Here is a 128646-nt window from a genome sequence, read left to right as displayed (position 1 = left end):
CAATTTTACTGAGATCGGTTGACTGATCGCAAAGAAATGAGCGATTACATAACGCATGTGTCAATTCACTTCATTCCAAGTTTGAAAGAAAGATCATTCAACTCAATGTATACTAGTGGGTAACTGTCAATGGGCTTTATATTTTGTTCTATGAAATCCTTTTTGGGTTCTTTTTTTTACAATCTGTTTCTTGCAAAACATTTAATTATGTTCTGTTCAAATTTGAAAACCTGCACGATATTGAAAATTAAAGCTAGCATGTAAGACGATGCTCGGTACTCGTAAATATATTTTTTTCGTTAATGTTGATATAAATGTTGCATAAAGAATTATTGCATAAAGAATTCCAGATGGCTGAAAAAATTTCTCACACATATTAATGTTTTTAAATCTCTTAAAACTTCAACATTAATGTTGCATGGTATATCAATCAAAAATCACACGTAAAGCTGTAAGCACTTGATCATTGTTATTCGTTGGAAAGTCAAAATATAACATATTTGCACAACATAAAGAATTGAAGTTGGAAAGTTTCCAAATGCAGAAATCAAAATTTTCTCGGACAAACTGTTATTTATCTTCAGTGAAAGCATGAATGACAGTTACAAAATAGATAACGTGAATGAGATACACAAACTTTAGGAAGCGGTGAGCGAGTATGTAAAAAGCGCCTGTTGATCAAACTTGGAATGAACTGACTTGATGCACGCATTATGTAATCGTTCATTACTTCGCAAGTAGTCAAACGAATCAAGTAAAAATTTCGTATGTAATGCACAACAAAATAAACTATGCGCTACATTTTAAATTTTTTGATTCTGATGTCTATTTCTCGACTTACGTTCAATTTTATTCGCTCGGTAATTTTTTCTGGGACACCCTGTATTATATAAGTATATATTATAAAAATAGGATAATAGGCGGTACCAACATAAAAAAAACCTAAATTTTTATGCATAATTCAATTTAATTCACGATGTTTCATCATTTTTTTTACAATTCTCCCCTTTTTTCTGTCACCCTGGGTAAAAAATAGTTTATTGTTTACCCAATTTTTTTTCACCAACGCCTTCCATCTACTGACGGCCTTACATGAACCGACGGCCATGACGAGCAGGGGCACACCGGCTCCCTTGGCCCACCCACTGGCTACACCACTGAATATAGTAAAACGTTAAATTATTATATTATTTTCTTAGTGTGATTTTGTAAAATGTCATGGTTTTTTATTCAGACATTTCAAGGCTATCTTATGTTGTTTCCCTTTTTAGGTTTTTAAAGGTAGTCGGACTATTTTATGGTTTTAAAACAATTGTACATTATCCTCTACTTCGATGTGTTCGCGTGAATTTATTAATTGGTATAATACCAGCGCAGTCACCTTCGGAGCCTTCTTTCACCTGTATTAAGAATTAATCTAGGAATTGACCATGTGGTTTCTCTAAATCTAGGAAGAGCTAGGAAGAAGGGGTTCTGTGATATCTCTACTGCGTCCCCACCCTCCCATGCCAAGGAAAGAATCACAATATTTCTAGATTGTAAATTGATTGAAAATTGAAACATATTCTAATTTTCGATTATAAACGTCATATGACATTATATTCGTACCAATGTATAGCTATGGGTCTCTTCTATACAATGATACTAAAATCAATACAAACATGTCCCACATAATGCCGCTATGACGTCATAATGTGATGGCGCCCATGCAAATTTTGGAAATTCTGGCTAATTCTGCAAAAATGGGGTTTTCTCCTAATATTCAATATAAAAGGAAATGACTATTTCAACCTGACAAGTAAAAAGTCAGTAGCTCTTGGCATAATTTTACAGGAGCGAAATGAAATCATTGATTTTACTGTAGAAACCAATGGTGGGCCCCACCAACCACCCCCTCTATGGTCATCATTGACGGCCGGTCCTATCCCTGGGTAAGGTCCTGGGGTAAAAATTTTAGCATTTTAGACCATTTCAGCTTTGCAAATTTTTGGCATGGTGTGGGAAAATATTACGTCCCGGGTCTACATTTGCTTATAAAACATGAGACGTACCATGAAACCGGACGTCTTTGAATTTCCAATAATTTTAAAGTGTTCACAAAAATAAAGAGGTAGAGAGATGGAGAGAGAATCCAGAAAACACAAAGCGTTTTCCAGAAAATATTTGAAAGCCAGGTTATATAAAGGGTATAAAACGTTTAAATAACATTAAGAAAATATTCTGAAAAACATTTTGACATAATATTATTAAGTCTTGAAACAATATTTTGCCAAAATGTTTGGCAAAACACATTATGCAATAACATTTTGACAGCAGTTTTACAAAGTGTCTGTTTTTAAAATGTTTCCATGCCCTTTACATAACCCGACATTTAAATGTTAATAAAACATTTTGACCAAAACCAATACGTGTTAATAACAACTTTTTAAACATTTTTGTGTTTGCTGGGTAGGACTTAAGATAATATTAACCTCTACTGAAGGAATAGGAATGGGTTTAATGGATTTTGAGTAAACAAATCACTTCAAAACTTTGTGTAAGGTGTTTGTACTTAGTATTGTAGCTAACAAAAACTTAGCTAACAAATGACCCTTTTTGTGAGAAAAAAATCCCCACCGATAGACCCCAAGTGTCATACTCCGGCAGGCACAGGCACCAGTACGTCACATTGATATTCGAGTGCCACCCGGGCTCTAATTAAACTTACCTGCCAGATTCCTCCATGGTATCCATTGCGATATGTTTTTGTGTCTGTTCCATATTTAGACTCCACACATGCAATTCGACGTAGAAAAACCATATCATCTTTGAATATTCCACTATACAGAATTTGGTTTATAGTCGCGTCGACCACGTCTTTGCCTGAAGTGTTTGGTTCTTTAGTAGCGTCATGATCACGTAAGATGATATATGGTTGTTTAGTGGTCGAGACATTGTTCATTGAGACCGAATTAATTGTCAATGCTGAAAACGCTGAAACACTTAGCCAAATTAACTTGGCGTTTTCAGAAGAGAAATGCGAAAATCTCACCACTTTTAGGAGAAACACCGCAAGATTTTGAAATGGACAAACTAACATGATTGATAAATCGATCTGCCAGTTGGTTGTACAATTGAAGATGCACTGACAATATCGAAGCAATGTAGTAATGTAACACAGAGCACTAATACCTTGAGAGGGCACTAAATTCACGGGTTTTCTTTTACAACGCAAACCTTTGACGAATTTTGGTGGTTTGCTAGTGAAGTGCTAGCACTATGCAAATGAGCAAGTGGCACTCTCGTGGTGACCATGTGGAAGAATAAGACTGATTTTAATTGACTTTGCGCAACTGCATTTTTACTTCTTAGTAATGGTCACATGCCAATGATTGTACCGTTATGAGAGGACAAGATGTTAATTCAGCTATTAACTAGAGCATTTTGACCAAATACCTCGTACTTTTTAATCGAGTGGCATTTTAATCTAGTGGTATTTATTTTATTTTGATACGCTCTGTAGAAGTCGAAGCGAACGTGTAAATCAATAGTAGCAGTAAATTGGTAACGAAAATACTTAATTTAAGAACAATAGTTTCTACATTTCTTCATTCAATACAAAAAGGACAACACCGGCAATAAACGAAGTAACATTGTTTATAACATCCAGTGCATTTCCGCGAGAAATTGCTATTTTACTATATATCATGTCATTCGGAAGAAATTGTACTGTTTTACTGATGCCAAACTTTGACACAGTGTAGCCTCCAGTTTCCAATAATATGACACAAACTGCATTATATTTACAATTTATTTAGTGGGGCATGCCAAAATTCTCATGGTTCAATTTCTCCACCTTGAGCCACAGTTAATTCAAGATATATTAATGACATCGCACTGTTAAGTAAGGGGAACTCAGCTATAGGAATGATGTACCTCTAAAGGGTATCCCCTAACAAAGTATGTTTCTACTAATAAATGAAATATATCTGCTACAGTAGTATACTAACTTGATTACCTGTCAATAGTGAATTTGATATGACTAATTACATGTGCGTGTTAAGTTTTGTTACATTTCCTTGTAATTTCATCATAAACTCAATACTCAAATATTAAGGTATTTTAGATGAATAATAGCTTTATGTTTGTCCAACTTTGTGTACCAGACATGTTTGAAAAGGGGGAAGATGCTACAACTTGTTTGTCAAAATGACCTCAAAAGAAAGCAAGATACCAAGCACTGGTGTGTGATGGATGGTGGCATAATTGGTTAAAACTATTCATATTTTCAAAACTAAGGCATGTAATGTTTACTTTATTATATGCAAAACGCTACGGGCATTCAATCCGCTACTTGTAGTCAGTAGTTAAAGTACCCCGTAAGTACACTTGGTAAAGTTGGTCTTGCTATGGTCAATAATCGAACAGGAAAATAGAATTGGAATTTTAATATAACTGTTCCATGTGTAATGTATTATTCTGATTGCACTCTATTGAATAATATTTTCTCAAGGACATAGTGTGTTGGTCAGAACATTTTGATTTAAAGTGCACTTAGTATATAGTTGGCAAATGTTTAAAAAAAATTATCTCGAAGGTTGAAAGAGCTTTAATTGTTACTCGTTGCCATGGTAATGATCTGTAATATATTTTTAGGCAATTTTAGCTCATTTCATGCTGAAAATGCTCCGTTATTCGAGAAGAGAGATGAAATTTGATTAGATGCCTAAAGGACCATCTTTAAACTTTTTAATAAAAATAAAAAATTCCGTGCGGTGTTCGTTTGTATCTTTCTTTTTGGCTGTGAAAAACTTAAAGTTTTGCCAGCTTGAAAAAGTGACAATTTGGACCCATGTTTAGAAGCTTTTTAAAGTGTACAGTAAAAAAAAGACAACGCGGTTAATTATTAGGAGGGTGCACAGTAAAAAATATTTTAAACAACTGTTTAAATTTTTTAAACAACACTGTTTACGCCGGTCACTCTAACAACTTCTGTTTAAAGTTTAAACAACCTTGGGTTGTTTAAACTTTAAACATCCAATTGTTTAAAATTTTAAACAATTTTTTAAACAACATTTTTTAAACATCTGGGTTGTTTAACTTTAGTTGTTTAAATGTATACAGTTGTTTAAAGTATTTTAAACAACAAATGTTTAAAACAAACAGTTGTTTAAAGCGGTTTATGGCTGTTGTTTAAAACAATTGTTTAAAACATACATAGTTGTTTAAACTTGTTGTTTAAAACTTTTAAACGTTTTTGTTTGTTGAAATCAATTTACTTGGGAGAATGGGCAAGAAGAACTGACTGTAAAACATGCACACCAGCCCCATGCATCTGTGCATGAGCAGTGTGAATGTGATACATTCAGACTTCAGAGGCAAGTGTTTGGTCATTGTTTGATGTGGTTAAGCTTACACTCACACCGTACTTGTCACGGCTGCATACTACTGCACAGCTTGTATCATTTAGCATACGTGTACAACACACAACTGTGTGTTCATATAATACTCTATCACATCAAACAATATATAAACCAAACACTTACCTCTGAATGTATCAATTAGGTCTGACATTTCCCACTTTTGGAGCAAGTCAATCACATAGTCATCCGCCATGATGATGAATCTGACCCTGATTTCAAGGAAGGAAACCCCTCTTCTGCAAAATTCGATCTTTTTTAAACAACGTTGTTTAAAAGTTCCTTTTTTGGTATTATTAATTCAAGGACTGTCTTTTAAACAATGTTGTTCAAAGTTTGAACAACATCGTTTTAAACAGCGACATTTTAAACAGTGTTTTTGCTGTGTGGGAGCCAGTATGTTAATAGTAATATAACAGACACCTGATTGTAACATATTATACTTTCCAAAAATAACTATTCTTGAAATTGCGTGTTCAATTTTCAAAACCATATTATTGTGAATTAATTTATGTTTAAGACGTGAATGTTGTTACCTTTTAAAAACTTCGTTTGTGTAATCACAATTGTTTATATTCAGTTTTGATGCAAAATTACAAAAGTTCTGTTAGAAGATTAGAAAGCAGGGTGTAACATAATTATTGAGAAAAATCGCTGATAAATTTGCTTCAGCAACTATTTTAAACTGTTGTGATTTTGTAGTACAAAGCATCTTGCGAATGGTATCTTAGTCAAATGAGTAGTAATTGGCACATAAGTCTAAAACCAAATGGTACATGTATTATCACTTGGACCATACTTCTGAATATTGATGTAGCAGGCCTTCTGTCATTCAATAATTATAGGCTTGAGATTGCTCGAGTTTCTGCACTGAATTTTCTTTAATTTCACGAAATTAGCAGATAGTAATCATTCATCTTGTGATTTTGTTAATAGTTGCCAGATATCCTTCTATAAATTAGGGGATCATATAAACAAAGTCTATTTTGTTATAATGTACTATAAATTATACCATTGTTAATAGTAAAACACACTTCTGTATTGCAAACATTAAACAATATGAATTTTTATTGACAAAAATGATTTCTGTCTTATTTCTTCGAACAAGAGTTATACAACTAGTGATTTAACATGCTACAAGTTCTCAACGATATCAATGATCATGATGATATATCACGTTTAGAGCTCCCATTCCATTGATCTCTTAGGTTAACACGGTGAATCTGGCTGTATATGCTGAGTGGGACTCTATTCTGGAAATCAACAAATCCCGTACTTCTTCTGGATTACGGCAATTAAGATATGGATACGTTAGACTTATTGCGCATCATAAGAAGGACCCACAAATGCAACCAGTCTTTGAAGGTGCGCTTTCGAGGAATAAACTGCCTAAGAAAGTCATTACTTTTCCAAAAGCCTGTATCGTGAATACTGATGCAAGCTACCAGCAGGGCAAGCATTGGACTGTACCTGGACAGTCCCCAATTGAGGAGACTAAGCGCTAGTGGTCTGTTTATAACCAATGGTAACCGATTTTATTCTAAATTAAGGGCTGGGGTATGAACGTTTGGACAGTATTTATTTTGGGACATTAGAGCACATCAGACATATCGAATTGCATTCTGAATACGAAGAATGTCATTCTGATATCAAATAATTTTGAATTTTTGAAATTCGCAATTTAATACACATTTTATGGCAAATCATTAAAAATTGATATCTTTTATATTTAACAGTACTTGAAGTAAACTTTATAAATCTGATGATTTATACTTAAAGTGTATGTAGGTGGGTTGAAAAGCCGACGATCAATTGAAAATTTTGGCCTTTCGTATTGAAGATATGGATTTTTTTTCCAAAACACCAAAAAAAATTAGGTCTTTTTGGGAAAAAAATCCATATCTTCAACATGAAAGGTCAAAATTTTCAATTGACCGTCGGCTTTTCCTCCCTGCTACATACACTTTAAGAATATATCATTAGATTTATATAATTTACTTCGAGGACTGTTATATATCAAAATTCGAAAATATCAAATTTTTATAATTTGTCATAAAATTTGTATTATATTGTGATTTTCAAAAATGAAAATTATTTGATATCAGAAAGACATGCTTCGTATTCAGAATACAATTCGATAGGTCTGAGGTGCTCTCATGTGCCACAAAAAATACTATCGAAACGCAATAAACGCTCATTTTAGATCCCTTAAGAGCATGCTTTAATAAAGACCATGCCTCTCAATTAAGACCATTAAGACAATGCAAGGTATGGTCAACTGTGGACATACCAAGGTCAGAAACCCCATTGGGTTATGGGAAAGTCTTTATACATCCTCTGGATTCGTCCCCAATCAAGATCTTACCTTTATACTCTTAAGAATTTAGAGATAATTATACATATGCCCCTGCCAAGGTAAGCTCTCAGGCTGCTATTTGCCCACCGGTTAACCCTGGTTACCGTGAAATAAAACCTGTCCCCTCACTCTCCTGGTAGTCTCAATATCTCATATTACATGCCAAAATACATTGTAGCATTGTGTGTTTTACACAAAAAGTAAGATTTAAGATTAAGAACCTGTTTTAAAATGTGCACTTTGACTTCTTTTTGTAATTGTCCAAATTGCAGGCAAACATAACTTTACCTGCATTTTCCCCCTCTATTTTATTTTTCCCTTCCCTTTTTTTTGATTTGGTGGGGTGGTCTTAGAGGCGCATATGCACCTGTTCGCTCCAGCCATTCACTGGACTTTTGAACAATATTTGTTCCTTGGTAATTGTTGATGTAACTTATGTGCAATATTATATCTTTGTTATTCTGTTCCAGTGATAAAGTGTAATAAATAAATATAAATAAATAAATAAAATTACAAAATTATAGAATCTTCAGGTTCACACAAAAGCCACACCAACTGGGCTCTTTGTTACATAATAATAATAATAATAATAATAATAATAATAATAAGAATAAGAATAAGAATAAGAAGAATAAGAATAAGAATAAGAATAAGAATAAGAATAAGAATAAGAAGAAGAAGAAGAAGAAGAAGAAGAAGAATAGAACCCGTTTAAAACATTCCTATTTTTACTTTTGGCTTACTTATAATGTATATTTTATAGTGTTGCACCTGATATGAATACAAATTAAGACGATTTTTTTAGAAATTTTCATAGTGATGAATAAATTTGGTTTCGTCAAACTTATTGAGTTCAACACATGCCTTTTCTACACTTCCAGTCATTCCTGGAGGTCCACAGCTAAACACACCAATACGACGAACCTGCAGTGCAATGTAAAACAAATCATAGCTTCAACTTAGCGTTAGGGACTGTGATATAATTAAAGGAGGATAAACATTATGGATGTAAAAAGTAAAAGGAGAGTTCTTATTCAGTGTGTATAATCTAGATTACTATCTTATGTCGTGTGAAAGACGACAAGCAGGTCCAATATTTGAATAGTTTGGTTCCAAAAGGCGCTAACTCTAAAGTCTGCCTTGTGTAAAATTCCCAAGATTAGCAGTAACCCTCCCAATCTAATAACATTGGACCACTAGAATAGTTATTTTTGGTTACCTTAAAAAACTATAACTTCCCACGTGAGGAGAAGAAAATAATGAATATAACAGAAAATTATTCTTTTGGTTCCCAAATGAGCTAAATCTAATCGCAGCCATTGCATTGGAGAATTTTTAGGGGACAAATGATGTTGAAAATAGTTAAAAGACAAGCTAGAGTTACAGACATATCCAATCCAATCTTTCAATGTAATTTAAACTTAAAGAGGTTAAAATAGACCAGACACCGGCAGCCACTACTCAAAACGATACTGCACTCTGATAAACCCGAGATAACCATAAATCGTCCCTATCTTTAATACTGACTATAGAGGGCGATGTTATCGATTGTTTTCTCGATGCAAATCCGCCGATGGTCTCCATAATCATGATAATACAACAGCATTTGGGGTAGTTAAGCTCAACCAATCATTTCCTACCAACTGCATCTATTATTTTAGTAAGTAAGTAATTGACCTATCTCGATGATTATCTTTCGGAGATGAATTAATTCAAAGCAATAATTATTGGCAGCAATGGATGTTCTAAAAAATTTGTGTGTCCTTTTGTATACTAGTATTCTTATTGTCGTCTGCAATCGCGATCGCCGTGCATAAATGCAAAGGCGACGAACGATGCATCGTTAAATTCATCTTTCCAAAAAGCTTTCAAAAGTGGTACATCGCAATCGCTCAGCGATAGAGTATAAATTCAGCTATATAGTTATCTAGTATGCTGAAATCACCACATTATTGTTTTACATACCTCTTGATGTCCCTGTTGAAGAGTGCTGAGGAATGACAAGAAATTTGGTCTTCCAAAATGAGTGACTGAAAGAAGTCCAGTGAAGAGTGATCGACCCGATATCTTCTGAAAATGACGCTCACAAGATATACTGAAAAAAATTGGTACCACAATGTTAGTTCATTTGTCTAAGCTTTTTAATGAGGATGACTAAGGGAGTGTTTGTAAATACTTGGGTGGGTAGAATAATATGGAGGAGTTAAAAAAGGGGAATCTAATTGTGGGCGTTTTCCCGTTTCGACAAACGCAGGAGGGGCTAATTTATACAGCGACTAAAACTATCTGTAGAAAGCAAAAGACGGCAATAAGCGACAAAGCCAGCCCTCCCCCAAAGTTAATCATTTGAGCGAAAAGAATAGAAGGGCACAGCGGAAACCCAGAAATCGCGCCGGACAAGTGAAAATGCGACATCTGTCTTAAAGCAAAAAAGCCCAGAAAAGCGTCTGGCTACATGTATAGCCTTTAGGTTTTGTCTACAGGCAAGAGATGTGGTTGTTATTCTTCCCTTTTATGTATAATATTCAAAACACTGCGCAATTATACGCAGCAGGCTTGTAAACTTACATAACAAATGTAGCAGTTTAAATCCTGCGTGAAGTGTAGGTTTACCTCAGATACAATAACATATTTATAATGAAGTGTCTTAAGGGGTTACTACACCCCTCGATAAATTTGTGTCTATTTTGCATTGTTCTCACAAACTAATAACACATCAGTGGTAACAAAAGTTACGTATATTATAGAGGCAAGGAATCCAATTACTACACTGGAATTTCAGTGACCCAAGACAAGCAGTTTGTTATTTATGATAAGAAATATGGTACCGCTAGGATGTACCTCATTTCCTATCATATATACTGAACCTCTTGTCTTGAGTCACTGAAATTTTAGTGTAGTAATTGGATTACAATAATATACATAACTTTTGTTACCAGTGTGTTATAATTTTTTAAAGAAAATGCAAAAATAGTCACAAATTTACCACAGGGGTGTAGTACCCCCTTAACTGCATGGTGCTGCACTTACCAGCATTGTTGTACGCAAATCAAATTGCTCATAAAACTGTGTGATGAACAGATGTATAGTGACAAAGTTACTGGCGTCGTTTTCTTCGATCTCGCGGATGATGTCTGTCAACCATTCGAATTGTCTCTGCGTTCTCGTTACCCAAACGAAATGAACCTATTATAAATTGATCAAAGCAACTTGTAAATATTACAATGATCATTTTTAGGCACCGCATTTTGGTCCTTTAGTACTTTCGGTGACCGGTTAGGTACTGATGACTCTTTCTATCCTGGTGACGTAAAAAATTGCATCAAGTATAACAATTTCCATTTGTGTTGTCGTCATTGAAATAAAGCAGAATAGGCCTACAATTGATGATAACCTCAGCTGGAAATCCAACACTATTTACATCACTGAAATTCCAGGTCTTTACTGTACATTGTTTGGCCAGATAAAACAACGCCAATCTGTATTATCTTTTGCTTATTTAAAAACGAGTTATTAGGTCCTGCATTCACTTTTCCATCAATTAAATACCCTGAAAATCCATGATTTCTTCCAACTCGGTTGCATCTTATTCTCCAGATATGATAACAATGTAGCTCAATGTCATTTGCAAACCTTAGATGATTTGATTGCTTTTCATTTACATTGATGCCAGTTCAATATCTTGAAGATCTTTCTAGACTTGTGAGTTGTCTGTTTTTATAACTAGCATTTTTAAACTAGCATTTTCTTGGAGTTCAAAGTCACATTACGTATATAGTTTTCCTGAACGAGAACACTTTACGAGTTCTACCAAATCTTTAAATATGGCATAATCTGCTCATTGTTGATACCATTGGGCTATTCCAGAAAATAATTGCACACCCCCTATAGAGGAGTAAATTTTCAATCAAAGAAATGTCCGGATTTCCAAGTCTGCTTACTGAAAACGACTGGAATTCCAGTTTCCAATATCACTTGAAAAAGCTTGGAAATCCAATTAAATGAAGGAAAAATGACGGAAACGTCCAAAATTAACTCTTAAATGGAGGATTTCTGATGTTGAACTATTTTTCTGCCGGATATTTTTACCTTTGGACACTTTAAAAGTCTGGATTTCCAACAGTCTCGATTGGACAAATAGTCCGGATATCCGCACTCCTCTATAGGGGTGTGCATCTATTTTCTGGAATAGCCCATTCACATAGCAAGTGCTGAATTAGGAATAAATATAAGAAATCAGGGCGGGCTCTTAAATTTTAAACATTTTCCCGGGACATTTTCTCGTGCTTTTAATTTTAATTACGCGTTAGAGACACAGGTCATTTTAGAAACACTGATTATCGCCCAGAAAGTCCCGGGGGATTCCTGTTTTACGGTGTGCACTTTATAAAAACTTTTAATCCATTCTAATATCCTTGATACTAAGTAGTTCATTAGCGTACCTTCTTGCATTGCAAACGTTGACGGCTATTTGACATTTGAGTGATGTCTTGAAGGATAGACGCAAACGGCGTGACTCCAGTACCCCCTCCAATCAGAACCGACACATCAAATCGACACCAATCCTGGAGACCTGTACCATAAGGTCCGTCTACGTAAAGCTGTATGTAGAAATAAGTGACTATTTACAGTACAAAAATACATTTAGGACATTTCTTGTGGCATGCTTTATAGTGTGTGTGCATAATGCTTAAGAGGTGCAATGAGAATTCTCGGCCGGGTGAATAATGCATTGCAAAACGCTCAACGCTCAACGCTCAAAATATGACATTTCCCCCGCCCGAATCACATATAGTTAGCAAGTTAAGCTTTTGATTTGGATCCCAAAAATAGCATGCGCTAATAAATTAAGTGTGCCAAGACATTATTGCATAATTATTACATAGCCCCATCCCGGGAAGCTAGAGTCCGTAAAATATCTTTGATACTAGATTTCTAATTTCCTAACAGGGTACGTCTTACTAACCTTAGGGTAAGGGCAATCACCTATGACATCCGGATCAAATGCACTTCGCAAATTAATCGTCCATGGTCCAACAGCTCGAATGTGTACAGACAAGTGTGCTTCGTGTGGTGATGAAGACAACGTGAAGGGATGGTATTCCCCACTTCTTAGCTCTTTGCAGGCAATGCGTACCCACTGTCCAGACTTAAACTCGAATCCTCTTGGTCTTATAAATACTAAATGCGTCACATCTATGACGAGAAGGCAAAAAAGGTATACCATACAAGATTATTTCATAGTTACTTTGATGTTCCTTATTATTCTTGTTGTTGTTTGCTAACTGTTTTTATGTCTGTATTTTTGTGACCTTTGTAAACAAAATAATAATTAGCAATTGTACACTAACGTATAAATGATTAATAGTTAACTAAAACAAAATTATCTACAGTACCTGATGGTAGTAGCTCAGCTTTAACAACAGCAATTTCTGCTTTATTTCGTGAAACACTGACAAGCTTATCCAAGGTGAAAAGGATGGCAGGGCCCAGGAAGAAGAACCACGTAAATGGAGGCTGTACCAGAAGCCCGACGCCATGAAGAAACATTAGTATATATAGGACAATATACAAACTATGAGTAAGCCAGAAGACCTGGAAGACATGACGACGGGCCGTTTGTGTGGCAAATGTGTATATAACGGCACCAATTAGGACCAGGAGTACTCCAGTGGAACCGGTAATTGTGTTCCAACACCAGTAATGGAAATCGGTTAAAGTATGGGATCTAAAAACAAACGAGCAATCAAAGCAAACATACAATCAAATAAAATCAAGCCAATTCTTAGCTATAACTATTCACAATTTGCATATTAGTATTATCCCAACCTAATAACCTCAGATCTATATAAAGAATTAACTAAGTCACATTGGTGCATTCGGATCGGTTCCTGACAGGGCAATGCACGTTTCACTTTACCACCAGTGACAACTTATCGCTGGATTGTAGTTGATGATCAAAATCAAAGGAAAACATTGAGCCATTCGCCTTTTAAGTGTATTTAGATACCCGGCAAATTCAAGACTTTATATCTTTACTATAGATTGTAAATACACACACAAACAAAAAATCAGACAAGAATGGCGATGTACATCTGCCACTTGTGCAAAGAGTTATGATCGAATGGCAAAATAGTGTATAAGATGATACAATTTTCGAGATAATAGGAAAAGTCTTCGACAAGATGCAATACTAACCGATGAAAATAGTCCGGGAAATAACATGACAAGTCGTCTGGCGAGTGGGTATTGATGTGATAAAAATTAAAGCCATGACCAATAATATGGACCACTGAAAAAACAATAATAACTTACTTTAACTGTCACTTTTAATCATTGTTAAACATGAATATTTTTATGGCTTGTTATTATCTGGCATTGCCACCGTTGCGCGCGATACCATTGACTTACGATTCCAAGCATCCTGTAATAAATCTTTCTTTGTCTATTCGATTAATTTGGGGGTAATGCATTTGTTTATTTCAAAATCTGCATGTTTAGCTAAAGGTTGAAATAGTAATTTTTTTTATTGCTTTGAAATAAGGAGTTAAGAAGTGATGGTTATGAATTAGATTAATATCTTTAAATCTACTGTGTTCGGGTATTGTGAAAAATGTTAACATTTCGCTTTGGATCTCGGTTCCAAAGTCAAAATGTTAGATTTTCATAATACACCATCTGAACAACAAATGCGCGTAAAAAGAAGCGCCAATATAGCAATAATCTTGTACATAGAAGTAATAAACCTCTAATTACACTACATACGCGTAAAAAGAAGCGCCAATCTAGCAATAATCTTGTGCATAAAAGTAATAAACCTCTATTACACTACTTACGCGTAAAAAGAAGCGCCAATCTAGCAATAATCTTGTGCATAGAAGTAGCGGCATCAAATGGTATGTAGAGGCGTAAGAATGTTTCTCTAAGCTTTGTTATACTGTTACGACACATAGTAATTAACAGAGATGAGTAGGTAAACATCATGGCACTTGCTGCTCCTCTCGTTATAGACACACCATGACCGGCAATACGTATCAGTCCTTTATGATCTCGTTCCATCGAAAATACTGCATGCAATGATTTACATTGATTAATAAAAATATGACAAAGAAAAATATTCAGCAATGTATTGTGGTTTATATCAATGAGGAATTCTGGAAAGTATAGAAGAGATGACCTATGATGTTTACATTCAGGACGTCCTCTATTGTTTCACAGACCACATAAAATCGTTTCAAAAATTAATTTCTAAAACCTTTTGCAAAGTAGCTTGTAGCACCTGCAAGTAAGTTTGGTAAACTTTTTGGTATTATTTATTTTGAAACCAACGTTAATGCAAAAAATGCTAAGTCAGGTACCGCGTGAGCAAACTCAAAATAGCGCAAACAGCGCGAGCGTACACAAAAGAAACTTCTCGCGTAAGATAAGCGATGTCGCCAGGTCTGTACGCTGTGCCGGCGCGCCGCGGCGTCAGCTGAATTCGAGTACGCTTAGAGGGCACAGGCATGGAAAATTCCAATCTGTGTATTAATAATCTAAGGATCTTATATATGGCCACTTCCAGCCGCTGATGGCGTTTTGGCTCGGCTAACTCAAATTAGTCGGAATTAGCGAAGCAGAAAGCTGAAAGCGAGGACGATTGTGTTTGAGAGCTAGCCGAGCTAAAACACCATCAACGGCTGGAAGGGACCGATTATAAGAAAACTCTGTAAGCTTCTGTAGGTCAACAGTGGAACAAAGTCACCAAACATTCGATTATTCGCGTATGTTAACGCGGCTCTGTTCATTTCATTTTTGATATTCCCATTATTAACGTGTAAAATTAGAATGTGTTGATTCGATGGTATAATGTTATTTATTTATGTTTTTATTGCCATAATTGTGCGTTATATCAAGTACAAAAGATCGATTATTGCCTCTTTTTTCTGGAATGGCTACAATGGTCAATCTTAAAGAGTAAGCGAGTGAATCTATTAAGAGTGACACTTCCACTCCCTTTTCAATCTGTTTCATTTTTCAAGAATTTTTCTGAAAAGAAGAACACTCTGAAAAGCGTTACATTCACTCCATTTCAACCTCCACGGATATTCTTTTAGAGTTAAATAGCTCGATATTCAATCCTTTACATTTCAAGATGTAAGATATACATGGATTAGCAGAGTGATGCCCAAGCATAACAACAAAACCATTTACAAGACATAAAAATATTTCCAGACTTATAACTTTCTTCTGTTCTAAAACGAGGGACCAAAATATATCCTCGCTTCGTTCATCAAGACGAGGATAGTCCATTTTAGATATGTGACAGAAACTTACTATATGCTCGTTCGGCGAAAATTAAGACGCAGGTGATGATATACATCGATAGCCAGCATATATGAAGACGCCTATTCTCAATGTAACTTAGTGTTGACCTCCAACGATTCGCGCTCCTCGTAAATACTTGGACTCCCTCTAGAGTATCTACGTTGATGGTGCCTCTCCTTCGAAATCTTCTTGGACTATAATCAAAGACAGAAATAAAAAGAATACTTTGCGTGAAATTACGTCTGACGTCATCTGTCAATCAAACTCGGGCACAATTTGTTTACGAGTGTCGTGATGATCAAGTTTCTGAACGCAGCGGTAAAACATGTAACTTGTGGTTAATTTTGCACCATCAAATATACAAACTCCCAAAAGTTAGGTCTTCGTAATACGAAACTTTCTTTTCATGTCAACAATGCCTTAGACTTCTACGCAGTCTACTTGCCCATCGTGCATACTCTGGCTATTGCATTTAAGCTTAAAACTCTGATTTAATTAATTTCTTTTACGCGGTATTAACCAATCAGGGGTCGTGGGGAGTTTGATTGACAATGCCTCACATTATACCAATGACAAATATATGTTAAGTTGGTACTACACCCCCTGATAAATTTTGGACTAATTTTGCATTTTTCTCAAAAAATAACTAGACTTGGGTAACAAAGGTTATGTATATTATAGGGGCAAGGAATCCAATTACTTCAATGAAATGTCAGTGATTCAAGACAAAAGTGGTTCATTATATATTAAGAAATGAGATGCATCTTTTCTTATCATAAATCAAGGGGTGTAGTACCACCTTAAGTATTGCAATTTTGGTATTTTAATTAGTAAAGACAATATTCCATTGACCAGAAATTTGCAATAGTAAGAAGATGATGTATTGTAGAAACATATGATGTATAATAAATGATAAATGGATATCTCGTCTGCAAGTCATTCATTATAGCAGCGTGCAGCGGGTCACTCAATATCATATCTAATTTGCTGCGTGATATGATGTGAGTTTTAATGTCTAAACCTAGTTGACTAAACATCGATCTCAGCTAAGATAATTAAAATATATACCTTGTTTGTTTCTCATTTTCGTTTTGGAAGACGTTGATGCTACCTGTAAGTATATAAATATTAAAGGGATATCCAGTCATTTCGAAACCCAAAACTCATGGCCAACTTATCGGCATAAATATCGAAATTTACCTCACTTTTAGGAAATAACATCTTATCGATTCTATATTAGATTCATTTTTATAACATGGCATATCTAGGCCTTAACAGCATGAAACTGTTATCTCGTAGAAACTGCTGATAGGTTTGCGCCCAGATAGCTATTTACCAGATATTTGCAGTGCCGATTCGTTAAAATCGTCCTTATGTTCAGCCATCAAAACGATGAAGTCTTGGAATGTTAATTCTGCTTTATTTTCAAACCCAGCAGCAATGAACATCGAATTAATGACTTTCTCTAGTTGGGATGATTCTAATGATGCGTTAACCATCTCCATCATAGATCTTTAAAAAAGAACATAAACATTGATTAGAATTAACACTTTTCACAATTTCTTCATCTATAAGCACGGGACGCTGTAGTGCTGGTTATGTGCATTTTCCAAGAAGATCTTTACAAAAGCTTGTTTACTTCTTCTTTCATATGTGCATATCAGAGCAAATTGACTTTTGTCAATAACTCTACATCAAAAAGTCATGTTTGTTCTCAGATTACATATCAAAAGCATCAGCATTGATTTGAACCATCGTGTCTTTACCGTCTTCAAGTATTATGTAACCATGTCCCATTGGGTCAGTTGCCTCAAACATTTGATTACAATAGCTATGTACAGATATGACGCTTTGCATACGGACCCACTGTGATACGGACCGGACGACTGGCAAAGCTCACCCCTCTAATTTAAACGTATCCAGGCTGGGCATTTATTATAGAGTGCAATGTTTAATTCAAGACAATTTATAGAGTGCACTTACTTTAACATAGTATTGAATTTGCTTCGATCTAATGCTCCCGATCCGTCAAGGTCATACATGTTAAACATCATACGCATTTTATCTTCAGGTTGACCTAATGCCAGCAAAGAGAATGTCAAAATCGGCGATATTTATTACTCAGATTACAGCAGACCATTTCGGTAATCAAAACCGAAACCGAGACTATACATTAATATCGATCACATCGTTACTTTAATAACAGTCAAAATGTGCATCAACGATGAGGTAGTTTTGGTTTCTTCGGAAAGGGTTCTAGGAATTAGGTCGATTCACAATACGAAGCGCCTCCAGCGGTTGCTGGGTAGATGCCAAAATAGGCAGTGCATCATGGGAAACTGTCAACATCTAAAGCCCGCGTAATACGTATACAACACAGGAACTTGTCATTGTGTGTTTAAATGTGATGTTACACGCAAATGCTTTAAAACAGCAGTTTACATTTGTAGTAGATCCATTTTCGAACTGTTTGCAACATTATTATCATCACACTCACGTGAAAATCCAATGGTGGGTAAAGATGCAATGTCGACCCTGGAGGTCAAATATTGGACTAGCAAGAGCAACCGTTGGCGGCGCGTTGTATTGTGAATCGCGAGAAATCTTAAGGGTGACTTTACAACTGATCAACCGGCGCATAGTTTGTCTCGTCTATGTTCAATTTTATACCATCAATTTTTTTATATTTGGAATTGGAGTAGTGCGTATAATATGCGCACGGGATCGCAATACGTGCAACTGAAGTTGCCGACTAGTTTCGTTCATTTTAGCATATTTAACTGACTACGAATGAGAATAAACGATGGGTGCGCCGGCATCCACTACTCAAAGTATTGCACCTGCCTATCCTCTATGACACGATAGAGGATAGGAAAAACAAAAATTCCTGTCGTTTATGTTCTAAATGATGACCACACTCAATGCTGAACAGAAAGAAAATGTTAAACATGATAATATGTTTTGAACAAATATGTTTTAACTTCTTTTAAACATGTTAAATGAGTCCTGATGTCAATTGGTATTGTGTTCCAGTGCCGTAGCGTCATAGGGGCACAGGGGGACGTGGCCCATTCGATCTGAAGATTTAAAAAATCCAATAGGAAAATTGCCGAAAAATGCCCCCACCCAATCAGGCCCGGTGCCCCCAATCATGGTCGGTGCCCTCCAATAGGAAGACTCACGCTACGCCACTGTTGTGTTCCACAGTGCTGGTCCTATGTATGAGAAACTTCTTTCACCATGAAATGCGCTGAAGGTTGGGTATCTTAATTACTGTGAATAGGTGATCGAACAGGGCGAGACATACCTTTAGTAAAGATAACGAGGACATCCAAAAACTCCCGGAATGAGATCGTTCCACTGTTGGTTTTATCCGCCAGTTCAAACATCTTTTCAACGAAGAGACTATCAGGCTTCATCGAAAGGGTTTCAGCAAATTCAGTTTTTGTCAGTTCAAACGCCAGTAGGCCTTTGGGTTGGTTTTTGGCAAGAGCTTCTTTAACTCCTCGGAATTCATCTGATTCAGTATCAACATTCAGATTAGAAACCTTTAAATGAGACAGAATGTCCGTTTTATTGGCAAAGCTAATGCATAAAGTGATCGCTATAATTATCATCTAAGGTTACGAGTACTTTCTTTAGCGTCGTAAACATGGTAAAAATGGGCTAAAATAGAATCAACACGTTTACGATAAAGGTAAACTCGAGATTAGTGGCGGTGACGGGAGGGTGGATGTACGGAAAGCGAGAGCGGACCCCCGACCCGACGAAGTTTCACCCGACTGCGCCAAATAATATGCCGACCCGACAAAAAAAAAAAGCCGACCATTTGAAGAGTGCTTTTACTTTTTGTTTCTAGCACCGACCCGCTTAAATTTGTGCCGCCTGCGCCCAAATTATGCCGACCCCGACAAAATTATTTAATAAATATGCCGACCCCGACAACTAAAACACCCGCCCGCCTAGTGTATGCAGCCGTCTGCAAGTTTAAATACCCGCCCGCCTAAATATCCGCCCCGCCTAGATATCCGCCCGCCTAAATACCCGCCCGCCTAAATATAAATCCCGCAATGCTGAAATCCCGCTATCCCGAAATCCCGCAAAAGCGGCCGCTATCTGGCAATTACGGAAAGCGAGAGCGGACCCCCGACCCGACGAAGTTTCACCCGACTGCGCCAAATAATATGCCGACCCGACAAAAAAAAAGCCGACCATTTGAAGAGTGCTTTTACTTTTTGTTTCTAGCACCGACCCGCTTAAATTTGTGCCGCCTGCGCCCAAATTATGCCGACCCCGACAAAATTATTTAATAAATATGCCGACCCCGACAACTAAAACACCCGCCCGCCTAGTGTATGCAGCCGTCTGCAAGTTTAAATACCCGCCCGCCTAAATATCCGCCCGCCTAGATATCCGCCCGCCTAAATACCCGCCCCGCCTAAATATACATCCCGCAATGCTGAAATCCCGCTATCCCGAAATCCCGCAAAAGCGGCCGCTATCTGGCAATGCCTGAAAAGCGGCCGACATCCAGCAATTGCGCAAAAGCGGCCGATATCCAGCAAGCAATCCGTGAAAAGCGGCCGACATCCAGCAATTGCTCATAAGCGGCCGCTATCCATCAAGTAATCCCTGAAAAGCGGCCGACATCCAGCAATTGCTCAAAAGCGGCCGCTATCCAGCAATGCCGACTGCGCCGAAATAGAGAAGATAAGGCGGCCGACATCCAGCAACTGCTCAAAAGCGGCCGCTATCCAGCAATGCCGACTGCGCCGAGATACACATGAGAAGATACTGTATGCAACCTGAACCTTCTTGATATAAAACTGCATGCACTATGGACCACAATAGCCTCATCCCAAATAACATAGTTCAATAAGCTCAATTAAACATCCATAGTGCAAAATTTAACCTCAAGTTGCAGCGTATGAGTTTTTGTACCCCAATTTTTAAAGGTCATTCAATGAGTGTACAGACGTATTGGGATTAAAGAACTGTGCCCTGATAGATGAGCATGTCGTGGATCCTAGCACGCTAGTGATGGTGTTTACTCACAGAATTATCGTAATAGATTGGATATTAACCCACCATATTCTGAACCGGATTCTGAATATCGAAGCCAGGGATCGAAGCTCTCGAACATCTATAAATATTTATTTTCTTTATTACTAATTCCAGTTCTTCGTTAATGGTTTGGTATTCATGTTCTTGTCGTGTGTTCGTCATGGTCATTATCATGCATTTTATACTTATAATTGTTATTAATTATATTTATTTATTTATTTGTGTATTACTGTTCTTTAATAGCGTCCTGCTACCGTATGGCTGTCGTGATTGCATGGGTTAATACATTTGCATATAACGGAACATGTTCAACAGTCCATGGTTTAAGGTGATCATCCGTGTGCCCTGCGATGATTTTCTCTGTCAATGTTTATTGTAGTTCTTATGAAAAATAACTATCTGCGAAAGCTAGCTTGAAGAGAGACAAGGGTTCTGACCGGTTGAATTTCCCCCTCCCATGCCCCCTCCCCAGAGGGGGTTCTCCCTGGTTGAAGGTATACGGGGATGTGCCACGGTTTTGGGTTTAAAAAAAACCCAGCAAAAAGTAAGTAGGCCTATAGAGAAATTCAGCATCAAAAAGTCTGCGTGGCAAATCTCCGTAAAAATTCATCCTCTGTGTCTATTGAGCATGTGAAAAATAGCATGTATGAAAGAACCACCCAAGTCCAGGATTTGAGAACTGGAGTTGTTCTTTCATACATATAACAGGCCTATGTATAGCAACAATTTCCCATGCTTAACTCAATTTGGCCAAACTGTGGACTTGGGTGGGTTTTGTATTCATATATTCAATTGCTTTTCCCTCCTCCCTGCCTGCCATCAAACCCTTCCCCCTCCCCTTTTGAACTGGCCCCAAAAGGTGGAGGGCAAACATATTATTGACTCCTCCAATTTTATTAGGGCTTATAATAATTGGACAGGCTCTTTCCTCAGCCTAAATATCCTCTAAAGATTCCTGGTCCCGGGGCCGGGGGCATTCGAATATGAAAATGACATATCTGTGCCTACCGGATCCGGAGTACGGACACTGGGTCATTTTAAACAAAAATTGCTACAAAAATGTAAAAAATGTCCTATTTCTGAAACAAAGAGGGAGTCATTGGGTGTATTCTGCTGAAAAAAGGGGTTCATCGGGTGGCAGATTTGCCTCAAAAATGGGGATCTATTGACAGGCACATGATGCGTACCAATATATGGGAGTCCCCCTCCCCCCGGCTTACTGGTTTATGTTTATCCGTGTAGCACGATGATTTTATCCCAATGATCTAATTTTTTATTCTCTTGCATATCTGTATCACCTTAACCTATGCGTTTTTGAAATAATTGTTTTTGCCCAAAGACCGGTCAAGGTCTTTTGTTTGCGTAAAAGCCAATGGACAAATTTCTGTGGAAATTCCGCCGTTCAATGAATGATACGGGTCGATTTCCGGCTTGGCCAACCAGTCAAGAGGTGCCGATGCGCCAGAACAATTATAACGTATTTCTAATGTAAATTGCGGTAGCAATTTTCTCGTTGTCGGGGAATTTGCGCCAACCAGGGGAACCACGGGTTTCATTTATTCGATGCGAAGAGACACAATATACCACGTCCGTCTAACCATGTATCAGTAGGCCTATCGTTAATATGGGCAAATAAAATTTAGAATCATTAGGCCTACAATTCAAACAATTGTAAAATTAGTGTGTATTGTATCACCAAAAATAATGATGTACCTGAGGATGATGACCCTGATGTTGCCGATGTTTCGGATGAGGAGGATTACTCAAATGATGATGATGATGATGATGATAATGATAACGATTCAGATAATGATGATGACTCAGATGATGATGATTTCTCAGATGACTCATATGGTGACTCATATAATGACTCAGTGATGACTCAGATGATGATGATGATGGTGGTGATGATGTACTAGATAAGAATGATGATGATGCCTAGGATAATGAGGACTTAGATGATCATGGTGACAATGAGGATGACAAGATGCCGATGCATCAGATTCAGTCACTGACTCGGATGATGACTTGGATATAATGATGATGCTTCGGATGATTTGATGATGATGATGACGATGATGATCACCCTGATGACCCCTTTTTTAGGCGCGGCTACCCAAAGACCTTTTTGGACTGGGCCAGGATGAGCTGGCCCGGTACTTATTAGTCGGAAATAAAAAATTGCTGTTTCTTGAATGAATAAGATAGAATTCGTAAAGAAAACAGGTGGACCTGGAACAAGTTGTTTTGATAAAGTTTAAACGTGTAAACATTAAAGTTGTACAGGGTGTCCCAGAAAAAATTACCGGGCAAACTAATTTGGCCGTAAGTTGAAAATTAAGCAACCAAATCAAAAAAATTTAAAAAGCAGCGTATAGCCCATCTTATTTTGCATCTTATATGTCAATTTTACTTGAATCAATTGACCAATTGCGAAGAAATGAGCGTTTAAATAATGCATGCGTCAATGCAGTTCCCGGGTGCAGTTCATTCCAAGTTTGATCAACAGGCCCTTTTCATATTCGCTCACCTCTTCCTAATCGATTTTCATTATCTAGATCAATATATTATTGAAACTTAATACCTTGATGTTTTGCAAAAGTTCATTCTACAAATCGTATACTTTGCAAACTTGCTTAATTTATTGTTGTTAATAAGTTATGTACGTTTTACAAAAGTGTTGTTGTTTCAGCCCTCTTTACAATGTAATTCAAGAACCGCAGTACCTATTAATTTGTTTTATTTCAATTCTTCTACACGCTCGCTATGAATTGAGCAATGCAGTTTTTGCCAAAACTCACTACCATTCGTAAGATGCTGTGAACTACCAAATCACAACAGTTTAAAATAATTGATAATCTTAAGGGGGTACTACACCCCTGCCCGAATTTGTGCCTATTTTTGCATTTTTCTTTAAAAAATTTAGCGCATTGGGGACAAGTAAGATATGTATATTATAGGGGCAAGGACTACAACTACTGCACTGGAAATTTTATTTCAGCACAGACAACAGTTGTGGAGTTACAGTTAAAAATAAGGGAAAAACTATTTTTGATCAATACATCAATAACTACTAACTTTGAGTTGCTGAATTTTCAGTACAGTAGTTGTAGTCCTTGTGCTATAATTTTTGAGAAAATAGACAAAAAATTGACCAGGGGTGTTGTGCCCCCTTAAATTTTTATAATTCTTAATTCTTATAACATAGGCCCCAATGTTGCACAAAATAATAATAAAGACGGATGCAGAATCACAGTCAAAAGGTGTAAAAAGATGACAATGTAAAATAACATGCATTTTTTCAACATTTAAAATTTAGATTGATTTCAGTCAATTTTCATAATGCTATTACCTATTTGTGCAATCTCAAAGACTTGAAATGAACAATGCATGCATACGGTATATCTGGATCTAAGTTTCAAATAATTATAATGCTCCAAGTCTATTAAAAACACACCTTATTCATGAATATTCATATTACTGGGCTCATAAGCATGATTTGATAAGAATGTTTTGAGGTTTTGTGTTGAAATTGCTCAAAAGTATATTACTTTTTGGCTTCTTATATACCATTTTGTACTGTGTGATAATTATTCTTACTCCGAAGTTGTAAACATCACTGCAAAAGTGTGTTTAGGAATTAAACACTATCTTGCACCATGTTTTTTAATCATGTTTAAATGCTACACATGTTTAGGAATTTGATGGGCTGTGTTTAGGAAATTTGACATTGGTGTTTAGGAATCAAACATGTTTAGAAACGTGGTGCAAGAAAAGTGTTTTATTCCTAAAAACCAATGTCAAATTCCATAACATCATGTGTTAAATTCCTAAACACATACCCATCAAATTCCTAAACATGTGTAGCATTTAAACATGTTTAAAAACATGGTGCAAGATAGTGTTTAGAAAAGTGTTTAATTCCTAAACACACTTTTTGCAGTGCGCTGTCTGCACACCCCATCACGTCAAGTGCCCCGAGATGGAGCGGTTAGTAGCTATATATCAGGGCTGGCTGCCACTATAGGGTTTAGGAATCAAGCATGTTTAGAAATGTGGTGCAAGAAAGGTGTTTAATTCCTAAACACGCTTTTTTTTGTGATGGTAAATGAATAAATTGGCAAATGTTAAGAATAGATGCATCACTTTCATTATTCAACATTAATTTCAAAATGCAAGTTGATTTCAAGATATGCACGTTGGTACTAGTTTTATGATAATTATTATGGTGCCCAATTTCTTGTGGGCAAAATAATTTACTGGGTGAGCACTTTTGGGCAATGGGCAAGTTGAATTTACTGGGTGGCAAATTAATTTACTGGGTGGGCATTTGCCCACCCAGTTAACATGTTATTTATCTCCTGGTCCAAATTTAGTCAAAGACGAACTTGATTTTTAAATCATTTTGGCTAGATGTTTTAACAAAAACCATTCATGATTCAAAATATAAGGTGCCAAATTCCGTCCTGTCTCTCGTTTATTAGATTAAACATTTTTTCTTAATCATGTTAAGGGCTGGGGTATGAAAGTTTGGACAGTATTTATTTTGGGACATTAGGGCACATCAGACATATCGAATTGCATTCTGAATACGAAGAATGTTATTCTGATATCAAATAATTTTGGTTTTTGAAATTCGCAATTTAATACACATTTTATGGCAAATCATTAAAATTGATATTTTTGATATTTAACAGTACTCGAAGAAACTTTATAAATCTGATGACTTATACTAACGTGTATGTAGGTGGGATGAAATGCCGACGATCAATTAAAAATTTGACCTTTCGTATTGAAGATATGGATTTTTTTTCCCAAAACACCCAAAAAAATTAGGTCTTTTTGGGAAAAAAATCTATATCTTCAATATGAAAGGTCAAAATTTTCAATTAACCGTCGGTTTTTCCTCCCTGCTACATACCCTTTAAGAATATATCATTGGATTTATATAATTTACTTCGAGGACTGTTATATATCAAAAATTTGAAAAATATTAAATTTTTATAATTTGTCATAAAATTTGTATTATATTGTGATTTTCAAAAAATGAAAATATAAAATATATTCGGTTGAGAGCCCCGAATAAGAATATATTGATGTTCTTTGCGTTACGTAATAGTATGACTATTCCTGTGTGGGAGAGTGCGTGAGTAACCTCACTTCAGGTTCGGTTTCTATCACGGCAACACGTTCTATTCTGTTGCGCAGTTGAATTTAAGTAGTGTGGGTCAAGTTGCTTCTTCTCAGAAGCATGATTGTTTAGAATCATTAGTAAATATTTTATTAAAGCCAGTTTTAGTCTCGGGTGGGATTTTGGTCGATTAAGACTGTTGATAGCGGGAAGGAAGGAATCAACACCACGTTGGCATGGGATAGCCTAGGCAGGAGCCAAGTACTATGCCCTCAGATTTTTCTTGTTCAACAAAAATAAAAAATAAGAAATAAAAAATTGTGTTCAAGTTTTTTTGAGGTTGCGCAGCCCCCTAGTTATCACGTTGATTCCTGTGGTAGGCTGCCCTATTGTATTAGCGTAGGCATGATAACCTAGTTCTGTATAGCATGGCACAGTGTGTGCTTCTCGTTTGGCAGCAATAAACCGACACCAAAATGCTATATTTGTTGTGTGTATGTTGTGTGATGTATGGATAGTCATAGTAAGGGTTTAGCAAAGAATATTTGATATCAGAAAGACATGCTTCGTATTCAGAATGCAATTCGATAGGTCTGAGGTGCTCTCATGTCCCACAAAAAATACTGTCGAAACGCAATAAACGCTCATTTTAGATCCCTTAAGTGAAACTTTCGAAATTATCAATTAATGCAATCGATCCTCTAATTAAAATAAGAAAGATAGATCAAGTATCTTTGGTAGATACTATATTAAATGCTCCAACATTGTCATTAGCCTCGGTCCGAGGGCTCTGGGATGGTGTTTTATTATTATTATTATCATTATTATTATTATTTTCATTATCTTAATCAATATATTATTGAAAAATAACACCTAAGTTCGATGTTTTGCAATAGTTGATTCTACAAATCATATCATTTGAAAACTCGCTTGATTTATTGTTGTTAATGAGTTATGTACGTTATACAAAGGTATTGTTGTTTCAGCCCTCTTTACAACATAACTCAAGAACCACAGGACCTACAAAATTATATCTGTGATATTTGAATTCTTCTACACACTCGCTATGAAAATTTAATGATCAATGCAATTTTTGCCAAAGCTTGCTACCATTCGCAAAACTTTGTCATGGGTAGCAGGAAATAGAAAAGGAGTCATTGAGTATCTGAATTTTTTAAAGGGGTCATAGTGGGTATTAGGTAGGACAATAACACAAAAAGGGGTCCGATTGCAGTAGCGTAGCCAGCGGTGCAGTGGGGCAGGTGGGGCAGAGTACCCCCTGACAAAAAATGATGGAAAAAAGTGCCCCTCAGACAAAACAAGAAAGAGTAAAACAAAAGGGCAAAAGAAAAGAAAAGGGGCAAGGAGCCCTTTTCTACCGAAATTCTACCGAATTTCCCGCAGCCCGATCATGGGCCAAAATAGTGTAAAATGCGAAATTTTGGCGCGCTACGCTCTGCACAATGTAAATATAAAGTCCATTTCAATCCTGATAATGGACAAAAATAGTGTAAAACACCAATTTTTGCGCTACACGCGTACACCGTCCATCTATTGTATAATGCAACTAATTTTTCGTCTGCCCCGAAATTTTATTTGCCCCCCCCCCCCTCCCGACCAAAAAAGCTGGCTACGCCCCTGGGTCATTGGGTACAAGCCGGTTTTTAAAATAGGGGGTCTATCCCGAGCGAGGTAGGCCTACATGATGTAGGCCTATAATAGGCCTATCCGGTATGGAAGTTCCTCCCTCCCCCCGGGGATAGGATAGGCCTACCGATTACCGGACACCACTCAGCCTGATCCTGGGGGGCACTGCCATTACAAGGTGGACACCATGCTCGTGTACAAAAACGCGTAAAAAGGGTAGTTTTTCACGAACGGGCGATGTACGCGCGTACAGTGTAAAGGGTGCCAGAATTGCCAAAGAAAAAAAAAAAGGGTATACTTTTCCATGCAAAATACTTGATTAGGCTTTTTTAGGGTACCAAAGTTTAATGGCAAAATAAAAAAGGGTGAAATAGGCTATGTTTGGCTTCTACCAGAACAAATCGTAGGGTAAAACATTAAGGAACTTCAAACTACTTATATTAAACAACAAAATGAACATGAATTTTTACTTTATTAGTGTTAAAAAATGGCAAAATAGGCCTACTTGTTTAGGGTATGTTTTGCACGAGGTGAGTAATACTCGTTTAGGGTGCGTTTTGAGAGTCCATACATGAGCATGGTGTCTATCACGTAATGTAAGTGGCCCCTCCGGGCCTGATCACACACTTCGTGCTCTATTCTTCCTCCATGGCCTGATTCGAATCACAGTGGGAACCGATAAGGCCAAAAAAAATAGAACATGTTTCACGTCCCCTCCCGCTTCCTTTTTTGAGGTCTTTTCAATTTTCTTTTTATTTTTTGAAATTCAGTTAGGCCTATAACTTTTCAAAAAAATATGTCTAGAAAGTAGCTTTCTATAGCCTTGCTAATATACAAGTAACACTTTTATAAGGTTTTGTGATAGTTAGAGGGGGCCTATCTCTCAGAACAACAAATAAAAAGAGTCACTCCTCCTTTTTCCAGGCATTATTGTACACGCTAAAATAGCTCTAATTATGGGTATTTAGGCTACACCGATTTTGCGATAAAAAATAAAAAGCCCCCTCTTCGCTTAGACTACCCCGTAGTCCACTTGCCCATTGTGCATAGAGGAGAGCGGGGAGTGTTCGCCCTATTTTTTTCTGACCAGCCTAGCGATGTCAATTTTAAGGTTAGGGATGACCTGGTTAGCTCATGTGAAAGCCATATGTCTTAGCTATATACAACCACAATCCCAGAACTATAGGCCTTACAATAGCAACAGGATAGAGCAAACAAAAAAAAGTCTTGCCACGTGGCGCACTTGCCCCATATTGGTGCAGGTCCGTCCATATGGTGGGGTAAGTTCACCCTAATCACAAAAAAAAAAGGTTTAAACATTACTGAGGAAGGGGGGTGAAGGGGGTAGCAGAACGTCCAGCCAAACTGATGAAAGTCCAAATCGGTATTTTGCCTCTCTATCCCATAAAAGAGTGTAACGTAGGCCTACCCGTAGGTTATATACATTAAAAACTCTATATGTGACCGTACAGCACGAATGAGCCGTAAATGTCCTGAATTGTATTCTGAGTTACAGTGTAAAATGGGCATGAAGGTCATATTCATAGGTATTTCAATTTGGTGCTACGTGTATCTCATTAAATGAGGTACACGTAGCACTATATCTGTTGCCTCTTCCCTGTGTATATTCGAAAGATCTTCGTGAAGTTATAGGCTATCTATTTTGTTGGTGGTGGAGTCATGTTGTCACCTAACAAGGCGTTGCGTAGGCCCGGTGCGTAGGCCTATATGTCTTCGTGCATATTTTCTTAATGTTTACAATTAAGAAGAGTTGCTGGATACCTCGTCTCTTCAAAATCTTCAGATTGAGAGATCTATTGTATGTTGGTGGATTCAGTATCTGAATCCTCGATGGCTACAAATTTGTTGAAACCCCTACTCTCTGTTTCCAGTTCTTGAAGTTGTTGTAAGGTGGGTGAGGCGGGAGGGGTGCCCTCGTACCCCATGAAGTCCTCATAAGTGTGATCATCTTCTTCTGGAGATGGAAGTTTGGCCTTTACTAGTGAGTCCTGCAGGTTCTCAGCTCTGCTGTAGCCTATCATTGGTGGTTTGGGGAATGTTATTTTCAGCTTCTGATTGTTGCTGATAATATTCCAATGTTTCTGTATAGCCTGTTTTATGCGCTTGCCCGCGAAATGCGGGGCATATTTGGTTTTGAAAACCAAAGGTAGCCTATTTCTCGAGATTTTGGTTTCTCCTCGAGGAATAAATGGCGGTCTTCAAAGTTGATTGAGGAACCCGCCTTGAGAAGTTCAGCTTCGCTGTAGCCTCTGGTGGAAAGTTTCTCCATGAAGAAATCTTTCTTTTCCAAGAATGTTTCATAGTTGTTATTATTTCTTGCGTATCGCATGACTTCAGCGCGTACGAAACCATCGAAAACTGGCTGTGGGTGGCATGATGATCTATGTAAGAATTGTCCTGTCTCTGTTTTCTTTGTATGACATTTGATGTCCAGGATACCTTTCTCTTTAAAGCGTTTGCCTTTGTATATGACCAGGTCTAGGAATTGGATGGTGTCCTCGGAAGCTTCATATGTAAACTTCAGAGTGTCGTGGAAGGTGTTCACCTGCTGGACGAAAGTTTGTAGGTCTTCTAAACTTCCCGTCCAGAAAACTAACGTGTCATCCATATACCTGTATAAGGTGTGGATGTGTGTAGTCGATTGTAAGATCTTGTTTTCCAATTCATGGACTACAAGGTTACATATGCTACCTGATGATCTTTGGCCCATAGGTACCCCTGAGGTTTGTAGGAAGTATTCGTCATTGAATTCAAAAGAATTCTGTATAACACCAGGCGTAGGAGTTCTACCATGTATTTCATATCTGGAATGATTGGGTCGTAATCAAAAGGGTCCAGATTTGCGAGTGTCTCCAAAGTAACTCGAAAAGCTCGATCTTGTGGGACCGATGTGAACATCGAAACCACATCCAGACTGGCTAAGGTAGAGTCAAGTTTTCGATCTTCCTGATGGTGTCCCCTGTATCCTTCAGGTAAGTGGGTTGGGATCTCACCACTGGTAGAAGGTAGAAGTCTTTGAGTTCTGAGGCCCTCTCCAGTGGAGAGGAGCAGTTGGAGACAACTGGTCTTCCTACAAATCGTACTCCTGGTGGAGGGGTTTTGTGGACTTTAGGTAGCATGAAGAAAACCGGGGTTCTCATTTGCCCATTAAATGGGTCCAGGTAGTCTGTCAAAGCTATGTCGATTTGTTTTTCAACATACATTTCGCAGGCTAGACTGTGTAGCATGCATGTCTGCTGTAGCCTTTGTTGGGTTATAATCTAGTTTTAGGTACTGGTCATTTCTACTTAGTTGTCGGTATCCCTCTTCTAGGTAGTGTTGCTTAGATATTACTGCTATACCTCTACCTTTGTCGTAGGGTTTGAGTATTATCTGAGTGTTTTTCTTCAGAGTTTCCCATGCCCTTTTCTCATTTGGGTTATAGTTGGGTTTGACTTTCTTGGTTGGGATTTCGGACAGTTCCACTTTAAGATTCTCGAAAAGTCCAGGTCATTGCACATGGTGGGACCTGGTTGGCATTACGATGGAAGTCTAAACTTGTGTCTTTTAGGCCATTTACTGAGTGAGGCGTGGTACCTTATTCTCATAATTTTATGAGGTCATTACAATCACGCATGATGGCGTTTTTGCTCGGTTTGTCGGGGAGTAGGGATGAACCCAAGACCTTTGGATAGAGCTAGGATTTGGTCGTCCGAAAGCTCATAGTCCGATAGGTTAGTAATGAAAGCCGAGGCTCTCTCTATTTCTTGATGTTTTTTCTTTAATTTCTGCGTGTTCTTGTGGTTTAGTCTTGAGCACCGTGATGTTTTCTTAATTTTCCTTTGGTGGAGGGTGCGTTTGACTCTGTTGTTCCTCGCCATGTGAGAAAAGCCGCTATCTTTCTGTATAGCATAGGCCCTGATCCTGATAATTGATTAATTTGTTAAAGAAAAAAGTTTTTAAACTTATTTTTAAAACAGTGTGTGGGTTAGGGACTTTGCCCGTTCAAAGTCAAAGTACATAGTCGATTTTTAACTCGGACTTTCGCGATTAATAAACTGGTAGATTCTAAAATCAGAATTGTTCAGTATTGAAGTGCCAATATAATTATGACATTATGATATGTTACACTTTACTTTTACTGTCACTAATAAATTTATATAAACTTTTTCATAACAATTTTATACTAGTATTTGATGTAATAAATATCAGTATAATTTCGAGTTCAGCTGAATGCTTTCATCATGATTAATAATGTGCTTTTATTTATCAAAAATCGACTGTGGCATAGTCTAAGGGCAGAGCAGCACAGTAAACTCACTTCAGAAGAACCAAAGACAACCCAAACAGCCCTTTTCAGAGCTACCTTTTAATCCCAAAAGAGAAATGACTTATGTTGTAAATAAAAGAAAGCAATAAACAACAAAGTAAGAAACATAATAAACAAAAGGCATAAATAAACAAAAAAATAAGTAACTGCAAGTATAGCAAAAGAAGTGCTACTCCACATCCATTTTGCCCACAATTCCATAGCCCATAAGCCCACCGGTAAAGCCCATTCCCCAAATAAAGTTGTTTTTTATAAAGTTATCATGGAGTAATGTTTGATATTCATGCATGATACGTGTGCTTCTTTTTAATCTTTGAAGTAGCCAAACCTCCTCCGTGGACAGAGGGGAAAAGGGGTACATTTCTAAAAAAAACAGCAAATCTTCAAAAGTTGTGAGCTGATTGATTTTTTTTCAATCTATTAAAGCTAATGATTAAAGGTTTCTTTACAAAAAAATTATTTTTGGGACACCCTGTGCTATAGGTTTTATTAAAGTGACACCAATTTTTTCACCCCAAAACAATCCCTTTACTGTGTAAAATGGCTTCGATAAATGACATTTTCTCAGCTCGACTACATTTCCTTAAATGACTGAGATGTAGGTGTAGTCATAGAATATGAGATAAAGTGTGCCTATACATGGACAATATTAACATTTTTAGGTACAATAAATTGCCATTTGTTCTAAATTCGTAAAATTTATATTAATTATATTATTGACCAATTTAGTATTTCTACAAAGCCTTATAATTGTTTTCAAAGTGACTCAAAGAAGGCATTTTCACTCTAAGTGTCCACCTAATTACCCATGAATTATGCTATGATGAGAACAAAATATTTTAGAATTTTCAGGCAGGTACATTTTTTTCAATTATTTTCTGAAATTCGAAGAACTGAAAAAGGCCACTGCTGTCATTTCAACAGGACTTGCATCATCAGTCATATTCCTTTATTTTACGCGTAATATGGCTCTGAAGGGCCAAGACAAATATTGGAAACTTGAAAAACTAATTTTCCATGATCTTTTGGGACTCTTGACATTTTGTGGAAAATTGTTTAAGCTTTAGCATCCGCAGCACTGGGACAGGCATCTGCTATCTACTGAAGATAGCAAAAATTGCAACATTCACATATTAGTCAATTCTGATTGATTTGTCTGCTTATGTGCACAAACAGTGATTTTCTTCACTTATTTCACTGTTCCATTGTACTTTTTTTTTTTTTTTTTATACCTGGCACTGTTGTGGGTCCTGGAATTGATCATATTTGGCCATTGAACTTTACCTATTTTTATTTTGTTGCTCAGTTTAGCGTGTCTGCATGCTTATGTACACGCAAGGCGCATTTTGATACCCAATTTGTCCAATTTTGTTCAATATTAACAATACAGCAGTGTTTTGAAAGAAAAATATTTGAATTTAAAAATTGCAGTTATTTGTATTGATTTGAAGTAAACGTGAAGATAATGGCGAGCTTTACGTGCTACAGAGCTGGCATAATAACCATTGATCGCTCTAAACGGCAACTTTTAAATTCGGATATTTTTATTTAAAACACTACTGTGTTGTTAATATTGAACGGCATTTGACAAATGGGGCATCACAATGCGCGTAAATAATTCATCCTTTCCTCAGTGTTAAAATATTTTGAAAACAGTTATTGGTTCTGAAGCTATAGACGTATTTTTGTAACAGCTGTGTTACTTTTTGTGCAGACTTTATTTTGTTTCTTTTTGTTAGGTAAGGGAAATAATAATGGCATTATGTGGAATCTCTAACCTCATAATACTAATGTACATTATGTATGCCATGCAAATGTTAACTGCGGAAAAATATTGTGGATGGGGAGCATAACCTAGTGTTTCCATTCAAATACTCAGCTCAGACAAATAAAGATTACACTCAAGCAAGAGAAAATGTATAGGTTCTATAAAAGATATCCCAAGACTTTTTATAAGGAAACTGCATAAACTTCACAACAATAAAGAAAAATGACTAATGAGTAAATTAAATTAAAATACTAATAGTCGCCTGAGTTAGTATTTACAAAAGGGATGGGGAAAGTTCTTGATTTTGATTTGGGTTGGGGTATGCGGCTGGGATTTAAAAATACACACAAAATAAACCAAATTTGATGAGGTGACCAACATTTTTCTGTTTAAAATTATGGTAAATTTGCCCAACTATTTATAGTAGTATGGACAAAATTGCGCAAAAATTTGCTAAAACATATAAAAGAATTTTGTAGATTTTAGGAAAAAATTGGAAACACCACATATACATCAAAATAAAAAATTAAATTTTGGCCCAGAGTAATTCCGAAAACCTGAAATCCACCCTAAATGGGGGGGTCTTGCTTGCAGGACTACATTGACCCCATTTTCAACTCCCTCTCACCCACATGACCCCCTTATTTGTTTAACTGAACTCATTCTCACACAATTACCCCCTTTTTGTTTGCCTGTCACCAAAAGATTCCTTTTTTTCATGAATTTTGGACACATTTTTGATAATCTCTCACCGAATGCCAGACCCCTGCGTTTGTTTTTGGTATGATTTTCCCCAGTCTCATGGAATGATCCCTTTTTTTTTACCTTCTCTCTGAATTAAGACCCCTAGTGGAAAGGTGGGTACCCAGCAAACACAAAACGTTTTCGACATCATTCGCAAAAGGTTATAAAAGGTTGTTAGAAAACGTTTAAATGTCGGGTTATGTAAAGGGTATATTAAGAGTATAAAACGTTTTCATAACCTTAAAAACATTTTTTGATAATCTACTGCTCAGCAAACAAAAATGTTTTACAGAAAACGTTTAAATGTCGGGTTATATATAAAGGGTATAAAAACGTTTTAATAACATTCCAAAAACATTCTTGAAAACTTGATACAAAACATTCTAAACATAATGTTATTTTGGGGTTGAAAAAATATTTTGCGAAAAATGTTTGCCCAAAATATTTTCAATAACGTTTTAAAAACGTTTTCATGACCTTTATATAACCCGACATTTAAATGTTATTAAAAGGTTTTGAAAAAAACATTTTAAGAACATTTCTGTGTTTGCTGTGTTCAAATGTTTTAACATAATGTTATTTAAGTATTGACACAATATTTGGCAAAAATGTTTGCAAAAATAGTTTACAATAACATTTTTTGAAAACATTTAGAAATATTGTTGTAGTGTGTTTTATACAAAACGTTTTAAAACGTTATCATGACCTTTATATAACCCGACATTTTAATGTTATTAAAACGTTTTTACCTAAACCAAAAGCCAAAATATAACTTATTTAAAACGTTTTAAAACGTTTATGTGTTTGCTGGGCCGAGATGTGCAGCAGATTTGCATTTCAGCTATTTTAACTTTGGGTATGTTTCAGCAGATATTCACAAAAAAATAATTCCCCAAATTCTAGTTGATTCCAATTTTTCGTTAGTGATATGCATGATTTATATTTATTATAGGCTCAGTTTTGTAAACAAATACAAATTTGACATGTCATATGAGGGAAAATGTTGACACATTTTGACAAAATTTGTCAAATTATTTTTGAAATTTAACAGTCCTGTATGTAAATGGTATACATTTAATGATATGTACTCAAAGTGTATGTAGCTGTGATGAAACGCCGTCCATCATATGAAAATTTTGCCCTTTCATACTAAAATAATAGATTTTTTCCCCAAAAGCACCTAAATAAATATTGGCAAAAAATAATCACAGGCAAAAATTTAAAAGCACATGAAAAATATGAAATCACAAGAAAAATATATAATCGCAGGATATAATGTGAAATAATAGGAAAAATCATTGTAAAAATTAGCCAACATTTCTAAATCACTGAAAAGTATATAAAAATGAAAAATAATGTAAAATCGCATGAAAAAAAAAATGTAAAATTTTTTTAAACGCCTTTAATAATATCGTTTTCCTTGGGACAATGACATGTGGTTCAAAATTAAAAAAACCCAAAATATAATAGACTTATTTGGTCAATTTTAGTGACCATTTTATGTAGACCTACATCATGTATTCACCTGAATGTAATCACCCTATCTTGAATTAAATTTGACTGGAAATAAATGATTACATTTCGTAATTTTGAGAAAGGCCCACAAATTAGTTCACCATATAGGCCCTTGTGTGGAATTTTTAAATGTTCATTTTTTTTCATATTTCAACAATTGGTTTACATTTGAGTCTTTTAGATTGAGGCTTTTGCTTAAGGTAGAACTCAATTCAAAAGTATAATTATTTTAATATTCAGCCCGGATCTTCAATTTGTCCATCAAGTGTTCTTGACATTTCACCTATATATCTGATATAGCCAAACCATCTCCATAAAATGTTGGTTGATTAAGGTCTAAATTTAGTAACGTATGGAAACCCCGGGGTACTCAGTACAAATGACCATACGGGGACGTGCCGAAAACATGGGTAGCATTTTCAGCCTTCTGGTATATCAATGACCCCTTTTTTTTTTTTTATTTTGGTATATGAATGGGTCCTTTTTCAACATTTTCTCAATTTTTTCGGAAAACAGCCCAATTTTTCCTTAATCTAGCTAAAATTTTCAAAATTTTCCCAAAATTTTGGGAAAATTTGTAAAAACTAAGACAATTTTGGGTAAATTCGGCCGAAAATTTTGACTTTTGGTATATCAATGGGTCCAAATTTCTTGACAAATTGGTATATTTATGGGTCTACTTCCAAAATCTCAGCGGCACGTCCCTACCAAAACCAAACTTGAGTACCCCCCGGATGGAAACGCATGGAAATGGATGGAAAAGGATGGAAATGGATGGAGAAAGGATAGGAACGGATCGAAAAGGATGAAAATGGGTCGTAATGAATCAAAATATGACTCAAATATCTCGAAAGTAGTACAAAGAGCTAAAATTCGTCAAAATGTGTTTCACCCGTCGGTCAAACTTATGCTCAAATCACAGGACAGTGTGGTCAGTAAAAGCCGCCACAGCAGCATGAAACCACAGATAGTATTATATTCCAATATCTGTGATGAAACATTGGCAGATCTCAATAGGTCAAGGCCATGATGTAATATTACTACATAATACAAATTTTCAACATAATTTGTGTAATTAAATGTTCATGGCATCATACATACACCAGTTGCAAACTTTTCAAGATAATTATTGAAATATAAATCTTTTAAAATCCTTTTTTGAAGTAGTTCATCAGCTATTAAAAAGTACTATAAATAGAAAGTAACAATCCTGGAGAAGAACTGCATCATAAAAAGTTTGGTGAAAATTGTCTTGAGTAAAAATTGTGTATTTTTCCACAATTCATTCACCAAATTGGTCTATAGATATGATATCTAAATCATATTAAATCAAATTTTAGAATTTTATGCTCAGATTAAATTTAAACACATTTTAAGGTCTATTTGATAGGGGAATTGGAAACTCATACCAGCGATATCCTCCTACATGCAGGAATAGGCCTATAAAATGTATATAAATCAAAAGTTAAAGCCATGTACGATCTTTTAAATTGAGTTTGGTCAATTTTTTTCAAACCTGATTTTTTGGCATATTAATTTTTGTAATGCATGTCAAGTCATATGTCCCAACTTACACCTAATTGGGATCATGGAGTTTTTATATAATGCTAATAAATAATGTCATTGAGAAAAATAAAGTACAACTATTTATTTAATTAATTAATATCTTTTAATATTAATCTAAAATTAAAGAAGAATTGTGCTTTTTTTTTTCCTTCTTGTGTTAATTGATTAATTAAAAGAAAATCAAGGCCTAATTGTTCTTTCTTCCTTCCATTACCATGATTACTAATATTTGAATTTTATTTGCATGAAAAGAAAAAGCAAGAAAGAAAGAAATGCAAAAATAGGGAAGACAGGAAAACAAATGAAGACACAGGATAAGAAAACACATTTTGATGAATTTTAGCTCTTATTGTATAAACTCATTTCGAGATGTTCGAGTCATATTTTGATTCATTCCGACCCATTTACATCCTTTTCGATCTGTTCCTTATATCCTTTTCCCATCCATTTCCATCCATTTCCATCCTTTTCCATCCATTTCCATACGTTTCGATACGTTACTAAATTTACAAATACCCATCCATACCCATAGGTTTATGGGTAGTTGTAAATTTAGTAACGTATCGAAACGTATGGAAATGGATGGAAAAGGATGGAAATGGATGGGAAAAGGATAGGAATGGATCGAAAAGGATGAAAATGGGTCGGAATGAATCAAAATATGACTCAAATATTTCGAAATGAGTACAATAAGAGCTAAAATTCGTCAAAATGTGTTTCACCCGTCGGTCAAAATGCTCAAATCACAGGACAGTGTGGCCAGTAAAAGCCGCCACATAACATTCCAATATCTGTGATGAAACATTGGTAGATCTCAATAGGTCAAGGCTATAATGTAATATTACTACATAATACAAATTTTCAATATAATTTGTGTAATTAAATGTTCATGGCATCATACATACACCAGTTGCAAACTTTTCAAGATAATTATTGAAATATAAATCTTTTAAAATCCTTTTTTGAAGTAGTTCATCAGCTATTATAAAGTACTATAAATAGAAAGTAACAATCCTGGAGAAGAACTGCATCATAAAAAAGTTTGGTGAAAATTGTCTTGATAAAATTGTTTATTTTTCCACAATTCATTCACCAAATTGGTCTATAGATATGATATCTAAATCATATTAAATCAAATTCTAGAATTTTATGCTCATATTAAGTTTAAACACATTTTAAGGTCTATTTGACAGGGGAATTGAAAACTCATACTAGCGATATCCCAATATGCAGGAATATGCATAAAAATGTATATAAATCAAAAGTTAAAGCCATAAATGTACGATCTTTTAATTTGGTCATTTTTTTTTCAAACCTGATTGTTTGGCATTTTAATTTTTGTAATGCTTGTCAAGTCATATGTCCCAACTTACACCTAATTGAAATCATGGAGTTTTTATTTAATGCTAATAAATAATGTCATTGAGAAAAATAAAGTACAACTATTTATTTAATTAATTAATATCTTTTAATATTAATCTAAAATTAAAGAAGAATTGTGCTTTCTTTCTTTCTTTCTTTCTTGCGTTAATTGATTAATTAAAAGAAAATCGAGGCCTAATTGTTCTTTCTTCCTTCCATTAATTACCATGATTACTGGTATTTGAATTTTATTTGCATGAAAAGAAAAAGCAAGAAAGAAATGCAAAAATAGGGAAGACAGGAAAACAAATGAAGACACAGGATAAGAAAACACATTTTGATGAATTTTAGCTCTTATTGTACTCATTTCGAGATGTTCGAGTCATATTTTGATTCATTCCGACCCATTTTCATCCTTTTCGATCCGTTCCTATCCTTTTCCCATCCATTTCCACCCATTTCCATCCTTTTCCATCCATTTCCATACGTTTCGATACATTACTAAATTTACAACTACCCATAGGTTTATAATGACAAATTTACCAAGTAGACTAACACTTCAATTAATTATCAATATGAAGAGAAATAAAACCAGCAAACCACCCGTGACTATTTTTCAAATTCAAATACTCAAGAAAGTATCCATGCATGCAAAGCTGCACTGAATGTTTTGGTTTTATCAAACTTTGAAACTAGTATTTACTAGTAGGCCTACATGTAAATGCTGCAGGCATCAGTCATATGATAGACCACAGATATTGGAACATGGACTATGCATCATAGACTATTCAGAGTCTATGTATGCATTGAGTCTTATAGCTGCAGGTCAAGGCCATATTATGTAATAGTTTCTAGCAAGAGTTTCTGGTTTCTACAGTCTAGCACAGTGTTTTGAACATGTTGACTGCTATTATCAGAATACCAGTACTTATATGGTTAAATTTATGTAGCATTTATATTTTGCAAAAGTCTGTTTTGCAGACAAATATAATTTCCTTGTCCCTTGAAGTCTTTTTTAAATGTTGGGCAATGGACGCAAAGTCATACTTGATATTTTAATATCACAAAATAAAGAGTTGAAGTACGGAAGCATATTAGTGCCAAAAAAAAAAAAAAAAAAAAATTAGAAATATTATTGCGAATATTCGCAATAATTATTGCAATATTCGCAATGTTATTGCGAATATTCGCAATGTTATTGCGAATATTCGCAATAACATTGCGAATATTCGCAATAATTATTGCGAATATTCGCAATAATTATTGCGAATATTCGCAATAATTATTGAGTATAAAACTATCGACAGTAGATAGCTGGTGCAAAGTGTGAACATACCACTATCTAGAGTAGATAGTGTGTGAGTAAAAACCTTTCTAAAGTAGATAGCAAAGTATGAATAAAACTATCAACAGTAGATATCAGGTTATAAGTATGACAGTAGGCCTATATATAGCAGATATCAGTGTGTGGGAATAAAAGTATCTTCAGTAGATAGTAGGTGTGATTATAAAACTATCTAGAGTAGATAGCAAAGTGTGAGTATAAAAGTATATTCAGAAGATAGCAGGGTATGAGTGTAAAACGAGCTAAAGTAGATGGCAGGGTGTGCGTATAAAAGAATCTTAAGTAGATGACAAGGTGTCTGTGTAAATATATCTACAGTAGACAGCAAAGCATGAGTATAAAAATATGTAGAGTAGACAGCAGGGTGTGAGTACAAAACGTTCTAAAGTAGATTTCAAAGGGTGAATAAAACTCCCAACAAGTAAAAATCGGGGTGTGAGTATTTATAGTAGATATTAGAGTTTGAGAATAAAAGTATCTTCAGTAGTTGGCTGTGAGTATAAAAGTATCTTCAGTAGATTAGAGGGCGTAATTATAAAACTATCTAGAGTAGATAGCAAAGTTTGAGTATAAATGTATCTTCAGTAGATAGCAGGGTATGAGTGTAAAACGAGCTAAAGTAGATGACAGGGTATGCGTATTAAAGAATCTGATGTAGATGACATATCTAGAGTAGATATCAGGGTTTGAGAATAAAAGTATCTTCAGTAGATTGCAACATGCAAGTATAAAACTATCTTCAGTAGGTAATAAAGTGTGAGTATCAAACTATCTATAAAGTTATAGAACCGTGACGCCGAAGCATGAAACACCGATTGCATTAATAAGTAGGCCTACATAATCAAACTGGTGGTGTGATTATTGCGAATATTCGCAATAATTATTGCGAATATTCGCAATATTATTGCGAATATTCGCAATATTATTGCGAATATTCGCAATATTATTGCGAATATTCGCAATAATTACTGCGAATATTCGCAATGTTTATTACACTTTATTACCTACTGAAGATAGTTTTATACTTGCATGTTGCAATCTGCTGAAGATACTTTTATTCTCAAACCCTGATATCTACTCTAGATATGTCATCTACATCAGATTCTTTAATACGCATACCCTGTCATCTACTTTAGCTCGTTTTACACTCATACCCTGCTATCTACTGAAGATACATTTATACTCAAACTTTGCTATCTACTCTAGATAGTTTTATAATTACGCCCTCTAATCTACTGAAGATACTTTTATACTCACAGCCAACTACTGAAGATACTTTTATTCTCAAACTCTAATATCTACTATAAATACTCACACCCCGATTTTTACTTGTTGGGAGTTTTATTCACCCTTTGAAATCTACTTTAGAACGTTTTGTACTCACACCCTGCAATGTAACATTGCGAATATTCGCAATAACATTGCGAATATTCGCAATAATTATTGCGAATATGCGCAATAATTATTGCGAATATTCGCAATAATTATTGAGTATAAAACTATCGACAGTAGATAGCTGGTGCAAAGTGTGAACATACCACTATCTAGAGTAGATAGTGTGTGAGTAAAAACCTTTCTAAAGTAGATAGCAAAGTATGAATAAAACTATCAACAGTAGATATCAGGTTATAAGTATGACAGTAGGCCTATATATAGCAGATATCAGTGTGTGGGAATAAAAGTATCTTCAGTAGATAGTAGGTGTGATTATAAAACTATCTAGAGTAGATAGCAAAGTGTGAGTATAAAAGTATATTCAGAAGATAGCAGGGTATGAGTGTAAAACGAGCTAAAGTAGATGGCAGGGGTGTGCGTATAAAAGAATCTTAAGTAGATGACAAGGTGTCTGTGTAAATATATCTACAGTAGACAGCAAAGCATGAGTATAAAAATATGTAGAGTAGACAGCAGGGTGTGAGTACAAAACGTTCTAAAGTAGATTTCAAAGGGTGAATAAAACTCCCAACAAGTAAAAATCGGGGTGTGAGTATTTATAGTAGATATTAGAGTTTGAGAATAAAAGTATCTTCAGTAGTTGGCTGTGAGTATAAAAGTATCTTCAGTAGATTAGAGGGCGTAATTATAAAACTATCTAGAGTAGATAGCAAAGTTTGAGTATAAATGTATCTTCAGTAGATAGCAGGGTATGAGTGTAAAACGAGCTAAAGTAGATGACAGGGTATGCGTATTAAAGAATCTGATGTAGATGACATATCTAGAGTAGATATCAGGGTTTGAGAATAAAAGTATCTTCAGTAGATTGCAACATGCAAGTATAAAACTATCTTCAGTAGGTAATAAAGTGTGAGTATCAAACTATCTATAAAGTTATAGAACCGTGACGCCGAAGCATGAAACACCGATTGCATTAATAAGTAGGCCTACATAATCAAACTGGTGGTGTGATTATTGCGAATATTCGCAATAATTATTGCGAATATTCGCAATATTATTGCGAATATTCGCAATATTATTGCGAATATTCGCAATATTATTGCGAATATTCGCAATAATTACTGCGAATATTCGCAATGTTTATTACACTTTATTACCTACTGAAGATAGTTTTATACTTGCATGTTGCAATCTGCTGAAGATACTTTTATTCTCAAACCCTGATATCTACTCTAGATATGTCATCTACATCAGATTCTTTAATACGCATACCCTGTCATCTACTTTAGCTCGTTTTACACTCATACCCTGCTATCTACTGAAGATACATTTATACTCAAACTTTGCTATCTACTCTAGATAGTTTTATAATTACGCCCTCTAATCTACTGAAGATACTTTTATACTCACAGCCAACTACTGAAGATACTTTTATTCTCAAACTCTAATATCTACTATAAATACTCACACCCTGATTTTTACTTGTTGGGAGTTTTATTCACCCTTTGAAATCTACTTTAGAACGTTTTGTACTCACACCTGCTATCTACTCTACATATTTTTATACTCATGCTTTGCTGTCTACTGTAGATATATTTACACAGACACCTTGTCATCTACTTAAGATTCTTTTATACGCACACCCTGCCATCTACTTTAGCTCGTTTTACACTCATACCCTGCTATCTTCTGAATATACTTTTATACTCACACTTTGCTATCTACTCTAGATAGTTTTATAATCACACCTACTATCTACTGAAGATACTTTTATTCCCACACACTGATATCTGCTATATATAGGCCTACTGTCATACTTATAACCTGATATCTACTGTTGATAGTTTTATTCATACTTTGCTATCTACTTTAGAAAGGTTTTACTACACACTATCTACTCTAGATAGTGGTATGTTCACACTTTGCACCAGCTATCTACTGTCGATAGTTTTATACTCAATAATTATTGCGAATATTCGCAATAACATTGCGAATATTCGCAATAACATTGCGAATATTCGCAATAATTATTGCGAATATTCGCAATAATATTTGAATTTTTTTTTTTTTTTTTTTTTTGCACTAATATGCTTCCGTATTGAAGTTTCAGGAACTATAAAACTAAACATTTATATTTTGGTGAAAAATTTAAGCTGCTGAAAAAGAATCTAAAATACATTTTGTTTTGTCTGTGTGTCTTCTATGGGGTAAATTTGTAGTGATTGAGTTTACACAACAAGTTTATATTAAAGAGCAGGCAATAATTGAAACTGCCCCCAAAATTAAACAATTGTAAGATTTTTTTTAATCCAAAAAAAGGTGTGGTTAAATCGCATGATAGTATTTATAAAAATGGTAATATACCAAGGAATATTTTAAAACTTCCCAAATAGCTATACAATATAAAGAAATTTACAAAAAAAAGCCAAAAAAGTTGTTAAATCGCATGAAATATTAAAAAAATTGCAAACAATTGCAAAATCACAGGAAATAATATAATAACATCCCCAAATATTTGTAGAATTTTTAAAATGTCCCAAAATTGTGAAAACACAAAGTTAGTAAAATCACAGGAAATCTTCAAAAATCGCTTCAACATTTTTTTTTTAAAAGAGTGACATCGCAGGAAATATTCAAAAATCGCCTTAACAATATTTACAGTAAAATCACTGGAAAAAATCTAAAATCGCAACATATTTAGAAAAATAAAAGTGGAAATATGTGACACGATCTGGTCCATGGGGACCAAAGGAGCCTCCGGGCATTTTTGAAAATAGAGTTACTGTAATTAATATTATTACATTACACATACATTAATACGCTATCAAAACACCAAAGCTCTAGCATACTTGGTTATAAAGTTATTAAGTTTTTTGATGTCTATTTCTTATGTATTCTCTTGTTTTTTACTCCATATTTTTGCCGTTATCTCAGTTTCAAATTTGCCGCCTTTGGTCCCTATGGACCAGATCATGTCACATATGTTAACAAAATGAAACACTGCCCGGTCGTTACATCTCTGAACAAATTTGTTGTCTAAATTTTTAGACTTGGGAATTCCCAAAAATATTGGCAAAAATGTGCCTGTCTTCTTTAGGGACACTAGGAATCCTCAATTATTTTTAAGCATTTTTTTCTGGCTGTGGGAATTCCCCAAAAAAGGGCAGCATATTGACGAAACCCTAAAGAAGACATGGGAATTCCCAAGAAAAATACCCTTTTTTAGGCTTGGGAATTCCCAAAAATTTGGACAAAAATTTGCATGTCTTCTTTAGGGTCACTGGGAATTCCCAAGTTTTTTAAGCATTTTTTATCAAAATGGGAATTCCCAATTTTTTTGCATAAAATTTTGGTATGGGAATTCCCAAACATTTTGGCAAAAATTTGCATGTCTTCTTTAGGGTCACTGGGAATTCCCAATATTTTTAAGCATTTTTTTATCAAAATGGGAATTCCCAATTTTTTGGGATAAAATTTTGGTCTGGGAATTCCCAAAAATTTATGGTACAAATTCACTTGTCTTCTTTAGGGGGTGCCATTAATTTCTGAATAGCCCATTTTTCTTCTTTACCCAAGATAAGAAAACATAAAGAAATAACAAGATTTTTGGCTAAGTACAAGCAGGGACAGATTTCCAACAGTAAACCATTATACGTCAAGGATCAACAGCCAATCAGACAAAAGCCCGCCCAAGGATCCTAAAAACGGACCAATCAGAGCAAAGCTAAAGATGTCCAATCAGGCAAAAGCCCGCCGAAGGATCCTAAAAACTAACCAATCACAGCGCAGCCCGACAAAATGTTAGAGGCACCTGCCAGAGCAGCGCTATACATGTCCAGTTGCCTACACGCTTCACGCATCATCCATGGTTAACGATATCCATACATGATATGCTTAACCACAACGTCGTATACCACACACAACTCTTCAATCGAATCTTGGTATATCATACGAAAGGGTTTTTATGTTAGTTTGCAACCTTATAGGTTTGCACCTCTACTCACGAGTAGTCATCAAGAGCTAAAACATGCTCTAAATAAACAGCTAAACTCAGTTATTCAACATTGGGACCTACAAGGTTTGTACCCATTTTTTTGAACGGCTCTTTTCAGAGCCACCACTTGTCTCTTCATCTTATGAAAGAGTCCAAGATACACACGGAGTTTTAACCGGATGTTTGAACACTCCCTTCCAAAAGTATATACCTCACAGTGTGGTAAAGAAAGAAACTACATAAGGGTCCACGGACTTTTAAAGAAATCTAGAACGGAGGTTTCTAACGGAAGCGTACATATCACCATCACCCTTCCCTCACTATATTAAATTACTAGAGCAACAAGACACGTAAGAAAGATTGATTTTGTAGTCCACGGACTCAAAGGTTAATCAATTAACTAATTTGTTTTAAAAATAAGTTTAAAAACTTTTTTTCTTTAACAAATTAATCAATTATCAGGATCAGGGCCTATGCTATACAGAAAGATAGCGGCTTTTCTCACATGGCGAGGAACAACAGAGTCAAACGCACCCCCCACCAAAGGAAAATTAAGAAAACATCACGGTGCTCAAGACTAAACCACAAGAACACGCAGAAATTAAAGAAAAAACATCAAGAAATAGAGAGAGCCTCGGCTTTCATTACTAACCTATCGGACTATGAGCTTTCGGACGACCAAATCCTAGCGCTATCCAAAGGTCTTGGGTTCATCCCTACTCCCGACAAACCGAGCAAAAACGCCATCATGCGTGATTGTAATGACCTCATAAGAATTATGCGAATAAGGTACCACGCCTCACTCAGTAAATGGCCTAAAAGACACAAGTTCAGACTTCCATCGTAATGGCAACCAGGTCCCACCATGTGCAATGACCTGGAAGATTTTTTCGAGAATCTTAAAGTGGAACTGTCCGAAATTCCAACCAAGAAAGTCAAACCCAACTATAACCCAAATGAGAAAAGGGCATGGGAAACTCTGAAGAAAACACTCAGATAATACTCAAACCCTACGACAAAGGTAGAGGTATAGCAGTAATATCTAAGCAACACTACCTAGAAGAGGGATACCGACAACTAAGTAGAAATGACCAGTACCTAAAACTAGATTATAACCCAACAAAGGCTACAGCAGACATGCTCCACAGTCTAGCCTGCGAAATGTATGTTGAAAAACAAATCGACATAGCTTTGACAGACTACCTGGACCCATGTAATGGGCAAATGAGAACCCCGGTTTTCTTCATGCTACCTAAAGTCCACAAAACCCCTCCACCAGGAGTACGATTTGTAGGAAGACCAGTTGTCTCCAACTGCTCCTCTTCACTGGAGAGGGCCTCAGAACTCATAGACTTCTACCTTCTACCAGTGGTGAGATCCCAACCCACTTACCTGAAGGATACAGGGACACCATCAGGAAGATCGAAAACTTGACTCTACCTTAGCCAGTCTGGATGTGGTTTCGATGTTCACATCGGTCCCACAAGATCAAGCTTTTCGAGTTACTTTGGAGACACTCGCAAATCTGGACCCTTTTGATTACGACCCAATCATTCCAGATATGAAATACATGGCAGAACTCCTACGCCTGGTGTTATACAGGAATTCTTTTGAATTCAATGACGAATACTTCCTACAAACCTCAGGGGTACCTATGGGCCAAAGATCATCAGGTAGCATATGTAACCTTGTAGTCCATGAATTGGAAAACAAGATCTTACAATCGACTACACACATCCATACCTTATACAGGTATATGGATGACACGTTAGTTTTCTGGACGGGAAGTTTAGAAGACCTACAAACTTTCGTCCAGCAGGTGAACACCTTCCACGACACTCTGAAGTTTACATATGAAGCTTCCGAGGACACCATCCAATTCCTAGACCTGGTCATATACAAAGGCAAACGCTTTAAAGAGAAAGGTATCCTGGACATCAAATGTCATACAAAGAAAACAGAGACAGGACAATTCTTACATAGATCATCATGCCACCCACAGCCAGTTTTCGATGGTTTCGTACGCGCTGAAGTCATGCGATACGCAAGAAATAATAACAACTATGAAACATTCTTGGAAAAGAAAGATTTCTTCATGGAGAAACTTTCCACCAGAGGCTACAGCGAAGCTGAACTTCTCAAGGCGGGTTCCTCAATCAACTTTGAAGACCGCCATTTATTCCTCGAGGAGAAACCAAAATCTAGAGAATACCTTTGGTTTTCAAAACCAAATATGCCCCGCATTTCGCGGGCAAGCGCATAAAACAGGCTATACAGAAACATTGGAATATTATCAGCAACAATCAGAAGCTGAAAATAACATTCCCCAAACCACCAATGATAGGCTACAGCAGAGCTGAGAACCTGCAGGACTCACTAGTAAAGGCCAAACTTCCATCTCCAGAAGAAGATGATCACACTTATGAGGACTCCATGGGGTACGAAGGCACCCCTCCCGCCTCACCCACCTTACAACAACTTCAAGAACTGGAAACAGAGAGTAGGGGTTTCAACAAATTTAGAAGCCATCGAGGATTCAGATACTGAATCCACCAACATACAATAGATCTCTCAATCTGAAGATTTTGAAGAGACGAGGTATCCGGCAACTCTTCTTAATTGTAAACATTAAGAAAATATGCACGAAGACATATAGGCCTACGCAACGCCTTGTTAGGTGACAACATGACTCCACCACCAACAAAATAGATAGCCTATAACTTCACGAAGATCTTTCGAATATACACAGGGAGGAGGCAACAGATATAGGCCTACGGACCTATACCAAACACAAGGTCACCCAAGCATCCACCTAAACCAGGAATAGACAAGCTCTCCAAAGAGGTTCCAAAGAAATAGGGCCTCCAGCAAGCTACTGATGAAGGACCATCGTATTCCGTTTACATGGTCCAGAAACACGTGTCTAGCAAGCTGCTATATAGCCTGGACCCTGTTAAATGTTACAAGGTAACAACCCCTAGTGAATCACATATAATTCATGCTTCACTGAGTAACAGTTTTCAGACTCCAAAACGGAGCCTGAGAGTCGTAGTATCCAGCTATACTCCGGTCACATGTCTCAGGACATGCGACCCACCTTGTCTTAATCATCTAGTGGACACAGAAACCGAAGATCTCCCCATAACATGAAGTCTCTTATAAAAAAACTCAAATGACGGGGATTTCTAACCCTATGCGTCTCTTCTATTTCGGAGCTAACTATCATAGTTAATTACTACGTGTTATCTCCGTCTCCGACACTAGCGTGCATGCACGCTGGATTGCGTCTATACGCACCATACGCGAAATACGTGCACATACCTCTCACAAAATGGTCAGAGATGCAGCATCATAACCAAAACCCAACAAGGATGACAACTACACTTTTTTCTTTAATTTCTATGAAATTAACATTTGAAATTTCTGCATGTATACGACACAAAAAGGAGAACAATATGACCGAATCTTCAAGCACATCCATCTATATTACTGCTTTGTACTAATAAACCGGAATATAGAGTTTTTAATGTATATAACCTACGGGTAGGCCTACGTTACACTCTTTTATGGGATAGAGAGGCAAAATACCGATTTGGATTTTCATCAGTTTGGCTGGACGTTCTGCTACCCCCCTTCACCCCCCTTCCACAAGAATTTGTCTTTAAAAGGTGTATAGTTCTTTACTTTGGTCTAACTTTCAATATTATTATACTAACCCACAGATACTAACCTACTCTGTACTGATTTAACAATAAATAAGTGATTTGAGGCATACATGATACTTGCATCTTGACTCTGAAAATAATTTTCAAAAACCTCATTTTGTATATAGGTTTTTATGCCACCTATAGGAAACAAACTTACATCAAAATGTCCACTGTATCAGCCCATCAGATGCTATTTCCCATTCGACACCCCATTCCTTTTTAAAAGAAGTTTCGTTTGGAAGAAAAACGCCTAATGTGTTTCATGAACACTGCACATGCTGCATGTTTGTTGAATACTGAGTTTTCTATACAGATGCTAGTTGCCAATATCACTAAAGTAAACACATTACACTGCATGGTCTTGCTAGTTTTTGTCAGCATATCCCAGCTTTTTATATGCAAACCAATCATTATTTCGTGCCAGAAAATATAACATTGGATAATGTTTTTTGCTTGGTTATTACAAAAGTCAATAAACAACCAATTTAACTAACAGTGTTTAATCAGGAAGTGGTTCAATTAACTATATAGAATGGGCTTAATTTTGTGCGCTGTGGTTATACACTGAAAAATTAAACTAGTCAGGCAGTTGCTTGACTAACTTAAAGCTAGTCAAGCAGGTTAGTCCAGACCGCCTGACCAACATAACGTTAATCAAGCCCGTATCTCAAGCTAGTCAAGCTTGCTGGACTAACTTGCAATTTTGATAAGCTAGTCTAGCTTGCTTGACTAACGTGTAATGCGGTGCTTGACAAGCTTACAATATCGATGGCTTGACTAACTTGAAGATACAAACCGGCTTGACTAGCTTTAGGTTAGTATGTGCCTCCGTGGTCTAGTGGTGAGTGTAGAGGGTTCTTAATCTCCAGGTCTGAGTTCAATTCCCAAAGAAGGTAAGTGGTCATAAATTTGCTGTAATTATGATAACCAGGTAAGAGGATTTTCTTCAAGTAACATATCAGTTTCAAAATTATGAGAATAAATCCCACCAGACAAGATAAAATTCCACATTTGTCTCTTTTTTTTTTTACCAGTAACGTGGTTTGCAACACGCTAGTCAAGAAAGTTAGTCAAGCAGCTGCCTGACTAGCTTAGGACCGCTTGACTAACGTTAGGTTAGTCAAAATGGACACAATCTGGACTAACGTAAAGTTAGTCATAAACTAGTCGAGCCCTCGAGCCGGGAGTCGAGCGACTAACCTAAGCTAGTCAAGCAGGCTTGACTAACGTCCAAGCTAGTCAGGCAAGTTAGTCAAGCCTGCTCGACTAACGTCAAAGTTAGTCAAGCACGTTAGTCAAGCAGGCTTGACTAGCCTTACGTTAGTCAAGATGGGTACCATCTGGACTAACTTTACGTTAGTCAAGCTGACCAATATAAGTTTTCAGTGTATTCTGAAGTCAATCGCCTATTGCAGGTTTCTAAATAAAATTATAGCTAAATTATACCATAGGCCTTCAAAACATGAAGGCCTATGATTATTATACTGACCATGGTGACCTGCTCAACCAATCAGTTATGTGTATTGTCAGCATGTGATAGAAGTTGAGGAGGGGAATTAAGTTGAGGAAGTACGAGACTGAGCCAGTAAATAATTTTGAAATGTCCTTCTAATTAAGGGACGCACTGGAAAGTTCGAGCCTTTTTAATGTCAATTTGGTGAGAAACACACATATAGGCGTCAACATTGGGGGATGATTGTATGGATCATCCCCAGACAAAATATAGGGGGATTTACCCCCCCCCTCTTCGGGATCTACGCCTATATGTTGTACCCTAAGAATACAAATATTTCTATCAGATAGACTGCCATTGTCATAGATGTTTCTAAAATTATCAAGCAATCTTATAAATCTTTGTAAAAAGAAGACTTCATAAAGTGAAACTCATCATCATAAAAATGACGACCCTTTTCTATTTCAAAGAATTAGTACCCGGTATATAAAAATAAACATGTTTCACGTCGCCTCGCGTTTCCTTCTTTGAGGTTTCTTCAATTTTATTTTTATTTTTTGTTTTTTCAATTATAACTTTTCAAAAATATGTCTAGGAAGTAGAAATGCTTTCTATAGGCTTGCTAATATTCAAGAAACACTTTTATAGGGTTTTGTGATAATTCAAGGGTCTATCTCTCAGAACAACAAATAAAAAGAGGCCTCCCCCTTTTTCCAGTTATTATTTTATACGCTAAAGCAGCTCTAATTATGGGTATTTACACCGATTCTGCGATAAAAAAATAAAAAGCCCCCTATTCCTCCTTTTTTTCAAAAACCTGGACGTGAAACATGTTTTTTATTTTACTTGGCCTAATGATTTATTTACAAAATGAGACACTATAGGAGTGATTCATCATCATACCGTAATTTTCTAACGAAATGTTTTCTTTAAAGTCTTAAGTTTAACCTGATAACAGGTGAGTTGTTTTACCCATATATCAATATGTATCTTTAATACAACTATGCACAATATCATCAAAATTCGATAAAGTAATTACATATATATCCAGCCTATTTATCATTTTTAAACTAAAAGATATCAGATGACCATGACCTGATAAGTGAAGCCTTCTATTAGTGTTATCAGGCAACTAGTATTATATGAGACAACTAATGCATCTGTCACAAGGTCACTACCTTTATGGCATTTAGCATTTAATCTGACTAACTATATGATCGCGTTTACTATTATATTATTACGACACCATTATTATTTCTGCCTAACTTTTCAAGGTTCAGGTTGCATACCAGACTCAAACAAATTGCCCAAGCCCCAAACTAATGAGCAAACGGGCTTTTATCATGTGTTTAAATACGCAAATATTGAAGAATTAAAAGGAAAGGCCATTTCTCTAGGAATTCTAAGAAATTCGATAAATTACATTTAAAAAATTCGATATATGGGATAAACCCAATGGCCGGTATTCACAAAAGGAGACTAACTTTAGTCCTGGAATTGGGTTTATCCCATACCGTATATCCAGCCTATTTATCATTTTAAAACTATTAAAGATTGACCAACCATGATCTGATGAGTGAAGCCTTCTATTCAACTATGCATCTGTCACAAGGTCATCACTACATTTATGGCATAACATTTAATCTGACTAACTATATGATCGCGATTACTATTACTAACGGCACCATATTATTTCTGCCTAACTTTCCAAGGTTCAGGTTGCTTCCAGCACATGCACAGTATCAGTATCTTCTCGTGTTTCATTGCTGGATGTCGGCCGCCTTTTGCGCGACTGCTGGATGTCGGCCGCTTTTGCGAGATTGCTGGATGTCGGCCGCTTTTGCGAGATTGCTGGATGTCGGCCGCTTTTGCGAGATTGCTGGATGTCGGCCGCTTTTGCGGGATTGCTGGATGTCGGCCGCTTTTGCGAGATTGCTGGATGTCGGCCGCTTTTGCGGGATTGCTGGATGTCGGCCGCTTTTGCGGGATTGCTGGATGTCGGCCGCTTTTGCGGGATTGCTGGATAGCGGGATTTCAGCATCGCTGATTTCGGGATAGGATAGCGACATTGCCATTGCCGCACTAATTTATCAGTTTAAGCAGGTGGTGCATTTTAGGCGGGTGGATAAAGTTAGGCGGTGGCGCGATTTAGGCGGGCGCATTTTAGGCGGTTGGCGCATGCAGTGCAGCGCAGCGGCCGCAAAGCGGTGTTTTTTAGCGGGGTCGGCATTTCAGATGCGGGAGCGGTTAAGAGTTTGTCGGGTGGAAAGAAAACCCGCTTTTTGAGACACTGTTTACTTTTCTCGGGTATAAAATCAGCGGAGGCGGCCGCAATAAGTGATATATCGGCTTATTTTCTGCATGTCGCTAAGTTACCGATATTGGAAACCGAAAGCCGCAATTTGCATTGAAATTACACGTTAATTTTTTGGCGGGTCGGGGGTCCGCTCTCGCTTTCCGTAGGCAATGCCTGAAAAGCGGCCGACATCCAGCAATTGCGCAAAAGCGGCCAATATCCAGCAAGCAATCCGTGAAAAGCGGCCGACATCCAGCAATTGCTCATAAGCGGCCGCTATCCATCAAGTAATCCCTGAAAAGCGGCCGACATCCAGCAATTGCTCAAAAGCGGCCGCTATCCAGCAATGCCGACTGCGCCGAAATAGAGAAGATAAGGCGGCCGACATCCAGCAACTGCTCAAAAGCGGCCGCTATCCAGCAATGCCGACTGCGCCGAGATAAACATGAGAAGATACTGTATGCAACCTGAACCTTCTTGATATAAAACTGCATGCACTATGGACCACAATAGCCTCATCCCAACTAACATAGTTCAATAAGCTAAATTAAACATCCATAGTGCAAAATTTAACCTCAACTTGCAGCGTATGAGTTTTTGTACCCCAATTTTTAAAGGTCATTCAATGAGTGTACAGATGTATTGGGATTAAAGAACTGTGCCCCTGATAGATGAGCATGTCGTGGATCCTAGCATGCTAGTGATGGTGTTTACTCACAGAATTATCGTAATAGATTGGATATTAACCCACCATATTCTGAACCGGATTCTGAATATCGAAGCCAGGGATCGAAGCTCTCGGAGCTCTCGAACATCTATAAATATTTATTTTCTTTATTACTACTTCCAGTTCTTCGTTAATGGTTTGGTATTCATGTTCTTGTCGTGTGTTCGTCATGGTCATTATCATGCATTTTATACTTATAATTGTTATTAATTATATTTATTTATTTATTTGTGTATTACTAGCGTCCTGCTACCGTATGGCTGTCGTGATTGCATGGGTTAATACATTTGCATATAACGGAACATGTTCTACAGTCCATGGTTTAAGGTGATCATCCGTGTGCCCTGCGATGATTTTCTCTGTCAATGTTTATTGTAGTTCTTATGAAAAATAACTATCTGCGAAAGCTAGCTTGAAGAGAGACAAGGGTTCTGACCGGTTGAATTTCCCCCTCCCATGCCCCCTCCCCAGAGGGGGTTCTCCCTGTTGAAGGTATACGGGGATGTGCCACGGTTTTGGGTTTTAAAAAAAACCAGCAAAAAGTAAGTAGGCCTATAGAGAAATTCAGCATCAAAAAGTCTGCGTGGCACATCTCCGTAAAAATTCATCCTCTGTGTCTATTGAGCATGTGAAAAATAGCATGTATGAAAGAACCACCCAAGTCCAGGATTTGAGAACTGGAGTTGTTCTTTCATACATATAACAGGCCTATGTATAGCAACAATTTCCCATGCTTAACTCAATTTGGCCAAACTGTGGACTTGGGTGGGTTTTGTATTCATATATTCAATTGCCCTTCCCTCCTCCCTGCCTGCCATCAAACCCCCTTTTGAACTGGCCCCAAAAGGTGGAGGGCAAACATATTTATTGACTCCTCCAATTTTATTAGGGCTTATAATAATTGGACAGGCTCTTTCCTCAGCCTAAATATCCTCTAAAGATTCCTGGTCCCGGGGCCGGGGGCATTCGAATATGAAAATGACATATCTGTGCCTACCGGATCCGGAGTACGGACACTGGGTCATTTTAAACAAAAATTGCTACAAAAACTTTAAAAATGTCCTATTTCTGAAACAAAGAGGAGTCATTGGGTGTATTCTGCTGAAAAAGGGGGTCATCAGGTGGCAGATTTGCCTCAAAAATGGGGATCTATTGACAGGCACATGATGCGTACCAATATATGGGAGTCCCCCCTCCCTCGGCTTACTGGTTTATGTTTATCCGTGTAGCACGATGATTTTATCCCAATGATCTAATTTTTATTCTCTTGCATATCTGTATCACCTTAACCTATGCGTTTTTGAAATAATTGTTTTTGCCCAAAGGCCGGTCACGGTCTTTTGTTTGCGTAGAAGCCAATGGACAAATTTCTGTGGAAATTCCGCCGTTCAATGAATGATACGGGTCGATTTCCGGCTTGGCCAACCAGTCAAGAGGTGCCGATGCGCCAGAACAATTATAACGTATTTCTAATGTAAATTGCGGTAGCAATTTTCTCGTTAATCGGGGAATTTGCGCCAACCAGGGAACCACGGGTTTCATTTATTCGATGCGAAGAGACACAATATACCACGTCCGTCTAACCATGTATCAGTAGGCCTATCGTTAATATGGGCAAATAAAATTTAGAATCATTAGGCCTACAATTCAAACTTGTAAAATTAGTGTGTATTGTATCACCAAAAATAATGATGTACCTGAGGATGATGACCCTGATGTTGCCGATGTTTCGGATGAGGAGGATTACTCAAATGATGATGATGATGATGATGATAATGATAACGATTCAGATAATGATGATGACTCAGATGATGATGATTTCTCAGATGACTCATATGGTGACTCATATAATGACTCAGTGATGACTCAGATGATGATGATGATGGTGGTGATGATGTACTAGATAAGAATGATGATGATGCCTAGGATAATGAGGACTTAGATGATCATGGTGACAATGAGGATGACAAGATGCCGATGCATCAGATTCAGTCACTGACTCGGATGATGACTTGGATATAATGATGATGCTTCGGATGATTTGATGATGATGATGACGATGATGATCACCCTGATGACCCTTTTTTTTAGGCGCGGCTACCCAAAGACCTTTTTTGGACTGGGCCAGGATGAGCTGGCCCGGTACTTATTAGTCGGAAATAAAAAATTGCTGTTTCTAGAATGAATAAGATAGAATTCGTAAAGAAAACAGGTGGACCTGGAACAAGTTGTTTTGATAAAGTTTAAACGTGTAAACATTAAAGTTGTACAGGGTGTCCCAAAAAAAATTACCGGGCAAACTAATTTGGCCGTAAGTTGAAAATTAAACAACCAAATCAAAAATTTAAAAAGCAGCGTATAGCCCATCTTATTTTGCATCTTATATGTCAATTTTACTTGAATCAATTGACCAATTGCGAAGAAATGAGCGTTTAAATAATGCATGCGTCAACGCAGTTCATTCCAAGTTTGATCAACAGGCCCTTTTCATATTCGCTCACCTCTTCCTAATCGATTTTCATTATCTAGATCAATATATTATTGAAACTTAATACCTTGATGTTTTGCAAAAGTTCATTCTACAAATCGTATACTTTGCAAACTTGCTTAATTTATTGTTGTTAATAAGTTATGTACGTTTTACAAAAGTGTTGTTGTTTCAGCCCTCTTTACAATGTAACTCAAGAACCGCAGTACCTATTAATTTGTTTTATTTCAATTCTTCTACACGCTCGCTATGAATTGAGCAATGCAGTTTTTGCCAAAACTCACTACCATTCGTAAGATGCTGTGAACTACCAAATCACAACAGTTTAAAATAATTGATAACCTTAAGGGGGTACTACACCCCTGCCCGAATTTGTGCCTATTTTTGCATTTTTCTTTAAAAAAATTAGCGCATTGGGGACAAGTAAGATATGTATATTATAGGGGCAAGGACTACAACTACTGCACTGGAAATTTTATTTCAGCACAGACAACAGTTGTGGAGTTACAGTTAAAAATAAGGGAAAAACAATTTTGATCAATACATCAATAACTACTAACTTTGAGTTGCTGAATTTTCAGTACAGTAGTTGTAGTCCTTGCCCCTATAATATACATATCTTACTTGTCACCAATGTGCTATAATTTTTGAGAAAAATAGAAAAAAAATTGACCAGGGGTGTTGTGCCCCCTTAAATTTTTATAATTCTTAATTCTTATAACATAGGCCCCAATGTTGCACAAAATAATAATGAAGACGGATGCAGAATCACAGTCAAAGGTGTAAAAAGATGACAATGTAACATGCATTTTTTCAACATTTAAAATTTAGATTGATTTCAGTCAATTTTCATAATGCTATTACCTATTTGTGCAATCTCAAAGACTTGAAATGAACAATGCATACGGTATATCTGGATCTAAGTTTCAAATAATTATAATGCTCCAAGTCTATTAAAAACACACCTTATTCATGAATATTCATATTACTGGGCTCATAAGCATGATTTGATAAGAATGTTTTGAGGTTTTGTGTTGAAATTGCTCAAAAGTAGGGTAGCTGCAGGTAATATGGGACAGCAGGTAATATGGGACACCTGTTATGAGTGTTTTCATTTTAACAAAAAGTAGCTTAGAGAAGGTACACACTTTAAGTTGATTTGTTAAGTGTTTAGAGACATCAATTGTGCTTCTAGAAATGCAGTTTTGGAGTCTGTGTATCAAACTCTTGGAAATCAATGCCAAAAAGAGTGAAATTGCCCAAAAATTTACGTCGTTTTTTTGGCCTGATATAAATTCAATGACGCCACATTTTATGATTGTGTATCCAAATACTCTGGTACTGAGGGTGCATTTGTCACTTTTTATTGATCTTTAGGTGATGGGTTAAGCTTATCAGCAGGTAAAATTCCACTGAAAAGTGGCACTTTCCTTTTATAAATGATTATTTTCTCTGATTTTCAACTGAATGGGTGCAGGTAATATGGGACACATAAGAAATTGTGTGCATTGTCAATGCGAAAAGCAAAACTATTTAGAAAATTGAATTTTCTTGTTGAAATTTGCATTTAACATTCAAAATCATGTAACAAAAATGTTTTTAGAACAAAAGAGTGATTTTCTGAACATTTTGATTTTCACCATAGAGATAACACAGTGTCCCATATTACCTGCACATGCAGGCAATATGGGACACTTGACGATGACGTCATTTTGACGTCATAGCGTCCAAACAAACATAAAAACAAGATAACATTACCTGTTTTATTAATCTTAAAGGACAGGTTGTTCATCATAACAATCTCTTTTGGGCATATCTTCTATAGTTTTTATGCACATAAGCTAAACGTCCTTAATGGTCCCATATTACCTGCAGGTACCCTATATTACTTTTTGGCTTCTTATATACCATTTTGTGCTGTGTGATAATTATTCTTACTCCGAAGTTGTAAACATCACTGCAAAAAGTGTGTTTAGGAATTAAACACTATCTTGCACCATGTTTTTAATCATGTTTAAATGCTACACATGTTTAGGAATTTGATGGGCTGTGTTTAGGAAATTTGACATTGGTGTTTAGGAATCAAACATGTTTAGAAACGTGGTGCAAGAAAAGTGTTTATTCCTAAACGTGTTTAATTCCTAACATCATGTGTTAAATTCCTAAACACATATCCATCAAATTCCTAAACATGTGTAGCATTTAAACATGTTTAAAAACATGGTGCAAGATAGTGTTTAGAAAAGTGTTTAATTCCTAAACACACTTTTTGCAGTGCGCTGCCTGCACACCCCATCCAGTTAAGTGCCCCCGAGATGGAGCGGTTAGTAGCTATATATCAGGGCTGGCTGCCACTATAGGGTTTAGGAATCAAGCATGTTTAGAAATGTGGTGCAAGAAATGTGTTTAATTCCTAAACACGCTTTTTGCAGTGATGGTAAATGAATAAATTGGCAAATGTTAAGAATAGATGCATCACTTTCATTATTCAACATTAATTTCAAAATGCAAGTTGATTTCAAGATATGCACGTTGGTACTAGTTTTATGATAATTGTTATGGTGCCCAATTTCTTGTGGGCAAAATAATTTACTGGGTGAGCACTTTTGGGCAATGGGCAAGTTGAATTTACTGGGTGGGCAAAATAATTTACTGGGTGGGCATTTGCCCACCCAGTTAACTATGTTATTTATCTCCCTGGTCCAAATTTAGTCAAAGACGAACTTGATTTTTAAATCATTTTGGCTAGATGTTTTAACAAAAACCATTCATGATTCAAAATATAAGGTGCCAAATTCCGTCCTGTCTCTCGTTTATTAGATTAAACATTTTTTCTTAATCATGTTAAGGGCTGGGGTATGAACGTTTGGACAGTATTTATTTTGGGACATTAGAGCACATCAGACATATCGAATTGCATTCTGAATACGAAGAATGTCATTCTGATATCAAATAATTGTGGTTTTTGAAATTCGCAATTTAATACACATTTTATGGCAAATCATTAAAATTGATATTTTTGATATTTAACAGTACTCGAAGTAAACTTTATAAATCTGATGACTTATACTTAACGTGTATGTAGGTGGGATGAAATGCCGACGATCAATTAAAATTTTGACCTTTCGTATTGAAGATATGGATTTTTTTCCCAAAACACCAAAAAAAAATTAGGTCTTTTTGGGAAAAAAACCCATATCCTCAATATGAAAGGTCAAAATTTTCAATTAACTGTCGGCTTTTCCTCCTGCTACATACACTTTAAGAATATATCATTGATTTATATAATTTACTTCGAGGACTGTTATATATCAAAATTTGAAAAATATTAAATTTTTATAATTTGTCATAAAATTTGTATTATATTGTGATTTTCAAAAATGAAAATTATTTGATATCAGAAAGACATGCTTCGTATTCAGAATGCAATTCGATAGGTCTGAGGTGCTCTCATGTCCCACAAAAAAATACTGTCGAAACGCAATAAACGCTCATTTTAGATCCCTTAAGTGAAACTTTCGAATAGCGTTTAATTAAGCGAAGTCGAATTAAAACCAAATTGTCAATGGGGAGAAAATTTTTGGCCAGGCGTATAAATGGGTTTTTTTTACCCTTGTGTATAATATGGATTAAGCCGTTGATCCACTTGGAGGTATGCACATCAGTGATTTCAGATATGCGTTCACCTATGTTAAAACAGGTGCAGGGTTATTGAATGCATTCATAATGGTTTTGTTAAAGGTTTTTGTTGTTGCTATGATACAACCAATCACTTGGCATAATTGTAGCTGGCAAATGCAAATGGGTTTTGACTCACATCATGTTTTATCATCGAGAGAACAACGTCTACTGTGAAACCCACCCTCCACGCCCAATAAATGTATATGTTAAGTGAAAGTAAAGTAACAGTGAGTCATGTATAAGTTTACATGTTTTAGCGGAAAGTAAGTAAGAATAATCAATTGGTTTTAAGTTTTACGTAACTTTGAAAACATGTTTAATGCTAAATTATGCGGTTTAAATTAACACGAGCATTAAATGTTTTATCAGAGCATTAAACGTTTTCAAGGTAATCATTTGAAACAGAAATATCATAATAAATGTCAAATGTTCACTTCCAATTCATGCATAACAATATAAGAATTGAAGTAAATATAATCAAGCCTTGCAGGCTTAATTGAAGTTCATTTAATGGCTTAACATGATTAATAAAACAGGTTATCATAACAAGTGGGGACACGGATAAGATAATAACTCGCAAGTCAGCAAGTGATTATGATTGTGAATTCAAGTTTAAGTCTAAAAGCTTTCAATTGTATATACAGAAATATCACAATGAATGTCAAATGTTCACAATATGAGGTAACTTCGAATTCAGGCATAACATAAGAATTGAAGTAAATATTATCAAGCCTTTGCAGGCTTAATTGAAATTAATTAAATGGCTTATGTTTAATAAAACATGTTGATCATAACAAGTGGGGACACAGATAAGATAATAACTTGCAAGTCAGCAAGTGATTATAATTTTGTATTCAAGTTCAAGTTTAAAAGCTTTCAATTGTATATACTTGAGCCTTAAACACTGCATAGAGCGGTCGTGTTAAACTAAGATGTCTCCCAGCGCAAAACACTGGAGAAAAATGGTTCACAAAGGAAATGAGAACCAGCTGTATAGAAATAAAGTAATAAGTCAACAAGTTCAAAATAAGTTTGATATGACTTTGAATTCATAGCAAATTCTAAAGTCTGAAAATATGTAAGCTAAATAATTCCACAAAAAAGAATCTTTCTGTTGGTGTCAAGTAGGCACGTTATCATAAAATCAAAAAGTAGCCAAAGTTAAAGAAAAAGCACTTTACCACTGTCTACCTTGTTTACTGCATAATCAAAAAACAAAACAAGTCAAAAATGGTTGTTGAAGTTAAAGACATAAGCCTGGTACATGTATGTCAACAGTTTCCTAGTCATTGTGGTAAATAAATACATGAAATGATTGAAGCAAAACTTTTCATGTCTATAAAAGAAGACGCATACGTGCAGTTATTTTTCGGCTTTCAATGATATTCTGCATTAATTATATGCATTTATGACAAATCATGGCAAATGACATGGTCATTATTTGAAATCGAATATATTTTCAATAGTAACTACATGTAACCTTTAATACATGTGTGTAAGTATGGAATTGGGTGTTATAAAATACACACGATAAGAATTCCAAATGGGATGGCCTTTCAATTTTAAATTGAAATTAAAATGCGCGTGATTGTTTTGTCTGCGTTTTGGGATCTTTTGGGCTCAATTACAGCGCTGATTATGTTTGTCACGGCTTTTAGGCTTTTACTCCATAGGATATTGGTGCCAATTAGCGCAGATTATGTTCATGTTGCGTCAGGTTGGGTACTTTCCATGGAGTTGGAAATATGGTGCCAAGTAGTGCGGATTATGTATGTGATACATTATGTAAGAATCAAATATTCTATATATGAATGATAATAACGTCATAAAGAAATATTGTGCCTTTAAATATGCGCAGATTATGGTATTGTCTGGTGTAGGGGCATTTTTCTTTGGTATGAGATACTTAAGAAATCCCATAGCGGATATTCTTTATAAATAAACCAAATGATCTCTCGGTTGGTATAGAACATGACCACCACAAAAAGTGTTGTCTCCCATGTTTGTTGTTTTTGAGTTCATTGACAAATGATCAATTAATGCAATCGATCCCTCTAATTAAAATAAGAAAGATAGATCAAGTATCTTTGGTAGATACTATATTAAATGCTCCAACATTGTCATTAGCCTCGGTCCGAGGGCTCTGGGATGGTGTTTTATTATTATTATTATCATTATTATTATTATTTTCATTATCTTAATCAATATATTATTGAAAAATAACACCTAAGTTCGATGTTTTGCAATAGTTGATTCTACAAATCATATCATTTGAAAACTCGCTTGATTTATTGTTGTTAATGAGTTATGTACGTTATACAAAGGTATTGTTGTTTCAGCCCTCTTTACAACATAACTCAAGAACCACAGGACCTACAAAATTATATCTGTGATATTTGAATTCTTCTACACACTCGCTATGAAAATTTAATGATCAATGCAATTTTTTTTGCCAAAAGCTTGCTACCATTCGCAAAACTTTGTCATTGGGTAGCAGGAAATAGAAAAAGGAGTCATTGAGTATCTGAATTTTTTAAAGGGGTCATAGTGGGTATTAGGTAGGACAATAACACAAAAAGGGGTCCGATTGCAGTAGCGTAGCCAGCGGTGCAGTGGGGCAGGTGGGGGCAGAGTACCCCCCCTGACAAAAAATGATGGAAAAAAGTGCCCCTCTGACAAAACAAAAAAGAGTAAATCAAAAGGGCAAAAGAAAAGAAAAGGGGCAAGGAGCCCTTTTCTACCGAAATTCTACCGAATTTCCCGCAGCCCGATCATGGGCCAAAATAGTGTAAAATGCGAAATTTTGGCGCGCTACGCTCGCACAATGTAAATATAAAGTCCATTTCAATCCTGATAATGGACAAAAATAGTGTAAAACACCAATTTTTTGCGCGCTACACGCGTACACCGTCCATCTATTGTATAATGCAACTAATTTTTTCGTCTGCCCCGAAATTTTATTTGCCCCCCCTCCCGACCAAAAAAAGCTGGCTACGCCCCTGGGTCATTGGGTACAAGCCGGTTTTTAAAATAGGGGTCTATCCCGAGCGAGGTAGGCCTACATGATGTAGGCCTATAATAGGCCTATCCGGTATGGAAGTTCCTCCCTCCCCGGGGATAGGATAGGCCTACCGATTACCGGACACCACTCAGCCTGATCCCGGGGGGGCACTGCCATTACAGGTGGACACCATGCTCGTGTACAAAAACGCGTAAAAAGGGTAGTTTTTCACGAACGGGCGATGTACGCGCGTACAGTGTAAAGGGTGCCAGAATTGCCAAAGTCGGGAAAAAAGGGTATACTTTTCCATGCAAAATACTTGATTAGGCTTTTTTAGGGTACCAAAGTTTAATGGCAAAATAAAAAAGGGTGAAATAGGCTATGTTTGGCTTCTATCAGAACAAATCGTAGGGTAAAACATTAAGGAACTTCAAACTACTTATATTAAACAACAAAATGAACATGAATTTTTACTTTATTAGTGTTAAAAAATGGCAAAGTACTTGTTTAGGGTATGTTTTGCACGAGGTGAGTAATACTCGTTTAGGGTGCGTTTTGAGAGTCCATACATGAGCATGGTGTCCATCACGTAATGTAAGTGGCCCCTCCGGGGCCTGACCACACACTTCGTGCTCTATTCTTCTTCCATGGCCTGATTCGAATCACAGTGGGAACCGATAAGGCCAAAAAAAAAAATAGAACATGTTTCACGTCCCTCCCGCTTCCTTTTTGAAGTCTTTTCAATTTTATTTTTATTTTTTTAATTTTAGTTAGGCCTATAACTTTTCAAAAAATATGTCTAGGAAGTAGAGAAGTAGAGATGCTTTCTATAGCCTTGCTAATATACAAGTAACACTTTTATAAGGTTTTGTGATAGTTAGAGGGGGCCTATCTCTCAGAACAACAAATAAAAAGAGTCCTCCTCCTTTTTCCAGGCATTATTGTACACGCTAAATTAGCTCTAATTATGGGTATTTAGGCTACACCGATTTTGCGATAAAAAATAAAAAGCCCCCTCTTCGCTTAGACTACCCCGTAGTCCACTTGCCCATTGTGCATAGGGGAGAGCGGGGAGTGTTCGCCCTATTTTTTTCTGACCAGCCTAGCGATGTCAATTTTAAGGTTAGGGATGACCTGGTTAGCTCATGTGAAAGCCATATGTCTTAGCTATATACAACCACAATCCCAGAACTATAGGCCTTACAATAGCAACAGGATAGAGCAAACAAAATAGTTTTGCAAAGTGGCGAACTTGCCCCATATTGGGGCAGGTTCGCCCATATGGTGGGGTAAGTTCACCCTAATCACAAAAAAAAGGTTTAAACATTACTGAGGAAGGGGGGTGAAGGGGGTAGCAGAACGTCCAGCCAAACTGATGAAAGTCCAAATCGGTATTTTGCCTCTCTATCCCATAAAAGAGTGTAACGTAGGCCTACCCGTAGGTTATACATTAAAAACTCTATATTCCGGTTTATTAGTACAAAGCAGTAATATAGATGGATGTGCTTGAAGATTCGGTCATATTGTTCTCCTTTTTGTGTCGTATACATGCAGAAATTTCAAATGTTAATTTCATAGAAATTAAAGAAAAAAGTGTAGTTGTCATCCTTGTTGGGTTTTGGTTATGATGCTGCATCTCTGACCATTTTGTGAGAGGTATGTGCACGTATTTCGCGTATGGTGCGTATAGACGCAATCCAGCGTGCATGCACGCTAGTGTCGGAGACGGAGATAACACGTAGTAATTAACTATGATATTAGTTAGCTCCGAAATAGAAGAGACGCATAGGGTTAGAAATCCCCGTCATTTGAGTTTTTTTATAAGAGACTTCATGTTATGGGGAGATCTTCGGTTTCTGTGTCCACTTGATGATTAAGACAAGGTGGGTCGCATGTCCTGAGACATGTGACCGGAGTATAGCTGGATACTACGACTCTCAGGCTCCGTTTTGGAGTCTGAAAACTGTTACTCAGTGAAGCATGAATTATATGTGATTCACTAGGGGTTGTTACCTTGTAACATTTAACAGGGTCGAGTCCAGGCTATATAGCAGCTTGCTAGACACGTGTTTCTGGACCATATAAACGGAATACGATGGTCCTTCATCAGTAGCTTGCTGGAGGCCCTATTTCTTTGGAACCTCTTTGGAGAGCTTGTCTATTCCTGGTTTAGGTGGATGCTTGGGTGACCTTGTGTTTGGTATAGGTCCGTAGGCCTATATCTGTTGCCTCTTCCTGTGTATATTCGAAAGATCTTCGTGAAGTTATAGGCTATCTATTTTGTTGGTGGTGGAGTCATGTTGTCACCTAACAAGGCGTTGCGTAGGCCTATATGTCTTCGTGCATATTTTCTTAATGTTTACAATTAAGAAGAGTTGCTGGATACCTCGTCTCTTCAAAATCTTCAGATTGAGAGATCTATTGTATGTTGGTGGATTCAGTATCTGAATCCTCGATGGCTACAAATTTGTTGAAACCCCTACTCTCTGTTTCCAGTTCTTGAAGTTGTTGTAAGGTGGGTGAGGCGGGAGGGGTGCCCTCGTACCCCATGAAGTCCTCATAAGTGTGATCATCTTCTTCTGGAGATGGAAGTTTGGCCTTTACTAGTGAGTCCCGCAGGTTCTCAGCTCTGCTGTAGGCTATCATTGGTGGTTTGGGGAATGTTATTTTCAGCTTCTGATTGTTGCTGATAATATTCCAATGTTTCTGTATAGCCTGTTTTATGCGCTTGCCCGCGAAATGCAGGGGCATATTTGGTTTTGAAAACCAAAGGTATTTCTCGAGATTTTGGTTTCTCCTCGACGAATAAATGGCGGTCTTCAAAGTTGATTGAGGAACCCGCCTTGAGAAGTTCAGCTTCGCTGTAGCCTCTGGTGGAAAGTTTCTCCATGAAGAAATCTTTCTTTTCCAAGAATGTTTCATAGTTGTTTGTGTTGAAATTGCTCAAAAGTATATTACTTTTTGGCTTCTTATATACCATTTTGTGCTGTGTGATAATTATTCTTACTCCGAAGTTGTAAACATCACTGCAAAAAGTGTGTTTAGGAATTAAACACTATCTTGCACCATGTTTTTAATCATGTTTAAATGCTACACATGTTTAGGAATTTGATGGGCTGTGTTTAGGAAATTTGACATTGGTGTTTAGGAATCAAACATGTTTAGAAACGTGGTGCAAGAAAAGTGTTTTATTCCTAAAAACCAATGTCAAATTCCATAACATCATGTGTTAAATTCCTAAACACATATCCATCAAATTCCTAAACATGTGTAGCATTTAAACATGTTTAAAAACATGGTGCAAGATAGTGTTTAGAAAAGTGTTTAATTCCTAAACACACTTTTTGCAGTGCGCTGTCTGCACACCCCATCACGTCAAGTGCCCCCGAGATGGAGCGGTTAGTAGCTATATATCAGGGCTGGCTGCCACTATAGGGTTTAGGAATCAAGCATGTTTAGAAATGTGGTGCAAGAAAGGTGTTTAATTCCTAAACACGCTTTTTGCAGTGATGGTAAATGAATAAATTGGCAAATGTTAAGAATAGATGCATCACTTTCATTATTCAACATTAATTTCAAAATGCAAGTTGATTTCAAGATATGCACGTTGGTACTAGTTTTATGATAATTATTATGGTGCCCAATTTCTTGTGGGCAAAATAATTTACTGGGTGAGCACTTTTGGGCAATGGGCAAGTTGAATTTACTGGGTGGGCAAAATAATTTACTGGGTGGGCATTTGCCCACCCAGTTAACATGTTATTTATCTCCCTGGTCCAAATTTAGTCAAAGACGAACTTGATTTTAAATCATTTTGGCTAGATGTTTTAACAAAAACCATTCATGATTCAAAATATAAGGTGCCAAATTCCGTCCTGTCTCTCGTTTATTAGATTAAACATTTTTTTCTTAATCATGTTAAGGGCTGGGGTATGAACGTTTGGACAGTATTTATTTTGGGACATTAGAGCACATCAGACATATCGAATTGCATTCTGAATACGAAGAATGTCATTCTGATATCAAATAATGACATTAGGCTTTTTAGGGTACCAAAGTTTAATGGCAAAATAAAAAAAGGGTGAAATAGGCTATGTTTGGCTTCTATCAGAACAAATCGTAGGGTAAAACATTAAGGAACTTCAAACTACTTATATTAAACAACAAAATGAACATGAATTTTTACTTTATTAGTGTTAAAAATGGCAAAATACTTGTTTAGGGTATGTTTTGCACGAGGTGAGTAATACTCGTTTAGGGTGCGTTTTGAGAGTCCATACATGAGCATGGTGTCCATCACGTAATGTAAGTGGCCCCTCCGGGGCCTGACCACACACTTCGTGCTCTATTCTTCTTCCATGGCCTGATTCGAATCACAGTGGGAACCGATAAGGCCAAAAAATAGAACATGTTTCACGTCCCTCCCGCTTCCTTTTTTGAGGTCTTTTCAATTTTATTTTTATTTTTTGAAATTCAGTTAGGCCTATAACTTTTCAAAAAATATGTCTAGGAAGTAGAGATGCTTTCTATAGCCTTGCTAATATACAAGTAACACTTTTATAAGGTTTTGTGATAGTTAGAGGGGCCTATCTCTCAGAACAACAAATAAAAAAGAGTCCTCCTCCTTTTTCCAGGCATTATTGTACACGCTAAAATAGCTCTAATTATGGGTATTTAGGCTACACCGATTTTGCGATAAAAAATAAAAAGCCCCCTCTTCGCTTAGACTACCCCGTAGTCCACTTGCCCATTGTGCATAGGGGAGAGCGGGGAGTGTTCGCCCTATTTTTTTCTAACCAGCCTAGCGATGTCAATTTTAAGGTTAGGGATGACCTGGTTAGCTCATGTGAAAGCCATATGTCTTAGCTATATACAACCACAATCCCAGAACTATAGGCCTTACAATAGCAACAGGATAAAACAAAAAAAAAAAGTTTTGCAAAGTGGCGAACTTGCCCCATATTGGGGCAGGTTCGCCCATATGGTGGGGTAAGTTCACCCTAATCACAAAAAAGGTTTAAACATTACTGAGGAAGGGGGGTGAAGGGGGTAGCAGAACGTCCAGCCAAACTGATGAAAGTCCAAATCGGTATTTTGCCTCTCTATCCCATAAAAGAGTGTAACGTAGGCCTACCCGTAGGTTATACATTAAAAACTCTATATTCCGGTTTATTAGTACAAAGCAGTAATATAGATGGATGTGCTTGAAGATTCGGTCATATTGTTCTCCTTTTTGTGTCGTATACATGCAGAAATTTCAAATGTTAATTTCATAGAAATTAAAGAAAAAGTGTAGTTGTCATCCTTGTTGGGTTTTGGTTATGATGCTGCATCTCTGACCATTTTGTGAGAGGTATGTGCACGTATTTCGCGTATGGTGCGTATAGACGCAATCCAGCGTGCATGCACGCTAGTGTCGGAGACGGAGATAACACGTAGTAATTAACTATGATATTAGTTAGCTCCGAAATAGAAGAGACGCATAGGGTTAGAAATCCCCGTCATTTGAGTTTTTTTTATAAGAGACTTCATGTTATGGGGAGATCTTCGGTTTCTGTGTCCACTTGATGATTAAGACAAGGTGGGTCGCATGTCCTGAGACATGTGACCGGAGTATAGCTGGATACTACGACTCTCAGGCTCCGTTTTGGAGTCTGAAAACTGTTACTCAGTGAAGCATGAATTATATGTGATTCACTAGGGGTTGTTACCTTGTAACATTTAACAGGGTCGAGTCCAGGCTATATAGCAGCTTGCTAGACACGTGTTTCTGGACCATGTAAACGGAATACGATGGTCCTTCATCAGTAGCTTGCTGGAGGCCCTATTTCTTTGGAACCTCTTTGGAGAGCTTGTCTATTCCTGGTTTAGGTGGATGCTTGGGTGACCTTGTGTTTGGTATAGGTCCGTAGGCCTATATCTGTTGCCTCTTCCCTGTGTATATTCGAAAGATCTTCGTGAAGTTATAGGCTATCTATTTTGTTGGTGGTGGAGTCATGTTGTCACCTAACAAGGCGTTGCGTAGGCCTATATGTCTTCGTGCATATTTTCTTAATGTTTACAATTAAGAAGAGTTGCTGGATACCTCGTCTCTTCAAAATCTTCAGATTGAGAGATCTATTGTATGTTGGTGGATTCAGTATCTGAATCCTCGATGGCTACTAAATTTGTTGAAACCCCTACTCTCTGTTTCCAGTTCTTGAAGTTGTTGTAAGGTGGGTGAGGCGGGAGGGTGCCCTCGTACCCCATGAAGTCCTCATAAGTGTGATCATCTTCTTCTGGAGATGGAAGTTTGGCCTTTACTAGTGAGTCCTGCAGGTTCTCAGCTCTGCTGTAGGCTATCATTGGTGGTTTGGGGAATGTTATTTTCAGCTTCTGATTGTTGCTGATAATATTCCAATGTTTCTGTATAGCCTGTTTTATGCGCTTGCCCGCGAAATGCGGGGCATATTTGGTTTTGAAAACCAAAGGTATTTCTCGAGATTTTGGTTTCTCCTCGACGAATAAATGGCGGTCTTCAAAGTTGATTGAGGAACCCGCCTTGAGAAGTTCAGCTTCGCTGTAGCCTCTGGTGGAAAGTTTCTCCATGAAGAAATCTTTCTTTTCCAAGAATGTTTCATAGTTGTTTGTGTTGAAATTGCTCAAAAGTATATTACTTTTTGGCTTCTTATATACCATTTTGTGCTGTGTGATAATTATTCTTACTCCGAAGTTGTAAACATCACTGCAAAAAGTGTGTTTAGGAATTAAACACTATCTTGCACCATGTTTTTAATCATGTTTAAATGCTACACATGTTTAGGAATTTGATGGGCTGTGTTTAGGAAATTTGACATTGGTGTTTAGGAATCAAACATGTTTAGAAACGTGGTGCAAGAAAAGTGTTTTATTCCTAAAAACCAATGTCAAATTCCATAACATCATGTGTTAAATTCCTAAACACATATCCATCAAATTCCTAAACATGTGTAGCATTTAAACATGTTTAAAAACATGGTGCAAGATAGTGTTTAGAAAAGTGTTTAATTCCTAAACACACTTTTTGCAGTGCGCTGTCTGCACACCCCCATCACGTCAAGTGCCCCCGAGATGGAGCGGTTAGTAGCTATATATCAGGGCTGGCTGCCACTATAGGGTTTAGGAATCAAGCATGTTTAGAAATGTGGTGCAAGAAAGGTGTTTAATTCCTAAACACGCTTTTTGCAGTGATGGTAAATGAATAAATTGGCAAATGTTAAGAATAGATGCATCACTTTCATTATTCAACATTAATTTCAAAATGCAAGTTGATTTCAAGATATGCACGTTGGTACTAGTTTTATGATAATTATTATGGTGCCCAATTTCTTGTGGGCAAAATAATTTACTGGGTGAGCACTTTTGGGCAATGGGCAAGTTGAATTTACTGGGTGGGCAAAATAATTTACTGGGTGGGCATTTGCCCACCCAGTTAACATGTTATTTATCTCCCTGGTCCAAATTTAGTCAAAGACGAACTTGATTTTAAATCATTTTGGCTAGATGTTTTAACAAAAACCATTCATGATTCAAAATATAAGGTGCCAAATTCCGTCCTGTCTCTCGTTTATTAGATTAAACATTTTTTTCTTAATCATGTTAAGGGCTGGGGTATGAACGTTTGGACAGTATTTATTTTGGGACATTAGAGCACATCAGACATATCGAATTGCATTCTGAATACGAAGAATGTCATTCTGATATCAAATAATGACATTAGGCTTTTTTAGGGTACCAAAGTTTAATGGCAAAATAAAAAAGGGTGAAATAGGCTATGTTTGGCTTCTATCAGAACAAATCGTAGGGTAAAACATTAAGGAACTTCAAACTACTTATATTAAACAACAAAATGAACATGAATTTTTACTTTATGAGTGTTAAAAATGGCAAAATACTTGTTTAGGGTATGTTTTGCACGAGGTGAGTAATACTCGTTTAGGGTGCGTTTTGAGAGTCCATACATGAGCATGGTGTCCATCACGTAATGTAAGTGGCCCCTCCGGGGCCTGACCACACACTTCGTGCTCTATTCTTCTTCCATGGCCTGATTCGAATCACAGTGGGAACCGATAAGGCCAAAAAAATAGAACATGTTTCACGTCCTCTTCCGTTTCCTTTTTTGAGGTCTTTTCAATTTTATTTTTATTTTTTGAAATTCAGTTAGGCCTATAACTTTTCAAAAAATATGTCTAGGAAGTAGAGAAGTAGAGATGCTTTCTATAGCCTTGCTAATATACAAGTAACACTTTTATAAGGTTTTGTGATAGTTAGAGGGGGCCTATCTCTCAGAACAACAAATAAAAAGAGTCCTCCTCCTTTTTCCAGGCATTATTGTACACGCTAAAATAGCTCTAATTATGGGTATTTAGGCTACACCGATTTTGCGATAAAAAATAAAAAGCCCCCTCTTCGCTTAGACTACCCCGTAGTCCACTTGCCCATTGTGCATAGGGGAGAGCGGGGAGTGTTCGCCCTATTTTTTTCTGACCAGCCTAGCGATGTCAATTTTAAGGTTAGGGATGACCTGGTTAGCTCATGTGAAAGCCATATGTCTTAGCTATATACAACCACAATCCCAGAACTATAGGCCTTACAATAGCAACAGGATAGAGCAAACAAAAAGTTTTGCAAAGTGGCGAACTTGCCCCATATTGGGGCAGGTTCGCCCATATGGTGGGGTAAGTTCACCCTAATCACAAAAAAAGGTTTAAACATTACTGAGGAAGGGGGGTGAAGGGGGGTAGCAGAACGTCCAGCCAAACTGATGAAAGTCCAAATCGGTATTTTGCCTCTCTATCCCATAAAAGAGTGTAACGTAGGCCTACCCGTAGGTTATACATTAAAAACTCTATATTCCGGTTTATTAGTACAAAGCAGTAATATAGATGGATGTGCTTGAAGATTCGGTCATATTGTTCTCCTTTTTGTGTCGTATACATGCAGAAATTTCAAATGTTAATTTCATAGAAATTAAAGAAAAAAGTGTAGTTGTCATCCTTGTTGGGTTTTGGTTATGATGCTGCATCTCTGACCATTTTGTGAGAGGTATGTGCACGTATTTCGCGTATGGTGCGTATAGACGCAATCCAGCGTGCATGCACGCTAGTGTCGGAGACGGAGATAACACGTAGTAATTAACTATGATATTAGTTAGCTCCGAAATAGAAGAGACGCATAGGGTTAGAAATCCCCGTCATTTGAGTTTTTTTATAAGAGACTTCATGTTATGGGGAGATCTTCGGTTTCTGTGTCCACTTGATGATTAAGACAAGGTGGGTCGCATGTCCTGAGACATGTGACCGGAGTATAGCTGGATACTACGACTCTCAGGCTCCGTTTTGGAGTCTGAAAACTGTTACTCAGTGAAGCATGAATTATATGTGATTCACTAGGGGTTGTTACCTTGTTTCGCCCATATGGTGGGGTAAGTTCACCCTAATCACAAAAAAAGGTTTAAACATTACTGAGGAAGGGGGGTGAAGGGGGGTAGCAGAACGTCCAGCCAAACTGATGAAAGTCCAAATCGGTATTTTGCCTCTCTATCCCATAAAAGAGTGTAACGTAGGCCTACCCGTAGGTTATACATTAAAAACTCTATATTCCGGTTTATTAGTACAAAGCAGTAATATAGATGGATGTGCTTGAAGATTCGGTCATATTGTTCTCCTTTTTGTGTCGTATACATGCAGAAATTTCAAATGTTAATTTCATAGAAATTAAAGAAAAAAGTGTAGTTGTCATCCTTGTTGGGTTTTGGTTATGATGCTGCATCTCTGACCATTTTGTGAGAGGTATGTGCACGTATTTCGCGTATGGTGCGTATAGACGCAATCCAGCGTGCATGCACGCTAGTGTCGGAGACGGAGATAACACGTAGTAATTAACTATGATATTAGTTAGCTCCGAAATAGAAGAGACGCATAGGGTTAGAAATCCCCGTCATTTGAGTTTTTTTATAAGAGACTTCATGTTATGGGGAGATCTTCGGTTTCTGTGTCCACTTGATGATTAAGACAAGGTGGGTCGCATGTCCTGAGACATGTGACCGGAGTATAGCTGGATACTACGACTCTCAGGCTCCGTTTTGGAGTCTGAAAACTGTTACTCAGTGAAGCATGAATTATATGTGATTCACTAGGGGTTGTTACCTTGTAACATTTAACAGGGTCGAGTCCAGGCTATATAGCAGCTTGCTAGACACGTGTTTCTGGACCATGTAAACGGAATACGATGGTCCTTCATCAGTAGCTTGCTGGAGGCCCTATTTCTTTGGAACCTCTTTGGAGAGCTTGTCTATTCCTGGTTTAGGTGGATGCTTGGGTGACCTTGTGTTTGGTATAGGTCCGTAGGCCTATATCTGTTGCCTCTTCCCTGTGTATATTCGAAAGATCTTCGTGAAGTTATAGGCTATCTATTTTGTTGGTGGTGGAGTCATGTTGTCACCTAACAAGGCGTTGCGTAGGCCTATATGTCTTCGTGCATATTTTCTTAATGTTTACAATTAAGAAGAGTTGCTGGATACCTCGTCTCTTCAAAATCTTCAGATTGAGAGATCTATTGTATGTTGGTGGATTCAGTATCTGAATCCTCGATGGCTACTAAATTTGTTGAAACCCCTACTCTCTGTTTCCAGTTCTTGAAGTTGTTGTAAGGTGGGTGAGGCGGAGGGTGCCCTCGTACCCCATGAAGTCCTCATAAGTGTGATCATCTTCTTCTGGAGATGGAAGTTTGGCCTTTAATAGTGAGACCAGCAGGTTCTCAGCTCTGCTGTAGGCTATCATTGGTGGTTTGGGGAATGTTATTTTCAGCTTCTGATTGTTGCTGATAATATTCCAATGTTTCTGTATAGCCTGTTTTATGCGCTTGCCCGCGAAATGCGGGGCATATTTGGTTTTGAAAACCAAAGGTATTTCTCGAGATTTTGGTTTCTCCTCGACGAATAAATGGCGGTCTTCAAAGTTGATTGAGGAACCCGCCTTGAGAAGTTCAGCTTCGCTGTAGCCTCTGGTGGAAAGTTTCTCCATGAAGAAATCTTTCTTTTCCAAGAATGTTTCATAGTTGTTTGTGTTGAAATTGCTCAAAAGTATATTACTTTTTGGCTTCTTATATACCATTTTGTGCTGTGTGATAATTATTCTTACTCCGAAGTTGTAAACATCACTGCAAAAAGTGTGTTTAGGAATTAAACACTATCTTGCACCATGTTTTTAATCATGTTTAAATGCTACACATGTTTAGGAATTTGATGGGCTGTGTTTAGGAAATTTGACATTGGTGTTTAGGAATCAAACATGTTTAGAAACGTGGTGCAAGAAAAGTGTTTTATTCCTAAAACCAATGTCAAATTCCATAACATCATGTGTTAAATTCCTAAACACATATCCATCAAATTCCTAAACATGTGTAGCATTTAAACATGTTTAAAAACATGGTGCAAGATAGTGTTTAGAAAAGTGTTTAATTCCTAAACACACTTTTTGCAGTGCGCTGTCTGCACACCCCCATCACGTCAAGTGCCCCCGAGATGGAGCGGTTAGTAGCTATATATCAGGGCTGGCTGCCACTATAGGGTTTAGGAATCAAGCATGTTTAGAAATGTGGTGCAAGAAAGGTGTTTAATTCCTAAACACGCTTTTTGCAGTGATGGTAAATGAATAAATTGGCAAATGTTAAGAATAGATGCATCACTTTCATTATTCAACATTAATTTCAAAATGCAAGTTGATTTCAAGATATGCACGTTGGTACTAGTTTTATGATAATTATTATGGTGCCCAATTTCTTGTGGGCAAAATAATTTACTGGGTGAGCACTTTTGGGCAATGGGCAAGTTGAATTTACTGGGTGGGCAAAATAATTTACTGGGTGGGCATTTGCCCACCCAGTTAACATGTTATTTATCTCCCTGGTCCAAATTTAGTCAAAGACGAACTTGATTTTAAATCATTTTGGCTAGATGTTTTAACAAAAACCATTCATGATTCAAAATATAAGGTGCCAAATTCCGTCCTGTCTCTCGTTTATTAGATTAAACATTTTTTTCTTAATCATGTTAAGGGCTGGGGTATGAACGTTTGGACAGTATTTATTTTGGGACATTAGAGCACATCAGACATATCGAATTGCATTCTGAATACGAAGAATGTCATTCTGATATCAAATAATGACATTAGGCTTTTTTAGGGTACCAAAGTTTAATGGCAAAATAAAAAAGGGTGAAATAGGCTATGTTTGGCTTCTATCAGAACAAATCGTAGGGTAAAACATTAAGGAACTTCAAACTACTTATATTAAACAACAAAATGAACATGAATTTTTACTTTATTAGTGTTAAAAATGGCAAAATACTTGTTTAGGGTATGTTGTGCACGCGGTGAGTAATACTCGTTTAGGGTGCGTTTTGAGAGTCCATACATGAGCATGGTGTCCATCACGTAATGTAAGTGGCCCCTCCGGGGCCTGACCACACACTTCGTGCTCTATTCTTCTTCCATGGCCTGATTCGAATCACAGTGGGAACCGATAAGGCCAAAAAAAATAGAACATGTTTCACGTCCCCTCCCGCTTCCTTTTTTGAGGTCTTTTCAATTTTATTTTTATTTTTTGAAATTCAGTTAGGCCTATAACTTTTCAAAAAATATGTCTAGGAAGTAGAGATGCTTTCTATAGCCTTGCTAATATACAAGTAACACTTTTATAAGGTTTTGTGATAGTTAGAGGGGCCTATCTCTCAGAACAACAAATAAAAAGAGTCCTCCTCCTTTTTCCAGGCATTATTGTACACGCTAAAATAGCTCTAATTATGGGTATTTAGGCTACACCGATTTTGCGATAAAAATAAAAAGCCCCTCTTCGCTTAGACTACCCCGTAGTCCACTTGCCCATTGTGCATAGGGGAGAGCGGGGAGTGTTCGCCCTATTTTTTTCTTACTAGCCTAGCGATGTCAATTTTAAGGTTAGGGATGACCTGGTTAGCTCATGTGAAAGCCATATGTCTTAGCTATATACAACCACAATCCCAGAACTATAGGCCTAACAATAGCAACAGGAAAAAAAAAACAAAAAGTTTTGCAAAGTGGCGAACTTGCCCCATATTGGGGCAGGTTCGCCCATATGGTGGGGTAAGTTCACCCTAATCACAAAAAAAAAGGTTTAAACATTACTGAGGAAGGGGGGTGAAGGGGGGTAGCAGAACGTCCAGCCAAACTGATGAAAGTCCAAATCGGTATTTTGCCTCTCTATCCCATAAAAGAGTGTAACGTAGGCCTACCCGTAGGTTATACATTAAAAACTCTATATTCCGGTTTATTAGTACAAAGCAGTAATATAGATGGATGTGCTTGAAGATTCGGTCATATTGTTCTCCTTTTTGTTTCTTTTACATGCAGAAATTTCAAATGTTAATTTCATAGAAATTAAAGAAAAAAGTGTAGTTGTCATCCTTGTTGGGTTTTGGTTATGATGCTGCATCTCTGACCATTTTGTGAGAGGTATGTGCACGTATTTCGCGTATGGTGCGTATAGACGCAATCCAGCGTGCATGCACGCTAGTGTCGGAGACGGAGATAACACGTAGTAATTAACTATGATATTAGTTAGCTCCGAAATAGAAGAGACGCATAGGGTTAGAAATCCCCGTCATTTGAGTTTTTTTATAAGAGACTTCATGTTATGGGGAGATCTTCGGTTTCTGTGTCCACTTGATGATTAAGACAAGGTGGGTCGCATGTCCTGAGACATGTGACCGGAGTATAGCTGGATACTACGACTCTCAGGCTCCGTTTTGGAGTCTGAAAACTGTTACTCAGTGAAGCATGAATTATATGTGATTCACTAGGGGTTGTTACCTTGTAACATTTAACAGGGTCGAGTCCAGGCTATATAGCAGCTTGCTAGACACGTGTTTCTGGACCATGTAAACGGAATACGATGGTCCTTCATCAGTAGCTTGCTGGAGGCCCTATTTCTTTGGAACCTCTTTGGAGAGCTTGTCTATTCCTGGTTTAGGTGGATGCTTGGGTGACCTTGTGTTTGGTATAGGTTCGTAGGCCTATATCTGTTGCCTCTTCCCTGTGTATATTCGAAAGATCTTCGTGAAGTTATAGGCTATCTATTTTGTTGGTGGTGGAGTCATGTTGTCACCTAACAAGGCGTTGCGTAGGCCTATATGTCTTCGTGCATATTTTCTTAATGTTTACAATTAAGAAGAGTTGCTGGATACCTCGTCTCTTCAAAATCTTCAGATTGAGAGATCTATTGTATGTTGGTGGATTCAGTATCTTAATCCTCGATGGCTACATATTTGTTGAAACCCCTACTCTCTGTTTCCAGTTCTTGAAGTTGTTGTAAGGTGGGTGAGGCGGGAGGGGTGCCCTCGTACCCCATGAAGTCCTCATAAGTGTGATCATCTTCTTCTGGAGATGGAAGTTTGGCCTTTACTAGTGAGTCCTGCAGGTTCTCAGCTCTGCTGTAGGCTATCATTGGTGGTTTGGGGAATGTTATTTTCAGCTTCTGATTGTTGCTGATAATATTCCAATGTTTCTGTATAGCCTGTTTTATGCGCTTGCCCGCGAAATGCGGGGCATATTTGGTTTTGAAAACCAAAGGTATTTCTCGAGATTTTGGTTTCTCCTCGACGAATAAATGGCGGTCTTCAAAGTTGATTGAGGAACCCGCCTTGAGAAGTTCAGCTTCGCTGTAGCCTCTGGTGGAAAGTTTCTCCATGAAGAAATCTTTCTTTTCCAAGAATGTTTCATAGTTGTTATTATTTCTTGCGTATCGCATGACTTCAGCGCGTACGAAACCATCGAAAACTGGCTGTGGGTGGCATGATGATCTATGTAAGAATTGTCCTGTCTCTGTTTTCTTTGTATGACATTTGATGTCCAGGATACCTTTTCTCTTTAAAGCGTTTGCCTTTGTATATGACCAGGTCTAGGAATTGGATGGTGTCCTCGGAAGCTTCATATGTAAACTTCAGAGTGTCGTGGAAGGTGTTCACCTGCTGGACGGAAGTTTGTAGGTCTTCTAAACTTCCCGTTCAGAAAACTAACGTGTCATCCATATACCTGTATAAGGTGTGGATGTGTGTAGTCGATTGTAAGATCTTGTTTTCCAATTCATGGACTACAAGGTTACATATGCTACCTGATGATCTTTGGCCCATAGGTACCCCTGAGGTTTGTAGGAAGTATTCGTCATTGAATTCAAAAGAATTCCTGTATAACACCAGGCGTAGGAGTTCTACCATGTATTTCATATCTGGAATGATTGGGTCGTAATCAAAAGGGTCCAGATTTGCGAGTGTCTCCAAAGTAACTCGAAAAGCTTGATCTTGTGGGACCGATGTGAACATCGAAACCACATCCAGACTGGCTAAAATGATGCCTTGAGGTAGAGTCAAGTTTTCGATCTTCCTGATGGTGTCCCCTGTATCCTTCAGGTAAGTGGGTTGGGATCTCACCACTGGTAGAAGGTAGAAGTCTATGAGTTCTGAGGCCTTCTCCAGTGGAGAGAAGCAGTTGGAGACAACTGGTCTTCCTACAAATCGTACTCCTGGTGGAGGGGTTTTGTGGACTTTAGGTAGCATGAAGAAAACCGGGGTTCTCATTTGCCCATTAAATGGGTCCACAATGCTGGCCATAAGTGTTGGGACGGTGGAGCACAATGTCAGCCAACACCTGCTATATGATAAATATTCAGTTAATGAAACAAATGCCGTAAAAATGTATTTTTTTGGACTGTATATCGTGTGTAGAGCGTATATACATGCATGTTGAATAGCATTATATTATAGTTTAAGCCTGTTGAAGTTACACAGCTCTGTGGCGCAATGGATACGGCATCTGCCACAGGCGCAGTGGACACGGGTTCGAGCCCCTGAATTTATTTAGATTTCTTTTCTTTTCTTTTTGTTATTATTTTACAATATCCTTCATCATATTATATTCGTCGTTCTATTAATTTTTGCCAATGTCCGTCCTTCTTTTTTTCTGTATGTCTACCTATATTTTACTTTCTATACTTACTATAAGTTTCTTTGAAAGCGCTTTAATAAATTTCAGTCATAAAATGTAATTTAAGCCTACTCCTGCCGACTATGATTATATTTACACGATATACTCGTTGCAAATACCACATACGTTTTTGATGCAAACGATGAAAATGATTAAAGTTTTGTTTTTTTTTCTTCTAAAAATTAGCTTTTTTTTAATTTTAAGTATTTTTTTCCCAAAATCACTCTTTTAAAAGACTTCAATCAATTCCTGTCAACAAATATCATGTATTTCTGGTGATTAAATCACTACTCTTTCAAAATAAAACGTCATTTTACGCAAAATACGTAGTTGGCATAGGCTAATAATGTTCAGAACGCACTGTAAAATACATGATATTGCGTATAAAACGTGACCGTATCCCTAAATCACATGAGTAAAATGCAATAATTTTTATATAAGTGAAAAGATAAATAGTTTCTCCGTTTTCATGTAAAATTTGATGAAAATCCAAGCTATGGTTGAGGAGATATGGGCCAAAACACACATTTTAAAATTAGATTTTTTGCTTATAAAAGTTGAAAAAAAATCATCTAATTTCAGTTTTTGCTTAAGTAAATATGATATTGACACCAAATTTGGAGCAGTTAGAGATCTTATCATGTGGCTTTACCAAAAAATTTTTGGATGGCTACATTTGAAATTTAGGGACTGGTCACTTAAAATGTCTTAAAACGATATTTTGGCCCTGTCTAAGTTCACTATTCGTCACTTTAACTGTCAAAAACTTGGGTTTTAAAATGGAAAATTATTGTTTCCACCAATTAAAATGTTACATTACAGCTATAGAAGAAAATAAAAGTTATCACAACATCTCGTGATCAAAAACAAATAAAGGAATCGAACCCATGCACACTTGTTTTCCCAATTTACCGCAGTCTACCACAAATGAAGCAACAAAATACAGAAAAAAAAGAAGGACGGACATTGGCAAAAATTAATAGAACGACGAATATGATATGATGAAGGATATTGTAAAATATTAACAAAAAGAAAAGAAAAAGATATATAAATAAATTCAGGGGCTCGAACCCGTGTCCACTGTGCCTGTGGCAGATGCCGTATCCATTGCACCACAGAGCTGTATTACTTTAACAGGCTTAAACTGTAATATAATGCTATTCAAGATGCATGTATATAAATATACGCTCTACGGACGATAAACAGTCAAACAAATCACACTTTTACGGCATTTGTTTCATTAACTGAATATTTATCATATAGCAGGTGTTGGCTGACATTTGTGCTCCACATATATTTCAGTTTTGGGCCGGGGTAAAATGATTTTGGGACAAAAACGAACGATATACACGTTTGTAAAAAGAAAAGAAAGTAATATTATATTAAAATTCTTTACTCTTTAAAGACGTGTATACCGTCCGATTTTGTCCCGTAGTCATTTATCCCGGACAAAAACTGAACTAAATGTGGAGCACAATGTCAGCCAACACCTGCTATATGATAAATATTCAGTTAATGAAACAAATGCCGTAAAATGTATTTTTTGGACTGTATATCGTGTGTAGAGCGTATATTTATATACATGCATGTTGAATAGCATTATATTATAGTTTAAGCCTGTTGAAGTTACACAGCTCTGTGGCGCAATGGATACGGCATCTGCCACAGGCGCAGTGGACACGGGTTCGAGCCCCTGAATTTATTTAGATTTCTTTTTCTTTTCTTTTTTGTTATTATTTTACAATATCCTTCATCATATTATATTCGTCGTTCTATTAATTTTTGCCAATGTCCGTCCTTCTTTTTTTTCTGTATGTCTACCTATATTTTACTTTCTATACTTACTATAAGTTTCTTTGAAAGCGCTTTAATAAATTTCAGTCATAAAATGTAATTTAAGCCTACTCCTGCCGACTATGATTATATTTACACGATATACTCGTTGCAAATACCACATACGTTTTTGATGCAAACGATGAAAATGATTAAAGTTTTGTTTTTTTCTTCTAAAAATTAGCTTTTTTTTTTAATTTTAAGTATTTTTTTCCCAAAATCACTCTTTTAAAAGACTTCAATCAATTCCTGTCAACAAATATCATGTATTTCTGGTGATTAAATCACTACTCTTTCAAAATAAAACGTCATTTTACGCAAAATACGTAGTTGGCATAGGCTAATAATGTTCAGAACGCACTATAAAATACATGATATTGCGTATAAAACGTGACCGTATCCCTAAATCACATGAGGAAAATGCAATAATTTTTATATAAGTGAAAAGATAAATAGTTTCTCCGTTTTCATGTAAAATTTGATGAAAATCCAAGCTATGGTTGAGGAGATATGGGCCAAAACACACATTTTAAAATTAGATTTTTTGTACCTTAGAGACAATGCTGGCCATAGGTGTTGGGACGGTTTGATAGGGTAATGTAAATAAGCCCCCCACTCCCCCGATCAATGTTGAATTCGACTTTTTTGGTCACACGAGCCTTGTGGCACCCAACATTGATTGGTGGGGAAGGGGAGGGTTGGGTGTTAGGAAAGTGTTTAGGCTTGACACCAAAGAAACCTCCACTTTATCACGTTAATAATAACGGAAATAAGGTCATACTATAGTGTTCGTTTTCCATAAGTGTCCCAACACATTTTGGCCATGGTTGCAGGTAGTCTGTCAAAGCTATGTCGATTTGTTTTTCAACATACATTTCTCAGGCTAGACTGTGTAGCATGTCTGCTGTAGCCTTTGTTGGGTTATAATCTAGTTTTAGGTACTGGTCATTTCTACTTAGTTGTCGGTATCCCTCTTCTAGGTAGTGTTGCTTAGATATTACTGCTATACCTCTACCTTTGTCGTAGGGTTTGAGTATTATCTGAGTGTTTTTCTTCAGAGTTTCCCATGCCCTTTTCTCATTTGGGTTATAGTTGGGTTTGACTTTCTTGGTTGGGATTTCGGACAGTTCCACTTTAAGATTCTCGAAAAAGTCCAGGTCATTGCACATGGTGGGACCTGGTTGCCATTGCGATGGAAGTCTGAACTTGTGTCTTTTAGGCCATTTACTGAGTGAGGCGTGGTACCTTATTCTCATAATTCTTATGAGGTCATGGGATGTAGGGATGAACCCAAGACCTTTGGATAGAGCTAGGATTTGGTCGTCCGAAAGCTCATAGTCCGATAGGTTAGTAATGAAAGCCGAGGCTCTCTCTATTTCTTGATGTTTTTTCTTTAATTTCTGCGTGTTCTTGTGGTTTAGTCTTGAGCACCGTGATGTTTTCTTAATTTTCCTTTGGTGGAGGGTGCGTTTGACTCTGTTGTTCCTCGCCATGTGAGAAAAGCCGCTATCTTTCTGTATAGCATAGGCCCTGATCCTGATAATTGATTAATTTGTTAAAGAAAAAAAGTTTTAAAACTTATTTTTAAAACAGTGTGTGGGTTTAAGGACTTTGCCCGTTCAAAGTCAAAGTACATAGTCGATTTTTAACTCGGACTTTCGCGATTAATAAACTGGTAGATTCTAAAATCAGAATTGTTCAGTATTGAAGTGCCAATATAATTATGACATTATGATATGTTACACTTTACTTTTACTGTCACTAATAAATTTATATAAACTTTTTCATAACAATTTTATACTAGTATTTGATGTAATAAATATCAGTATAATTTCGAGTTCAGCTGAATGCTTTCATCATGATTAATAATGTGCTTTTATTTATCAAAAATCGACTGTGGCATAGTCTAAGGGCAGAGCAGCACAGTAAACTCACTTCAGAAGAACCAAAGACAACCCAAACAGCCCTTTTCAGAGCTACCTTTTAATCCCAAAAAGAGAAATGACTTATGTTGTAAATAAAAAGAAAGCAATAAACAACAAAGTAAGAAACATAATAAACAAAAAAAAAAGTAACTGCAAGTATAGCAAAAGAAGTGCTACTCCACATCCATTTTGCCCACAATTCCATAGCCCATAAGCCCACCGGTAAAGCCCATTCCCCAAATAAAGTTGTTTTTTTATAAAGTTATCATGGAGTAATGTTTGATATTCATGCATGATACGTGTGCTTCTTTTAATCTTTGAAGTAGCCAAACCTCCTCCGTGGACAGAGGGAAAAGGGGTACATTTCTAAAAAAAACAGCAAATCTTCAAAAGTTGTGAGCTGATTAATTTTTTTTTCAATCTATTAAAGCTAATGATTAAAGGTTTCTTTACAAAAAATTATTTTTGGGACACCCTGTGCTATAGGTTTTTATTAAAGTGACACCAATTTTTTCACCCCAAAACAATCCCCTTTACTGTGTAAAATGGCTTCGATAAATGACATTTTCTCAGCTCGACTACATTTCCTTAAATGACTGAGATGTAGGTGTAGTCATAGAATATGAGATAAAGTGTGCCTATACATGGACAATATTAACATTTTTAGGTACAATAAATTGCCATTTGTTCTAAATTCGTAAAATTTATATTAATTATATTATTGACCAATTTAGTATTTCTACAAAGCCTTATAATTGTTTTCAAAGTGACTCAAAGAAGGCATTTTCACTCTAAGTGTCCACCTAATTACCCATGAATTATGCTATGATGAGAACAAAATATTTTAGAATTTTCAGGCAGGTACATTTTTTTCAATTATTTTCTGAAATTCGAAGAACTGAAAAAGGCCACTCCTGTCATTTCAACAGGACTTGCATCATCAGTCATATTCCTTTATTTTACGCGTAATATGGCTCTGAAGGGCCAAGACAAATATTGGAAACTTGAAAAACTAATTTTCCATGATCTTTTGGGACTCTTGACATTTTGTGGAAAATTGTTTAAGCTTTAGCATCCGCAGCACTGGGACAGGCATCTGCTATCTACTGAAGATAGCAAAATTTGCAACATTCACATATTAGTCAATTCTGATTGGTTTGTCTGCTTATGTGCACAAACAGTGATTTTCTTCACTTATTTCACTGTTCCATTGTACTTTTTTTTATTGTTTTATACCTGGCACTGTTGTGGGTCCTGGAATTGATCATATTTGGCCATTGAACTTTACCTATTTTTATTTTGTTGCTCAGTTTAGCGTGTCTGCATGCTTATGTACACACAAGGCGCATTTTGATACCCAATTTGTCCAATTTTGTTCAATATTAACAATACAGCAGTGTTTTGAAAGAAAAATATTTGAATTTAAAAATTGCAGTTATTTGTATTGATTTGAAGTAAACGTGAAGATAATGGCGAGCTTTATGTGCTACAGAGCTGGCATAATAACCATTGATCGCTCTAAACGGCAACTTTTCAATTCGGATATTTTTATTTAAAACACTACTGTGTTGTTAATATTGAACGACATTTGACAAATGGGGCATCACAATGCGCGTAAATAATTCATCCTTTCCTCAGTGTTAAAATATTTTGAAAACAGTTATTGGTTCTGAAGCTATAGACGTATTTTTGTAACAGCTGTGTTACTTTTTGTGCAGACTTTATTTTGTTTCTTTTTGTTAGGTAAGGGGAAATAATAATGGCATTATGTGGAATCTCTAACCTCATAATACTAATGTACATTATGTATGCCATGCAAATGTTAACTGCGGAAAAATATTGTGGATGGGGAGCATAACCTAGTGTTTCCATTCAAATACTCAGCTCAGACAAATAAAGATTACACTCAAGCAAGAGAAAATGTATAGGTTCTATAAAAGATATCCCAAGACTTTTTATAAGGAAACTGCATAAACTTCACAACAATAAAGAAAAATGACAAATGAGTAAATTAAATTAAAATACTAATAGTCGCCTGAGTTAGTATTTACAAAAGGGATGGGGAAAGTTCTTGATTTTGATTTGGGTTGGGGTATGCGGCTGGGATTTAAAAATACACACAAAATAAACCAAATTTGATGAGGTGACCAACATTTTTTCTGTTTAAAATTATGGTAAATTTGCCCAACTATTTATAGTAGTATGGACAAAATTGCGCAAAAATTTGCTTAAACATGTAAAAGAATTTTGTAGATTTTAGGAAAAAAATCGGAAACACCACATATACATCAACATAAAAATTAAATTTTGGCCCAGAGTAATTCCGAAAAACCTGAAATCCACCCTAAATGGGGGGTGTCTTGCTTGCAGGACTACATTGACCCCCATTTTTCAACTCCCTCTCACCCACATGACCCCCTTATTTGTTTAACTGAACTCATTCTCACCCAATTACCCCCTTTTTGTTTGCCTGTCACCAAAAGATTCCCTTTTTTCATGAATTTTGGACACATTTTTGATAATCTCTCACCGAATGCCAGACCCCTGCGTTTGTTTTTGGTATGATTTTCCCCAGTCTCATGGAATGATCCCTTTTTTTTTACCTTCTCTCTGAATTAAGACCCCTAGTGGAAAGGTGGGTACCCAGCAAACACAAAACGTTTTCGACATCATTCGCAAAAGGTTATAAAAGGTTGTTAGAAAACGTTTAAATGTCGGGTTATGTAAAGGGTATATTAAGAGTATAAAACGTTTTCATAACCTTAAAAACATTTTTGATAATCTACTGCTCAGCAAACAAAAATGTTTTACAGAAAACGTTTAAATGTCGGGTTATATAAAGGGTATAAAAACGTTTTAATAACATTCCAAAAACATTCTTGAAAACTTGATACAAAACATTCTAAACATAATGGTATTTTGGGTTGAAAAATATTTTGCGAAAAATGTTTGCCCAAAATATTTTCAATAACGTTTTAAAAACGTTTTCATGACCTTTATATAACCCGACATTTAAATGTTATTAAAGGTTTTGAAAAAAACATTTTAAGAACATTTCTGTGTTTGCTGTGTTCAAATGTTTTAACATAATGTTATTTAAGTATTGACACAATATTTGGCAAAAATGTTTGCAAAAATAGTTTACAATAACATTTTTTGAAAACATTTAGAAATATTGTTGTAGTGTGTTTTTATACAAAACGTTTTAAAACGTTATCATGACCTTTAAACCCGACATTTTAATGTTATTAAAACGTTTTTACCTAAACCAAAAGCCAAAATATAACTTATTTAAAACGTTTTTAAAACGTTTATGTGTTTGCTGGGCCGAGATGTGCAGCAGATTTGCATTTCAGCTATTTTAACTTTTGGTATGTTTCAGTAGATATTCACAAAAAAATAATTCCCCAAATTCTAGTTGATTCCAATTTTTCGTTAGTGATATGCATGATTTATATTTATTATAGGCTCAGTTTTGTAAACAAATACAAATTTGACATGTCATATGAGGGAAAATGTTGACACATTTTGACAAAATTTGTAAAATTATTTTTGAAATTTAACAGTCCTGTATGTAAATGGTATAAATTTAATGATATGTACTCAAAGTGTATGTAGCTGTGATGAAACGCCGTCCATCATATGAAAATTTTGCCCTTTCATACTAAAATAATAGATTTTTTTCCCAAAAGCACCTAAATAAATATTGGCAAAAAATAATCACAGGCAAAAATTTAAAAGCACATGAAAAAATATGAAATCACAAGAAAAAATATATAATCGCAGGATATAATGTGAAATAATAGGAAAAATCATTGTAAAAATTAGCCAAAATTTCTAAATCACTGAAAAGTATATAAAAATGAAAAATAATGTAAAATCGCATGAAAAAAAAAATGTAAAATTTTTTTAAACGCCTTTAATAATATCGTTTTCCTTGGGACAATGACATGTGGTTCAAAATTAAAAAAAACCCAAAATATAATAGACTTATTTGGTCAATTTTAGTGACCATTTTATGTAGACCTACATGTATTCACCTGAATGTAATCACCCTATCTTGAATTAAATTTGACTGGAAATAAATGATTACATTTCGTAATTTTGAGAAAGGCCCACAAATTAGTTCACCATATAGGCCCTTGTGTGGAATTTTTAAATGTTCATTTTTTTTCATATTTCAACAATTGGTTTACATTTGAGTCTTTTAGATTGAGGCTTTACTCAATTCAAAAGTATAATCTTACTATAATTCACCAGAATCTGTACATCTGTTTGTCTGTACATCTGTTTGTCTGTACATCTGTCCGCCTCTTTTCTCGGAGACTAGGGGTCGCACGTTCCTCAAACTTGGTGGGTGGGTGTATCTTGACCCCAGGCAGAACAAGTTTGTATTGGTTGGTGGGTCAAGGTCACCCAAGGTCATCCAGGGGTCAAATGAGTAAAAACTGTTTTTCTCGGAGACTGAGGGTCGCACGTTCCTCAAACTTGGCGGGTGGGTGCGTCTTGACCCGGGACAGAACAAGTTTGTATTGGTTAGTGGGTCAAGGTCACCAAAGGTCATCTAGGGGTCAAAGTAGTAAAAACTGTCATATGGGCATGAAACTTGGTGGGTAGGTGCATCTTGACCTAGGACAGAACAAGTTTGCATTGATTAGTGGGTCAAGGTCACCCAGGGGTCATCTGAGGTCAAATTAGTAAAAACTGTTTTCCGCCTATTTTCTCGGAGACTAGGGGTCGCACGTTCCTCAAACTTGGTGGATGGGTGCATCTGGACCTCAGACAGAACAAGTTTGTTTCGGTTAGTGGGCCAAGATCACCTGAGGTCATCCAGGGGCCATCTGAGGTCAAATTAGTAAAAACTATCGTATGGGCATGAAACTTGGTGGGTACAGTCAACTTTTAGAGTCAAATTTTTGGAAGGTCATTTTGGGGTCATCCGGGGTCACCCAGGGGTCATCTGAGGTCAAATTAGTAAAAAAATGTCGTATGCGCATGAAACTTGGTGGGTACAGTCACCTTTTAAAGTCAAATTTTTGGAAGGTCATTTTGGGGTCATCCAAGGTCAAATTACTAAAAACTGTCATATGGGCATGAAACGTGGTGGGTACAGTCAACATTTAGGGCCAAATTTTGGAAGGTCATTTCGCGGTCACAAGGGGTCATCTGAGGTCAAATTAGGAGAAACTGTCCAGGTAATCGCGACAGCCGAGAACCGCCAAATACGGGTAACCGCCTAGTCTATATAATAATACGCATCGTCTGTCTATCTGTCTGTCTGTGTGTCTGTCCGCCTATTTTCTCGGAGACTAGGGGTCGCACGTTCCTCAAACTTGGTGGGTGGGTGCAGCTTGGTATGAGGAAGAACGAGTTTATATTTTTTAAGGTCAAAGGTCAAGGCTGGGGTCAAGTTCAATTGAAGTCTAATTTCAAACACTTTAAATGGCAAATCTAGCTATGCCAATGTGTTGACCTTGGACTCTCAAACAAAAGTTTCCACGGTGACCTTTTCGTCAGACCTACGGTTAAGAGGTCAAAGGTCAAGAAAGGTAACAATTTCAAATTACCCCTATGAAGCTCAAACTTGGTGGGTGGGTGGACCTTGCACTAACAAATAAAAGTTTCCACGGTGACCTTTTCGTCAGACCTACGGTTAAGAGGTCATAGGTCAAGAAAGGTAAAAACTTCAAATTGCCCCTATGGAGCTCAAATGTGGTGGGTGGGTGGACCTTGGACTAACAAACAAAAGTTTCCACGGTGACCTTTTCTTCAGACCTACGGTTAATTAAGAGGTCATGGGTCAAAAAAGGTAAACATTTTAAATTGCCTCTATGGAGCTCAAACTTGGTGGGTGGGTGGACCTTTGACTAACAAACAAAGGTTTCCACGGCGACCTTTTTGTCAGACCTACAGTTGAGAGTTCATAGGTCAAAAAACATAAAAATTTCAAATTGCTCATGAAACTTGGTGGGTGGGTGTAACTTTGGCGCGATTTGAGAGCGAAAGTCAGGTCAAATTGCAAAAAGCTGCAATTGAGCTCATCTGTGAGGGCAGTGATCCCAGCCAAAGGACACACCCTGATTTTGAGATCTGCAAAAGCCAATAACCATTACAGCCGAGAACCGCGAAATACGGGTAACCGCCTAGTTATTTTAATATTCAGCCCGGATCTTCAATTTGTCCATCAAGTGTTCTTGACATTTCACCTATATATCTGATATAGCCAAACCATCTCCATAAAATGTTGGTTGATTAAGGTCTAAATTTAGTAACGTATGGAAACCCCGGGGGGTACTCAGTACAAATGACCATACGGGGACGTGCCGCAAACATGGGTAGCATTTTCAGCCTTCTGGTATATCAATGACCCCTTTTTCAAAGCCTATTTTGGTATATGAATGGGTCCTTTTTTCAACATTTTCTCAATTTTTTCGGAAAACAGCCCAATTTTTCCTTAATCTAGCCAAAATTTTCAAAATTTTCCCAAAATTTTGGGAAAATTTGTAAAAACTAAGACAATTTTGGGTAAATTCGGCCGAAAATTTTGACTTTTGGTATATCAATGGGTCCAAATTTCTTGACAAATTGGTATATTTATGGGTCTACTTCCAAAATCTCAGCGGCACGTCCCTACCAAAACCAAACTTGAGTACCCCCGGATGGAAACGCATGGAAATGGATGGAAAAGGATGGAAATGGATGGAGAAAGGATAGGAACGGATCGAAAAGGATGAAAATGGGTCGTAATGAATCAAAATATGACTCAAATATCTTGAAAGTAGTACAATAAGAGCTAAAATTCGTCAAAATGTGTTTCACCCGTCGGTCAAACTTATGCTCAAATCACAGGACAGTGTGGCCAGTAAAAGCCGCCACAGCAGCATGAAACCACAGATAGTATTATATTCCAATATCTGTGATGAAACATTGGCAGATCTCAATAGGTCAAGGCCATGATGTAATATTACTACATAATACAAATTTTCAACATAATTTGTGTAATTAAATGTTCATGGCATCATACATACACCAGTTGCAAACTTTTCAAGATAATTATTGAAATATAAATCTTTTAAAATCCTTTTTTGAAGTAGTTCATCAGCTATTAAAAAGTACTATAAATAGAAAGTAACAATCCTGGAGAAGAACTGCATCATAAAAAGTTTGGTGAAAATTGTCTTGAGTAAAAATTGTGTATTTTTCCACAATTCATTCACCAAATTGGTATATAGATATGATATCTAAATCAAATTAAATCAAATTTGAGAATTTTATGCTCAGATTAAATTTAAACACATTTTAAGGTCTATTTGATAGGGGAATTGGAAACTCATACCAGCGATATCCTCCTACATGCAGGAATAGGCCTATAAAAATGTATATAAATCAAAAGTTAAAGCCATGTACGATCTTTTAAATTGAGTTTGGTCAATTTTTTCAAACCTGTTTTTTGGCATATTAATTTTTGTAATGCATGTCAAGTCATATGTCCCAACTTACACCTAATTGGGATCATGGAGTTTTTATTTAATGCTAATAAATAATGTCATTGAGAAAAATAAAGTACAACTATTTATTTAATTAATTAATATCTTTTAATATTAATCTAAAATTAAAGAAGAATTGTGCTTTCTTTTTTTTTTTTCTTGTGTTAATTGATTAATTAAAAGAAAATCAAGGCCTAATTGTTCTTTCTTCCTTCCATTACCATGATTACTAGTATTTGAATTTTATTTGCATGAAAAGAAAAAGCAAGAAAGAAAGAAATGCAAAAGTAGGGAAGACAGGAAAACAAATGAAGACACAGGATAAGAAAACACATTTTGATGAATTTTAGCTCTTATTGTATAAACTCATTTCGAGATGTTCGAGTCATATTTTGATTCATTCCGACCCATTTACATCCTTTTCGATCTGTTCCTTATATCCTTTTCCCATCCATTTCCATCCATTTCCATCCTTTTCCATCCATTTCCATACGTTTCGATACGTTACTAAATTTACAAATACCCATAGGTTTATAATGACAAATTTACCAAGTAGACTAACACTTCAATTAATTATCAATATGAACTGAAGAGAAATAAAACCAGCAAACCACCCATGACTATTTTTCAAATTCAAATACTCAAGAAAGTATCCATGCATGCAAAGCTGCACTGAATGTTTTGGTTTTATCAAACTTTGAAACTACTGTCTGTTCAATTCAGTATCGAAGTTACGTAATGTTACTATGTCAACGGGATCACGCGCTAGAGTAATGAACCACGATCGAAATGATCACCACATAAAGTATATGGCACTCGAAGGCATACCAAAGTAGCGTGATCCGGTAACCAAGAGAATTACGTAACCACTTCGATGCTGAATTAGCTTAGATTCTTGAATTTTTAAGATATTTGAAAAAATAAAAACGTACGGCCAAAGTCATCAAAGAAAAGTGTTAGCACAGCCTTAGACCTAACGTGATTTATACTTTTCAAATTCCCAAGTTCAATTTAAAACCCCATTTCTTTTCAATTTTGCTTCATTTTGGGCAGCTACTTGGGTCCACCGAAAGGGTTCGCGACCTTTTTACAAATCGAGTGGGACGGTCCATTCTCAACTTAGGGCATAGACCCTACCCAATTTAGCAATTTAACAATCTGTCCACCAATCTGTCCTGCCATTTCAATCGTTTTTCCGTTCCGGTTATTGGATAAGTTCTATAGGTGATGATGGTCCACCGGTTTTTGTTACACGAAATTATATGGCGCGAGTACGTTTTATGCATAACATTATTCTGAGCATTATTTGTTCCTAAACAAGGACATTAAAATTATGGATTTCGTTCTCATTATAACTGGTTTACAATGTAAATTGAGTTTTGTTTAATACCACCATTCCTTCCCAAGAATATCAGCATTCGCTTGACATTTTCAGATACAGTAACTTTACAAGAAATGTTTTCTGTAACCTGATTGTTTTAAATAATATTTTCTTGTATAAAAGTTCTTTTGTTTCACAGTTTTTTCAGTTTGTATTCAACAAACAAAACGAAATAACAAATTAAAATAAATGTGTTTTATATGCCTATTATAGGCCTACACCTTCTCAGACCCATTCTCAGACCCATTCGCACAATAAATAGATAAATAAATAAATAAATAAATAAATAAATAAATAAATAAACAAGGAATGTATTTATATAAGCTGGGCGTATTTTAGAAAACCTTAGTTCCCATAAATAATAACGTAATGTTTCGACAGTACTAGGGTTTCAACACAAATTAGGCATACTGGCAAATATTTTGCTGGGCAATACTTCCTGATGCGGATGGTCGAATAAATACCATCTCTGCGCATTGTGACATTCGTCCCCATTGCTCTATTGGATTGATTCCAAAAAGTTTATGGTACCTGACGTTCTACGGCTTTTTATAAAAATATCGCGGGAAAAGACCAAAATTGAAAAGAAATGGGGGTTTAAATTGAAATTTAGAATTTGAAAAGTATAAATCACGTTAGGTCTAAGGCTGTGCTAACACTTTTCTTTGATGACTTTGGCCATAAGTTTTATTTTTTCAAATATCTTAAAAATTCAAGAATCTAAGCTAATTGAACAGACTAGTATTTACTAGTACATGTAAATGCTGCAGGCATCAGGCATATGATAGACCACAGATATTGGAACATGGACTATGCATCATAGACTATTCAGAGTCTATGTATGCATTGAGTCTTATAGCTGCAGGTCAAGGCCATATTATGTAATAGTTTCTAGCAAGAGTTTCTGGTTTCTACAGTCTAGCACAGTGTTTTGAACATGTTGACTGCTATTATATCAGAATACCAGTACTTATATGGTTAAATTTATGTAGCATTTATATTTTTGCAAAAGTCTGTTTTTGCAGACAAATATAATTTCCTTGTCCCTTGAAGTCTTTTTACATGTTGGGCAATGGACGCAAAGTCATACTTGATATTTTAATATCACAAAATAAAGAGTTGAAGTTTCAGGAACTATAAAACTAAACATTTATATTTTGGTGAAAAAATTTAAGTTGCTGAAAAAAAGAATCTAAAATACATTTTGTTTTGTTCTGTGTGTCTTCTATGGGGTAAATTTGTAGTGATTGAGTTTACACAACAAGTTTATATTAAAGAGCAGGAATAATTGAAACTGCCCCCAAAATTAAACAATTGTAAGATTTTTTTAATCCAAAAAAGGTGTGGTTAAATCGCATGAGGTATTTATAAAATGGTAAAATACCAAGGAATATTTTAAAACTTCCCAAATAGCTATACAATATAAAGAAATTTACACAAAAAAAAAGCCAAAAAAGTTGTTAAATCGCATGAAATATTAAAAAAATTGCAAACAATTGCAAAATCACAGGAAATAATATAATAACATCCCCAAATATTTGTAGAATTTTAAAATGTCCCAAAATTGTGAAAACACAAAGTTAGTAAAATCACAGGAAATCTTCAAAAATCGCTTCAACATTTTTTTTTTTTTAAAAGAGTGACATCGCAGGAAATATTCAAAATCGCCTTAACAATATTTACAGTAAAATCACTGGAAAAATCTAAAATCGCAACACATTTAGAAAAAATAAAAGTGGAAATATGTGACACGATCTGGTCCATGGGGACCAAAGGAGCCTCCGGGCATTTTTGAAAATAGAGTTACTGTAATTAATATTATTACATTACACATACATTAATACGCTATCAAAACACCAGAGCTCTAGCATACTTGGTTATAAAGTTATTAAGTTTTTTGATGTCTATTTCTTATGTAGGCTATTCTCTTGTTTTTTACTCCATATTTTTGCCGTTATCTCAGTTTCAAATTTGCCGCCTTTGGCCCCTATGGACCAGATCATGTCACATATGTTAACAAAATGAAACACTGCCCGGTCGTTACATCTCTGAACAAATTTTTGTCTAAATTTTTAGACTTGGGAATTCCCAAAATATTGGCAAAAATGTGCCTGTCTTCTTTAGGGACACTAGGAATCCTCAATTATTTTTAAGCATTTTTTTCTGGCTGTGGGAATTCCCCCCAAAAAGGGCAGCATATTGACGAAACCCTAAAGAAGACATGGGAATTCCCAAGAAAAATACCCTTTTTTAGGCTTGGGAATTCCCAAAAATTTGGACAAAAATTTGCATGTCTTCTTTAGGGTCACTGGGAATTCCCAAGTTTTTAAAGCATTTTTTTATCAAAATGGGAATTCCCAATTTTTTTGCATAAAATTTTGGTATGGGAATTCCCAAAAATTTATGGTACAAATTCACTTGTCTTCTTTAGGGGGTGCCATTAATTTCTGAATAGCCCATTTTCTTCTTTACCCAAGATAAGAAAACATAAAGAAATAACAAGATTTTTGGCTAAGTACAAGCAGGGACAGATTTCCAACAGTAAACCATTATACGTCAAGGATCAACAGCCAATCAGACAAAAGCCCGCCCAAGGATCCTAAAACGGACCAATCAGAGCAAAGCTAAAGATGTCCAATCAGGCAAAAGCCCGCCGAAGGATCCTAAAAACTAACCAATCACAGCGCAGCCCGACAAAATGTTAGAGGCACCGGCCAGAGCAGCGCTATACATGTCCAGTTGCCTACACGCTTCCAATCACGCATCATCCATGGTTAAGGGCGCACATCACTAAATAATCGCCCCATTGAAATACGTGTAAAAACACCAGTTTTATTTGCTCGTTTTGAGGCCTTTTCGGCACTTTCTGAGAAATTTAAGGATAACCAGTCGATTGCAAATCGATGAAAGTTTAACATAGGCCTATGTTTCAATGTATGGGTAGTCTTCCGTCTCGTTTTCCCGGTAGGAGCCGCTAAACAGCGCCCTCACTGTTTTTGACATGCTCTCATGACTGTAAACCCGTTTCTGCCCATTTTTAATACGCGGACCTATTTTCTCGATAATTATAAAATGTGACTTTTTAGTGATTCAAATTCATGCACAGGCTTTACACTTTTATTTAAGCTATAATTCGCTACTCTTTCTGATTATTAGTCCAAAGAGCAGCCCATTATACCTCAAAAACTTTCTGTATTTTACCGGAACTCAGTAGGGTTGCACAAATGGCGCATTGATTTAGTGGTGTGCTCCCTTCAAGGGTTTCTGATGTTCATAAAATGTAATTCTTTTATCTTTTTCTTGAAATATAAAAATTTTTGAGTAAAACGCTCGAAACAGAATTGCTCTGTGACATTCACTTCAAGAGAAATGCCGTTTCAAAGTTATATGGTGGATTCCGAAAATAGGAAAATTTTCAACATTTTGACCATTCATGCTTACTCTTCTATATTTGCATTAAATTCCAATTCTCTAGGTAGTTTTTGACCTTCCATCTGATGAAATTCGGTTTTAAATGAGAGTAAATCACGTTTCACAATTGCATGGGTCTACTGTTAATGATTTATAACAATCACCCCCCCACCCATATAAAACCAAGATTTGGCAGCTTTAAAAGGAACGCACCGATTTGTCACCTTAAGCCCAAATTGCTTAAAATCCAAGAAATCTTGTTTTCACACAATTTGTGGCAATTTCTTGAACTTTGAAGGCCTCTGGGGGAATAATCTTAGCGCGGCTTGCATCTAAAACGCATTAAATATATTCACTAAGGGATCAAATCAAAACTCGACCGCCGGTTGCCCGCCGGTTCCGGGCGGTTCCGTCCGGTTGGCAGAGGTCATTGGTATATGAATATTCAAGAATGCATGAGTAGCAACCGCCGGTTGGTTTAAGCACATAACCGGAGAGATTAACAAAATGTCGATATGTTTATTTCGCGATCACAATAGCGCATACTTGAAATTTCACGGTCACAACAGCCATGATAGCCCATACTTTAAAGTACTGCACGATGATCGATTTTTCTTAGTCGCGTGTCTATTGACTTGTCACCAAAGCAAATTAATTTTGGAAATGATTTCTTGTTTATGGTTAAAATTGCTTGAATATATCACTATTGTTTTAATCAGTTAATTTAAGTTCAGAACAGTGTTTCAATGATTTCTATAGGTTAAGTAATTTAGAAGTTGTGAATTTATTATTTTGTGAATCACATAGGCCTGTATTGGTGATGGACAATTATTATTATTTATATACGAAAGGTCATTAGTTCAAAACTGCCTCCAGAAGATATGATGCGTGCATAAATCACAAAAGAAATCCCCAGTTGAAGTGATATTGATTGACTAATTTGCTTTGTACTTCAACTGGGGATTTCTTTTGTGATTTATGCAAAAAAATGTAACTTCAATACTAAAATGAACAAAATTGAGGACAACTTGCCAAAGGAAGATGCATAGGCCTTTTACAACTATTGGTTTTATTTTAGTCCCGGTAGGCTTATTTTGATCCACCTAAAGAGTATTATATCAGATGAGCTGATCTAACACTCCCGACACACCCTAAACAGGCAAAAATTGTATTGAAATCAGTCTTTTTGAAGGAAACAAACACACTATCTGTGGTCATCTTATGACTCCCTACATTTTGGTCATCAAAGTTTTTATGACCCCCCCCACCCCATTTTTCTGTCCAAACATTTATGACCCCTCTCCCCTCTCGTATATTTGGGACACCTCTCCCCCCTTCCGAAGAAAATGATAGCCCAAAATGGTACAAAATGGGGTTTATTTTGGGTCTAAAATAGATCAAAAGGAAGATTTTGTAACAACATTTCTGACGACTGAGCAGGAGAGGGGAATGACTTGCCACCCTGCCCCCATGGCTAATCTCCATTGGTGCTGATGACGGGCGCGGTGCCGAGGGGTGATGGGATTCGCATATATTTCGTCGATCTTTCAAAATCATTAGTTCTTCTTGCACATCACCTCAACGAGCCTGGCCAACATCATTGTAGGCCCAATATACCAGCCTAATGGCCTAGGCCTATATTACGAACTTAGTGTAGTTTTTATCCCCCCTCTCTCTCATGTGATTTGAGAGACACATCTCATACTCTCACCCCTTTTCCACCTCTCTCCATCCTCCATCTCCCTGTTCCTCTCTCCTCTCTCTTCCTTTTCTTTCTCCCTTTCTGTCTTGTTTTTTCTCTCTTTTCCCTTTCTTAGTGTGTTACCCTTGCGTTTTAAAACATGCAGAATTTCGTGATCGCGATTATCCCCTCGGAAATGAAACCTGTCACGATGTAAAATAATTAGAAATAAATAGACCAGGTCTCTGTTTATATTTTATCAAAATAAAATGCTAAAAGTAGCTATATTGATTGAGAAGAACTCCGAGAAGGAAAATCGATTATTCCTATTGTACTAAATTTGAAAAGAAACCACTTGAAATCACTCCACTCATTCACTCGATGATACCAACCGGCCATATGAGCCAGAGTGTGACGACTGACCTCATTACTGTGTATAATTTAGAACCGGACGGAACCGCCCGGAACCGGCGGGCAACCGGCGGTCGAGTTTTGATTTGATCCCTAACATATAAACTATCTATTTAAATCGAAAAAAACTGCAATTTTATCAAAAGCCATTTCAATTTTGGCTGAATCTCTGAAAAGCACGGTTTTACTCCTAGGCCCTTCGAAGGGCGCACACCACTAAATAATCGCCCCATTGAAATACGTGTAAAAACACCAGTTTTATTTGCTCGTTTTGAGGCCTTTTCGGCACTTTCTGAGAAATTTAAGGATAACCAGTCGATTGCAAATCGATGAAAGTTTAACATATGTTTCAATGTATGGGTAGTCTTCCGTCTCGTTTTCCCGGTAGGAGCCGCTAAACAGCGCCCTCACTGTTTTTGACATGCTCTCATGACTGTAAACCCGTTTCTGCCCATTTTTAATACGCGGACCTATTTTCTCGATAATTATAAAAATGCGACTTTTTAGTGATTCAAATTCATGCACAGGCTTTACACTTTTATTTAAGCTATAATTCGCTACTCTTTCTGATTATTAGTCCAAAGAGCAGCCCATTATACCTCAAAAACTTTCTGTATTTTACCGGAACTCAGTAGGGTTGCACAAATGGCGCATTGATTTAGTGGTGTGCCCCTTAAAGTCATAATGTACGATCTTATAATAGGTATGTCACAGTGGCTGCACAATAATTCTGCTACACTGTGCATGCAAGCATAACAGTTAATTGAAAAGGGCGCGCTTCAAATTTGGCCAATTTTAGAAAACATCCATGTCGATAAATGAATTTCTTCATATGCTTCATTTATCCAAATTGTTTGAATTTTTAATATATGGTGTGTGAAGCCTTCCCGAGGCTACCATCGGGTCCCCCAAAATTAAAAATTGTTTTGTTTAAGAACTACTGCCTGTTTTTATGGATTTTTGAAGATCGCTCATAAATCAGTAAATATAGGCCTACTGAAGTAAAGGAACTACCACCATTTAGCTGAAATACTAATCTTTCTTAGCATGTAAATTAATTCCATCGACAACAAATGAAACACTTCCCTAAAACCAGTTGAAGCAAAACATTAATCAATGTTTTTTTTTTTTTTTAATTTTCCAAACCACAATAGCTCTAAGCCATTTTGTGTGTCCAAGGCCATACTATTTTTGTATACGCGGTACAGTAAAATTGCTGTTCATTTGACCGATTATCCTCCCATGTTAATCCAGATGACAAAATGTTAATTTAAAGTCTCATTGCAACTGAATTTTAATTTTTACTTTTCGGACTTGGCTTTGAGTAATGGTGACACATACCATGTTTACAGTAAAATGAAAATTATATTCCAGACACCGTCAAAATGTCAAACTTTTAATTTTTTTTTGTATTGTTTTAAATAATTAACTGCAGTTCATTTATTCAACCTCATAACAGGATCATACTTAAAAGATTTATGATGAATGAACAGACGCTCATTAAATATTGAAAAAAACCAAAATTACTCATGCCTAATTTGCATAATAATATCATAAATACATAATTAGCTGTAATTACCTAATTTGCATAATTAATTACTTTTTGTGTATTTTTTGTCGTCAATTGAAAGAACTTTGTATACATATGTGTGCAAAAAAACCCGCACCTTTATATCATGTACGGTTTTCTATTGGCATCAATTTTGCATATTAATAAGCTGAACTTAGTCATTTTTTGAGATTTAATTTGTCTGCAGATTGGCCGAAATGGCTAAAATAGTATATTTGATTAATTTATTATAATTATTCAATGATGGATTTTTATTTTTGTTTTCTGTAATGAAGTCAGGAAAGATAGGCATTTAACATGTGCTATTTAAATTAACGCTGTTTTTCCAAGCAAGCGTCCAAATAAACCTTCAAAATCTCGAAATGTGCCAATTTTGTCATTACAGCCATTTGTGGCAGGATTTCATTCCATCTACGAGCATCTTTAAATTGACATTACATCACAATGCATTGACCGATTTCAATTCTGTTTTTTGATTTTTGATGCTTTAATAAAGCTTAATAATGTAGGAACATTAAATAACGCGTTTCTGCTGCGATTATTTTTGAGGTGATATACCTACATTATGAATTTGGTTAATTTTTTCAAACCTGATTTTTTGGCATATTTGTAATGTTTACACATGTCACAACTTGCACCTAAATGGAATCAGCCAAATTTGTTGTGTTTGTAGGTAAACAGAGCAAAGTTCGACATAAAGTCATAATTCAAGAAATTATGACTTTATGTCCGCCCATAGAACTGCGTGTTAAACGGCCAAAATAACAAGCAGTGTTTCTTTCACGTTACCTCGTTATTTCAGCTCAAAATGGACAGAAACCATTCCCGATCATTATTACTAGTATTATTTCAGCATTTTGAGTATATAATGACAAATTTAAAATTTGAAGGAAATCGTACATTAAGCCTTTAACGATATCCATACATGATATGCTTATAACCACAACGTCGTATACTATGCTATTGTAGGAGGGTTATTCCATATTTGGGGTTATTTCGTCATGGTTTCAGGTTGCAAGCAGTGACCAATTTTCACTCAACCGGGCACTCAACGTGGGGGGCAAGCGACGTATATTGTAGGACCTTTTTGTTCGGGCGGCGTGGTCACTGGACTTTCGCGGTCAATCTTTCTTGAGCAATCAGAGCCTGAGCAGTGATAGTTGGTAACTGAGAAAAAAACCAGGTCCTATTCGTCGGACTATTTCGGAGCGCCACGCTGGATTGCGTCTATACGCACCATACGCGAAATACGTGCACATACCTCTCACAAAATGGTCAGAGATACAGCATCATAACCAAAACCCAACAAGGATGACAACTACACTTTTTTCTTTAATTTCTATGAAATTAACATTTGAAATTTCTGCATGTATACGACACAAAAAGGAGAACAATATGACCGAATCTTCAAGCACATCCATCTATACCGGGCATCTATATTACTGCTTTGTACTAATAAACCGGAATATAGAGTTTTTAATGTATATAACCTACGGGTAGGCCTACGTTACACTCTTTTATGGGATAGAGAGGCAAAATACCGATTTGGACTTTCATCAGTTTGGCTGGACGTTCTGCTACCCCCCTTCACCCCCCTTCCACAAGAATTTGTCTTTAAAAAGGTGTATAGTTCTTTACTTTGGTAGTCTTTTGGTCTAACTTTCAATATTATTATACTAACCCACAGATACTAACCTACTCTGCACTGATTTAACAATAAATAAGTGATTTGAGGCATACATGATACTTGCATCTTGACTCTGGAAAATAATTTTCAAAAAACCTCATTTTAGGTTTTTATGCCACCTATAGGAAACAAACTTACATCAAAATGTCCACTGTATCAGCCCATCAGATGCTATTTCCCATTCGACACCCCATTCCTTGCACATGCTGCATGTTTGTTGAATACTGAGTTTTCTATACAGATGCTAGTTGCCAATATCACTAAAGTAAACACATTACACTGCATGGTCTTGCTAGTTTTTGTCAGCATATCCCAGCTTTTTATATGCAAACCAATCATTATTTCGTGCCAGAAAATATAACATTGGATATGTTTTTTGCTTGGTTATTACAAAAGTCAATAAACAACCAATTTAACTAACAGTGTTTAATCAGGGAAGTGGTTCAATTAACTATATAGAATGGGCTTAATTTTGTGCGCTGTGGTTATACACTGAAAAATTAAACTAGTCAGGCAGTTGCTTGACTAACTTAAAGCTAGTCAAGCAGGTTAGTCCAGACCGCCTGACCAACCTAACGTTAATCAAGCCCGTATCTCAAGCTAGTCAAGCTTGCTGGACTAACTTGCAATTTTGATAAGCTAGTCATACTGCAGTTACTGTCCGTTTTCCTATACACAATACACAGTGCTCTTTCCCATTGACGCGTGACCTTTACAAATAGCCCTACGTTAACAGTATGGGGATATGACTAGTTAACGTCGCTGTGTGAAAAATAACCGGCCAATATTAAAAGTACTCTTCTAAAGTTCTAGAAAATATAGTTTTTAACATGTCCTAAATTTTAGCTAATTTAGATGTTTGGAAATATTCGTACTTTGGTGTTTTAGTTAATGTTATAGGTAATAGTACATTGCCTAGTTAACGTCGCTGTGTGAAAAATAACCGGCCAATATTAAAAGCACTCTTCTAAAATTCTAGACAATATAGTTTTGTAACATGTCCTAAATTTTTAGCAAATTTAGATGTTTGGAAATACTCGTACTTTGGTGTTTTAGGAAGGATATGTAAACGACAGATAACACCAAAAATATGAAGAAATTATTTCTAAACCGTGTTAAGTCAAAAATCATTATGTTGCTCATTTTCAAGAATGCTGGTTTACAAAAAGCACGACATTGTCTGATTTCGTGAACAAAGCCACACATAACATTGTTTCCTTTCGTTTCCTTTTTAATCGCTTACCCCACTGAAGCTATGAATACCTGCTTTATTGCAATATCGCATGAAAACAGTCACTTGTGCACAACCAGAGAAGATCCGATTTAATCAGTTGAGCTGTTTCAATGAGTGTTATCTTGGTTTAATAGCTTTTAATGGGGTTAAATCCTGCAAAGGTCGAGATGAATTCTACTGTAGACATGACTGCATCATGTCTAGCTTGCTTGACTAACGTGTAATGCGGTGCTTGACAAGCTTACAATATCGATGGCTTGACTAACTTGAAGATACAAACCGGCTTGACTAGCTTTAGGTTAGTATGTGCCTCCGTGGTCTAGTGGTGAGTGTAGAGGGTTCTTAATCTCCAGGTCCGAGTTCAATTCCCAAAGAAGGTAAGTGGTCATAATTTTGCTGTAATTATGATAACCAGGTAAGAGGATTTTCTTCAAGTAACATATCAGTTTCAAAATTATGAGAATAAATCCCACCAGACAAGATAAAATTCCACATTTGTCTCTTTTTTTTCATTTTTACCAGTAACGTGGTTTGCAGCACGCTAGTCAAGAAAGTTAGTCAAGCAGCTGCCTGACTAGCTTAGGACCGCTTGACTAACGTTAGGTTAGTCAAAATGGACACAATCTGGACTAACGTAAAGTTAGTCATAAACTAGTCGAGCGACTAACCTAAGCTAGTCAAGCAGGCTTGACTAACGTCCAAGCTAGTCAGGCAAGTTAGTCAAGCCTGCTCGACTAACGTCAAAGTTAGTCAAGCACGTTAGTCAAGCAGGCTTGACTAGCCTTACGTTAGTCAAGATGGGTACCATCTGGACTAACTTTACGTTAGTCAAGCTGACCAATATAAGTTTTCAGTGTATTCTGAAGTCAATCGCCTATTGCAGGTTTCTAAATAAAATTATAGCTAATTATACCATAGGCCTTCAAAACATGAAGGCCTATGATTATACTGACCATGGTGACCTGCTCAACCAATCAGTTATGTGTATTGTCAGCATGTGATAGAAGTTGAGGAGGGAATTAAGTTGAGGAAGTACGAGACTGAGCCAGTAAATAATTTTGAAATGTCCTCTAATTAAGGGACGCACTGGAAAGTTCGAGCCTTTTTAATGTCAATTTGGTGAGAAACACACATATAGGCGTCAACATTGGGGGGATGATTGTATGAATCATCCCCAGACAAAATATAGGGGATTTACCCCCCTCTTCGGGATCTACGCCTATGTTGTACCCTAAGAATACAAATATTTCTATCAGATAGACTGCCATTGTCATAGATGTTTCTAAAATTATCAAGCAATCTTATAAATCTTTGTAAAAAGAAGACTTCATAAAGTGAAACTCATCATCATAAAAATGACGACCCTTTTCTATTTCAAAGAATTAGTACCCGGTATATAAAAAATAAACATATGTTTCACGTCCCCTCCCGTTTCCTTCTTTGAGGTTTCTTCAATTTTATTTTTATTTTTTGAAATTCAATTATAACTTTTCAAAAAATATGTCTAGGAAGTAGAAATGCTTTCTATAGGCTTGCTAATATACAAGAAACACTTTTATAGGGTTTTGTGATAATTAGAGGGCCTATCTCTCAGAACAACAAATAAAAAGAGGCCTCCCCTTTTTCCAGTTATTATTTTATACGCTAAAGCAGCTCTAATTATGGGTATTTACACCGATTTTGCGATAAAAAATAAAAAGCCCCCTATTCCTCCTTTTTTTTCAAAAACCTGGACGTGAAACATGTTTTTTATTTTACTTGGCCTAATGATTTATTTACAAAATGAGACACTATAGGAGTGGTTCATCATCATACCGTAATTTTCTAACGAAATGTTTTCTTTAAAAGTCTTAAGTTTAGCCTGATAACAGGTGAGTTGTTTTACCCATATATCAATATGTATCTTTAGGGAGTGTTCAGAAATACTTTGGTGGGGGGGGCTGGTAAAAGGAGGGGGGCCAAAAAATTTTAGACCTTAAAAGAGGGGGGCCCAAAAAGTTTTAGGTGGTAGGAAAGGGGGGCCAAAAAGTTTTCCCTCTTCAAAACCCAAAATTTTTGCGCGCTTCGCGCGCATTGACATCCTCTATATCACTTTTAACATGGCCAAGTTTGGGGTTTCAATGATTTTGTTTGAAAAAATGATTGCACTTTTTAATAGTGTACACATATCTATTAATTAATATAACATTAAAGATGATCTGCAACATCTGGGTTGGTCTAAGAAATACTGGCACTTTTTATCATAAAATTTTATATCTCTTCAAAGTAGGCTACAAATATGATTATGTACCAATCTGATCAAAATACAACTAAAAAAAGAAAATATTGCAAATAGATTGATTTCTTTGTACGTAAACTGCACACTTCAGTTTACTATTTATCATTGCAAAATTATTTTGTACACATAGGCCCATGGGTAGATTTACCATAGGGCAGAGTGGGCACAGGCCCAGGTACCACGGTCTTTGGGGCCAAAACTGATATCTTTGTACATTTGTGTGACCAAATTAATCTCATATTTGACCATTTTAGCTTTTTGCATAAATTAGTTCCAATTTTAACAGTATTTGACCATTCAAGCTTCAATATGGCCAAATTTTTTGCGCAGTTCGCGCGCATTTGTACTATCATAATAGCCACGGATATCCAAATTATGCTGATGTGCCTATGAACCTCTAAATAAATCCTCTATTTCATTTATCCCTGTAAAATCAGATAAACACCCTGATTTGGGACAAATCTAAATTACCGGTAAGTATAAAATGAAAATTTCCTTGTGCTTGTATTTCATGCGAAATTGTCCCACCGGGAATGTTTCAAACATTTGCCTCCCTCAATGACATGTGACCCAGATACCACACTACTGGAAACAACACTATTAAGTATGTTTGTTATACGATAATTGGGGGGTCAAAAAGTTTTGTCTGTCAAAAGAGGGGGTCAAAAAGTTTAGCGGTCCATCGAGGGGGGGTCAAAAAAGTTTTCGAGCGAAAATTTTGAGGTAGACCATCCCCCCTACCAAAGTATTAATGAACACTCCCTTAATACAACTATGCACAATATCATCAAAATTCGATAAAGTAATTACATTATATCCAGCCTATTTATCATTTTTAAACTAAAAGATATCAGATGACCATGACCTGATAAGTGAAGCCTTCTATTAGTGTTATCAGGCAACTAGTATTATATGAGACAACTAATGCATCTGTCACAAGGTCACTACCTTTATGGCATTTAGCATTTAATCCGACTAACTATAATTATGATCGCGTTTACTATTATATTATTACGACACCATTATTATTTCTGCCTAACTTTTCAAGGTTCAGGTTACATACCAGACTCAAACAAATTGCCCAAGCCCCAAACTAATGAGCAAACGGGCTTTTATCATGTGTTTAAATACCGGGTTAAATACGCAAATATTGAAGAATGAAAAGGAAAGGCCATTTCTCTAGGAATTCTAAGAAATTCGATAAATTACATTTAAAAAATTCGATATATGGGATAAACCCAATGGCCGGTAAGGAGACTAACTTTAGTCCTGGAATTGGGTTTATCCCATACCGTATATCCAGCCTATTTATCATTTTAAAACTATTAAAGATACCAGATGACCAACCATGATCTGATGAGTGAAGCCTTCTATTCAACTATGCATCTGTCACAAGGTCATCACTACATTTATGGCATAACATTTAATCTGACTAACTATATGATCGCGATTACTATTACTAACGGCACCATATTATTTCTGCCTAACTTTGGTTATTCCTTCATGTAAATTTTACACGAAATTAGGGTTAGGGTTAGGGTTAGAGTTAGGGTTACTTTAGGGTTAGGATTAGGGTTAGGATTAGGGTTAGGGTTAGGATTAGGGTTATGATTAGGATTAGGCTTAGGGTTAGGGTTAGGATTAGGGTTAGAGTTAGGATTAGATTACACGAAATAATTACATGAAGGATCGACCCTAACTTTCCAAGGTTCAGGTTGCTTCCAGCACATGCACAGTATCAGTATCTTCTCGTGTTTCATTGCTGGATGTCGGCCGCCTTTTGCGCGACTGCTGGATGTCGGCCGCTTTTGCGAGATTGCTGGATGTCGGCCGCTTTTGCGAGATTGCTGGATGTCGGCCGCTTTTGCGAGATTGCTGGATGTCGGCCGCTTTTGCGGGATTGCTGGATGTCGGCCGCTTTTGCGGGATTGCTGGATGTCGGCCGCTTTTGCGGGATTTCGGGATAGCGGGATTTCAGCATCGCTGAATTTCGGGATAGGATAGCGACATTGCCATTGGCGCACTAATTTATCAGTTTAAGCTGGTGGTGCATTTTAGGCGGGTGGATAAAGTTAGGCGGTGGCGCGATTTAGGCGGGGCGCATTTTAGGCGGTTGGCGTATGCAGTGCAGCGCAGCGGCCGCAAAGCGGTGTTTTTTTAGCGGGTCGGCATTTCAGATGCGGGAGCGGTTAAGAGTTTGTCGGGTGGAAAGAAAACCCGCTTTTTGAGACACTGTTTACTTTTCTCGGTATAAAATCAGCGGAGGCGGCCGCAATAAGTGATATATCGGCTTATTTTCTGCATGTCGCTAAGTTACCGATATTGGAAACCGAAAGCCGCAATTTGCATTGAAATTACACGTTAATTTTTTGGCGGGTCGGGGGTCCGCTCTCGCTTTCCGTATGGATGGATGTGTTGAGCGATATAGATGTCTTTATTATAACTTTTTTTTTGAACTCAGCAACAACGATTGTCCAAACAGAATAGAACAGACATTATATACGAATCCTGCTACAGTTAAAATCATTCCATTACGGTATTGTGTGTGGGGAGGTAGAGCTGAATTGTAGGTGTGGGAGGATGGACCCATAGCACGAAATGCGGGATGTAACTGCAGAGTGTGAGTGGCTGGGTGTTTTTGTATGTTGTCCGGAATTGTACCGGAGTTGATCCTGGATGTGAAAAATGGTTATTAAATTACCGGGAGATTTTGGATCATATTTGCAGATTTACCTGCTTCCATCCTCCTGCGTACACTACAGTTAAAAAAGGATATTTGTATTTGACTCAACATACCTGTGCGAAGACTAGCTTGACAAATTTCTCTAGAGTCTTCTGTCTATCTTCTTTGGTGGTAGCCATGGCGCGTAAATTCTTCTCTCTGATCTGCATCTGTTTCCCTCTAATCCTAACATTTGGTTTAGCTAACCAAAGTTCAAAGTCGCTAATAAACGCATTTCTCTTGCTTTCGTTGTCAAATCTGATCACCAAATCATATTCCTTATTCACCTCAATCATGACATATTGTCGCTTACGGTCGGATGAAACGGAGAATGTAAGGTCTGTTACCATGCTTAGATCGATGGTTCGATATGTCTTGATGCCATCTTCGTGGTTGACTTGAATTTGTTTTCCGTTACAAAGTGTGATTTGGACTTGACGATGACCTTCCTTAGGACCACACCATTCAGCAGCTATGGACGTGTAAACATGGCAACGTTATTTTATAAAACGTTAAAACAAAGACCATCGTCTTAATATTTAAAACATATAGTAAAATATCAAAAGGTGTTTTTATTATTAGAAGGCAACACTGTGTAATGTGATCAACGTGTTGTTTGAAGATTGCTTAAACTTGCCTCTGCTTTCAACTTGAAACAATGGTTTATTTCGTCGTTATTACCAATAAAAGCGATTAGCGCTTTAACCAACTGTTGTCTATAAGCATGATAAGGGTGCATATAGTCTGTTTAAAAATTAAATCGCGAGTTAATTTAAAGGATTGTATACGTTTGTTGTTTACGAAATCATCGACACAAACAATAATTGCTTGAATATTGGGGCTTGCTTTCTTCATCTTTATTTTCCCGGTTGTCCAGGGGTTATTTTGCATTATTGAACATATTTTGAGCTATTATCTTCCATAAAGGGAGTAGATATGCTTTGTGAAGTCTGTACTTGACAGGCAGGAATGCTCATCTCCCTTTTGATGCAATTTTGGGCCAGACTCCTCCGTGCATTTTGTTGTTGTGGGGTGTTCGCTATTCCTCCAGCACAATGAGTCTGTTTACCTTCCCAGCATAAGCCGGTACCCATTTTTACAACTGGGTGGAGAGACACAATAGAGGTTTAGAACCTTTTCTAAGGGCATGAAACGATAGCACCGTCAGGGTTCGAACCCAAAACACTCCTATTATGAGTATATCAGATAAAGGTAATACATGTAGTATATCATTCTCACCTTGATGTGATACGCCCGAGACCGTAATATGGTGAATCCTACTATATTTCTCGTGATGAACCTTCTGCTTCACCCTAGTTTTCTTGGATCGCCATTTCACCAAACAATGTAAAACTGCAACACAGCCTTGTCAATCCAAGAAAAACAATAATTGACAGTGTCAGTTATCAGTGGACTTCGGTTGTATATATAAATGCGCATATATAAATGCGCACGTGACATCTACAAGTCGCCATACCGTATTAAACGATATAAGGTACCCGGATGTACATAAACTCCCCGTGCAAAAGTATAGGGGAAAATGACAGGTCGCAAGGAAAATTGCTTTTGCAAAATAGTAGCATTGATTGCAAAGGGTAAAATAACTTGACCCGAAGATAAACTCTTTATTAACGTTTTCCATCACGGAAAAAAAATTAACTACGGAAAAGCTAGATATAGCTGATTTACAAACTTATATTTCATAATTTCCGTGCTAAATGGGCGTGCCAATTGGCCATATCTATGACGTAGTGCTGGTTTCATACTATCATGCTGCTTGCCGCCGAGCGGCGTGACACACGCGCATTGTAGACAAACAGACACAATCAAGACTTGTGAATGGCTGATAAGTCATGCCTCTTGTCGCAACGGCATGAAAGTATGAAAGGGGACATGATTGGCTTTAAGGTCAGAACTGTGCAGGCGGCGGATGACATGATCGAGCCGGCAACTTGTGAAACCGCCCGGCCGTATGGCATTTTCCAATATAGTCGGTTAATTTTGTGGGGTTCATTATCGAACCCCAACGGCTTTAGCTTGTATCTATATTATTTATCAACTTAGCCCTATCTGTTTGTGATATTTCAAGCGTTTTAAAATTTCAAAATAATCCCATTCAATTACACGGTTGACGATGAAAATTTACTGAATTTAGAGAATGCAATGCGGCCACCACCTGGAACTGTGGTCGCAATTTCAGTGATTGACAGTGAGGTAACACGAACATGGCACTGGCCATCTGGTCACGTGCGCATTTATATATGCGCATTTATATATACAACCGAAGTCCACTGGTTATACAAAATATTCAACTAAACCTAATTATAGAGAGAAACCGGCTTAGAATCATATAATATCATGTATTTATGAACTCCATGATTGAAAACCAATTCCAGTATCACCTCCGATTACCTTAAACCTTAAACCTAAATATTACAAGATTGATATACGCTGATAATTCTGTGGCAAGAGGAAACGTATAAACTTACATTTTAGGCAAATATGCACACCAGACGTTGCCGATAAAATAACTTGATAACAAAATATTGGACTTACACTGCGCGACTTATCATCCACCAAGTGGATCGCTATTATGGTGCACAATGCACCTACAGTAACAATCAGAAACGGATTGTGTGAAGAGGTCCGATTTTAGCAAGGGTCCCCTTTTCAGTCTCTCCGGTATTTCTGAAGACCCAGATTATGGGATCATGCTTCCATTCTTCAGCCTCAACTTGAGTAAACTTGTAGCTTTTTAGCTCAAATTTGTACAAATTTGGAATTCCTAGCTTACAGCTTATATTTGGGCAAATTTTAGTTTAGTTCACTAGGCCCTAAAATACGGTTGAAATGTTGCCTAAAATATGTTCGTAGTTCTTGGGGAGTCACGGTCGCAGTGGTGAAATGCGACCACATCACGGTAACCCATCTTCCCCGAGGAATATATGTATTACATGGAAATATGGCACCAATATTATCAGGTGTCCTTACCTACGATCCATATACCAGCCCCTGCAAAAGTTAGCGCAAATGAAATCTGACTGTGAGTGAAGTAATCATACGTTTGTAAGCCTGTACACTCATCCATGTCAAATTCTGATACCGTGCGGTTCATGTTTCCATGCCCACCTTTGTTTGGATCTACAGCTTCGTCCCAACAAGGATCTCCTAAAAGATAACAGACATGAGAAAAACAAAACAAACAAAAAACCAGAATAACATTTCTTATCTAATTATACGACATAAATGATAGCTGGTGTAAATTAGAGATTATTTCAATTTCAATCATACGTTACCCTACTCAATTAATCTGTTTAAAACATGCTCAAAGCATTTCCTAATTGCATGTAAATGCCTCCAATACCACCTTAAGCTGCAATATAATGTGGTTGTAAGAAGTAAGAAAAATCTTGTCTCTTTCGGTGTGATCGCTGTTTTTCTGTGTTGTTTTTACTTTTAGGTTTAGTCACTTTGAAAGTGACTTTTGTTACTGGCTATCCTTGCCAGAGGCTCTATATGTCTTGTATCTCATGTTTTTGCACACCGAGGGAGTCTTTTGGATTCCTCATCATGGACTGGAGTCTTGCCATTTAATAAGTCATACTTAATTTCTGTTCAATTCTTCTCCATGAACATTTTAATTGTGCAATCATTGTATGTGCTTTTGTTGTATGTTTAATGTTTTTATCTGGTAAATAAAATGAAATATAGAGGATCTCTTTAAATTAGTTTTGTATTTGAGATTCCATTACTGCATTGTATTGTAATTTTATTATTATGTGTTTGCAGAGAACTGTAATAAATAAATTAATAAAATAAACAATATGCCGTCATGGTGTAAATCATATATGCCTATACACCGAATAATGTGGCTTGTATAAATAAATTGCCCTACCTTCTACAAAGTGGAAAACGTCCTGTTGAATTGCATCTGAAGATATGTTGGTACATCTTGTAATGACGTCATGTAATGTAAGTCCACGAATATACCTTATCTGCTCCTTAGTAAATAAACTGTGGGTGGATATTTAAGAATAAAATTAGGTTCGCGCTCCTAGCTACCTTTCAATATCATTTTGCATCACCGTCGCATAAAAAACGCGCGAAGTAACGTCCCAAAGTTTTGTTTTGGTTAGGCTTGGTTTTTATTAACCGACCACCGCTATGGATTCAGCCTCACCCTGGTTAGTCATAATATTAATCGACCACCGCCATGGATTCAGCCTCACATACATACCCACTACGTTCATTTTCAAACCAAAATCGATCCCCATCTCGTATCCGAATAAACTGATCCAGAATTATAGTACGAAAAAGTTCTCCCGGTCCTCTTGCAGTTGTCTCAAAAAGACCTCCTACCCAAAGGTCGACTATATCTATGTTATTTTGGTAAATCTTTTCCAAGTTACGTAATACCTATTAGGAGGAAACAATTAGAAACGTTGAAAACGTCATATTAAATGTAGATGTCCCGATTGACAGCACCACACGCACACACATTACCCCCATCAAAATGCAGATTTTGGTATCAGCTAAAAGCTCCTCTGAAATTGTATGCCTAAAATAGGTTTAGTTTAAGTATAAAAACATGTAAAAACAGCAGAAACATTTCCCCTCTTATAACAACGCGATATTCTGCAATAGTCAACATGTTTACTATTATCGGTGTAGTTTAACATTTTGTAAATGACAGAGCGCTTCTGTTGCTATCTTTGGTTTCAGTTAAGTCCAGGAAACTAATGTAGCTAGTTTTTTGGTTAAAAAGCCCGATACTGTTGAATATATCGGGATTTACGAAAGCGATCTTTATAGTGTGTAAACGGCATGGACATTATTATCTGATAAGTAAGATCCACAATAAGTATTTACATTCCAACCGGAAACACAATTGTTATTGGTGTCAGACCTGTCATAATGATACAGTAGCTATTCCCCCAAAAGTGGCTTTCATTCTAACCTTTATTTGTTAAACTGCGATTTTTACTTTTTCACCTTTAATTCCATATCCCTTAATTGATCTGTTTTATCGAAAAGCACGAGTTAATGATCAAATTGATCATGGAGCAGTTATAGAAAAACTATTTTAACACTCACACTTTCGTCAATCTCAGACATGGTACTGTCATTGTAATATGGATTCATTTCCAGGAAGTTGTTTTTCCTTTTCAGACCTAGCGCCTCACGAGCGGTATTGTAGTCTGGCAAACCATGGTCTTGGCCACGGAGAATTGTTTCTACCATGAGGTCTCGGCGAGCAAAATTAAGTGGACCGTACACACGTCCTGAATTTAACAAATATATTATGCAAAACGTGTATAAAAATTAAAAGATATGAAGCTTTAAGGTGGGTCGGAATGGAGCACAACCTAGCAGTCTTTGCACTCAAATATTGAGACAAATAAAGTTGACACACTTTTCCATTGAGAGCAATGGAATGGGTTCTATAAAGAAGATACCCAGGTTTGATACAACAGGTACCATTTCTGCCCCAAGAGCATGATTTTTCTCAGAAGGGGGACACGGCCTAAACTTTCGTTTTGATATATTATTGATTACTGACCAAGAACCGCAAGACATAATTATTTTTTTTTGTTAAATGGCTAAAACTAGAAAAATATGGCCCATGCCATCCCACTCGTCTTAAAGCTAGAGAAGGGGAAACTGTTTGGGGCAATCTGCCATTTGCTTACGTACCTTGCAAGTCAGTTGCAATAACATTGTCTTCTTTTTCTGTTATTTGAGATGCCATACCCATCAGAAAAGGTTCAATGCCATGTTCTCGCACTGGACGCTACAAAGATAAACACGAATGTATTATTTATCATTTCACTCGACTCACAATCCAGATGTTGCTTGTTCGAAACCCACTTCAGCCTAATTTTCTTTGCTCTCTTTATTTTTATTTGATGTTTAATAACAACATGAACATCGTCACCCTGAACTAATGTTTGTGATGAGAAATTGAGTTTATTATGTTAAGAAAGAAGGACATTAAAAATTCTAGAAAAACTTTCTTTTTTAAAACAACTTGGGTGGGTTTCTAGGTCTAATCAAATCCTCCATAAAAATGCTGTCATGTCGCCATCTAAATCTATAACATTGCTGAAATACAAATCCTTACCTGTGGGTTCCAGTATGAATTACACGTCCTTACGCCATAATGTTCTGCACCTTTCCCATCCGGGATATAACTAGAATTCGTAGATGTCTTCATATATTGGCATTGGTCATTCCTAATAAATAACGTCAATGTATATTCATGATGCGTTATTTGTACAATTTCAAGTTTGGTGGACTTGAAATTATCGTTATCATAACTTATACGTGTTGTGCAAGCAGGCAAAGTTTAAAAATTCCCGGGAAAATTGCCAGAATAACTTTATAACAAATTTTGGGCTAGGTTTTACAATAAGATACGCCACCCACGACTAAGCCATCAATCCGCTAATAAAAACACAATTTTTCTATGTGAAATTCTTTTATCATTCACTGATTACATTTAGGGGCTGTGCAATATTATGGGGGGGGGGATTCATGGCAGGCAGAGAGAAGAGGAAGCAATTTTTGGCAGGCCGACAGGGGGGCAAACAATTTTTGGCACTCCATTTGAAAATGTTACCCCCGGGGCCTCATAATTATTGCATAGCCCCTTAACTGAGGCTTACGAAGTTCAAACATACCTCCTGTATACTCCTGCTGGTACTAGTGTATGTCCCCATCTCATGGCTGCAGCCTGGAATTCATGGGTGATTCCTGGAAGAACATAACTCTTGTAACCTGTTGAATGGAGAGCTATTTAATTAAACTGAGTATATTTATGTTGAAGCTATGGTGTGTTTTAGTCAGTGGTGTCTTTTGTTTTGAATGATTCAAGAGTATATGAACCGATATGAACCGATAAGGCGTTCCACAAACGTGGAGCTGCCGCTGAAAAGGCTCTATCCCCAGTAGCCTTCTTGGAACGGGGCACCAAGAAGGTAATACTATCTGCCACGCGGGTCTTCATTGCCCTCTGAGATGATCTTCTCACACTGAGGCAGTTAGTTATGTACTGGGGAGAGAACCCATTCAGAGATTTAAACACATAAAGCAGCGTCTTGTATACAATCCTCAGGGAGCCAATGTAGTTGGCTCCAGATTTTGGTTTGAGACATATTAAACGTGCACACGTATTTTGCAACTTCTGCAAAAGATTTAGATCTTTCTTAGATATAACATTAAGAACACATTACAATAATCAAGACGTGATATAATAACAGCTCTAACAGTATTATGGTAAGTATTGTAATCAATGTATGGGCGTACTCGGTAGATGTTTCTTATCAGTCAGTTGATAGACTTACATAATTGAGTTACATTATCAGACATACACATATGATGATCGAAAACAACCCCAAGGTTCCGAACAGACATAGACGGAAATATCTTAACACCATCCAGAAGAAGACTGGTGTTTTCCAATCTTTTCTGATGGTGCAGAGAAGAAGCGATGAAAAACTCTGTCTTGTCTTGGTTCAACCTGAGTTTGTTCTCAATCACCCAATGCTGAATGTCAGCAACACACTTATAAAGTTTAAAAAGAGCACATTAGACTAGGCCTAATTGTTATACAGTTGAATGTTATAACTATAGCGTGGTATCAAATGTCTTTTACCCGATCGACAGCCTCATCGACCATTCTTCTTCAGAACAAAGCTCATTTTCTTATTCCCGGTACAATTAAACGCCGAGCTAGATATTTTTCGTTAAAATGTTGAGACAAAAACGTGGTGAATTGTGGTATACCAAAACCGGAAGTATGTATCTTGTAGGGAATGATTATTATACACGTTTTTGCTTCTCATATCAACACCGCTGGAGCAATATAACTTAAACAATTAGGAAACATTATATTATTGTCTTAATGCTACTATTTTTAGGCCTCAATGTAAGTTCGGACCACGCCTTTTTAATAACAATATCACCAATCTACCAAACTATCACCAAACTTTTAGGTACAAACTTCGTTTCCTTACCCGAATACTCGATTTCTTTCATTTTTTCCTTACTCAGATCAAGAAATGCAGGCAGCCAATCATAAAAGACGAATTTCTAAACAAATAAAATACCCAATATAAAGAAATTGGATTTCATATATTGCTAATAAGATGAATTGCGAATAGTCGATATATTTCTTTACAAGCTTACGAGCTCCCTTATAGTTACTATTAGATATAATGATGCGTACCTGGTATGTGCCTATTACCCATTTTCGAGCTTCCTGGTAAATTCTTTCATCGGACCAATCTGGATTTTCCTCGTGAAATTTGTCCGCCCAGTGGTTGTGCCATCTAAACCACAAAATGCCAAAGGTCAGAAGAAATGGATTTTCGTTTCCAAGAGGGTTTCCAAGCTCTAAAAGCAATAAAATCAGCCGAATTATACATGTATGTCATTCAAAACTATTTCAAAATAATAGATTCTTGGATGCAGATTGTACGTTTATTCAGCGGTTCCCAAACTATTTTACAAGCGACTCCATTTTTGCCCGACTTTTTATCGCGACCCACAAACTTTTATAGTGGTCCTCCATCCCTGGATATCTGCGGGTATAGACCACATTAATAGTTTGTGGGTCGTGATAGATATATATAAGTCGGGCAAAAATGGGGTCGATTGTAAAAAACATTAGGAATCGCTTGTTTATCTGCATCCTGTCTATACACACTTTTTTTCAGCATGTTCAGCTGTTAGAAAAAAAATCCGAAAACTTACTAAAAAACCGCGTGGCATCTTTGAGTTTATGTTCTACGGGATCAGGTGGATTTGCCATTGGTAGACCAATGAAGTTTCTCTCAGGATATTGAGGCTCTCCCTCTTCTCCATTATCAGCTAAACGTCCGCCCTTGAAGGAACGGAGTTTATCGGCCCACGTCTTTGTTGTTCCATATACAAGACCACCATCAATCCAAGGAGTGTGTTCATTTACCTGAATTGAAAAAAAAAACCATTTTTATCAAAATAGCCATGTAAGCTTACTTTGACTCAGACGTTATACAAACCTTAATTTCTAAGTGTTCAACATTCTTCTATAATCGTATCATGTGAAAGCCGAAACCTGTTCAATTGACATTCATATGCGTAAATCCGTTTTAATCTGAACAAATTTGAACACCTCGAGAACGTGCCCGACCCATATGTAACATATTTTGAACACATTAAATTATCGTCTTCTTTTGAACCATTTATTTAGACATCTGTAGTATTTTCTTGTACAAACAGAATCCTCAACCCACAAAGGCGTGGACAAAGTTGATATAATTCCTGTGCTTAAACATGAAATCGCCTTCAGAAGATGCTCCCCTTGAACACTTCAGACGAATCCATAACGCATGCGAAGTGTTCTGAGAAATTTGCAGTGTAGCAGCGTTCGAGAATTACCGAAAAGGTGAATAGTCTATATTCGACAGAATCTGACCTGATTTCGTGGTACGTTCGGAGATATTCCCGTATCAAAACTGTAGCGAGTTCTTGCAAAAGGCATCTTGGTTAGATGCGGATGGTTACGCCTAAACTCGTGCCATTCAGGAATGTCAATATATTCATATTCTACCGGACATCCAGATCGACGAGTGTTCAGAATTTCATCTACCACTTGTTGACCTATGAAAAAGCGATACATCGTATAATGTCAACGCACGTTCAAAATAATGATAACGATATGTAAACTCTTTTAACAAAAGGTGATTAAAATGATAAATGTAAGTAATATATGGCTACAAGGATTCTCTGTATGGCATTCACGACCTTGCTGAATTCCCCACACACTATTCTCCACTATTCCAATAGTGGGGAATTACAACACATTTTAGTGGCGATTCTTCGACCTCTTCGAAGCTAAAAAATATAACAAAATTTAAAAAAATAAACATTTTGCAAGTTGGGTTTTGAAATGATTTAATATTGTCAGCCATAGACACTGTATAATTATATTGGCCTTTATGAAACAACAGAGGGAGTTCTGCATATAAACACGTGACGTTATAAGTCAACTCATCTATTATTACTGATATGTCTATTGGTTGTAATAAAAGTGGAATTAAGACAATAGCAAAAATATTGCAGAAAATTACTTCCCGTAAATATTTAACTTACTAAAGAAGGTCAAAAAGACTGACTTTCCTTTAAAAGATGGTTTCCCTGATAGTCCTCGCATAGCTTTCCAGCTGATTTCAAAAGGATTCGGTCTGTGTGTTCCTGCCATCGAGTAAACTCCATCGCTATACGCAACCGGTAATCGTCTACTTAAAGGTAGATCTAGGGAAAGACAATTGATAAGGGATGATGTATTGTTTTTAGTCTATGTCGTGTATCCATCGCCTTATAAGCCCCCACGTTCTACGCCAGGATGCAAGACCATGAAGACAGAGGCTAGACCAATTATTTTCACTCTCAAACAGCCAGTGCCTGCGTCACGGCTAAGTGGAGTTAATCGTAGTTTTTTCTTACACTCGTCGGTTTCCCCGGGAGAATTTGAAATCCATTTTGGTTCTTTTTATTCCACATTGATGTTTTATCAATGAAGTCCGACAGCGCCGATGGCGTCAGCCCGAGCAAAATTAGGTCATTGAAGTTGGTTTATAAATGGGTCTTAAAATTTATAAGGGTATTCCTCGAGTTTGCATCATAATAACAAGTAAACCAGGTATAGAGAAAGTCAGAATTCCAAGAATCTCCAGGGATATTACGCCAATGAAACCGTGAAACAGTAAATAAAATCTTCAAACTTACCAGTAGCACCTAAGCTAGGATTGGCTTTGTTATTATACCATCCATTGTAACCTTCGTATTCTTTCTGTACCTTATCAAACACGCCTATCTTTCCTGAAATTAAGAAATTCATATACCATACATCCTTTTAAAATCGCACTCACGGTGAGTGACTCACCCACAACAAAAAAAAAAAAGCTAAGATTTTTATATTATCAGGAACCTAAAGACATGTGTGTTTGCAAAAACCATTCTTGCAGATTTAGATCGTTTGACAAAGACATTGTCCAATTTGAATTTTTCGCCTGTCGACAGATACAAATTACAACACAATTTAGCACATTCAAAAGAACTCGATACACCTTACAGTTTACGTGCATGGCAAGTGCATTACTCGCTGTTCTCGATACAATTTCAGTCATTATAATTTATCAGAACTAGTCTCTTGACCTAGAAAGGTGCCAAATTCGGCAGCTGATGAATTGGGCATGTTTGGAGAAGTCTTTAGGCGTATAATTTTTTTTTTTGGGGGGGGGGGCGTTAGAATTTGAATAAGGGCAACGGTTCCAGAAGAGCGATAACTTTAAGAAGGCCCCCTAAAAGATTATATCTTTAGAAGCTGTACAACAATAGGGATAGGGCTTCATCAAGATCCAATGTGACGTCAGAAGATTAAAGAAAAGTGCTAAAGTCCGTGAGACTGAAATGTTATCGATAGCAACCTGTAATGGTATTGGTGTTTGTGTGGGGGTGGGTGAGCGAGGTGTATACAGATTGGGGTGTGTTTGGGTGGTGAGTGCGTAACTTACTTTCAAATTCTCTTATTACATATTCAGTTGAAAATGGTAGACCAGTGGATGGAAATGGTGCCATGTCATCTGCAGTAGTAGCTGGAATAAAGGTAGTACATTATTTGGTAACTATACGTCATCATAATAATCACAAAAGTACCAAAAAGTACTTAAATTACCAAGCAAAGACGGACACATGAGCTCAACGAGCTGCTATAGGACGTTATTTACTGAAGACTGAAGACTATTGTAAAAAGATTATTTACCAACACGAGTGTCCCCTATTTCGACTGTCAAACTAAAATCACTGCTGGTGTTCCCGTTGTTAACAATTGTCACATAAAGTTTAAGCCCATTGTTGACCTGTATTTAAAACAAATTAATATGAACATGAAAACGAATATGTATAAATATGAATGTGAATACGAATGAATACTTCAGCTTTTAACAAAACCTGTTGTTGCGATAAAATTGCACAAACTCAGCGCATTCAAGCAATGGAACTTTATTACGTGATATTACTTTCTTTCTTTCTTTTTTTGCCGTAAAAATCGTGAAATTCTGAGACATATTTTGAAGAAAGTTTACTGGATTCGATACTCACATTAAGGTATAAAACAATTAGTACTTCAAATGTGTAAATCAACCAAAATGTTATGCTGTGTACTTTTGTACTTTCAAAAATGACAACTTAATTCAAAATTTTAAAAAATCTTTAAAAATAAATCTAAAAAAAACAAAAAAAAAAAAAAACCCGCATTCCTCATTCGTTCTTAAAACTGCTATGGGCTTTGTTGGCCTTAGTGGGTGGAGATCTTACCTGATGGTTGTTTCTTCCCGTTTGACCGTAGTCATCGATATATATCTCTACATATCGATCAGTTTCAGACGTTTCCAATTTCCACTTATAAAATGCTGAATTTGGATTTGGTAACACCGTAGAAAAGAAGACACGAACCTTGAAAATAAATACATTTATAGATGACACTGATTCGTGAATTGTTTCTTCATTTTCCATGTTTTCCATGGCTATGTATCCATAGTGCTTAAAAACCAAAGTGTTCTAGAATACTTGCTAAAACTAAGAAATCCAATCTAACTGGAACGGGTATTAAACAAGAGTTTTATATCATGTACTAGCAGTCAGGATAGCTCGGTCGATAAGTTGCTAGACTCTGGTTCGTTAGTGTCTACTGTCTAGCCCTGTAGTCTCGTTATTTTGTTCTCGTGAAAAGCAGTGAGTGAAATTGAAATTCCACTGGACACAAAACTTAAAATGATTGGGGCCACAGTGGTCAGCGAAAACCTATAAACTGCAGAGCCCTGTGTGTTTGGCATAGCGCAATGTTAATCCTAATGTCAGAATCTTCCGAACAAATAATGAATACTTACAGTTCCATTCTGAGATTCTAGTTTAATTGTGATACTTCTAATATCTGGAATGGGAACATTCAAATATCGAATATGGTTTGCCTGTAATGAAACTACTAGCCTTGAGTTCGTCATGAGAATACCAGGTTCTAAAAGTTTAAGAGAAACATACAAGATCAATGTTAAACAATAATATGTCACGCACTTCATTTGTTTGATAATTCTGTGGTGAAGTCGCTGCGAGAAGTTTAAAGCTGAATTTATACTCGATCGCCGAGCGATTGCGATTAAACGCTTTTGAAAAGCGATGGGTAATCACCGAATTTTGCGATGCATCGCTCGTCGCTTTTGCATTTATACTTATCACGGCGATAGTGATTGCAGACGACAATTAAAATATTCTAAATGCCTCAAAATGCATTTTTAAAACATCAGTTGCTGTCAATAATTATTGCTTTGAATTAATTCATCAACAAAAGTTAATACTCGAAAAAGGTAAATTAATTAGCAAAATAATAGATCCAGATGGTTGTATTTGATTTGCTGACGCATTCACGTGTCAAGCGATATCGCAGGGAAGTTGAGATTGCTTCAACTTGGCAAAGCGACGTCGTTTTTGCCTTTGAATCGATTGATCGGCTTGACGCTCTGGAAATGTAAGTAAACATTGAGCATGCGTGACAATCGCTTTTCTGCAAAAGCGATCGAGTATAAATTCAGCTTAAGTCACTCACTACAATTTCTTTTTAAAAATGAGTAGTGATTTATAGGTACAGGCATAAACCTAAATGTCTGCACAGTTTTAACACCATACCATGCATATACCATTTACTATACTACCATCATTCAGGGACACATAGGCGTACACCCTAGTCAATCTACATCTGGAATAACCTTCGCAGCCAAGATCAACTCCCAGAGTTCTCATATATGAAGAGCTTGGTTCCAAACCATGTTAAGTCCACAAACACATGTTTCTGATTTACCTGTGTGATATTGCTGTGGATTGTGATGCTATAGGTATAATAATTTCAAGTGGATGCACCATTACAAAACAAACAGTGGATAGATGCACAGTAACAATAATGTGTGAAGCCTTTGGTTCCCAAATGAGAACAATAGTCTGCATATTGTTATTTTGTTAAAGGCCAATATAAAAATAACAGATGTGAAAGTAGGAGTATAAACCGACCAGTAGATACCAGTTGTAGTCCAACGAATTCATGGCATATTAGATGGCCTAGGGGAAAGTTGGCCCATATTTGCAAGACTATCCTTGCCTTCAAGGTGAAACAAACCTACTCATGTTACCCTCTGGCCATGGGCTGGCCTGGTGTGTCAGATCTTACCCAGGGAAATATATTGGCCTTTAAGCAGCATTGTTGTGGTAAATAATGGCTTGTTGATGGTACAACTCATTATTGCTAATGTCGAAGTTATTGGTGATTGTATCACACAAGTAAATGAGAAACATGTAGATGTGGACTTAAGCTCTTCATATACAGGTAGTCAATAAGAAGTTAGAAATTCCTCTATACAAGAATCTCAATTGTATTGCGAGAACAATCAGGGACTGTGCAGGGACTCCAACTCGCATCGCTATACATCATTGCACCGGAGTTCGAACGCCTTACTGATAGAGATAACTTGACATTTGGTTCATATGATGCCTATATTTGTGTACACTCACCCTGACACGTTTCAGTGTTGTTGTCATGACAATAACACTTGAAAGTGCAACATCAACTAATCAAAATTACCTTCACAAACAGCGTGTGTTAAGACGTTCGTGATATTTAGCAACATGTTGAAACTCGAAACGCTGATTCTATACTTTTCATCTGGGTCGCTTGCTATGTCATTCAATTCGTCCACACTGACGTTTCCTCCAATGCCGACAGCAAACAAAGTGCCACCTTGTCCTTCACGGTCGTCCATTGCAGGTTGACGCACATCATCTTCAGATGGTTCACTTGTTATTATGATGCAAACTCGAGGAATACTCTTCTTTCGGCCATTGATTTCAAAGATGTGAGATACGTCGTCAATCGCATGTCCGGTTCTTGACACGCCGCCACGTTGGTATCTATATTATGTGATTAGGACATAATCATTACAAATTCTTTGAGGTACTTCTAACATAATAAAGAGTTGCTCTTAAGAAACATTTGCCGAATGGTTATAAATATCTTTGAACAAGTTCATTTGGAATGTTAGATTCAACTGTTAACATGGTTCTTTTTTCCAATTCCGGTAAAAAATGTTGTTGACTGCTCACATTTTAGTGACTTTTCACCACTACACTAGTATATTCATCAGCCTGGCAACTCAACATATCTGACTGTTTCCTTTTATAGGCGACACGCCCTCAACGGTGGTTCCTGTTGCCCATAAAAGGAAACAGTCAGATGTGATGAGTTGCCAGTCTGATGAAACCACTAGTGTGGTGATGAAACGTTACAAAAATGGTAAGTAATCTACAAAAAACAAATACCGGAATTGTAAAAGAGAACCATGTTAACGGTTAAAAATATAATTGTGATCTATGATACTCACGTTATATTAGAGACAATTTCCACCAGATCTTCTTTGTTGTTCATTTCTCCTAGAGATACTTCATTTGACGAATGATCACTATATTGAATCACACCAAGCCGAATTGCATCTCCGTCAACATTAAGCAGATCAATCATGTTGGTAAGTAATCCCTTTGTTTTGCTAAAATTTTCGGCTCCCGTGTTATCAGCACCATTGATTACAAAAACAACATCAAGCACCGAAGATTGACAGACTGTGAATTGTAGGAAATGAAATCGACACTGAGTCATAAGTTTTAGTACTATATATGGTAAACATAACCAAATCTGACCAGGTAAGCGGCACAACCCAGTACAACTGTACCAAATTTCATGCTTGTACGTAAAAACCCACAATTTTTTCACATATCTGCCTAGCTAGTAATTGAACATCATTTCTTTCTTTTCTCATCAATTTATTACAAACTATAAATAACTTTTCTTTACTTTTGGAGCACCCTCTATTTTTTTGGAATACGGGCAGCAAATGTATTTTCTTACTCCGCTTCTGTCCAGTGTCAATGAACAATAGAGGGTGTCACTGGTGTAAACAAATAACAATCGTGTTTCTACGAGGAAGAAAAAGTTTATATAAGCTTATAATAAAAGAAACATACTGTCCATGATATTGCAACATCCACGAAGGTCTTCAGTAAGATCGAATTTTAATTCGACACTCAATCGGCGGGTCGTATCGATTCCGCATTACGTAATAAACTGTTTGGCGGCAATAATCATGATAATACCGAAGCCATTTATATATTTTCTAGTCCAAAACACTTGGTTCATCTTTACTCCGATATCCACTGATATCTTTGGCTATTAGATGTATACCTTTCTCGAGTCAGTAATTTAGATATTGTTGTTATTGTACCTCTATATGTAATGAGAAATACAGTAAGCCAAAAAATTAAGGTACCAGTTGTGTTCACCCCTGTATATCCTAAATGAAGACAAATATGTCAAAATTAAAACAAGCAGCTAATACGTGAACTCTTTAGCTCTGATTCAAGACCTTATTTGTTGTAATTGGTTTAGAATTAAAGAAACGGTGATCTAAAACCTACTGAAGAGACGAAATCAAAAGTTGCACTTTTGTGTTCTAATCAATGAAAGCATGACAGTAGTTTTAACGTGCTAATCAATGGAAGCACAGCGCTAGTTCCTATGTTCGTGAACGCTTTGTGTACAAATCAATAGCGCATGCAACGGAGGAAACTGCAACTTTTAAATTGGCACCTTCCTTGGGGTTTTGGATCGTCGTGTCTTTATTTCTTGAGCATTATCAACGAATGAGGTCTTAAATTCGAGCTAAAAGATGCAGATATTGGCTGCTGGTTCCAATTATGACATATCTGTCTTTGTTTAGGATATACAGGGGGTAAACGTAACTGGTACCTTAATTTTTTGGCTTACTGTATATAAAAGTATACATTTTCATGAAGGATATGATGCAAGAAATCCAACTAGGATAACAGATTCCTGAAAAAATGAACAGTTTTTGAGAAAATTTCAAAATTTGATTTTACTTTACTGACTTGAGGAAGGTATATGGGCTATATGGAGATTGGAAAAAAATGCCACGATGTTTTGGGCTAGATGGGGTATCTCCTCTCCGTGGTCATGGTGGTAGATGACTTTTCGCTCTTTTGGTTGCCCGATGAAATCTGGGGTATTATATTGCCAACTGAATAACATTTCGGCATGTGCAAGGCTGCCCATAACAGGGTTTTATGAGAAAAAACATTCATTACGTAATTTGGAGTAGATCCAGTTGAATAGTCAATAATACTAAAAAACTGGTCTTAAGGATGCTGCACCAGATGCTGTAATACTTATGGACAGTGTTTTGACACATGAATAATACATGACACGTACCTGTTTTCTCACAAGCTGCCACACTTTCGAAATATATATCCTTTGTCACACTCCCTGATTCCCGATAGTAAGATCCCCAAATCTCTGCCTGGTTTTCAAGGTCAGCAAGCCCAGGGATGTCTAATTCTCTTCTTGCGAAAAAGAGACGAATGGCCAAGGCCGAATAAAACGGTTTCCGAAGTTCCACCCATTCTACACTCGACCACGGCTTCCCTATCATGGATGAGACCGCTTCGTGTAAGGGTACCAATGATTCGCTTTTTGTCGTGTTTTTGGTTTCCTCGAATATTCGCTCATCAACCTGGTTATAGTAAATGAAATATTTTGTATTATAAACACATCCCCAAATTAGATGCATAGATTTTGAGTTATTGCAATATCGTAATAAAGGGGTAATTACTTTTTGGTATGTGTTTATTTTATTAAGTACTTTATGATTTGATTCCACAATGTAAATTATTGTGAATCTAACTTTACCACAGAAAGGACAACTTGCAATGATAAGCCATTTAGAACCTTGTTGGTCAGAACAAATATTGAAATCGTCATATTTCAATTTGACAGGTGAATAATGATCACTGATAAGAATAATGACAATTGTTATTGATTATCACATGTTTTAATATCTTCTAGATGCATGGAACTAAAAGGATAACCCAGTGAAAGCTAAACAGGATTCTTTTAAAGGATACCGAATACAAGGCAATACAATTTGGCTGCAACTTTCAAATCTGGGTTACTTTCATTAAAATGTACGCTGCGAAATCAATATTGGGACCATTGCAACAAATGAGGTGTCATAATGCGCAGAAATAAATTCAGCTTCAACTACATATCCCAAATTTGGCATACGATTAAACGTTTAGGAATAATGCCCATTATTTAAAGGGGGTTAATTACTTTTTGGTTATAGTTATTCTATAGTTATACTAGTGTTATGGAAAAACTTTCTCAATATCTATTTTGTAAACAAGTGAAATTTATATAAAAGTTGTTTCTAACTTAACCGTGTTATACCTGTGGATAATCACCTAGGACCTTTCTCTATCCCTTAGGATAACGTGACAGCTCTGAACAAAACTAAACCGTTGTATCTCATCGTAAAAATGGTCAATTGTAGGATATAAACACATCCCAAAAAGTTATTACTCCCCTTCAAATACGATACAATAACTCACTCTGTGCATCAAATTTTAAAACTTAAATAGCGAAAAGATAGCCAGTTGCGCCCTGCAAAATTTGATGCCTCATTTGTCCCTTTATAGCACAAAATGTACTGCCGTGGTGACCCTTAGAATGAAAAAGATGCAGATTTAAAAGTTGAACCTAAATCCATTGAAAATGTTGTTTTTGTTACTAGAATGCTAGAATACGTGCTCGTCACTGGTCAGCGCGGGTCATCCTTAACCAGTCATGTAGAGAACCTGTGTATTCAATGAGTTACCATGGCTAACAATTTTGAGCTATTCAGACAAATGAGGTATCAATATTTGCAGAACTAAAATGGGTTAATTTTTTCAGTTTTACAATATGATATTTGTCTCGTACAGGGTGTATCAAAATGATTGGTACCCATTAATTCTGATGTTTATTGAAAAGCCTGTCTCTTTCAAATTCAACATTGGATACTCTTGAAATGTCCAGAATGTATAGTTTATGACTTGTTTTACAATTGATCTACAAATTATTCGGATTTTATGTTGACTCAATGAAAAATGATGGGTACCAATCATTTCGATACAGCTTGTAATAAAGGGGGTAGGGTGGGGTATTTAATTTTTGGGATGTGTTTATATCCCCCGTTCTTTAAAAGATCAACATTGAAACCCTACAGTGGTAGGGAATTCTAAAAGAATGTCAAAATTTGTTATTTTAACGAAATTGCTTCTTTCTTGCATAAATTCCCAATTTCAATTATACACTTTATACTACCACACGACAACAGCATTTTCCGGGTCACTAATTGCTATCTTTTAGACACCCAAATCCACAAGTCCTCGTGTCCATTCAACAATGACTATTGTTATAACAAGGTCAATGTCTAATACCTGTATACCTATATAGCCAATTATGTGAGACAGATCGCGTCGGACTTGTTTACTAGAGAACAATACCACATGTAATCGTTGTTGTCATAGCTACTGGTTTGTTTTCTTTTACCTTATATAACTTTCCATGACGCTTTTCTGTTTCTTAATAATGCATGTTAGAAAAGCAGGGGAACACTTGAAAAGATGTCAATTTTACTTGGTTGCAAAGCTTTAAATGTCCATTTTCATATATTTTTGTTGGGGTTTTTACCTATATAAATATATATATCATAATTTGAATGCTAATCACATCGTGTCACATTTACTTCTTCATGCATCGTATACAATTCACTTTAAAGGAGGATGCTCCGCCTTTAGACATATTTTGGTTTACAAATTCCAAGCTATTGCTTGAGGCAATGATAAAATATGGGCTTTTTGATGATATCAAAATCTTCTGATGGCAAAAACAGTTTGGATGATGTGAATAGGAGACTGTGATCGGACGATGGCTTATGTCGTTTCATTCAGAATCGATTGCGCTATTATATATTCCAGTTAAAATCCATACACCCCTTATGTAAGCCATGACCTTAATCTCCTACATATCAGGTGTAGACTTCAATGGAGTCACCACATTCAGGTAATTTGAAATTCAAACTCCCTGTGTGGAAGAATAATGTCATTTCTTCATGTCTGTATGGATTTACCTGAATAGCCCAATGGAGTCACCCATTCAGGTATAACCCCATTTAAAATTTACACTCCCTGTTTGGATTAATATCATGTCTTCCAGGGGGGTGTATGGATTTCCACGGGAATAGTTCATTTTACTATAAATAATCTAAAACTTACCTGCCAGATTCCTCCATGGTATCCATTGCGATATGTTTTTGTGTCTGTTCCATATTTAGACTCCACACATGCAATTCGACGTAGAAAAACCAAGTCATCTTTGAAAATTCCACTGTACAGAATTTTGTTTATAGTCGCATCGACCACGTCTTTGCCTGAAGTGTTTGGTTCTTTAGTGGCATCATGACCACGTATGATATATGGTTGTTTAGTGGTCGAGACATAGTTCATTGAGACCGAATTAATTGTTAATGCTAAAAACGCAACAACAATTGACCGAACTAACTTGGCGTTTTCAGAAGAGAAATGTGAAAATGTCACCACTTTTAGGAGAAACAGACAAACTAACATGATTGATAAAATTCGATTAGCCAAATGGTTGTTCAATTGAATTGCACTGACAATATACTCGAAGCAATGTATGACAATTTCTCTGCAAGCATGCATGCATTATTGACAGTACTCTAGCAACAAGGTACTCTTGTTTGTGGCATGTAGCGGCCCCGGTACCGGCAAAACAATTAGAGAGTAAACGATTCAAAACCGCTCTGCCATGAAAGTCTCTAGGACAATGTGTCAATCCGGGGCACGAGTTTTGCGAAGCATGGCTCTCGTCGCGCTTGTGCGACGCAGGGGTGTCTGAGGGGCACAGCGACAACGCCTGGCAAATAATTATATTGTACAGGCAGGGAAACTAAATCAATACACATGTATCTTCTATGCACGCAGATATACGTGTATAAGTATTGATTTTCAGACAATGAGATCTTTGGATACCGGGATAGAAAATGATGAATATCTCCCAACATTTTTGGTTTCTAAAGAACCTAATTGTAAGGCTTGCACTTGAATATATGTGACCGTACAGCACAAATGAGCCGTAAATGTCCTAAATTGTATTCTGTGTTACAATGTAAAATGTGCATGAAGGTCGTATTCATCGGTACCTCAAGTTGGTGCGACATGTATCTGTTTTTAAACCAATCAATAATCCTATTGTTGAAGAGGATAATAACCTTTACCTTAGATGTCTATAGAATTCTTAATCGGTCTGGTCTTTGTTTGCTTTGGCTAAATCCTGTTCAAGTGGTGGGTTACACAGCATTGTATTTTTTCTAGGTATATGTTAACCAACAATTAACAATTATTACATCACGTCGACGGCGAATACGCTGGCGAAGTGATGTAATAATCTACCATAGCAATAGGTGAAAACTGTGTTTCAATACATCCCGCGCAAATGGCATGATCTTAAGCAGAGCACAAAATATGCTAGTCCCCTCCAAATTTCACAGGCCGATTTCTTTTTACCCCATGATTACACACAAAAGTATATACAGCCTTGACGTTTGGAACAGAAAATTACTAATCTATCAATAATTTTCAACAACATGTGGCATGCTGTTTACCCAAACACCCCGTTGTCACACTTTAGCGCGCTTCGTAGCGATCAATAGGTGTTTTGG

At 36.7% G+C, this 128646-nt stretch overlaps 2 protein-coding genes across 2 annotated transcripts; both read right to left on the bottom strand.

Moving 5' to 3' along the window:
* Positions 1–17387: 17387 nt before the first annotated feature.
* Positions 17388–110926, bottom strand: LOC140152897 (dual oxidase 2-like). The gene is made up of 7 exons (XM_072175426.1): positions 110826–110926; positions 109922–110098; positions 108170–108295; positions 107005–107402; positions 19370–19610; positions 18046–18139; positions 17388–17574 (listed from the first exon to the last, which is right to left on the bottom strand). Exons 2-7 carry the CDS (start codon positions 110043–110045, stop codon positions 17391–17393), a joined length of 1167 nt encoding a protein of 388 aa, XP_072031527.1. The 5' UTR covers positions 110046–110098; positions 110826–110926; the 3' UTR covers positions 17388–17390.
* A 140-nt stretch (positions 110927–111066) lies between these two features.
* Positions 111067–127551, bottom strand: LOC140152098 (uncharacterized). Its single transcript, XM_072174396.1, has 19 exons — positions 127181–127551; positions 124296–124596; positions 122398–122632; positions 121602–121927; positions 119863–119990; positions 119291–119428; positions 118737–118833; positions 118402–118569; positions 117701–117793; positions 117065–117226; positions 116388–116572; positions 115685–115898; positions 115158–115324; positions 114946–115021; positions 113611–113707; positions 113052–113163; positions 112625–112721; positions 112025–112212; positions 111067–111346 (listed from the first exon to the last, which is right to left on the bottom strand). Exons 1-19 carry the CDS (start codon positions 127529–127531, stop codon positions 111128–111130), a joined length of 3354 nt encoding a protein of 1117 aa, XP_072030497.1. The 5' UTR covers positions 127532–127551; the 3' UTR covers positions 111067–111127.
* Between the last annotated feature and the right edge of the window lie 1095 nt (positions 127552–128646).

Source organism: Amphiura filiformis, chromosome 5 (assembly GCF_039555335.1).
Source record: "Amphiura filiformis chromosome 5, Afil_fr2py, whole genome shotgun sequence".
Lineage (NCBI taxonomy): Eukaryota > Metazoa > Echinodermata > Ophiuroidea > Amphilepidida > Amphiuridae > Amphiura > Amphiura filiformis.
The sequence above is the reverse complement of the archived record's forward strand: the minus strand, read 5'-3'. Positions and strand labels throughout refer to the sequence as shown.

What these genes read in the sequence shown, in the direction of transcription:
- LOC140152098 (XM_072174396.1), bottom strand. Translation starts at nt 127,531, where the DNA reads ATGTTAGTTTGTCTGTTTCTCCTAAAAGTGGTGACATTTTCACATTTC. An exon ending in AAACACCAATACCATTACAG is followed by an intron (nt 117,794 to 118,401) that starts GTTGCTATCGAT and finishes TCTTAATTTCAG; the next exon opens with GAAAGATAGGCGTGTTTGAT. An exon ending in GGGTAATAGGCACATACCAG is followed by an intron (nt 115,022 to 115,157) that starts GTACGCATCATT and finishes TTATTTGTTTAG; the next exon opens with AAATTCGTCTTTTATGATTG.
- LOC140152897 (XM_072175426.1), bottom strand. Translation starts at nt 110,045, where the DNA reads ATGAACCGCACGGTATCAGAATTTGACATGGATGAGTGTACAGGCTTA. An exon ending in GGCTGGTATATGGATCGTAG is followed by an intron (nt 108,296 to 109,921) that starts GTAAGGACACCT and finishes TGGATTGACAAG; the next exon opens with GCTGTGTTGCAGTTTTACAT. An exon ending in CTCGGGCGTATCACATCAAG is followed by an intron (nt 107,403 to 108,169) that starts GTGAGAATGATA and finishes ACACGTCCATAG; the next exon opens with CTGCTGAATGGTGTGGTCCT.